Genomic DNA, 121,616 nt, shown 5'->3' on the forward strand with positions numbered 1-121,616 from the left:
AAAGGTACCCCCCCCATTAGAATCTGGAGATTAAAAGCCACTATTCAGTGATGAAAATGATGAAAACAACTGTAAGAGCAATAATTCACTCAGAAACAGCTGATATTTAGCATATGAGAAGTTCACGTCATACTTAGACAAAAGGTGCGTGTAGTGTTACACTCCATCCCACCTGCTACACCAACACAATCTGGCTCTCCTAGACAACATCCTTATTTGAGAACTGTTAAGTACAGTATAAAAGGATGCACATGCTTATAACTGACGGGGGAAAAGTATTTGCTGACAACAAGTTTACATTAAAAAAAACTTCAAGACTAACATGAAATCAATACCTTGGGTTTTTTTTTTCCTTTCCAAGGAGAAGCTGAGGCAGATTCAAGATTCTGTGTCAGCACAACAGCAAGCTTTGTCATATCTCAGTGTACACGAAAGTTTAGTTAAAAAACTAGAGTTACCATATGATTCAGCAATCCCACTCCTGTGTATATATTGAAAGAAAACTCTAACTTGAAAAGATACATGCACCCTAATGTTCATAGCAGTACTATTTACAATAGCCAAGACATGGAAGCAACCTAAATGCCCACTGATAGATGACTGGATAAAGAAGTTGTGGTGTATATATATATATACACACACACACAGCAGAATACCACTCAGCCATAAAAAAGAATGAAATAGAGCCATTTACAGCAGCATGGATGGCCCTAGAGATTATCCTACTAAGTGAAGTAAGTCAAAGACAAATATCATATGACATCACTTATATGTGGAATCTAAAAAAAAGACACAAATGAACTTATTTACAAAACAGAAAGAGACTCACAGACATAGAAAATAAACTTACGGCTACCAGGGGGGAAAGGAGGGAGGGAGGGATAAATTAGCAGTTTGGGATTTGGAGATACTAACTACTGTATATAAAATAGATAAACAACAAGGTTCTACTGTATAGCATAGGAACTATATTCAATATCAATATTGAATCACCATGTTGTACACCAGAAACTAACACAACACTGTATACCAACTATAATTCAATAAAAAAAGAACTCCAATTCAATAGAATTCATTCTAAGTACTTTAAATACTAAACATTTACATGCATTTCATATCCAAGTGATTTTTTAAATGACTTTAACATCTTATGATAGTCTTGTGACAGTCTCTTTTGAGAGCAATGACCACTAAGTTTAGGTAAACACCCACTCTGAGATGCTCTTCTTCCAAATCTTACTTTCAGAATTTTGCTGGACAACTCAAATAGCCAGAATATAGCTTGCCAGTATCCTCCGCTAACTATACCATGTTTTGACACAACTTTTAGGAGAGAAAAGCCAAATAAGAACACAAGTTGACTTCAGGACTCTTACTTAAAAGGTCCTGGCTCATTTTTTAGCAAAACGCAAGGGCCCAGAACAGGTCCTCAACCAGTCTTACCTGGCAGATCACCAATCTGACAGTGGTGGTGGGGCCGGTCTTCCCAAGTTTCCTGGGATTTCCAGAGAGGACTAAAGCAATAATGGAAGGCCTTCCCTTCGTTTGGAGGCTTTTCTCTAAAATTCTCTCTCTCGTCTCCCCACCTAGTCTCTTTCTCCCACCGCTGCTCTTTTAGCTTACCATCCTCACCACCGCAATCGTAACACTTTACCGAATGCAGTTTCTCCAGAAAATTATGAGGCACCAAGCCCACCTTCTTTTAATCGTCTAAGGCACACTAGCCCAAACAAGGATAACCAATGATGACTCAGGCACAGCATTCTCTTCAACCTCTAAAGAAATATCCAATGTATGTAATATTATCTACCTACTACAATTGGAAAGTACATGAACATACTTCGGAAATATTTTTGCTTCAATTCTTGAAGGTGAATGGTTTCTTACTTCCATTCATTCAAATTAACCAGAACCCAAGCATACTGCTTCGTAATCAAGACTTTACTGCAGTTTTACCTAAAAATTTTTCTCCACATTAAGTACCTAGGATTTGTGTCCTCTTCAGAAACTAGCTTCCACAGTACCCTCCACTATGCCAGAATGCAGATTGACTTAAACAACAAATGGCCTTTTTTGGAAGGTAAAAAACCAACCGTCGACCCCTACCTTAATTCACTACCTAATGTTAACATTTACATACAAATCTGTATGTCCTCCAAACAAGGGGAGGGGGGAAGGCTGTTCTTACCACAGCATCCCCCACAGCTCCTAGCACAAGCCTGGAAGCAGTGGGTATTCAATGAAAGCCTGCAAACACTTTAGTCCTCTGATAAGTTGGGGCATTCCAAAACACTGGTTCCACCCCTCCAGGTTCAGCCATCGGTTCCCGATTCCAGACCGCCTTGGCCTTGCTCCGGTGAAATGAAACCTCGTCGCTCAAAGAGACCCAGGATGGGGGCAAGGGAGCCACCCGACTTCATCCCGAAGACCCTCTATTCACTCCGCCAGGCTGTGGTCCCAGGCCTTTACCATCTGATCCCAGTAACCAACGCCGCCCGCCGCACATCCGAGGGGGCAAGAGCCCCCGCTCCACCCGGCAGACAGAGAGCCTGTCGTCGGGACACCGGAGACGCCTGCGCAGAAGAACACGCCTCCCACCCGCCTGGCCTCTCCGCTCCAAGGGTAACAATACCCCCTCAGAAAGACTGGCAGGGTAGGCGAGGTGGGGCACGGGTATGCGTCTGCGCGCGACCCGGAGCCTGGACGAAACCCTGCTCGCGCCGCCCACCCAGCTCCCCCAGAGCTCAACCGTCTCCACGTGAGCGCGCCCGCGCGCGCCACCACCACTCGCGTTGACAGGGTCGCCTTACCTGAGCCGGGCTCCGCCCCCCTTCTCGCTGGAGGAGGCGGTGACCCTTCTCCTATTCGACCCGACAGCGTCGGAGGAGGCGAGAACGTCCAGGCTGGCCCCCCCGGGATGGGATTTCCTCCCCCTCCCACCCACCCGGCCTCTCGTCCCCCAGCTCCTTCAGCGCGTTCGCCGCCTCTCTCTGAGAACACCGCGGCCACGGCCGGCAGTAAACGGAAGTGACGCAACGCGAGGTCGCCTACTCCGCAGCTTTCCTCCTCCCCTCCGGCCGAGCTGCAACCAATTAGAAGTGGAGGGGGCGGGGCCGGGGCAGAAGGGCAGCCAGCTGGCGCGCGGAATCCGGAGAATTTACTCGGCCCTCGGAACACCGACCAATCCGCTGCCCGGGAGCTTCGCTGTGTTTACTACGGACCGAATCCGTGAGCGCTGCGACCAATCATGGTTTGCCTTACAACACGTAAAACTGTTATCAAACGCCTTTTAAGGCGGGATTTATCACTAAGCGGCACTGGGTTTGGACTATAGAAAAGCGACTGTGCGCGGAAGCCAATCCAGACGGGTTGTGATTGAGGCCAGCGGCTTTTCCGCCTGGTGTCACCAATCACAACCGCGACTGCCTGAGGTGTGAGCGAGCTGCGAGGTGAACCCGCAAGGTGGTGTGTCTCCCCACTGGCTGGACCTGAATTGCCCACCCTCGCGGCGCCCGGCCCGTCGGGAACCCCGGGCTCTCTCTTCGATGCGAATTCCCCTCGCGAGACCCACGCACATACTCTGATTTCGAGGTTGAGTTCCCACCTCGTAGGCTTTGGAAAAAATAAAATGAATTCCAAGACGCCATTTAGATTGAATTAAGCCAAAATTCTAAGCTAAAGACGCTGAACCGAAAATGCTGTCCCTCCGACGGCGGTTGGGTCCGACGCCGCCCCACGTCAAGTCCCGGTGGCGACGTCTCGAAACGCTGGGGCCTGAGGAGTCTGCCCAGCGGCTGCCCATTCCAGCTCCCGGCTCCCTGCTTGCACTTTGCTCCGCATTCCGTGCCGCAGGTCAGCTAAGCCTGTAGTTTCCAGAACTGACCCTCCACAGAACAGAATTGGAAATGCGGAAAGTCGCAGACTTTGGTGGGACGCTGTCAGAAAAGAGCCAGCTCCAGGCTGCTCCCGGACTCCCAGGTGCAAGCTCCGATGGAGAGCCCAAGCTCCAAGGGACACCGGCCCGAGGGCCTCCGAGGTCGCTGGGCCCTGTGACAGGGATGAAGCCCTCCTTCCCCGGTGAAGAGGAGAGAAGGAAGCCCGTAAGGGGCTTTGCCCGGTGGGAGCTGTCCGGGAGCTCGGCGTGGCTCCGGAGACAAAGGCAGGCTGGGGAAAGCCGCTCGGTTTTTTGGGGGTGGCAGTGGGGGCGGGACTATCTTAAGAAGGGAACACCCCACTTCAGAACTTAACACTCAGTTATCATTACAGCTGATCCATCCCTCCAGACCAGGTTGGAAATGTTGCCTTTGGGGTGGTTTTCTTTAAGTCGGATGGTAAATTCTGTTACGATTCCCTGACATTTTATAGCCCTTACACATGTAGATTACACGCCCGCTAGATTGGGCGATTAAAAAAAAAGTAATGCTGACAATAAACCAGGCAATGTGAGGGGTCCTTTAACATACGTGACTCTTAGAAACATACTGTAAACTCGATGTTATCTCAGATTTACAGGCAAAAATTAAAAAGATTTGTATGTGCAGGACTTAAGAGAGTGTGTGAAAAAAGCCCCATCCTATATTGTTGTTGGGAGTATCACTGCCACTCTCTGAAGATAACTTCGTATCTTCATATTTTAAATTATGCATTCATTCCCTTACAGCTGGCAATTCCTTTACAGAAATTCTACTTAAATAAAGACATGCGGAAAAATAAGTAGGAGACTCTTGATCACAGCTTTAGTAGTGAAGGAAAAAAAGAAACAATGTGCATCTATTGAGGATTACAATACATTGATATACAGTGTATATGTATTATTGCTCCTTTATCATTAATGGTCCCATATACATACAAAACAAAACCAGTAAAAATCTGTATGTGGATGTACACATAAAAGTTTGTAAATGTATGGCCAAGTCTGAAAGAATACTATCAAACTGTTCACAAAAATTATTTCAATGAAGGGAAGTTGGGAGAGGGTGATAAGGAAACATTTTAAGAATGAGGAAAGAGAAAGAAAGAAAATTACAAAACATTACTGAAAGAAATCAAAGAAGAATAAATGGAGACACATTCCATGTTCATGGATTGGAAGACTTAAGTTAATACTATTAAGACATCAATACTACCCAAAGCAAACTACAGATTCAGTGTAATCACTGTGAAGAATCCCAATGGTGTTTTGCCAAAACAGAAAAACCCATCCTAAAATTCATATGGAATCTCAAGGGATCCCAAATAGACAAAACTACCCTGAAAAAGAAGAACAAAGCTGGAGGACTCACATTTCCTGATTTCAAAATTTTCTATAAAGCCACAGTAATTAAAACTGTGGTAGTTGCACAAAGACAAACATGCAGACCAATGGAATGAAACAGAGAGCCCAGAAGTAAACTCTTGCATTTAATTATGGTCAAATGATCTTTGACAAGGATACCAAGACCATTCAATGGGGAAAGAACAGTCTTTTCAAATGGTGCTGAGGAAACTGGATATTCACAAGCAAAATAATGAAATTTGACCCTTAACACCACATACAAAAAATTAACTCAAAATGGATCAAAGACCTGAATGTGAGACCTAAAGCTATAAAAACTCTTAGAATAAAACATAAGACAAAAGCTTCATGACATTGGATTTGGCAATAATTTCTTGGCTATGACACAAAAGGCACAGACAACAAAAGAAAAAACAGACAAATTAGACTTTATGAAAATTGTAATTGTGCATCAAAAGACAATAGCTACAGAGTAAAAAGGCAACCCACAGAATGGGAGGAAATAGTTGCAAATCATATATCTGAATAAAGGATTGCAATCCTAATATAAAAGATTAATATCCAAAATATATAGAGAACTAAAACTCAAAAAGAAAAAAAAACCCTCAAAAATGGGCAAAGGACTTGAATGGACATTTCTCCAAAGAATATATACTAATGGCCAATAAGCATATGAAAAGATGTTCAACATCTCTGATCATTAGGGAAATGCAAGTTAAAAGTACAAGATACCACCTCACACCTATTATGATGGCTACTATCAAAAAAATTAAAAATTAAAAGTGTTGGCAAGAATGTGGAGAAATTGGAACCCTTGTGCACTGTTGGTAGGACTATAATATGCTACAGCCTCTATGGAAAACAGTAAGGCATTTTTCTCAAAAAATTGAAAGTGGAATTACCATATGATCCAGCAAGTCCACTTCTGCATATATACCCACAATAATTGAAAGCAGTGTCTTAAAGAGATATTTGTACACCCATGACATTGTTCTTAATAGCTAAACATGGGAGCAACCCAAGTGTCTATCAATGGAAAAATTGGTAAGCAAAATGTGGTTGTATACATACAATGAAATATTATTCAGCCTTAAAAAAGGAAGGTAATTCTGACACATGCTGCAACACGGATGAAACTTGAGGACATGCCAGTTGAAATAAGCCAGCCACAAGAAGACAAATACTGTATGATTCCACTCATCTGAGGTGCTTAGAGTAGTCAGAATCATAGAAACAGAAAATAGAATGGCGATAGCTGAGGATTGCTGAGGTGGGAGTGGAGTTATTATTTAACAGATACAGACTGCTGGTTTTACAAGATGAAAAGAGCTTTGGAGATGGATGGTGGTGATGGGTTGCTTAATGCTTTGAATGTATTTAATACCACTAAACTGTACACTTAAAATAGTTAAAATGGTAAATTTTATATGTGTATTTTACAATAAAAAAAAAACTATTTGCTACTGAAACATGAATAGATAAATCAATGGTTCAAAATAGAGGGTCCAGAATAGACCTAAATATATAAGAGAATTTAAAGTATGAAAAAGTTGGCATTTCAATCCGTGGAAGGAACATAGTTTCATTTTTAAGAGGTTGTGAAACTGGGAAGTCTTTGGGGGAAAAAATACATTGAATACCTACCTGACTTCTTATCACAAATGTATTATTAAATGAATTAAATATTAACATATTTCAAAAACTAAACTATAAAAGAAGAATAAAACATGGAACAGGCTGTCCATAATAAAACTGTTTTAGATATGAAGACATAAATAGGTTGAATAAAATGAAAGAAAAAGATATATCATGCAAATCAGAAGAAAGCCAGAGTGACTATGTTAATATCAGCTAAAGTGGACTTCAGGGCAAGGTATATATTATGAGAGATAGAGGACAATTCTAGTGATAGAAGGGTTAATTCATCAAGGAAAGATGACAAGCCTGAATGAGTATGATCCTAGTAACAAAGCTTCAGAACAAAGGCAATAAACTGACAGAGCTGACAAGGGAAGTTCTAGAGACTTTATTAGTATCCACCCTTGAGTGTGCCTTTTTCCATTTTTGTGTGCCTCTTAGGAAGTTAATTCCTGAGGGCAAGGATAATGTATTTTCATTCTTATATCTTCCCAAGTGCCTTGGATAGTGTTAGGAGACAGAACTAGGATTTTTAAAAGATCTGAAAATATTTTGGAGAAAAATTTTATAGTGTGTATTAATCTTTTTTTAAACGTTCATGCTCTTTGATTCATTAATTCAAGTCCTAGGACTCTATCCAAAGGAATCCATCCAAAAAAGCAGTTTTATGCTTTAAAAGCTCACTGAAATGTTGCACATAACAGTGAAAACATTGGGAATAGCCTAAGTATTCAGCGAGAGAATTGGATATATAAACTCTGTGGTAACATTCAATGTACTATCATGTGAGATTTGGGAAAACGCTTACAAGATTATGTTGAATTTTTTAAAAGGAGGATACAAAATTGAATACAATATTAATTACACCAGTTATATAAATATACACAGAGAAAATGTAGAAAAAAATAAAAATGTTAACAATGTTTGCCTTTCGGTGGGGCAGGGATTATGTGTTACTATAATTGCATTCTTTATATTTTTCTTTATTTTTCCCAATATTGGACATCAAATATGTATTGGTTTGATATATTTTTTAAAAATCTAAGAAATGTTATTAGGGAAAATTAACGTACCTGAAAAGTCTGAATTTAATGCAATTAAATTTAATAGGCCTTCATTTAAGGTCTGAATCTTTGTTTTTAAAAAATTGCAGAGGTGATGTGACTTAGCAGAAGCAAAGTCAAAAATTTTTGTTTATTTTGGGGGGTGTAGTAATTAGGTTTATTTATTTATTTTTAGAGGAGTTACTGGGAATTGAACCCAGGACCTCCTGCATACTAAGCATGTGCTCTACCACTTGAGCTACACCCTCCCCCACTAAACATTTTTATTTATTGTTAATCCTAAATAAGGTAACTGAACAGTATAGATGCTTAGAATAAAAGCACATATTGGTTTCATTAGAAGAGGTATGGCAAGTAGCATGAAGGAGGTGATGGATCCTCTTTCTTCTGTGTTGCCCAGCCTAGAGCTAAAGCATTGATCTGTGTGGGGCCGCACAGTGTGAGAAGCATAAAGATATATTGGTGTGTGTCCGGCAGAGGTGACCAAGATGAGGACAGACCTAGAAATTTTGGTGTGGGAAATAGCTGAAGGGCTGGAAGGAGTTGCTGAGAAGAATAGGTTCAGATAAAAGGAAAGCATGATCAGAATAGTCAGGTTTGGGAAGGGCTCAGCAGAGGAGTTGGTCTTGCTCTCTGTGGCCCTGGACAGCAGAACTGGAACTGCAGGGAAAGCTAAAAATGCAGATTCGGCCTTGTAAAGAATGAGTCATTCATGTCTATAGGTAAGCAAGCAAAGTCTGCATCAGGGATATGAAGAAAGAGGAAGGGAAGGAGAGTGAGACAAACCAGAAAAGAGAGAAAGGGATAAAAAAAGAAAGGCAGAGAGGCAGAAGAAACAGTTTTGAAAGCTCGATGTGAGTACAACAAACACGCAAACACACTGGGATCTGCCCTGCCGTTTAGATCTCTGCTAGTGATATCCTGAAACGCCAGCAGATGGAGATATTACCCCAGGAAAGGACGACTCTGCCTGCCCCTCGCCCCCCACAACCCTCCCATTCCTTACTTTAAAAAAATCAAGTTTTCTTCCTCCGAAAAATAGGGCTGAGAGAGAATTCCAGAAGTCTCTGAATTTCCAAACTAAATTTATAGCAAACATTTTATGGTAAATCCTGCCTATGATTATCCCTGACTCTAATTTACAAGAGGTCACTATAGCTTTTGGCATTTCTGTCACAGCCTGGGTAGGGCCCTCTCCATCTTACCCCATTTCAGCTATACATACATGTGTGTCTATGTATATGGTGTTTGCTTAGAATCATTATTAAATAATTTATAGGGTATACTACAGCCCCCCTCCCCAGTCACCTTGCCATTAATACTTTCCTTCTCCTGATAGAATCTCTGTCACATTGAATTCTTGCCTGTGGTAATTCTGGGAGTTTTTGCTCTCAGCCCGCATGTCATATACTTTACTCTTCCATCCAGCTATAAAGCGGCCAACTCTGAGGGTTTTCACAGACTTTGATAAAGATGTACATTAAAAGGGAAAGCCGATAGAATAGATAAACAAGATTATACTGGATAGCAGACGGAAATATATACAAGATCTTGTGGTAGCTCACAGAGAAAAAGAATGTGACAATGAATGTATGTATGTTCATGTATAACTGAAAAATTGTGCTCTACACTGGAAATTGACACAACATTGTAAACTGACTATAACTCAATTAAAAAAAAGTTTAAAATAAATTAAAATAAAATAAAAAGGGAAAGCCAAGAATCTTGTTAAAGTGCAGATTCTGATTCAGAAGATTAAACAGGGCTGGAGATTCTGCATTGTTAACGAGTTCCCAGGTGACGTTGATGCTCTTGGCCCAAGGATCACACAACTTTGAGTAGCAAGGCCATACAATATGTCCCTGTATCAGGAAGGGCCAGGACACTTCTCTCAAGAACTACCATTGACTCCTTTTATCCACTGTTGTCTTCACCCATTAACTTTGATTTAACTGTTCATATTTTCATACAGCCAGTCAACATGTACAGAGGATCTACTATCTGTGAACCCAATGTCAGTTTACACAACTGGAAGTGTGATGAACAAGATACTTAGTCTTTATATACCTGGCCACAAAATACTTATTAATTACAAAGAGAAAAGAATAACTTTGCAGTAGAGGAACCTGGTTGATACCACTTTAATTAAGTGATCAAAGTTACTATAACCGGTAATGGGACAAATCAAAATTGTGTGCCACCTGACATTATACAATGAGAAGAACAGCATCATATCTATAATATTCCTGCCAAAGATGCATAAATTGAAACTAAACGCTTGGAAACATTAGACACACCCAGATTGAGGGACATTCTGTAAAAACCTGGTCTGTAAACTTTAAAATTTTGAATTGAAAGTCAGAATAAGAGTGAGAAACTGTTCTAGGTTGTAGGAGACTACAGAGCTATGATAGCTAAATGCAACATGTAATTTTGGACAAGACATTTTGCTATAAAAACACTACCAAGACAGTTGGTGAATTGAAATGGGGCATGATGAATATACGGTAGTAATGCGGCAATGTTAATTTCCTGATTTTGATGGCTGTATTATAGTTACTTAGGTATGGTTCCTGCCTGTGGGAAATACTATCCACAGTCTTCAGGAGTGATGGGGCATCATCAGGTTGACAACTTACTCTAAAAAGTTCATGCAAAAAAAGTTCTTTGCACTGTACTTGCAGTGTTTCTGTAAGTTTGAGACTGGGTAATTTGAAAACAGTGACGTGTGCTCAGGCAAAGGGGAGCTCAGGTGTTAAGGTTATTCGGATCATCTTGGAGGTGTGTGAGATGGGGAGGGGATGTCGGCAACTTGGATAACAGGGATGAGTCAACCCAGGTTCTTTCCCTTCAACAATACCTTCCCCTTTGACTAGGCAAAAGGGGCTTTGGCCTGGGTCCATGCTCAGAGGCCCTGCTTTGAACCTCCTTTTGTTCTAATATATCCCCATGAGGGAGGGTTAAATACGCAGGGACAAAGGGACATGCCCATCAGATCGGGTTCCCCCTTCTAGTCCACCCAGAATCCTTGAGACTGTTGGGCCTCTCTTCCTGGTCCATCCTCGCAGGGTTGATTGAGCCACAGGTTTATGCACCCTAGGCCTGGGAAGTGATCATGGAGTTATTTACAGGATTGTAGACCAAGCTTGGGCTTAAGGACTGATGTCCATGTGTGTGGATGGAGGTCCTGGAGAAGGACTGTTCTCTGCCAGTCGCCACATTTAGTTGGGGCTCAAGGATTGCCTATAAGAGAACTCTAAATTTGCACTTGGACTTTCAGTTCTTAGTAAGACATATTTGTCTCCGTAGCAGAGATAGACCCTACTCTACTCAGACCATGCTGAGGAAGAAACCCCACAAAACACTTAGGTAAGATTTGTAGGCGCTGCGCACCCTAGCGGTACACAACCTGTAATGCGCAAGCCGAGTGCTGGGGCCAATCAGGTGCTGTGCCTTGAAGAGGCGGGCGGAGAAGGGAACCCCGCACCGAGCTGGCGGGTGGGGCGAAGAGTGGGCGGGGATGGCGCGCCTGAGAGCTCTGGGAAAGAGCGCGTGGGGGCGAGGCGGGGGGGCGGAGCCATACGTCTCTGCGCGCGCAGGGTAGTGCCCCGCGAGGCCACGCCTCTTCCGGCCAGCCGCATTTCCTCCGCGTGTGCTTGAACGCACACCTGGTGGCGGTTGTCTTAACGGCTGGGTTTGGCGGCTGGACGGGCGAGATGGCGGCGGAGGTGTTGCCGAGTGCGAGATGGCTGTACTGTGGAGAGCCTGACGACAGCCAGAGAGCTCTACTGGGTAAAGACTGCGGAGCTGGGGCAGAGTTCCCCGTAGCTTCCTCCCCTTCCGTCTCCGTACCTCTACAGCCCTCCTCCCCGCCACACCCGTCCGGCCCCTTTCCCAGCTGGGTCAAGATCCCTTCTAGGCTCTACCACTAATTGGGGCTCGGCCAGGGCTCCTCTGTCATCCCACCATCTTTCTGTCACCACCTACCAGCTGGATAAGGACGTTCCAGTTAACCCTCTCCCCAGGGCTGTACCCAGGACCGTCGTCCCGTCACCCACCAGGTCTCACACCTGCTCCATTTCCTTCTTTCACACTGGTCAGAGATTCCCTCTGTCTTTCTAGGTCTGGCCCAGGTGTCCTCAGTCAGCCCCATTCCCCTAGATATTCCCTCCTGTCCAGACTCCTCTCCAGGCCTCCGCTTACCGCCCCGTCCCCTCTTCATCCCTCTTCCCACCTGGACTGGGACTTCTTTCGGTCCCCCTTTGGAAAGGATCTGGGTTGACTTGCCTTCCCCATTCCTCCAATCACTTCCTCCCATTGTCAGTTCATTTCCTCCCCACCATACTGTGGGTCCTTCTGCTCTCATCTCATTCTTGGGCTGCAATCTTACAGTCCAGTTCTCCAATGGGAAGCTGCAGAATCCAGGCAACATGCGCTTTACCTTGTACAAGAGCAACGACTCCACAAACCCCAGGAAGAAGAATCAGCGGATCCTGGTAAGTGCTGCAGTGGCCAGTTGCCTCCACTCTGCAGACCTTGGGGGGCCCCTTAGGAGAGTGAGGATGTAGGAGGGCATGAGAGGAGAAAAGGGAGGGTAGCAAATGAGCCTTTGAGAAGCTTTGAGCCCCAGCAGGTGGAAATGTGGGGACAGGCTTCATTTAGTTTCACATTTGTGGTGGAGCGATGGCCTTTTATTCATCTGTTCATTCAATAAACATTTATTGAGCCCCCACTGTGGCCCTGGGCTGTAAGCTGCTAGGGAAACAGCCAAGTCAGACCTGGCCCCACAGTGAGGGAGCTAATACTCTGGAACAGTGTTCCTCAATGCCTGCACTATTGACCTTTTGACCCAGGTTATTCTTGGTTGTGGAGCTGTCCTGGGTCACTGGATGTTTAGCAGCAAGCATCTCCTAGTTGTGACAAACAGAAAGTCAGATATTCCCAGATGTCCCTACAGACGTATTTCCTTGAGTTGAGCACCACTGCTCTTGAGAGGTGAGAACTGGATGTGAGGGACACAAGTGCATAAGTAGACAAAACTCAGGGTCCCAGGGAGGGAGAGTACAGGGCAGAACAGAGTGAGCTCGCTGAAGTCCTTGCTTGCCAGAATGCCTTCCTGGGGGAGAGCACACTGGAGCTGCACCCTGAAGGATGGAGGAGGGTTTGACAGCTGAGATTAGGATTCCAAGTGAAGGGGATAGCAAGGACAAACATGAGGAAGCAGGAAAGCTTGGCTATGATTGAGGAGTGAATCATCCATTTCCATAGTCCCATGTTAAGGAGCAGTCATGGGATAAGTGGTCAAAGAGGTTCAAGAAGGGCTTGAACTTTGGGGTTGCCTGCATAATCATTTTGTTGCATGCCTCTAAGTGCTGGGAGTCCCGGGCCTCACTCCAAAGTCTTGTGGTACAGCTCCCCCAAGAACTTTTCAGACCAGCTAGAAGCCTGCACTACCTGGGGCTTCCCTGTCAAAAGTCCTCTTGCCTTCCCCTCAGGGACAGCCTAGATTCATTTAGAGATTAGTGGAGCTGGATCATCTCAAAGAAATCTCAAAGATTTCTCATTCAAATCCATTGTGGTTTGGATTCAAAAGCTTCTGCAAATGTGGAAAAGGGAGTCAAGATGTTTACTATCTTTCAACATTGGTTGTAATAGATCTTCCCCCCCTCTACATTTTAGGCAGCTGAAACAGACAGACTTTCCTATGTAGGAAATAATTTTGGGACTGGAGCCCTCAAATGCAACACTCTGTGCAGGTAGGGACAGGAGAAGGGGGTTGTGGGAAGTGGTGGATGGTGGAGTTGGCCCTGGCACTACTCTTCTCTGTCTCTATTTTAGGGGCCATGGAGGAACTCTAGAGAGGCTTACCAAGTTCCTTTGTTCCCAGACCCAGGGGCCCTCACACCAGCATGTAGACATTCCTGAAAATGAAAAGCTTACATTTGTTTAATTTCCTAAAAACCTCACTCATTTGTAATCTTTAAAAAAAATTTTTTTAATTGAGGTATATTGGTATATAGCATTATATTAGTTCCAGGTGTGTAACATAATGATTTGATATATGTATATATTACAGAATGGCCACCACAGTAAGTCTAGTTAACATCCACACATAGTTAACAAAATTTTTATCTTGTGATGAGAACCTTTAAGACTTAACAGCTTTCAAATATGCAATGCAGTATTAACTGTAGTCACCATGCTATACATTACATCTCCAGGACTTATTTATTTTATAATTGGAGGCTTGTACCTCTTAACCACCTTCATTAATTTTGGCCATATCATTAACTTAAAATATTCTTTATAACTATCTTGTTCCTAAAAGGCAGCTGTCTCCACTAATCTGGAGTAATCAATAGGCTAAAGTTTGCCAGAAGTCTGCCTTGGAACTAACTATAAGAAAAGGATTTGGTAGTGTCCAAGGCTCCAGAATTTCTATGTAGCTCTGGAAAGATTACTGACTTTGTGCAACTCTGCCCTTTACTGATCCCTAGTCTCTTCCTCGGTACAATGAAGATTGTCCAGCCTGAACAGTCTGTAACTGTCAGGGGTTGGCATAATACAGACAGTGTTCCTGTGAAGGTATCCATCAGTGAACCACAAACAAAGCCCTTTCAGAGCCCCCCTGGATCGTCCTGATAGAAGTCAGATTAATGTGTACATGCCTTGAACTTGGACTTTCATCATCCCTTTACAAAGATTTTCTAGTTTAAACTGGTCGGTCTTCTCCCTATAATTACTAAGGTTTTACTTGTCTTTTCCTCCATGGAATTACATGTGCAGTCAATTCTCTATGTAATTTTAGATTCTGATATCCCAGAAAGGTTTCTCACTGCAGCATTGAGCCCAAATGTAATTGGCTACCATAATCATCTGGTAGCTTTTTTTCCCCTTTCCCAGAACCACCTCGTGAACCCTTCCCTCCTTTCCCTCCCCATGCAGAGACTTGCTGCTGTAGGGGATTATTGTTACTCATGAGCAAGTGATGCATTCCTCAGGTGTATCAGGGCAGAAAGAAGGTTGAAAACTTTTAAGTAGGAAAAAGGAGGTTGTACAAGCAGTACCTTTTAAATAATCTATTGTCACTGGTATTATTCCTTCTCTATTCAGGCACTTTGTGGGAATTTTGAACAAGACCTCTGGCCAAATGGAAGTGTATGATGCTGAATTGTTTAACATGCAGCCACTGTTCTCAGGTAGGTCCCAGTCATGAAGGCTCAAAGAAATGCCAAATGTTTCAGGTTTGCTGGATGAGTTGGTTTGAGTTTTGATTTGTGAAATACATTTTGTAGCTGTTTTTTAAAGGTTTTTTTCCCCCCATTTTGAAAAAGATTTAAGAGTGCTTTTACTCGGCAAATATCTATTGATGACCTACTATACTCCAGGCACAAGTTAGGGGCTGTGGATATAGCAAAACAGACATGGATCCTGTCCCTACAGTGTTTACAGACTTGTGATCAGAAACTAATCTTAGTTTAATTAATTAATCTTGCATTAAATTTATAGATTACTTTGAGTAGTATGACCATTTTAACAATATTAATTCTTCCAACCCAAGAGCATTGGATATCTTTCCATTTCTTTGAATCATCTTTAGTTTCCTTTATCAGTGTTTTATAGTTTTCAGCATATAGGTCTTTCACATCCTTGGTTAAGTTTATTCCTAGGTTTGTGTTTTGGTTTTTTTTTTGAAGTGATTTTAAATGGGTTTTTCCCCCTTTCTGATATTTCATTGTTAATGTAAAGAAATGCAACAGATTTCTGTATATTAATCTTGTATCCTGCACCTCACTGAATACATTTATTGCTTCTAATAGTTTTTGTGTGGAGACTTTAGAGTTCTCTGTCTAGAGTATAATGTCATCTGTGAATAGTGACAGTTTTTCTTCTTCCCTTCTAATTTGGATGCCTTTTATTTCTTCTTGTCTGATTTCTATGGCGAGGATTTCCAATATTATGTTGAATAAAAGTGATGAGAGTAGGCATCCTCTTGTTCCTGAATTTAGCGGGAAGGCTTTCAGCTCTTCACTGCTGAGTATTATGCTGGCTGTGAGTTTGTCGTAAATATCCTTTATTATGCTAAAGTGTGTTGCCTCTATACACACTTTGCTGAGAGTTTTTATCTTGAATGGATATTGAATTTTGTGAAATGCTTTTCTGGCCTCTATTGAGATGGTCATGTGGTTTTTGTCTTTACTCTTGTTAATGTGGTGTATCACACTGATTGATTCGTGTGCATTGAACCATCCTTGTGACCCTGGAATGAATCCAACTTGATTATGGTGAATAATCTTTTTTATGTATTGTTGGAGTCAGTTTGTTAGTGTTTTGTTGAGGATTTTTGCCTCTATATTCATCAGAGATACTGGCCTGTAATTTTCTTTTTTCACAATGCCTCTATCTGATTTTGGTATAAGGGTAATGATGGTCTCGTAGATTGAATTTAGGAGTGTTCCCTCTTCTTCAGTCTTTTGGAATAGTTTGAGAAGATAGGTATAAGTTCTTTATATGTTTAGTAGAATTCCCCAGTGTAAGCTGTTGGGTCCTGGAATTTTGTTTGCAGTGGATTTTTAAATTTTAGATTCCGTTTCACTTCTAGTGATTGGTCTGTTCAAATTGTCTGTTTCTTCTTGACTCAGTCTTGGCACATGTATGTTTCTAGAAATTTGTCCATTTCTAGGTTGTCCAGTTTGTTGGCATATAACTGTTTACAGTATTCTCTTACGGTTTTACTTATTTCTGTGGTATCAGTTGTTATTTCTCCTCTTTCATTTCTTATTTTGCTTATTTGCATTCTCTCTTCTTGGTGAGCTGGCTAGGGGTTTGTTGATTTTGTTTATCTTTTTTAAAAACAGCTCTTGGTTTTATTGATCTTTTTGATTTTTGAGTTTCTATTTTATTTATTTCTCCTCTGATCTTAATTATTTCCTTCCTTTTGCTGACTTTGGGTATTGTTTGTTCTTCTTTTTCTAATTCTTTTAGGTGGTAGGTCAGGTTGTTTATTTGAGATTTTTCTTGAGGAAGGCCTGTATTGCTGTGAACTTCCCTCTTAGAACTGCTTTTACACATCCCATAGATTTTGTAAGATTGTGTTTTCATCTTCATTTGTCTTGAGGTGTTTTCTTTCTTTTTTCTCTTTTTTTTTAATTTCACTGTTGACCCATTGGTTTTTTTAGTAGCATGTTGTTTAGTCTTAGCGTGTTTGTTCTTTTACCATTTTTCTTTCTGTAGTTGATTTCTAGTTTCATACCATTGTGGTCAGAAAAGACACTGGATATCATTTTTATTCTCTTAAATGTGTTGAGGCTTATTTTGTGACCTAGTACATGATCTATCCTAGACAACGTTCCATGGACACTTGAAATGGATGTATATTTCTGCCTTTTTAGGATGTAGTGTCTTGTAGATATCAGTTAAGTCCAACTGGTCTATTGTGTCATTTACACTCTCTGTTAACCTTATTGACTTTATGTCTGGATAGTCTGTCCATTGATGTTAGTGGGGTGTTAAAGTCTCCTACTGTTATTGTATTATTGTCAGTTTTTCCCTTTATGTCTGTTAGTATTTGCTTTATACATTTAGGTGCTCCTATATGTATATGTTAACAAGTGTAATATCGTCTTCTTGTATTGATTCTTTTATCATTATATAATCCTCTTCTTTGTCTTTCTTTATGGTCTTTGTTTTAAAGTCTGTTCTGTCTGATATGACTGTTGCTACCCCACTTTCTTATCATTTCCATGAAATATCTTTTCATCCTCTCATTTTCAGTCTATGTGTGTCTTTCACCCCGAAGTGGGTCCCTTGAAGGCAGCATATTGCAGATTCTTTTTTTTAATCCAATCAGCTACTCTGTCTTTTTCTCGGAGCATTTAGTCCATTGACATTTAAAGTAATTATTAATAAGTATGTACTTATTGCCACTTTAGTCCTTGTTTTTCAGTTGTTTTTATAGTTCTTTGTTCCTTTCCTCTTCCATTTGTTTTTACTTTTGTAGTTTGATGATTGTCTTTTGTAGTATGCCTGAGTTCCTTTCTTTTTGGTTTTTGTGACTCTTATGTCTTTGACTTGTAGTTACCATGGAGTTTATGTATGTTGACTTATAACTATATCTATTTGCATTAAACTGATAGTTGTTCAAGTTTGACCACATTCTAAAAGATCTACATTTTTATACTCCCCTCCCCCACATTTTGTGATTTTGATGTCCTATTTTATATCTCCATGTCTATCCTTTTACTGTTTATTGTAGTTATAATCACTTCTATGACTTTTTTGGATTAAAAAAAGTCTACATACTGGCTATTTAAGTTATCTTCCTCTGTCTTTTCATTTTACTTAACTTTCTTTGTCTCTTTAACTCTAAGAGAAACATTTATTGTGTTCTCAAAGGGGTATTTTTATGTGGGTGTGTCCCAATGTAGACTGCGTGTGTCCAGTGTTTTTGGTGCGGGGGCTAGTTCTGATATGTTTGCCAGTCACGTCTTTCCTTAGGGTGTGCTGGCCATCGTCACCTTGACAGGGGCTGTGGTTGGTGCTATAGGAAAGACCGAGTCTTTTCCCAAGGGCTGGTTGGCCCAGATCTCACGCCAAGCTGTGGTGTGTAGCGAGTGGGGCTGAGGTGGTTGCCCCCTTTGGCCTGGGGAATGTGGTGAGGCAGCAGCCGCCAGGGCAGAGCGCTCTCTGCCCTGATTGTTGGCAAGCCAGCACGTGCGTACTCTTCATGAGTAGAGTCTAGGTTTCTCTAGTTCCTCTATCTGTCCTGCAGCCAAGGGGGCTTATCTCCTCTGTACAGGACCCTAGGACTGGGACGCCTAGTCTGTGGCTCTGCCCGCTCATTCCCCAGGGCGAGGTTCCGCCCTTGGAGACCTTCTCTTCCTTTCAGTTCCCTCTCAGGGGTGAGAATCCTGACGCTATGCCTTTTTTTGTCCCACCTGGTTTCATGGAAATCTTTCTTGCAGCTTTGGTTGTATAGGAATTCTGTCAGTCTTACAGTTTTCCACGAGAATTGTTCCACATATAGGTGTATTTTTGATGTGTTTGTGGGGGGAGGTGAGCTCTACATCTTCTGCTCTGCCATCCTGATTCCTCTTCCTTAGGTCTTTTGCAGGGAGGACAAAACTATCTACTGGAAAGAGCGGAGGACTTAGTTTCTAATCCCATCTCTGCCATTGCCTGATGAACTGACCTGGGCAAGTCATTTCATCTGGAAGCCTCATTTTTCCTTATTTGTAAAATGAAGAGCTTGGATCAGATGACCCTTCACTTGACTCCTTAACTTACACTCCAAATTCTCTAACTACTACAGCTTCATCCTGAATGTTCACAATACACATGCATATTAAGCTCTGGGAAGTCCTGTAGTACAGAAATCTGTTTTTCTTAGATTAACTGTAAACAAATATTAAACATTATTACTATTTGTAGGTCTTATGGTTTGCTTTTTTTTTCTTTCTGTTTTTATTTGTTTTGTGTTTTGTAGATGAATCTGTTGAGAGTGAATCGACACTAGAGAGTCAGACCAAATCTTTTAGGGAAAAGGTAAGTGTGACAGAACTGACAGGAGACCTAAAGCAAGTTCCTTCTAGACCTTGGGTTTCCCCAAAATGAGGTGGTTGAAAGCAGGGGTCTCCCTGGCTGCTTCCAGCACGTTCAGTCTGTGATTCTCTAGACAGTTCCTACCTGCAGAGGCCTCCTCGGCCTCACAGAGAGCAGACCTCCCATCTGGGGCAACTACACACAGCTCTGTGCCAGTGTTTGGAACCAGTTCTCTGGGCTGTTACAGGTGTAGCATAACACTTGTTTTCAGGATTTAATCCAAGTTTCAGAAAATACCGGCTGTATCCTGGAAACCTTATACCAAGACAAAGTAAACTAGGATTTTCAATGTAGATGGTTCCTGCAAAGCTAAATCTCACCCCGGGATGGCAAGGTGATGGAATCTTCAGTGCCCTTGGAGCACTGTATTGAGAAGGGAGTGTCAGGCTGTCTTCAGGCTCATAGAGAGAGTGAGTGTCTATGAGCAATGTCTGTCATGGATGTGGGATTGGAAAGTGGTAAGGCACGTGCCACAGATTTGCCAACACTAATTCTAGCCAAGTGTTTTCATTTTACAGACAGACACTGTTGATTTATAAATAGCTCCTTACAGTTTACAAAGCAAGTACTTCAAATCTCTTAATACCATTTGGTTCTTAAAATAAGCCTATGGGGTAGTTAGGTATGAATCAGCCCAATTTACAGGTGAGGTATTAATGACTCAGAGAGGCTGAGCGTTTCCGCATAGTCACACAGCTAGGAGTAGCAGTACCAGCCTGTCCCCAGTGACCAGATTTGTCTTTTGCACAGATGGATTCTTGCATTGAAGCTTTTGGTACCACCAAACAGAAGCGGGCTCTGAACTCCAGGAGGATGAACAAAGTTGGCAGTGAATCTTTGAATCGTGCAGTGGCTAAAGCCGCAGAGACTATTATTGATACAAAGGGTGTCACTGGTAAGCAGCTGGAACTTGGGGTAAGAGGCTGCTCGTAGAGACAGCTTTCTCCTCTCTTGAGATCTTTTACCCGCCCCACAGAGGGAAGTGATGGGAGTAAGGGCTGTATTCCTTCCTGCCTCTCACTGAGGGCCTTCTTAGGAGCAGACTCTGGAAGTGGTAAGAAGCACCTGACATGGCCTGCCCTCAGTAAGCTCACAGTCAAGTAGAGGAGACAGGCGTGGGGATGGCTCTATGCCCTCCGTGTCCTTCGTGCCAGGGCTACAGCCTGCAGGGCACGGGGGAGGGAGAGGGCCTCATGTCTCTGAGTTACAGGGAGGCTTTAGTCAAAAAGTGACGTGATGATGATATACTGAGCTTCCAGAGACAGTGTCTCACTTTGGGGTCCCTGGATCTTTTTCTTTTCCTAAATTTTTCAGCAGCTTGAATATTTAGTTGTATTATTTAAAATGTACTATTCAAATACATTATAAGAACGTAAGAGAAAGTTTATATATGTGTGAGAGCAGTTTTTCTATTAAAATGAAATTTTAGTAATTTTTAGAAAATCTTTCCGTAACACATGATTTTATAAATATTTTCCTACATTTTCTTTCAATATTTTCACAATTTTACTTTTTACACCTAAATCTTAATGAAAAAATTTTTTTCTTTCTTTGCCTGTGGTACAGACCTCATTTTATATTTTCCAAATGATTAGCCAGTTGTCCCCAATTCCATCCTTTCCTTTTGTAAAAAATGATTTAAAAAGTCACCTCTGTCATTTTGCCACATTCTCGGTTGTGTTCTGTCTCATCGTTCTGATTGGCTGCTCTTGAGGCAGCACCAGGGTCTTCTGATTGTGGTAGCCTCATCATCCAGTTTACTGCCTGGTAGGGCAAAGTCACCACCTTCATCCTTGTTTTTTCTTGTACTTTTTCTCTGTACTTTTTCTTCCAGGTGATCTTAAAAATTACTTTGTCAAGTTTCTTTAAAATCGTTTGCAATTAATATGAGGAGAATCAACATCTGTATAATATTATGTTTTCTCATCCAGGAACAGAAATATGTCTCCATTTAGTCAGACATACTTTAATATCTAAATAAATTTTTCAGTTTTTTAGTCTGGTTTACTCTCAGCTATTAAAGGAAAGAAAAATAATTCACCCATTTCCCCATCATTCTTACCAGACCAACTGTTACAGTTTTCCTGTTTCCTCTCTGTTCTTGTCTGTATGCGTACTTAATTCTTACATGGTTATCCCTCGGAGATAGTTACAATTTTATGATTTGATTTTTTTTTTTAACTCACAGTTTGTGGAGAACTTTTCTGGAAGTTAAGCCATTAAAGGCTATTTTGAATATCCCTCATTTTTAGCTTCTCTTCTGTTGTATTGTAAATATTTATTAGCACACCTGTCTCCCTGCTATACTGCGAGTCACCTGAGGAGGACTGCGCTGTGTCCATCTTCTCTGGGGCCTTGATGGGTTTACGTCATGAGTGGACATGACAGTTCTGGAGCTGTCAGCCTGATGGGGAGGTCAGGCCATACTGGCAGAAGTGTTCAGATGAGGGGGTTCTGGGCCAATGATGGTCTCGAGCACACAGGTTGCAAAGAGTGTTGGGAACCTGAGGCCAAGCAGGGTGATACTGACACTGACTCTCCCTTTACTGAAAAGCCCTGGTCAGTGACGCCATCCACGATGACTTGCAGGACGACTCCCTCTACCTCCCTCCCTGCCACGCTGATGCAACCAAGCCTGAAGACGTGTATAAATTTGAAGACCGTATCCTTCCTGTGGGAGGAATGCCGCCTCATGTCCCAAGTTGGGATATGCACACAGGAGTGGCCCAGCCAGGCTCTCTGAGGGTGTTGGTGGTCCTCTGATGCTCACAGAAGCTACTCCCAGGCCCTTGCGGTTGCCCCAGTGCTGTTGCTGTGATGTCAGTGAGGCTTCCTCACCAGCTGAGGGACCCATTGCAGCACCGGCCTGTCAGCCCTTGGAATTCAACCCATTCCTTCAGCAAAATGGGAAATGCCCACAGCTCAGCCCTGTGTGCATGGGGGGTGGGGGGAGTCGCTCTCCATGAAGAGTCAAAATATGACTTAAGTTGGCCAGTGCCCAAAGTCTAGGGCAGACTGATTTTGTAAAAGGAAGGGTTGGAATGTAGAGTTTCCATAACTGTGGTTCTAGTCAGAGGGAAAACGCCTACAGTGGCTTTGTGATAAGAGAAGACAGAAAGGCCCAGGCAGGGAATGAGCTCTGGGCTGAGAGTGTGGAGACTGGGCTCTGAGCTCTGCCCAGACATACTGTGTGAGCATCCCCTCTCTGAGCCTCTGTTTTCCCATCTCTAAAATGAGGCCGCTAGAAGATGAGCTTGTTAGTTGGATGTTTCCATTTTGGTCAGGTTGTGTCCTTGACCTGTAACTAGTTCTTTCTCCGGCGGAGTATGACGCTCTTCAGAGCCCATCTGAAGCCTTCAGGAATGTCACATCAGAAGAAATACTAAAGATGGCTGAAGAGAACAGGTACCCCACTTGGGCAGATGGAGTGTCTGGGGAGCAATGTTGGGACACAACAGTAGTCAGACAGGAAGTGGACCTTGGATGTCAGTGAGGATACACGTCTGTTCAGCATTTGGACGTGAACGAGCTAGTGTTTTCTTGAGTGTTTGGGCCCCCAAGTTGATCAAGGGAGAGAGTTGACCTCAGTGCATGTGGCTGGGCAGAGGGTGGTGAGTCCTTATAGTCTGGGGTTGGGAACTGGAGGTGGCCTCTGCGCCCTCAGTGTTATGCTGATGCTGATTGCCTCTGGTGGGGCCCAAGTACTGGCGTGGGAGTAGGTGCCACCTGGTGATGGCTTATCTGTGGTGATGTGCTGAGTGAGCTTTTCTAAAGTTAAATTTATACATTTAGGGGGGATAATTAAGTTTGTTTGTTGATTTATTTTAATGGAGGTACTAGGGATTGAACCCAGGACCTCCTGCATGCTAAGCATGAGCTCTACTGCTTGAGCTGTACCTTCCCTGCCAAATGTATACATTTTAAATGAAGTATGTTTTAAATAATTTAGAGATAATTTCCTCCCCCTTTTTTGGCCTCTTAAAGCAGGTTTTTTTTTTTTCCTCCTGCTTTTGAGTTTTCCTTTTAATAATTTCATCTTGAGAAAATAAAAAGTTATCAACCTAAGGTTGGTTCTCCAGATTTTTGTTTGAAGATTTTACTGGTCAGTGAAATCTGAAGTCTTGGAAATACTTTTTTTTTTTCTCTTTCCAAAGATCCATTTCCAAAAAAGAGCTCATTACTGGTTCTTTGTTGTTTTAATGTGATTGTGGCCCAGGGGCAGCTGCAGGAATGAGTTCTGGGCTGGGAGTCTGGAGATTGGAATCCCCAAGCTCCGCCTGGTGTACTATGTGATTGTCCCCTTCCTGAGCCTTGGTTTTCTTATCTGTAAAATGAGGTGCTACCAGATGACCTCAAAGAGCCTTTTATTCCTGGAAGTCTGGAATCCTGAGAGTAGTAGAACTATACGTAAAAATAATAGCCAACATGAGTTGAGCAGTGCTTTACTTACATTGTCTCTTTAATCCACAAAAATCCGTAGGATGAGGGTACTATCATTAGCCTTAATTTACAGATGAAGAAACCAGGGCACAGAGATGTTCAGAAATTTGCCCAAGCCACTTGGTGGCAGAGAGGGGGATTCAAACCCAGGTAGTTGAGAGCCTGTACTCCAGACCACCATGTCAGGGTTGGGCCAGCTATGGCCCACATGCCGAGTCTGGCTGGCTGCCTGTGAATGAAATTTTATTGGAACACAGCCTCAGTCGTTCATGTCTGTGTTACCGATGGCTGCCTGTGTACTACAATGGTAGTGACCATATCACACACAAAATGTGGAACACTGACTGTCCAGCCCTTGGCTGCCCCTGCACTAAGTCGTGCTCCTCCTGTTATAAGGGGCTGGTGGGATGGCCCTTCCTCCACTGTTGACTGTGTACCAGCGTGAGGGGTGCCTGCTGTCTTGGGTGTGAAGGAGCGAGTGGCTCCTGACAGCCAGTCTTACACATTCTTCCTTTTCCCTCCCTCATTAGTCACTGCTCCTTCATCATAGAAGCGTTGAAGTCTTTGCCATCAAATGAGGAGAGGCGAGACCGCCAGGCCCGGTGCATATGGTTTCTGGACACTCTCATCAAATTTCGAGCGCAGAAAGTGATTAAGCGGAAAAGTAAGTCCATCATAGGCATTTTATTCTAGTAATTTCCAGTCTGTTATTTGCCTGCAATTCTTAGACCAGCTCTAGTGAGAGAAGAAAATGGACATGTCTGTCCAGGTCTTTATTTTTAACTGTGTAGCGGTGGGATTCCTGCTGGTACTGCTGACGTGCTGAGAGGACTTGCCAAGCTCTTTCCTCTGAAAATAGGGTCAGGTTGGATTATACGATCGCTCAGAGCTAACATTCACTGTTCTGTTCCATGTCAGGCAAAGTATAATATCCAGGCAAATCAAATGAACATTTTAAGGCATGATTAGACAGACATAGTTGTATGGGGTGAAAAATTGGCCTTGCTTGTAATGTTGTGTCAGCATATTTCTGACTGGGAGAGTTGGTAACTGTGTCGTCTGGCGCTAGGGCGTGGGTGGCTGCCGCACACTACCGTCCACCCAGTTTCGGAAGCCCAGAGGGAGACACCTGTGGTTTTAGGCATAAGATGTGCGCAGTCGTGTTATTGTGATTGGGCACCAAGAGTCTGTACGAGCACATAGTGGTCTTCTGTGCTGCACTTTTATTGTGCTTTGTAGATACGGGATTTTTTTTTTTTTTAACATTGAATGTTTATTGCAACCCTGCATCAAAAAAGTCTATTGATGCCATTTTCCCAACAGTATTTGCTCACTTTGTGTCTCTGTGACACATTTCGATAATTCTCATAATAGTTTAAGCTTTTTTATTATTATATTTTTTATGATGGTCTGCAAATAGTGATCTTTGATGTTACTACTGTGACTTGCTCAAGGCTTACGTGATAGTTAGCAATCTTCAGCAATAAAGTTGTTTTTTTTTAATAGACTTTATTTTTTTAGAACAGTTTCAGGTTTACAGCATAAAGTTATTTTTTAATTAAGGTATGGACATTGGTTTTTTTAGACATGATAGTATTGCTCACTTAACAGACTACAGTGTACTGTAAACATAACTTATATGCACTAGGATACCAAAAAGCTCACGTGATTCGCTTTATTGCATAGCATACAGCTATGTCTATATTCATGTTTTTCAGTATTTGCTTAATTCTTATTTTCACATGCCAGTCTCCCCTCCTTTCCCTCTTCCTGGGCTTTCTCCACAATTGGTCTTTCTTCCTTGTTGCTGCCCCATCACGAACATCTCTTGTGCACGTATGGTCTGCAGGCAGAAGCACCCCTGAGCACAGTTTCATTTGAAAGTGGCTGTTGTGTTCCATGGGCCCCTTCTCCTCCCATGTGCTTCTGTTCATTTCATTGCCCCAGTGCTGTCCTCCTCTCCCAGCACATAGGTGAGTGTGGCCTGAGAGGGCTGAAAGAAAATGATGGGACTCCTCTGTGTCTTGTAGGTGCCCTGGGACCTGGAGTTCCCCACGTCATCAACACTAAGCTGCTGAAGCACTTTACCTGTTTGACCTACAACAATGGCAGGTCAGGGGGCTTGATTTCTTAGCTTCTGCCTGTAAAGGAGAAAGCAAGGTGTGGAGGGTGGTGAGAGTGGGGAGGAGGCTTGGATTGAAGTCCGTGTCCAAAGAGACACTACTGAAGAGGGCACTGCCACTTTGAGGGGTCCTGGGGTCACATGAGTTTAGGTAACACTGTAGGACAGACTCTAGCCCTCTGGAGAAGTTCACGTTAAAGGCTCTGGGAAGACCTGCGGTGAAGTCTTCACATCACACACTTTTTCTGAGGACCCCTGCCTAAACTCCATGGAACTAATGTTCTGCTGGAAAGGGCAGGCCAGTAGGATGACTTTGGGGAAGGACTCCCCCAAGCAGGGCACCTGGGCTTTCTTCCTGCCATTTGCTTGGAATATGTTTTCTGCTCTGAGTGTGCTTGGAAGAATCGTCAAGCAGACGAGTTTGGGATGACTGGTTTCCCAGCAATCCTGCTGAGCAGGCTGGGAAAGACATGGCAGGTCCTCACTGGTGTGAGGCTCTGACTGCCTGGGGATCATGTAGGTGGGCCTTCTCTGTCCCCCTTGGAGGGAGGCTGGGATTGGCTCGCTGCTTGGCTATGTGTGAAGGCTCAGGTGCCGCAACCAGACAAGGGATGTTGACCAAATTCCTTTTCCTCTCCCCGGGATGAGAAGACATATGAATGCACTGAATGTTTTTGTTTTTGAAGAAATCATCTGAGAGTTTAATTTTGTCTCTCTTATCTCTCTTACTGACACTGGTTTGCAGTTTACGGAACTTAATTTCGGACTCTATGAAGGCAAAGATCACCGCCTATGTGATCATACTCGCCTTGCACATAAACAGCTTCCAGGTTGACCTGACAATGTTACAGAGAGACTTGAAGCTCAGTGAGAAAAGGTGAGCACAACAGAAGGAGAAGCTCCCTTAGGGTGCCTTGGTGTCGTTCTGATACCACTGGAAAGCCTGAGGCACCGTCAAGGGACCTGGGTGCAATCTTCAAATTATGAATGATTGATTGAATGGATAGGCAGCCAGTCATGACTGAGAGCGAGAGCCTTTGCTCTGCTAAGCACAGTGTTACATCTGTCAGAATCTCAGTGATTTCCCCAAGAAACAGCTGAAGAAGAATCTTTGGTTCAGAGACATCAGTGACTTTTCCAGTGTCACACAGCAAAGAAAGGGAATAGTTGGGCTTTGAACCTGAGCCTTCTGTCTCTCTGTGACCGAGCACCCTCCAGTCTCCAAATTGCTGTCACTGGGAAGAGGGATTCTGTATAGTTCTGAGGCAGGGTCACCTAGGGGTGGAAGTTACATAAGAACCCAATTTCAGCTTAGCAAAAAGAACTTTCTCAGAGTCAGATGGAAGAGGCTGCAGGGGAGGTGTGTAAGGCAAGGGCGGCTGCAGTTTGGCGGCGATGCCCCATTCGGGATTCTCTGACTGGACTGGGAGGGTGGCAGAGATGACCTCTCAGGCCCTTTCTAGCCTGGCTAGAAGGGATTCAGACTGAGTAGGGAGCAGAACCTGCCAGGGTGCTGAACCACGGGATGGGTTGGCCTTCATCAGTGATTTAGGTACGTCTAGCATCCAAGGACCCTGACGGTGTTCCAAGAGCACCTAGGAAAACACCCTTATCTGGACTTTTGTACCAGTCCATAGAGGGGTTATTCTAGGGCTGTCCACAAATGGCATTCTCATGGTGGTGAGGTTGAACATGGAAGAGAAACAGATACTTGGAGCCTGTATTATTCTAGCAAGTGCTCAATCCTTTTACAGGAAGTTAACAGAGTTGTCCGTAGGATCTAGATAACCTGGTTTGCCATCACCTATGTAGATATTTTCTAAGGGCAACACATTAAAAAGGGAGATTGATGGCTCTCTGCTGGAGGCTTTGCTCCTCGTGGCCACCTTGGGGAGTCTGTCTCTTGGCCTGGAGTGCAAACGTGCCGCCCCCTCCTGCCAAGCCTCCCTGAACAGTCACGTTGAGGAAACTCTCCTTGGTTTCCTGTGTTTGTTTCCTTAGGATGATGGAGATAGCGAAAGCCATGAGGCTGAAGATCTCTAAAAAAAGGGTTTCTCTGGCAGCGGACAGGGAAGAGGATCACAAACTGGGCACTCTCTCCATCCCGCTGCCTCCAGCCCAGACCTTGGACCGTCAGTCGAAGCGGAGGAAGATCACCTAGAGGTGTGCTTTCCAGATAGAGCATTTTGGCCACATCATAGCCACTGTTTCTATTCATTTGAATTTTTATTTTTAAAGAAAGAGGAAAAAAGCAGCCTTGCTTTGGCATGGTTGTATAAAGCCAGAAGCCAGCACCTCAGTAGTGCTGGTCTTAAGCACAAACATAAAGCGATGGCCATATTGGACTCCATCTCCCTCCTTCAATGTTGCCGTGATTGTCAATGGTACATGGTTCCTGTGTGCGATGTCGGAGGGTGGGGTCTGGGGAAGTCGGAGGCAAAAGACCTCATAGGCTGAACCTTGGGCCACCTCTAATGGATAAAGGTTAATAAAGAGAAATGTGAAGTGCTGTGCTTCGGTTTGGAAGGACCAGTGGGGTACATGGTGAGGGGACAGTCCAGCAGGGCTAGAATGGGAGGCTAAAGGTCACTGGCGTGTTGGGGTTGCCAAAACAGGCCAGTGTAGTTCCCAGCTGCAGTAACAGCAGAGCCAGATAAAAGGAAGTGATTAACCCTATTGCTCTTCCTGGCTCAGGCCACATGGAGGGCAGGGGTCAGCTCTGAAAGCCACATTTTTGAGATGAGTGAATCAGAGTTCAGTACAGAATACAAATAAGTTCTAGGTATTCTTAAGGAGAGAGGAGTTTAATACATGGATTAAGTGCTATAAAATTGTCACAGGGCTGCAGAAGTGGGTATCAGGAGGTTGCCACTAGCACTGTGGAGTTCGCGAACACAGCTGGAGTGGCCAGCCAGTCATGAAGAAGGCACTTGAATTCATGCAGCTACTTGAATTCAGCTGCTGCTTGGATTCATGCAGCTGGTAACCTGACACTGGAATGCTGAGTTCAGCCAGCCATGCATTCAGTACTCACACCTCCGCCTCCTTGTCAGCGCCAACAGCCAAAAGATCCAGATGCTGGCCTCCATCTTGATCCCTTCTTCTGTGAGTACATATTTAGGAGCCTAACTTGCATCTAGGATCCCAGCAGCAAGGGTCTCGGAAATAGGTTTCAGCTCTCCGGCCTCTGGTTACAGGAAGCCACACCAAGGCAGAGGGGAATGGAGGCTGACTGCCACCCACCTCATCTGCCAGGGGAGATGGAGAAGTCAGTGTCCAGCAGGGTGTGTGGGAATGGGACTATGACACGGAAAGACTTAGGTATGTGGCTAAGGCTCAGACTCAGCTCTTCAAGGCTCTTGTGAGGCAGTGGGAGCAGCTGAGGTCTGTGGTGCTCAGTGCTGGGGGCCAGGAGCAGTGGCAGATGGAAGACAGAATTCACCTCTCTCTGAAAGTGAGAAAGGAGGAAGTTTGCGCAGCAGCTGGGCCATCCGTTAAGGAAGATGTGGTAGAAATGGGTCTTGGATGACTCGTTTCAGACTGGTGGTCCTTAAATTTCTTCGAGCAGGGGGGTGCAGTTATCAGAGCCACCTCTGTGGCAAAGCCAGGCCTGCAGTGTACATTTTCCAAGCTCTTGTTGGATGTGTCCCCATTTGTCTGGCCCTGGGTGATGGGCACCTGTACCATACTTGGTCTCCCTCCAGCAGAGGTGTGAGCAGGACATCTAAATGCTTCTTGTTTGTCTTTAAGCTGTTGTAAAAATCAAGTATGTGACTCTGCATCAGAAAAAATAATATCCTGATCTGTCTCTGGGGAAAGAATTCCTAATGTGCTTATGGGTTAGAGTGTGTTTTCATGAATCCTTTTTAATTTCTGATGGTTTTGACACTTTGAGGCTTTATTTCTAGTAGTGGTAAGATCACAGCGTGTGCCCTGGCCTCTGAGCAGCTTCTGCCCTAGTGACTGGGAAGCCGCCTGTCTTTAGTCACTCACACTCAGAGGGGTAGTATTGATGGGGAAAAGTCCAGGACGGTAAATATATAGTCGATCCTTGAACAGTACTGGTTCGAGCTGTGTGGGTCCACTTACACGTGGGTTTTTTTCACTAGTAAGTACTTCAGTACCACACAAGCAGTCAGTTGAACCAGCAGATGTGGCATCTCGGATACAGAGGGCTGATACAAGTTATTCATGGATTTTCAACTGTGTGCAAGTCAGTGCCCCAAACCTTGCATTGTTCAAGGGTCAGCTGTATACTTATCCTGAGTGGCAACAGGTGTACCAGTAGGTGCTGCAATCCCAGGGACTGGCTGAAAAGCAAGTTTCTGTATGTCAAGGAGCTCGTGGGTCAGAAGGCTCAAAAGGCCCTCGTTCAACAAGTCTTGTGAGAAGGCGCCCAGCACAGTGCCCAGCATACAGCGTCGGTGCCCGTGGAATGAGTACATGCTGCCCCTTCTTTCCTTGGCAGAGCTGTTAGGCAGTAAAACTTGAGTAACTGTGGGGTTGTACTAGGTTTTTTCCTAGCTCTAAAAACCCATTTACATTCACAGAGGAGTCCTTAATCCCCACCCCACCCCCAAGGTATTTGCCCTAATGTCCCTTGGTGACCTCTTGGAAGAAGACAACTCTGGGCTAGATGCTTATACCCTTAATAAGATTTGCAGATTGTGGAATAGTCTCAACTTACGGGAGTTAACAGAATGAAGTCTGTTCCCTGGAGGGAAGTCTCTGTGGCCCTCACCTGCTGGACACTTAACAGTGATGAGGTCAAAGAAGGTGTATTTAACATACTTGCAGAGGACCCAACCTGGAAATAGCTAATTGGGTAAAATTCTTTAAAGTGTCTCCTTTTAAAATCTTTATTCTGATATAATGTCATACTTAGAAAATGGCTGCAAGAAGAGCACAGACTGCTGGATGTCCTTCACCCAGAAGGTCCAGCCGGGCATGGGTTGTCCTGTTTATCACTCACTTTATGCATCTGTATCTTTTTGAACCATTTGGGAAAGTTTAAGAAAAGCATCCTGCCCTTTCTATCTATAAGTACTTAAGCGTGTATATCCTAAGAATAAGCACTTTCTCGTTCACGAGCACATCGCATGTGCCAAAAGCAGGGACCAGAGCAGCGAGGCAGTGCTAGAATCTAGCCCCCAGCGCACATTCACATTTTGCCGATCACACCACTTACTCAATCTAAAACAGTTCCTCAGTCTCTGCCTTTCTTAACCTTGACATTTTAAAGAGTAAAGTCAGTTATTTTGTAGGGCGTCCCTTCAGTTTGGGTTTGTCTTGTGTTTCCTTCTGATAAGATCCAGGATACACGGTTTTGGCAGGGATATCATGAGGGGTTGTGTCCCAAGTGCATCACAGTAGAGGCATGTGATGTTGGTTTGTCCTGTTCTTGCTGATGTTAATTTTTATTGGTTAAGGTTATGTTCCCTCCACTGTGAAATTTCTATTATAATCAATAAGTAATTTGTAGGCTGTTTTGAGACTCTGAATATCTTGTTCCTCATCAAACTTTTATCTGAGAGTTTTAGCCTTGATTGATAATTTTTGCTGAATCAGTTACCAGGGTGGCTGCAAAATGGTGAGTGATTTTCTAACTCCCATAATTTCTTATACACTTATTATTGGCATTCTATTATATGGAAGGAACTTTCTTTTCTCTCCCTTAAAATTCTTTTTGTTCTAGTTATTAGTATGGACTCAGATTCTTGTTCTGTGAACACTGTTACCATTTAATTTTGATACTCAGATTGTACCACATTTGGCCAGTCTTGAGTTCCTTCAGGCTAGCTCCTGTATCCCCATCTTTTTAAGCGTGCTTCCTTAATTTCTGGCACAATATATTCTAGCCATCCTGTATGTTGCCTGCCCCAGCTCTGGAATCAGCCTTTTATCCAAGGAGCCTGGATGGATGACATGATTGATGGCCTAAGGCAAGAGGTGAAATGCTACCCTGGCAATCAAGACAGAAGACAGACGGCATCTTTGGCTGCACTCAGGCAAGAACTGGTTTCTAAGCAGGGTGACAGTTGTGGTGTGAGTCACTCAGACTGCACCAGAGGGCCATGCTAGGCTTGACTTCATTTCAAAGGGATGATAATCACAAAGGAGGGGCTCCAGAGCCCCCAGGCCGTAACGGCACCTGCAGAGTCCTGGACAGGAAGGGAGAAAGAACGAGTGGGATGAGAGTGTTCATGTCGGGAGAGTGCTCAGGGCTGGAACAAGCCCAGCGGGTCCCATGAGTCCACGTGAGGAAGCATTCAGAAAAGAGACTGAGGGAAGGAAGGAAGGAAAGGGAAGAAGGTGGGCCCAGGGCTCTGCTGAGGACAGTGTAGGCGCATGTGCTGTTCGAAGACCCAACGCTGGCTCCTGTCTGGTCTGGCCACACCACACCCCCATTCCCTGTAGTCAGGGCCTCAACAGGACTTGGAGGCCTGGATGAAGTTGCATTGGTCTTTGCTGTGCTTGTCTGCTCCCATCAGCAGGCATCAGGGTAAGCCCTGCCCACTCAGCCAGTGCAGGCTACTGCAGAGCAGTCTCCTTCCAGATGCTTCCCTAACTACGGAAGAGCTCGGATGGGTGTTCCAAGCCCCTCCCACTTATGCATCCAAATGATTTGGCAGAAGATGAGCACTGTGTGTGTGTGTGTGTGTCCCGGCTGATGGAGCCCTAGGTAACAGCCTGCCTACACCTCTCCTCCCTACAAGCTCTTAACATTAGATGGGGAACCTAGTGGTCCTTAACAGGCATCACCACTCAGAACTCAATTCCTTTTGTAAAAAAGGAGCAATAACCTCACCAAGTCAGTGCTTAATATACTGTTGATGGGCTGTAAGATGATTGTGGTGGCAAGGGGGTGTGTCAGGATATATGAAGTTATGCTGGCTTGGCCAAACTGCAGTAACTAATTTCCCTGGAATGTTCAGTTTCAACAAAGGTTTATTCGCTTGTGATAGCATGAATATTTTCATTTTAATAGTTTATTTTTTTTTGTGTTAAAACCACTAGCTTTTCATTTGTAGTAGTGATATAAACATTTCTTTTTAGTTGAGTGTTCCTTGATAGGATCCTGGAATGGAAAAAGGACACTAGGTAATGATTAAGGAAGGATATCTGAATAAACTGTGGACTTTAGTTAATAATAATAATGTGTCTCCTGGTTCAGTAGTTTTGACAAAGGTACCATACTAACGTGAGGTGTGTAAGGTGTTAATTACAGAAACTTGGCGGGGAGGGTGATACGGGAACGCTGTACCACCTATCTCCTTACTTTTTCTGTAACTCTAACTCTTGTAGGCAGTGTTCAGTAAGTGGTGCTGGGAAAACTGGATAGCTACATGTAAAAGAATGAAATTAGAACTTTTTTTGTCCTAATTTTGTTCAAATTAGAAAAACTCAAAATGTATTAAAGACCTAAGTGTTAAGACCATGAACCATGAAACTCCTAGAAGAAAACACAGGCAGAACACATTTTGGCATAAATCATAGCAACAGTTTTTGGATCGCCCTCCCAAGGCAAAGGAAACAAAAGAAAAACAAAAGGAACCCAGTTAAACTTAAAAGCTTTTGCACGGCAAAGGAAACCATCAACAAAATGAAAAGACAACCGACTGAATGGGAGAAATATTTGCAAGTGATGTGACCAATAAGGGGTTAATATCCAAAGTATATAAAAAGCGCATACAACTCAACATCAAAGAAGCAACCTGATTTAAAAATGGGCAGAAAACCTAGACATTTTTCCAAAGAAGACATACAGATGGCTAACAGGCACATGAAAAGATGCTCAGTATCGCTAGTCCTCAGAGAAATGGAAATCAAAACCACAACGAGGTATTTCCTCACACCTATCAGAATGGCTGTCATCACCACAGATGACAAATGTTGGCAAGAATGTGGAGGAGAGGGAAAACCCTGAACACTGTTGGTGGGAATGTAAATTGGTGCAGCCAGTATGGAAAACAGTATGGAGTTTATTCAAGAGAGTAAAAATAGAACTAACATATGATCCAGCAATTCTATTCCAGGGTATATATCTGAAGAAAATGAAAACACTAATTTGAAAAGATACATGCATCCCAGTGTTCACAGCAGCATTATCCACACTAGCCAACATATGGAAGCAACCAAAGTGTCCATCAACAGATAAATGGATAAGGAAGATGTGTGGGTCCACATGAGGAACCATTCAGAAAAGAGACTGCTGGAAGGAAGGAAGGAAATATATATATACACCCACACAATGGAATGCTACCCAGCCATTAAAAATGAAATTTTGCCATTTGCAACAACACAAATGAACTTGGAGGGTTTTAAGCTTAATGAAATAAGTCAGACAGAGAAAAACAGATGGTGTACGGTATCACTTATATGTGGAATCTGAAAAAAAATAAAACCAGTGACTAACAAAGAAGACATACTCTGAGATCTAGAGAATAATCTAGTGGTTACCAGTGGAAAGAGGGATTGGGGGAGGGCAAGATACGAGTAGGCAACAGGTACAGATGACTATGTATAAAATAAGCTATGTGGATATATTGTACAGCACAGGAAATACAGCCAATATTTTATAATTATAAATGGAGTATAACCTTTAAAAATTGTGAATCACTATGTTGTACACCTGAAACAAATACTATACATCAACTACACCTCAGTTAGAGACCTGAAAAATCTAAAGCTCTTAAAATAATCAATTAAAATAAAAGGATTTAAAGAAAAATATTCAAAGTACTAGCTTTCTCCTCAAGTGACAAACTACAGATGCTGAATGACTGAAGCTGGGAAAAATGTGGTCATGGATCTAAAAACCCTCTGCAGACCATCAGGTCATCCACACCAGGCACTGCTGATCTTCCCAAAGCCCACAGGACAGGCAGAGTGCAACTACAGTCCCTGACTGACACATGAGGAAGCAGGCCCTGGAACTGGGAATGGTGTGGGAGCAGGCTAAGTGGACAAGATGACCCCGGGTCCCTGTCTCCTTCAGAAGAAGCAGCAGTGCCTCAGGGAGGTGGAGCAGTGGCGGGCCTGCGTCCAGCATGCAGGAACTCTAGCACACACTCAGATCAAGGAATGTCCCCCTAGAAGTGCCTCTTTTAAAATATAGAGCTTTATTTTGGTTGCTGAGATTTTCATAAGCACTTGGTGCACAGAAAAGTCATTTCTTACAAAATAAAAGGCAGCATTTTGCACAGCGACTCACACTGGGGTCAGAGTAAGGGCAAAGGACAGTGCTGGGGATAGGAGGGGCCCACGCTCTTGTGCCCCAAGTCCTCAGGGAGAAGCCAGCTCTCCTAGCTCCCTCCAGCCCCCACCCTGCCCACCCGGGAGAGCAGCACCGGGGGCCCAACAGAACCAGCCTGGGAAGCCATCTGAGGTGCACAACAATGAACCTACCAGGCTGGTGAAGGCCCTGCATGAAGGGCCGGGTTGGGGAGGGGGTGACTGTTCAGGCTGAGCCTGCCTGGCTCTGGAACCGACATACTCACAGTTGGGTTCAGCACAGCCCTTGGGGAGCCGGCCTTCCTCTTCACTCAGGCTACTGACCCTGGGTTGGGGACTAGGGACACAGACCATGACCCTCAGGAAGCTCACAGGCAGGTGAGTGGGACAACACCTAAGCAAGGCAGCATGTACAGTGTGGGGGCAGAGAAGGCTCAGAGGGGACAGAGCACTGCCATGTGGGGGGCGGGGTGTGCTCTGTGGAGATGGCAGTGCCTGAGCCAAACCTGGAGGAGTGGGTGGGACCAGGGTGGGTGCAGCCTGCAAGGAGGGGAGAGCATGACCCAAGGCACAGAGTGGGAAACCACGGTCGGGTCAGTAAAGGCAGGTGGTCTCCATGAGAACATGGACACAGATGGGGGCCCTAGGCACCTCCATCTCCACCAGTCTGGTGCTCAGGAAGGGCGGCTGGTCTCAGTGTGTTTGTGGGATTTGAACCCTCCCTGTACGTGCAGCAGGCACTGAGCTGACGAACATCCTCCTGAGTTTGGAGCAACTTGAGGGTAGGTTCCCTGCGCTGTCCAGCCCAGCACCTGCCTGCACACCCGAGCCACTCGAAGGAAACCTCCACACGCCCCCTCCTGTTCCCAGCACACCCCTATCATCCCTGGGCAGCCTCTCAGGAGGGGTTCCGTATCCCAGTCCCCTTCCTCCCTCACAGGTCCATGTCCAGGAGAACTGTGTCCTTAAAGGAACCGAACCCAACTCCAGCCTCCCCAGGCAGCAGGGAGGGTGTGGCAGTGTCCCTGGAGGGTCTAGGAAAGGGGAAAATTCTGGGGCAGTTGTCTCTTTCCATCTCACTAGAATCACCTCCCATCCTTAGAAGTAAATCTTTTCTTCCCTGAGAAGAGTCTGGGTTTGGTGTGTGTAAAACGCAGTTCCCTGTAACTCAAATACACAAACCCTGACCAAAGTTTCAGTATTGATTTTTTGCAACTCTTCATAATCTCTACAAGAGCTCGAGGGACTGGAAACCCACCCAACTCTGTTCCCTTTTTCTTTCTGAAAAATAATTCCAAGTTCCTTCCTGCTGAGGGTTGTAGAATTAAAGTGTTTTGTAGGTACCTTGTTCTTAGTCCCCAGAAGGCTTGGGAGCTTGTTTTTTTCAGGGAGGTGGTAAGAAGACAGAGAGGGGCCTGGAGCCTTCATAAGCACGACTTCTTCATCCCGAAGGCTGCACTCCACTTAGCTCGGCTGGGCAGGGCTGAGCCTGAGAGCAGCGTACGTGGCTTCCCCACGTCTTCAGACCGCCCCCAGCCGCCCCACTCCGTGGCTCTGCCTGCTCACAGGATAGTGCAGAAGATGCTGCGTTTGCTGTGGTAACCACCTTCCACATGGGCTGTGATCCTGGTCGCCATGGCTGTCACCTTCTGCCCACCATGAGCAGCAGAGGGTCCTCGGAGAGAGTTTTCAAGGTGAGGCCGTGCAGGTGGGTTCGCCAGGCGCCACGTGTCAGACCTGGAGATGCAAAATGAGAGTGAACTCTTTGAAAGCGTCTAGAGCATTTGCTGAATGCCCTGCACATTACCTTTGGCACAAGATCACCAGATCCAGAGGTTTAAATCTGGGTGTAGGTTGCATCTCCCTAGTTACACGATAGCAAAAGGAGGTTGGACGTGTGCGAAATTGATTCTGGTTCTAACCCTGCCCTCAGTTCTGCACGTAACCTCAGATAAGTCCCCTCTTGTCCTATTTCCCCATCTTTAAACAAGGATCTAGATAAGACCAGTGGCTTTCTTCTTTTTCTTTAATTCCCCCAATTTTACCCAGCTCGATGGCCCTAAATGTTATGCAACCTTTACTCATAATCACCAAAAACTAGAAACTACCCAAATACCCTTCAGCTGACTCATAGATAAACCGTGTAGTACATCTATAGCATGGAACACCACTCAGTGATAAAAGGAATGCACAACAGATGCAACACCACAGGTGAATCCTGGATGCACTGGGCGAAGTGTAGGAAGCCAGACTCAAAAGACCACACCCTGTATTCTTTCTTTTATATGACACTCTGGAACATGCAGATCTACCGGGGATGGAAGTTGGTGGGCTTCGAGTCCCTTAAGCTCTTGGGGAGATTATGAAGGGTCGGGGAAAATCAAAACAACAGTGAAGCTTTGATTAGGCTTCCTGTCCTAAGTTATAAGGAACTGCCTCTTACACACATCAGATCCCGAGTTTCTTAAGCCAGCAACAAAGTCTTCTACGTATTTTTATGATACTACTATAATGAGCAGGACTGCAGAGGTGTGGGTAGAGTCAGAGGCTGGCTATTGTGGGGTGAGTAAAAGCCCGGGGTATGTTCAAAGCACTGCAAGCGTTTGAGTTTGGCAGCAGAGCGAGATCCTGAGAAGGAGTGAGGAAAAGAGAGGAAACGAGCACATAGTGCACAGTGCCAGGCTGACACGTCTGGGCTGGACCCTGAACCCCGGGGTCTCCAAAGGGGAAGGAGGGAGTGGACCCTACGGAGTCCACAATATGAGCTGCTGGGATATGGGAAGAAAATATTAGAATTTCTACTTACTGTATATTTTATAAGTTACGAATATATAAACATACATATGAGGGGTTGCCTCAAAAAATATATTTTACTGAGAAAGTGTATAATAAAAAGGAGCAGAGATCGTTACTACAGAAAAAGAGGAACCACCGGAGGTTTCTGACCATGCATGTGACACGCCCAGAGCTGATTTAGAGACATGACTCTGGCAGGATGCAGAGGACAGCCGGCAGGATCGGGGGTGGTCTAAGGGCCGGGGGACCGGCAAGAAGCTGCTGCAACAGGACAGAGGGATGAATGGCGCAGAAGTGATACCAACAACAACGCTAGTTATTATTATTTCTGCAACCAGTATAGCACACTATCAACCAATGAGAACAGAGTCCACCCATAAACAACTGAAACAGCTGTGCTGGTAACAGGGGTCATGGACTGGGGAGAGGGGTGCTGGCAGCTGGGAAGAGGAGGTGCCAGGTGTAAGAACATTTTAGAAGCAGAATCAAGAGGAACTGGTAACTGACTGAACTTTGGTGTCAGGGAGAATGAGAAGCAAAGATTTTGCTGCCAGAACAGAATGGATGGTGATGCCATGAAAATGGGGACCAGGGCAGGACAGAGGCTTGGAGAGGTGAGTGTGAAGCAGCTATACCCTGAGACAGGAATATGAAAAACAAGGGACAACCGTGGTAGCGGCACAGACACTTTAGGTATGCTTCTCAGTCACATGATCTTATTTCATCTACAAAGCAGACAAGATTAACTGGATTTTACAAAGGCTCAGAGAGGTTGAGTAACTTGCCCGAGGTCACACAGCCAGTAACTGGCAGAGGTGAGATTTGAAACCACGTATTCCTGACTCTTAAAGCTTATTCCCTCCTAGGGAGTCAGGCTCAGGTCCTCAGCCCAGACCTGACACACAGCTCAAGCTCAGGCCTTTATCTGATCAGAGCTGAAAGCTGGCAGGACTGGGGAGCAGGGGCAGCCCCAGTTACTGGGACTGGCTTCCCCACTGACCTCACTGTGGTCCTAGAAGATTGGTTTAGGCAACCCCAAGCACTTACTTTTTCTTGAAGACCAAGAACTTGTTGTTTTGCATGATGCATTCTCGGTTGTTTGAGATCTGCTGAAAGATGGTCTTGTTGGTCTTGCCCTGGAAGATGATGTTCTCCTGCACCAGAGCCTTGGCGCGGCCTTGCACTGCAATGCCATAGGCCCGGAATGAGTGGATCCGGTTCTTTATTACCTGGGAGAGGCAGCCAGAGCTTGTCACACCTCAGGGACTCCTAGACTGGTAGGGGAGCCAGGTAAGTGAATGACCAGTTATAAAATTGAGGGGTAAGAGCATGCTAGGTAGGTCAGTATTGAGCCATGGAAGCTCAGGGAAGGACTATCAAGACCAGCCCAGAGGAAACCAGGGAAGGCTTCCTGGAGGAGGCGATGGGTATGTAGGAGTTTATCAGGAGCAGAGCAGGGGAGAGCTGTTGCAGGAAGAAGGAACAATGTGCGAAGGCCTGGAAGCAGGGGACGTGGTCCTAGAAGCTAGGGCCACTGGCAACCCAACTGAGGCAACAGCGAGCCCTCCTCTCCCTCTGCCCCTACAGTGCTCAGATGCAAAGGCGAGGAATTCGTTACACCTTGCCTAAGTCAATGACTCATGAAGCCACAAGGCCAACAAGAGGCTTTGTGACTGAAATTTCACAAGGGCAGGGAATGGGTCTGTTTGGCTCAACACTGAGACTCTAGCACCCAGCTCAGGGCTTTGCGTGAAAAGGGAGGTCAGAGCTCACTGTCCTGTGGGAAGATGAACAAGCAAAGGAACAGACACAGAGCCCTGTGGGAAATGCTCTTTGAGGGGGGTGGGCATAAGCACCTCAGAAGTCCAGAAAAGGGGCACCTCAAATAGCCTGCGGGGTCAGGGAGGCCTTCCTGAAGAAAGTGACAGCCACACGGTAGGACTGACTTAAAAAAATGGGGAGAAGGCTAGTCCGGGTACACAGGGAACAGTGTGTGAAGGGGCCCCAAGGCAAGACTTCTCTCCTCATAAGCACCTACTGCATACCAGGTCCTGTGTGAGAGTGTTCTGTGAGGGGAAGAGAGCTGAAACAGCCCCGATCTTGCCCTGAAGACACCTCAGGTGGCACCCCCACCCCCACTTCCTGCCAGTGAGCCTTGTTCTTCAGGGCCCAGTTCATAGGTTGCCTCCCGAGTGAAGGCCCACCTGCGTCCCCCAGGCTGGCTTGTGGCAGCACCCTCGAAGAGTGCTGCAGGATTAAAGTTCTGCTTCTCAGGAGAGAGGGCACGAGGGCTTTTGAAGGCCATGCCCTGTGCTGGCACACACATCATGCACACATACACACCTTCGTGTCGGACATGGGCAGGAGCTGCAGCCCGCTGCCCCGGTTGCCAATGATGTCATTTTCAATGACGACAGTGCTGTCACCCTTGGTGATGATGCCATGGCCTCTGTTGTCATAGATACCGTTGCCCCGGAGCTCCACCTTGCACTGCGCCTCGACCTTGACCCCACTCTGGCGGTTGCAGGAGATGCTGTTGTTGGCCACACGGGTGAGCTGGCTGCTCTGGGCCACAGTGATGCCTCTGTCCCCGTTAGCGTGGATCACGTTGGTGATGACATGCAGCGCCTCACTACTCTGGACATAGAGTCCTGAGGCTACGGATGGAGGGGACAGGGAACAGAGAAAGCACAGGGTGGCCAGGGTCAGCGCTGACAACACCAGTAGGAAAAGCCTTCCTAGAATCGTGCACCCAGGAGGGGGGCAGGGGGAGGACAGGTAGTTACACGCAGAACCAGCCCTGCATCTTCCAAGTTGAGCAGGAGGAAACCCAGGAACAGCAAGGAAGCTCTGTGCCTTCTGAACTAAGTCCTCATTAAAGTAGCCAGGAAAACATGATGTGAAAAGATTCCTTAGGCTCAGCTGGTCATCTGGCCCAGGCTCTCAACCTGTGCTCGAATGCCTCCCACAACACACTCATCCTGCTGCCATCTGTACCTCCTGTGATGGGGTGCTCACTACCTGCTCAAGGCAGCCCATTCCATGTCTAAACAGACAGACTCACCTGCTAGAAAATTGTGTTGTTTTGTTTTGCTCTGCGTGCTGAGCTATAATCTGCCTCCCCACTGTTTTAGGACATTTTCTTTTTCTTAGGAAGTAATAAATTTCTTAGAGACACTACGTGTTTGTAGAAAAAAGCACAAAATCAGCAGGCTTAGAGCCACATGACTTGGTCAGGAAGCAGCAGCATGGGAGGCAGATCTTGGGGGGTGAGGACTACCCACTAGGGGTGACATCCACCAGCCACCAGAGCCAGAGGCCCCGGGCAGCGCTGGGGGAGGCTATGGGGAGGACGACCACTGAGGAATCTCATGGGAGCTGTGAGCTTGCAAGGCCGAGCCTTTTGGTGCCACCTGCCTGTTGCTTCTCCTGGCTTGGATGAGAACAGCGAAAATAAATCAGGTATTTGTGAATTTATGTGGCTTTGCTTGTCATACTGGACAGCATGGTGACATGGAGGAAACCCTGAACTGGGGTACCAGGTTAAGCGGCTGAAGGAAGTGGCTGATGAGGCTGAAAGGGCCTTACGGCGGGGAGAGCACGGGAGGCCGTGGAGTGAGCCGGGGCCGTGGGGAGGGCCCTCACCTCCATTATGATTCACACTGTTGGACTCGACCAGAGCGACGGTGACCGGCCGGCGCAGCGGGTCCTCATCCTTCTCCAGCTCCGTCTCCCACAGGATGGCGTCCCCGTCCTCACTGAAGCTCTCCTGGGCCCCGTGGCCCCCAGGGAACTCCCCAGAGCCGTCCTTCTGGCTGAACACGGCCACTCCGTACAGGCCATTGTAGCTGACGTGGTTGCTGGTGACGTGGGGCAGGCTGGACGACATCATCCACACACCACAGCCCTTATTAGCTGGGACAGCGAAAGGGGATGGTCACTGACGCCAAGCACCCAGTGACTCCCCATGAGGGGAAGCAGAAAAGGCACTGGCCTGGGAGACCGAGTCCCTGCTCTGCAAATGGCCTTGGACAAGTCACTTTAGGGCCTGGCTGCAGGCTTCTCCTTCATACAAGAGGGGTAATGCCAATCAGGTCAGTCTCGAAACTAGAATAACTCCATGGGGTGTACAGGTGCTCTGGGAACTCTCAAAGCCCCATTTCCAGATCAGAAGCACACAAGCCCACGGTGACAGCGACAAAGGGGCCCTCTGAGCTCATCCAGCCCAACCCTTCCCTGCACAGAGATGGAGGCAGCCTCACTTTGAGCCCCAGCCCTACCACTTCTAGCTGTGTGACCCTGAGCAGGTTATTGAACCTCTCTGTGCCTCAGTTTCCTCATCTTTAAAATGGGGTTAATAACTGCCTACCTCAGAAGGCAGTCATGAGGATTAAATGTGACAACACATAGAAAGGGCCTAGCAAGAGTCCAGGGCCTGAATGTAGGTTAGCTATTACTATTGTTAGAGATGCAGTCCAGAGAGATTAAGGCCTTGCCCAAAGTCCCAGAATGAGTGAGAACAGCTTTCCTCTGTTATTACCCTATTTCTCCCATTATACTTTTAGTTCTCTGGATCAAAAGAAAGGATAAGAAGAGTCAGATGTCCACTTGTCAGAAATAAATGGCCCCATCCTTACACAAGATCCACTCCTGCCTTCAGCTATTTTAAGTGGGGATAAAGCTCTCTGCTTTGCTGACCCCACAGGGTCATCTGGATCAGAGGGTGGTTTATGAGGGGCTCATGCCTTCTGAGAGGGGCTGCGTGGCTGTGACTTGAGATCAATGCTGTTCTTCTAGATGAGGTCTTTGACGCCCAGGGAAAGGTGGTGACTTTCTCAGGACCCACAGCTGGAGATGGAACCTGGGCTTCCCGCCTCCAGGCTAGGCTGGGCCCAAACCTCCCCCTCCACCAGGAACATGCCCCTCACCGTAGATGGTGTTTCCTTCTATCAGGCCTTTGCCTTCGTCCCCCACGACCACGCCGTCTGAGTAGCCAAAGCAGATGAGGTTGCTCCTAAGGACAGGGACCCCTCCACGGCGGATGTCCACACCTCCCCACTGATTCTCTCGGATGACATTTTCTATGGAAAGAGGCAGAGAAGAGGGTCAAGGGCCACTTACCAAGCTGGCAACTAGGACTTGGACAGCTGACAGGAAGGAAAGTCCAGGAAGGATTCCCAGGCCTTCCCCTGTCAGCAGTCAGCACCCCGAATCCTGTCTGGTGTTTGACTTTCCAGGGACTTGTCTGCTGTCTGCCTTCCCCAAGGTCAGGGTTTGTGTCTGTCCTGTGCTCTCCTATATCCCCAGCACCCACTGTACCCAGTGGCCTAGAGGACTGATAACTAAGCATTAACTGGCTTTAGAGTCCCTGGGCCAAGGTCAGGCAGGGCTGCCTGTCCTGGTGGGGGTCAGTCCTCGGGGGGCTGAAGCCAAATCCAGCCATTTCCCCACAGGCCTGTCCTTATTCTTCTTTTTTCTTTTTTTTTTAATTTTTAAAACTGCTTTTATTATTTTTTTAAATTTCATTTTGGGGGGGAGGTAATTGGGTTTATTTATTTATTTTTAATGGAGGTACTGGGGACTGAACCCAGGACTGCATGCAGGCTAAGCAGGCGCTCTACCACTGAGCTATACCCTCCCCTCAGCCTGTCCTTCTCAGCCTCAGCTCAGGACTGACCACAGCCTTCCTCCTCCCTCCGCCTCTACCACGTCTCTGGGGGTTAGTGGGTTGAAGAGTCACAAGTTAGGAAGTTGGGTGGGGGGTCCTGGGACATGGCTGCCCAGCACTGTGGCAGGGGAGACTCTCAGCCTCTTGCGACAGCTATGGCTCATGAGACCCTGTGGGACTGGCCTCTTCCTGCCTCTGGGACCCCATCTCATCACTGCAGTCACATGCACGACCTCCAGGCCCCTGAGGCACACCAAGTCTGTCCCCACAGCTGGCCCTGAGTGGATCCTGGTTCTTTTCCTGCGTTCCTTCCTATCATTCAGCTTCTGGCCTACCTGTCACCTTCTCAGAAAGGCGTGGCCTGATCACACAGTCCTTAACACCCACACAGTTCCTCTACTACCTTATTTTATGTTTTCATTCAATGTGTAGGCAACTGAGTTAACAGAAAATAAGGTAGAGAGTAAGCTGTTGGTATGACTTTTCTTGGGAAAAAAAGTAAGTTTTTATGTTTTTCCCCAATCCTAAAATGTCAGTTCCTGAGAGTAGAAATCACATCTGTTTTGTTCTCTGCTGTATCCCAGCTCCTGCACACAGCGTGTGCTCAACAAATGTCTGATGAATAAAGGCAGGCTGGATTCATTCGGGGGGATTCACTGGCCCAGTATTCACTGAATCTCTATATTGTCCCAGGTATAGCTGTGCTCTGTGCTGAGGCTACACTGATATACCAAACAGACTTGATCCTCGCCTTAGATGTACTGCCTTACAGCAAAGGAGCCTGACATTAAACAGGTCACAAGAAATTAAGTACGATGTCCTGCAGAGCAGTGTCACCCAGGAAATGACACTTAGGGTTAGACTGGAAGGATGAGTAGGAGCTGGCCAGGCAGACGGGAAATGGGGATGGAGTGCCAGAGTAGGCACAAGCCTGTACAAAAGCCAAGAGGAGGGATTCAGACAGTTTGTATGGCATCCATGTTTCTGACATTGTTACGTGAGCTGCCCGTTCAGATTCTGTAAGCGCCAGGCCTGGCACAGGGCAGACACTCCCTCCCTGCCTGAGAAGCATGGCCGGTGCGTGCAGCCGGTGTCCCTGATGCTAGCCAGCATGAAGGAGGCCAGTCTGTCGAGGTGAAGGACTGGGTGGATGGGAAGCCAGGGCCGCTGGCTCAGCTGTGGTCGCCTGGCCGGCTGCGGCTCCAGGCAGTCCCAGCCCTACCTGTGATGAGGCCTCTGCCATTCTCGTTCACAGCTATGCCAGCCGCATGGCCCCTGAAAATGTGGTTCTGGCTAGAATGGAAGGAGAAGAAAACAAAAGGTGAGACCAGACCAGTGTCATGCATCAAAGACAACATCCATCCAAGGTGACCACCTTCTTTTGTGGACTTCCCAGGGGGCTCAAGTCCACAGGGGCATGGGCACCCCCCCAAGCCCGAGAAGCTAAGTAGTCAGCAATCTTCAGTTATTATTGGCCGGAAACAACCTACGACTATGCCATAGAAGCACAACGACACCACGTCCCTGCGGCCTCTCTGGACCATTGTCCACATACTAACACCATTTTAAACAAACGTCATCATGGTGCACGGTTAACAGGGAAAGTCTGGGTGGTGTCAAGAATTCCTAGAAGCCTATGTTAAGCTTGTTTGGGAGTGATCTGCATCCAAAGCCTGAATCAGATTCCGCCTGTCACAGGCCTACCATCTTCTGTTTGTATCCAACAGCTTACTTTCTACCTTATTTTCTGTTAACTCAGTTGCCTACCCACTGAATGAAAACATAAAATAATGGCATGCCTTATAAGATGAAATCCAGATTTAAAAAGGGGCCGAACACAGGGCCTGGCACCCCACAGAACTTCACTGAGTAGGAGTTGGCTGATAATAAGCCCTCCCATCTTCTAGGATGGGGGCCAAATGGTTAATGTCCTTGGGGAAAAACAGCAAATTGTGTTGATGCTGGGGAAGCCAAATGTCAATGCATCTACACTATGCACTGTGGAAATTTAGAGTGAAATTATCTGCTAAAAACATCCTTATGTTCTCCCTCAGATAGATCTGAAGTATCTGCTTTGATGTGATTACAACTCAATCAGCTGATGGTTACTATGGGTTTGTAGAATTTAGGGTCAGATGCAGGCCCTGGGCTAGGGCATGCCTCACTCATATTCCTGAGACCTGTGCCATAGCAGCAAATGCGTGACTGGTATGCTTTTAACACAGATCTCACTTACATGCAGAAAGGATCCACAGTCACTTGAGAAACATGCATGTGTGTGTATACAGGGTGGGCAGAACACAGATAGAAGAGGTACCAGAAAACATGAGGAAAAGGGGACAGATCATTGCTCCAAGAACCAAGAGTGGGATATTAACTACGGACGAGCCAGTTTGAGTTCTGTGCTTCCTTGCAGCCAAGGCAAAAAAGAAAAACACAACAGGTTACATAACTGTCAGTGGCCAAAGAACATGCTGTGGTTTGCCTCATCCAGGTCACTTTGAGGACCTCCCAGTTCACTCTGTGCCCTCCCACAGATCCCTACCCTTCCTCATAAAGAAACAGAAAAAGCACAGCCTATTCCCTCAAAGCAACCATGTTTTAAAACCCTGGTCTGGTTGTAATATTCCTTGCTCAATGCCCTACAGCAGTTCTCGGGCACCACACGGTCTGGGCGTCTGGCTGCTGTAACAAATTATGCAGACTTTGTGCCTTATTCTCTTCTAGTTTAGGAAGTCAGAAGTTCAAACTGGGTCTGACAGGGCTAAATCAAGACCCATGTTCCTTCTGGAGCCTCTAGGGAGGAATCCATTTCTTGTCTTTCCCAGCTGCCACGGGCTGCCTGGACTTCCTGGCCTGTGGCCTCATCACTCTGATCTCTGCTTCTCTGACACATTTCCCTCCAGGGCTCTCATCCTCCAGCTCCCCTCCTCCCCCCTCTTCTAAGGTCCCCTTGAGACGATACTAAGCCCATCTGGCTAATCCAGGATGCTCTCCCCATCTCAAGATCCTGAACTTAATCACATCTGCAAAGTCTCTTCCGCCCTGTAAGACAACATACGCACAGGTTCCAAGGATTAGGAAATGGATATATTCGAGGGCCATGATTCCACCTACCACTCTTGGTGTTTGAGGTCCTCTGTGCTCCAGTACCAACCCCACTATGCAGGCTGATCTTCTACTCAGTCCCCCCGGGGACATCACAGGCCCAGACATTTATACTATTTTCCCAGAACACACCCTGAATTTCACTGCCCCAGACCCAGAATGCCTTTTTTGTGGCCGTGAAATCCTTCTCATTCTTCAAACACAATTCAAATGTCAGCTCCCCGCGTGCCCTGCCCTGACTTGTTCAGCTGAAATCGTGGCTGGGCTCCTTTGGCACCTGTATGAAGACCTATTAAAGCACTTGTTTTGTAAGTCTTCCCTCCTGGCTCTCTGTGTGTTTGTCTGTTTCCAACATGTGACTATCAACTCCATGGAGCAGAGACTCTTTGTACACACTTTTTAAATTGCTGTCACCTTATATGGAGAAAACACTTGAATGTGTGTTAAATGAATAATACGCATACATGCAAACCCATACCCTTAAGGCAATAATGCAAAAGATGGAAAAAGAGCTCTATTATTACTAAGGCTTTTTAGTAAGCTGTCTATAGCAGTGAAAAAATAGGTGCCTACTAGTAATCGGACTGGTTCAAAAATGAGGGAATAGCAAAACACTGGAATGTTCTGAAACTGTCCAAAGTGATAAATATAAAGGCCACGCAAAAACATGGAAAAACACACATGGAATAATAGAGGGCAAACACCCTCAGGACACATTTGCTGCTCATTAATGCCAGTTACTTTTGTAAGGCACAGACATAACTGTGTGAGTCCTCTGCTGAAAACCTTTAATGACGCCCCATTACCGAGACAGAATAAACTCCACGTTCCTCACTGGACTGCATAAGGCCTTCCTCATCTGGCCCAAGGCTTTCCACCACGCTGCATGGCAGAGTCGGACTGCCACAGGGATATAAAAGTTCAGGCTCCAGTGACCACAGGACCCAAGATTGCCTGGGACAGACCTGATTTAAGATGCTGGATACCAATGTCACAACTGGTGTCGGACTTTTTCTCGAGCCGCAGTGGACTGTGTGCTAACCCCGAATCTCCTGAACAAAGGCTCAGCTGCCTTTGTTCATGCTGCTCCTTTCACTGGGCATGTCCACTCTCCATCTCCATGAGAGGCCAAGCTCTCCCCCTATTTCAAAATCTAACTCCACTGCCACCTCCCAAATGAGGCCTTCCCACAGCCCCCTCGTCAGAACGGTTCCCTCTCTCGGTATGGCTTTGACAGCACTCATCACCGTCTGCCGAATACGAAGCTGGGAGGGCAGCTCCACGGCCCCTCCCACCTACAGCTTACACCACTGATAAATGCTGACATCAGATGCAGCCTCCGGATCTCAACGCAGCATCCCAGGTAGCCACTATCAACTGACCGGAGTTGTCCGGTGAGTTGAACTCTCCATGCTATTGTTAGTTATCTTAGCATTATTTCTGGGCACATATGTCCTCCAGACTACAGTAACCTCCCAGGGATCAGAGCTGCCTCTTGTTTAGCTTTGTTATCATTATTAGAAGTGCTCAGTAAGTTTGCTGAAATAGAATGGCCACCCATAGTTAACTGGAAGGGAACATAGACACAAAAAGCACAAAACACAGATACAATAACACAAAAGGTGGTGTTACTGAGGTGGGGTAACATGAAATCCGTCTCTGCTCTGCTTGCACCAGTACAGTTGTTTTAGTAATCAAAAATGGTTTCAAACTGGCGGGAGATATAGCTCAGTGCATGTAGAGCATGTGCTTAGGATGCATGAAGTCTTGGGTTCAATACCCAGTACCTCCAAAAATAATAATAAATTAATTAAAAATAAACCTAATTACCACCCCCCCCAAAATTAAAAAAAAGTTTCAAGTGAAGCAGAGACGCGGAGTAGGGAAACAGAGGGGAAGAAGGGACCGAGGGTGAGCAGGATGGTCTGGGTACAAGCTGCACATACCTGACAACCGGATTTCCGTGGTACAGAATATAAATGCCAGCCTCCTTATTTGAAAAGATTTGATTGTTCCGGATGATGCCTTTCCCATTGCCAAGGACAACAATGCCAGAGCGAAGGCCGTGGTGGATCTGGTTACACTGCAAGTGAACGTGAGACACCACAGGAGGCAGATCAGACACGCCCCCGAGAAGCAGTGTGCTCAGTGCTGCCCCAGAGCAGAGCCAGGATGAACCAGCCGAAAAAGCCACGTCGCTGGAGGGTCCCCAGCACAAAACAGAGTGAATAGACCAGGCCACCGCCCTGCCCTTCCCGGGCAGGTGCTCATGTGGGCAGGTGCACATGTGGACACCTGTGAGAACGACTCTCAGGAGAGGAGTCTTCCCCGCCCAGCCTCCTGGGGTGCAGTCACATGGGCCCCTACTGCTGAGGGCTCTTGCCCTTCTTCATCTGCAATGCACACTACTGAACATTTCTGAGCCTCTGAAGAATCCCCCATACAATCATCCAGGGAGGCCATGTCACCCAGGGCTCCCACTTCTCAAGGAGGGGGCAGCACCCCAGCACATGGGAACATTGGCTAAGTGCAGTCCCAAGGGGCCACCCAGGGAATAGGGGAGTCACTGGCTTCTCACTCAGGGTGGGGTGGGGAGGTGCTATGGAAGGTGTGGTCCTGAGGAGCTTAGGTTTCCATGTCCCACGAGGCATGAGGTCACAGAAGATGCATGAGCTAAAAGGACCCTTGGAGACACTCATTCTATCCCTCTCTGTGCAAATGGGGAAACAGACCCAGGGTCGCAGGATGTCTGTAGCAGAGCTGCACCTGAAACCTAGTTTTTCTGTTTCCTAGTCAGTTAGCTGCTTGTGCACAGTGACGGAACTTTTAGGGTACAATAAGTTATAGTAAAACTGTTTCATTCTAATTGTTAATTTACAGCCTAAATACAATCTTATCCTTAACCCAGGAAGCCAGCTGTTTCTCTTCCAAAATTATTTCACCAAAACAAAGTCCAGTTTGCTTTACAGTGTTTCATGCTGCAAGCTCTCCCATTCTTACTCAACCTTCCAGATTTTCCCCTGGAGGATTTTGCAGACTCATTAGGGTAACCACTGCCTACAGTCCCTCACAGGGTTGAAAAGTGCAGGGAGAGAGGTATAAGTAACGGTATTTCCATCCCGTGTCCTTTCACAAAGCCAGGTAATCCTCCTCTCCCCCTCCACCTGCTAAACCGGCCTGTCCCCTCTGTCCCTGGGAAGGCAAACTGCTCTCATCTCTCTGGCAATAGTAGCAATAATTTCCTAAGCCAAAGCCATGCATCAGATACAAGCTACACAGCAGAAGGCGTGAGAGGAAGTGGTTGGCAGTGGACACTGCCGAGGCGTGTCTTTTTAAATACAGTTAGGAACTCGCCTTTCTTGGCATTTGCAAAGGCAGTCTAGCTATACTGGGTTAAGAACATCCACTCTAAGTCAGACTGCCTGGATTCAAATCCCAGCTCTGTCACTAGATGTGTGATTTGGGAAAAGATCCCTAGCCTCTTTGTGCCTCAGTGTCTTTATCGATAAAATGGGGATAATAATAATTCTGTCTCACAGGATTGAGTAAGGATTCAACCATAATGAAATAAATACTTATCAAGTGCTTAGAAAAGTCTCTGGCATTTGTAAGTACTACACCTAAGGGTGGATATTATTTTTCCAAGCCCATAAAAAGTCCATCATGTTTCCCAATTTCTGGGAAATCTGTCTCTCAGAGAAGGCCAGAGCGGAAAAGGGGGCAAATCTCTCATGTCACTGGTCTCACATTCTAGGATTTTCAGTGGCTTTCACACTGAGTTTAAGCTCAAACTCACTATGGCCTCATGATATCCGTGAAACAGAATCTTCAGAACTAAGTGTCCTAAATGTCCTTTTATAGTAAAGAATGAACTAACTTGGTGTTTTATTTTTGATCTCAGTGTGTTTTGGGTCAGACATCTTGTCTTACCAAACTCAAAGCCCATAAGAGTGGGTCAGGCCTGAGGGAGGGATGGCCCTGTGAAATTTCCCTGTCCATCTGGTCCTGTTTCCTTACTGGGAGAGATGTGGGGAAGTAACTTCTCCAAAGTCACTCTTATTACATGGAGAAAGAGACAGAGTCACATGGACACACAGAGAAAAGGGCAGGAACCACTGGCAGACAGAAAGCAATAGCAATTCAAGACGGCAACATCTGCTTAAACATCCTCAGAAAAGGTGAGCCACCGTGAAAAGGGCGCGGAGATGGAGGGAAGTACCAGAATGAGAGGGTTGGACTTTTTCCGGATGTCGACGCCAGCCTCTGCGTTGTGGTAAATGTTGTTGCCGGCGATTAGGCCTCCGCCCTCCAAGCGAAGAAAGATGCCTGATGCTCTGCAGTGGTGAATGTGGTTTCTGAGCATGATGATCTAGGCAGAGAAGAGAGCCATTCGTTCTCCTGTCACAGAGGTGTTTATAAGAACTGCTCGGGGAACACCTGAGTCTGTTCCTTCCCATCTGGTCCGCGCAGTTCCACCTGGTGCAGACCAGCCACGCGCTGCCGTGTGCTCGGAGAACGGGACCGTCTCCGCATCCTGCCCGGCTCTGCCCTGCAGACTCTCCCCCGACCTCACACCGGGTCTTTAATAAGACCTGGATGGAAGCCTGGCCCTGTGCTCCATATTCACAACTTCTGAGCAGGACAAGTAACTGGATGATGGCAGGGAAAGAACCCTTGGAGAAGACAGGGTTTAGTGGTCTGCAAACTCTCCATGCACTGGGGCTGCATGAAGTTTTCCCCAGGGGCCCCAGGGCACAACTGCTTTGAATGGAATCAAGTGCCAGACCCACCACTTCCACACATGCCTGTGCGTAGCTTCATCTGCCTGAGAACGCACCTGAGGGTAAGGGACCACACAGCTCTCCTCTCCCACCTTCCCTTTCACTTTCCATTTTAAAGACAAATGCCTGTTCTTGCCTCTTCTCCATCTCTCTTGATGTATTATTCTGGGGTGGAAAAACCACTGAAACGCCAAACTAAGACACAATTAGATGTGCTGGTATACAGAAAAGGAAGTCTGTTTAAAACAAGGCACCAGCACATGGCTTATTAAGGGGATGTCCTGCCATTTATATTTTCTTTTTGTACTTAATAATTATATCAAAAATCTAGACTTTATTTTAAACAATTAAGTATTGATAATAAATATATATTATGTTAAGCTAAACTGTGTACTAACAATATGTTACATTAGGATAAAACTCTGGGAGGGGTAAGGTATAACAGAAGTACAGTTTCAAGGAGAAGCCTCTGCTTAGGATGGAGAAAGTCGGAAAGAGTATTGCTCCCACACTCACAACAGGAAGATACAAAAACATAACCTTCCTTGAACCCATCAGAGAGCCGAGGTTGCAGAACAACCAACCAGCCTGGAATCTAAGGGAAACAGGCGTCTCCAAGGACACGAGACAGGAACACTTGCCGGAACAGACTCAGGTGCCATACAAGCCGGTAAGAAGGGTTCAGCAAAGGTTTTCATGCGTTGTCAAAGGCCAAGTGTGAACTCATGTGAGAGCACAGAAGCTCCAGGAGCAGTTACATCTATTCACGTCTCCATGAACCTCTCCAGGTGCTCACAGAGAAAGACAGGAGACGGGAGCCAGCCTCCCTCCTGGCGGACGCCCGGGGGAGAGCACAGCAGCCGCTGTTGGAGACGCGCTGAGCCCCTCCCGGGTTGCTCTCCCCTCCCTTCCCCAGGGGATGAGCCCTAAGCAGCAGGGGGAAGGGCAGCAAACCTCATGGCTCTCAAGGAAGAGAACAGAAAAGCAATAAATGCTTTACCACTTGGGGAGGTGGGAGGAAAATGTCTTGGGCCTCGATCACTAGAGCCCCTCCCCAGAGCCGAGGTTGAGACTGGACCACCGAAAAGGGCCCACCGCCAAGGTCCTAAAGCCATGGACACAGCCCCTACCTAAGTCTAAGGATGGACAGGGACACGAGAGAATCCCTGCCACCCACCATGCGACCAGGCTAACCAGCTGGAGCCACAAATGGCAGCAGGCTACTGCTGGGAGGGGCAAGAGCCCGGAGACAGACCCCCTCTGAGGAGCAGGGGCAAAAGGAAGACCTAAAACAGAGAGAAGCCCACTGGCAAGCCAGCCATGGTAATGCTAGAGGAATCGGGAGCCTGTGATTCACTGAACATAATCATAACAACATAACCAGAGCCTAGCGAGACAGGCACGCAGGTTCCCCACACAGACACGACTTACCTCCATCTCTGACTTTCAACTAAAAATTACCAGATACCCGAGAAACAAGACAAAAATCACAGGTAGTGATACTTTTCTTTGTTCCTTCTGCCAGCCTCTACCCTCGTGGGGATGTTCTAGAGGGCAGAGGCAGGGCAGCTGCCCCCTGGCCACCAGATCAAGGCCTTGCTTCTGGGCACCCGGACCAGCTCAGTAAGGTCCGCACTCTTGCCCGCAGCTTCCGCCTGTACTAATGCCACCTGGCGTCTAAGTGTCCCTGATTTTGGGTACTCATGAGACACCGTGGATTGTTGTCATCAAAAACCAGCCAAGATCAGTTTTTCAGGGTCCCTTCTGGAGACTCACGAGGAACAGCTGGCTGTCCATTTCCTACCAAAAGTCCCCTCAGGGCATTAATTCAAGAGGGCTACAACTAAAGCTGTTTAACTTTTCACCTCTCCTTGTCACGACTCCAGCCACCACCTGCTGCCAAGTATGCCTGTCAGGGCACATGGCTCTCTAAAGCCCCAGCCCCGTGTCACCAGATGTCACCAATGTTCCAAACTCCACCTGCCCAGAACTGAGCCCAGCATCCTTCTCTCCACAACCTCACCTTCTCAGCTTCCCACTCCCTGCCTTTGTCTCAGCCACTCAGGCCAGAAATCGAGGCCACATAACCTCAGCTACTCTCTCCCCAAGCGACTGCCCTTTCCCCTCCTCTCCATCTCTGGACCCTAATTATCCACTGCCCCTCATGGACTCTGTCTCTAGCCTGTTCCTCTCCACTCCATCCTCTACAAAGCTGACAGAACGAGCTTTCCAAATGCAGATCTGACCACAATTCTCTGCCTGACATCTTTCAGTGAGTCCCCACTGTCCTCAGGACAACTCCGATCTCCAGCAGGACACTTGTCCCTCAGCTGACTGCCTCCTGCTGACCCCTCCCTGTCTCCTCTTCAGCTCCTACCTCATGCTCCGGCTGCTGAGGCAACTTGTAACTCCCCGAATGTCCCGTGTCCTCTCCGCATCTGGGCCTTCCCGCATACCTCCGGTGCCTCACAGATTCACCCTGCCAACTCCCAGTCTTTCTGCACAGCCTGGCCCAGGCACCAATCCCCCAGGAAAGCTTTTTTTTAAGTCTTTACAAACAAACAAACAAACAAATCAACCCAGTTATGGAGTACTTGCTATGCACCAGACACACTGCTAAGCACCTGATATACACATACAAAGCGAACGCTCACCACACCACGGAGTAGGTAGCATCATTAGTCCAAAGGACATACAGCTTATAAGGGGCAGAGCCAGAATCTGACTCAGAAGCCACACTCTTTAACAATCATGCAAGGAGGAAAGCCCTCCTTGAGGGCTCAACCCACATCCTTCCATCATGGTACCCCTGCAAGCAAAGCTATCACCCACCCCTTTTATCTGACCATCACCTTTTATTCCCTGTTTATAGCACAGTCTTATATTGTGCATTCAGGGTAATGCCACCTGAAATACTCCTTGGAAGTGGACAAAATAAAATTAAGACGAAATTGCTATCAACCATTCCAGGAGCCTTTGGAGACCTGCAAGACCCACATGTGACATGTGTACAATGCGCTTTAGTTTGCTAAGTGCTTCTGCCAATATTATGACACTGGATCCTCACAAACCCCCAGTGAAGGTGGCAGGGCAGGAGTGCTTATTTCCATTTCACAGAAGAGGAAGGTAACGTTCACAGTGAATTAGTGGAGAGGCAAGACTCAAACTTAGGAGCTATGTCATGATTCTTTCTAGAAGACCATGTCTTTCCTTTTTGAAGCCTTTCCCATCCTCAGCTGTTTTCAGGATCTGCAGACTGTCCTGCGGTGCCCAAAGGGGCTGCAGATACGAGGGTGCTTCTGGCATCCGTGGTAGGAGGGACTGCTCTTAGCATGAAGTTACATCTCCATGGGGCTTTCTAAGCCCTGGCAAGGTGGCTTCTGCTCACCTCCCTGCCCATTTTCCAACACCCGCTCCGTCCCCAGCACATTGCTGAATTCAGCCTCACATCCAGGCCCTAGCACACAACGTCTGCTGCCTACACCTGTACTTTGCACCTCCTTTTCACCGCATGCATCCCACCTTCCTTGGCTACCCTCTCCTCGTGTGGGAAGCCACCTCAACCACCCACACAAGCTTGGATCGTGTCTCCCTGAATTTTCTCAGATTCAGGCTAAAGAGCCCTTGTTCCTTCTCCCAAGAGCTGGGTGACATGTTTGAGAAGCAACATAACATAGTTATGGAACTATTCCCTGTTACATTTAGCTTCTAACTTGCTGCGTGACCCTGAGTGAGTCACCTTCCTCTCTAGGCCTGTCTCCTCTTCTGTAAAACAGGAAGAACAGTTTCTGCTCTGTCCAAATCAGATGAGGGACATGAGGCAGAGTGTGTGTTATAAGCTTACAAGATGGTGATTTTTTGAAAAACACAGAATAGCTCCATCAAAGCCCTCCTGCATACAGCCACGGAAGCCCTCTCACCACTCAAAAATCACGTTCCTGATGACCCAGTGAGGCCTCGTGTCTGCACAGTAAGCCTTGGGACAGCACCTTGCTATTGTGTATACACCGCACCGCGTAAGTCAGGTTCCGGAAGACGTTTCCTTCCATCTTGGCTCGGCCGTAGGAGCAAACGAAGACGCCTCCCTTCCCGTCCCGGAAGAGGCACTTGCGGATGAGGCAGCCCTGCACGGAGCTGGCCAGTGCCATCGCCTCCCTGTCCTTCTGTAGCTCCTGCTGCAGTGAGTTCAGCACCAGGCAGCTGGGCAGCTGGATGGATGCTCCCGGCAGAGGGGGGCCCAAAAAGGAGCCCCCCAGGACCGGCCGCGGGCCCTGCACCTGGTAGGACAGTCTGTACGTGAGCTGGTCCTCATCCTCATCCTCACCGCTGGGACTCAGGCCTCCGTCGCTGCTGTCTGGGGTCCGGGCCACCCTTTCCCCATCACTGCCCACCTCCGCCTCCTGTGAGCCAGCCTTAGGGGAGCTAGAGGCTGGGCTGGTAGGACTCTGGCTGCCCTCAATGACAATGCCACAGGTCCTCGGGCTCCAGGCCTGGTCCCTGCTCTCCAGGTCCAGGGACATTAAAGAGTCAGAGTCCTCTGTGGGGAGCACGCTGGGAGAGGACTTGATAAGCCCTAAGAGATACGCGTAGGCCCAGTTCTTTTCTGAGGACGGATGGCCCTCAACAGTCACAGAGTTGTTTTCACTGCCCACAAATTCACAGTTTTCCAGGACACACAGCGGCACATTGTGCAGAAAGACATGGGTGTTTTTGAAGGAACAAAACTTCATTTGGCAGGTGCCTGGGCCATGGACCTGGATGTGCCCATTCTCAAAGTTGCAGTTGTCAAACTGGACATGACCCGAAGTTGTCTGGGGAATGGAAAAGAGAGAGTGGGTGTAACAGGGATAAGATTTGTTTTGCTAGTCAGAGCTCTAACTGCTCGTAAGGGAGTGGAGCCTGGAGAAGCCATTTGTCCTGCTCAAGTTCCCTTCCCCCCAGGGCACATGTCTGCTGGGCCCGGGAGGAACCCGGAGCTGCTCTGCATAAGGAAGATCACTTGCAGCTGCCCGCCCACCCCTCCTTCCAACCCCAAAGGGCAGGGGACAACAGTGGATACGGATTGTGGCAGAGAAGTTCACTCTCTGCAGCACAGCCCTTCCTAAAACCCTCGTCTCAAGTAAATTCCCCCAATACTCATGAAGTGCTTACTGAGGATAAATCATACATATTAAAGTGACAGCCAGTCTGCCTGGGCAGAGAGCAAGCCAGGGTTGGCATGCCTGGGAGGTGAAATGGAGTAGGGGGAAGGTGCTGAATGCTCAGTGGGATGCTGGTGAGATGGAACTGACACATGTTGATACTGGAGGTGAATCCCAGGAGAATGTCACTCCAGGGATGATCAGAAATGAGGGGGAGAGCTTCAGATTTTCACACACATGGGAGCTGGCTGGGACGCAAGCCCACCACCACCAAGCCCTCTGGCAGGTGAGGGGTCCCAGGTGGAGTCTTGGTCACATGGAGACTGTGCCCCATCACGTGGTGCTCCTCCAGGTCTCACTCTCAGAAGCACTCTCCCTTCCTTCGCATCCTCCCTCGGCCCCGCAAGCCTGCCTCCACCTGAGCCTGCTGCCCCGTGGCTCCCCACAGAGCGCCAGCCTGTGCCTGGACTCAGGGCAGAGCCGGGCGAAGCTGGAGGACTGACAGGGGCCCAGATGGGCCAGGAGGGCCTGAGCTCTGCCACAGGTGCTAGAGAAGTCTGTGTGGGAACTGGTGCTGGTGCACAACTACAGCAAGAGACAGCAGGCCACGTCCCTACAGAGGGGGACACGGTGTGCTGAGCAGTGGCTGAGGGCACAGCCCCCAGCTCGGCCTCTTCCAAGTGCATTACTTTGGACAAATCCATCACTTCTCCAAGCCTCAGTTTCTCAGTCAGCAATATGGGGCTCACTAGCTAACAAAGCACAAGGCACAGAGCCAGACACAAAGTTGGCACCCGATGAAAGTTAGCTGTTAACCATCTTCGGTCAGGAACAGGAGGAGCAGAGAGTCCCCTGGGGTGGGGGAGGCGTGCAGCCCCACCACACAGCTCCCCCGAGCCCCTCAGCTCTCCGGGCCTGACAGAGAAGCCCAGCCATTCTGTATTCCTTAAGAAGAGCTGTTTCTGGATTTCACACCAAGTTCCATGAGATGTATTGAACCATAAAATGAGGGAGTGTCTCATGATCTCATTTAGCAATCCAGACATACCCACCCGTTGGACAATTTTCACTTTCTCCAGCAGTGACCTCCCTTGAGAGCCTGTCCCAGACCTTAACTCCCCTTAGCTTCCCTAGTTCTTCCCTATGACTAACCTAATTTTCTCTTGCTGCAGTTTAAGTCTATTTTCTCTTGCCTGGTCATCTCTGCATGCAAATACCAGCTCTCTAGAGATGCAGAGCCATTCCTAAGGTTTTCCTTGGAAGTTAGAGAAAATGGCTGTGAATTCACTCTGGCCTTTGCATTTTTCAGACAAGGTCATCCTAGCCCCTTGTCCTGTTTTTATTTAAGAGACAATCATGGACTGAGCATTATTATACACCAAGCACTAAGCCAGATGGTGGGCTAGGCTATAAAGAAGTCTACAGCTAGAGCTCATCCCTCAAGGATCTACGGCTGCATTTCTGAGGGGAAAGCAGAGGCTGAAATGAACAAATGACTCTAAGAATGAATACCTCTGAAACATGAAGGGTCTGGAAACCAACTCTTCTTCTAGGTCTGCAGATAAGCACAGGAGGACCTCATCGGTCCTTCTGAAACATTCCAGGCCTAAATAGCAAGCAGCCTTTTAAGTTCCCAGGCAATACAGCACAATGTAATTTCAGAAATGCTTAGAATCAAAGGCCTGGATTTGAGTTCTAACCTCACTAATCATCTACTTGAGAAAGTTACTTAGCATCTTTGAGCCTCAGTGTCCCTCATCTGTAAAATGGGGATGCATCTACTCTGTCTACCATAACTGTCCCAGCTTTTCCCCTACGAAGTCTGAGACCCTTGTTTAGGCTCAGTTTGCTCACCTCTAAAGCCACATGACACTACCCATCTTAGTAATGGCTGTAAAATACGTACCTGGCACACAGCGAGTGCATCATAAATGATTGGTGGAATAATGATCATTACAAACCTGAGACAATTTCGTTGTTATTGGTAGACTAGTGGCAATCTAATTTTCGTTGACTAGGTACAAAATCCATGTACTGCAATCAGTTTCTAGGCAATGTAAAAGCTGTAGACTGTTCTGCCAGGAGCTACCAACACCCCAACACATGCTTGTCCTTGAACATAACTGCTCTGTGTTCCTAGAAGGAATGTGTTGTCCTGATATTTCCTGACCCTCTCTCCAGTCATCTTTGGCAAAAGCTAGACCTTCACTGACCCTCCACAGGATGGGGCTAACGCGCTGAAGGTCACTGGCCTGCAGAACCTCCCCTCTTCGGCCCTCTCTGGGAATGCTGCCAGGTACAGCCAACCAGTTCTCTGCCTATCACCACGTGGCCTGCTCCCAGAACCTGGCTTTCCCACCTGGCTGCTCTACCTGTGGCTCCAGTTGGTCCAGTTTGGAAGGGAAGAAGTACAAAGCAATTTGGGCCTCCAGTCCAAGGCTCATGTTTTAAAATATAGCTTTGCCAGGAATACAGCAGAATGTTGATCTTTACTGATCCCTGGGCCTCTCTGTCAACTTGTACAGAACTCAGAGGAGTATATTATTGGAATAATGACTCAACTCTCAATTCCAACAAAAAAAGAGGTTACAGACCCACTGACAAGAGGCCAAGGCCCAGGGTCAGGAAGGGAGAGGCCATCCATCTGATGTGCACACCCACCTTAAACATGAAGGGTGAGAACCAGGCCGGCATGAAGACGAGGTTGCACAGATGCATGGTGGAGCACTGCTGGTCAATGCTGGCTAGCAGGGCCACCTCGCCCAACTTTCCGTGGCCTACGATCTCCACGGGCACCTTCAGGATGACTTCACCTTGCTCCTCATGCATACCTGGGAACAGCAGGATGCGGTCAAATAGGCTGGCCATGGCCAGGGCACTGCCTAGGCTGTGAAACTCATGGCCTGGCCCGACACTCAGGGTACGGCGCGTCCTCCTCCGGCGAAACAGTGAAAAGCAGACAGAGGTCTCCAAGATCGCGGCATTCTTCGTCCACGTCTTGGAGGCAAGGTAATGCTGCTTGAAGGCCTCCCTCCAAGACTCGGGCTCCACATCAGGCTGGTTGGGCCAGTTGGGGTGGCGGCACTCGATGCAGCCTAGACACAGCTGCCGCCAGCGAGTTCTGTCGAGACTGAGGATCAGGTCATGCCAGGCCCTGCACACCAGGCTGCAGCGGCCCAGGTCGGGAAGGTGCAGGTAGCCCAAGATCATGCGCCACAGCTCCAGAGGGAGGCCGCCGGCCTCCATGGTCACCTGAGAGACTGATACAAAACAAAAGAGGTTTTTGTCTACCCTGCTTACCAGCCCCTTCTTAAAATACCCCCTGCCTTCTGAGCCCAGGGGTGAACAAGCACCTAGGCCCACCCAATCACAGGACTCCATTCACTCAGTCAGCATCCTTCCCTGGGCGCTTTCTACCTGGAGTCAGCAGGGAAGACTCTCTTTTCTCTTAAAGACACTATAAGGCTATGACCCTGGAACTGCTGGCAGCCACGTTCCCCAGCTTGTGGAGAAAATCTTGTGTCACCAAAGCCAAAGAGAAGTGAGGAGAGATGGAAGATGAAAACCGAAAAAGAGAAAAACAGTGAGCACACGTGTCTGTGTCCTGGTGGTACTGATTCCAGATTCTTGAAGATGCCCTGGAATCTTCCTTCAAGTCTGTGAGGCACCTCAAGGGCTTTCTAACATATTCCCCTTCTGCTGAAGCTGGTTTGATTTGGGTTTGTGTGACTTGTAACTAAGAGTCTGAATACAGAGGGCACCTGCCTTTGGCTGTTATGGTCCTAGAGCTCTATGTCTCCTCATTACAGATCAAATCCTCCCTCATGTGAGGCAGCCTCAGGAAAGGCTGCTGCTGGATCAGAGCTGCGGGTTTTGGTCCTGGCTCTGCCACTGGTTATTGCTGTAACCCTAGTGTCCCAAACATCTACAGGGCTGGCTGCTCAGCCATCTGCCCCCTTGCTTTTTTCTGGAAAATACCTTCCCCTCACCATCAGTTTACGCCAGTTGGTTACAGAGGTAGGGCTTCCCACAGCCATGTGTGTACAACAGCACCACCCAGGCTCCTGGCCGCAAATGCCTGGACTCCAGATGGCTCCACTGGGCCACCAGGCTCTCCAGGGGAATATGAGTTGTGATTCTACAATCAGGTTGACTCTTTCCTGAATAGAAGGGAACGAATGGCTTGTTTCCTAAGCTATAAACTTAGGAACAGTTGTTAGTGACCATTTTTTCTGGGGGTGGGGGAGGCTGGAAGCAGAAGAAGCTGGTGTGCTCTGAGAGAATGAATCAGAGACAGAAAAAAGCAGAGAGAAGGGCAGAAACAAGGGGCATCCAGTGTCCCTGCCGCACACTAGGTCATGGCTCCAGTCTCTCCTGAGCTCAGCTTCATCCTTGCCGTTTGAATCCCATCAGCTACTTAAGCTGGCTTCGTTGCATTTCTGTTATTCATGTCTAATTTAAAGCTCTCTCATTTATCAGTGTCTGTTTTCCCACTTGAAAAACCAGGGGACAGAGTTAGATGACCTAGCAACTTCCAAGTCTGAACCCCACAAAGTCTCCAGGCAACTAGAAACTAAAACTAGAAACAGGGCAGACTTCACCACTGACTCTAATAATCAAGTTGTCTGCCTCTCCAGGCCCGGGTTTCCCTCTCAGTTCTATGAAAATGATGATCACATTTGTTAGCTGTCTAAGCCCCGAGAAGGCTAGAAGCACAGATGTGTGATTATGTCTGAGAAATTCTAAGCCTCCTCCAGACAGGTGTGGCTTCAACTCTACAGATAAGTATCAGAGCTTGGGTACGTAGGTTTTTGTATCATGATCACCCAGTGAGACTGTAAGAAGTCCTCAGCAGCACTGGAGAAAAGCTGGCTCTGGACCGGTGAGCATTACGTACAGAGGAAAGGCTGGGCTCTGACCCCCGCAGATGAACGCCACTTTACTCACGGTGGTTTCTGTGACACCTGTGTCTCCCGTTCCTCCCCCAACTTCTTTAGCTACACCTCTTCAGGCTTTTAAGGAGAAGAACATTCTTCTAGCCCTTCTCTGACCACCCTGTAGCTAAGTGATCCTATTCATTCCCTCGGCTTCAACTACCAGTATAAATTCAGGACTACAAAATCCAAGTCTCCAGCCCCAACTGTCTCTTTCAAGCTCCATACATGAACACTCAACTGCTGGCCCGGCATTTCTACTTGGATGTTCCACAGCTACTAAATACTCAGCATCATATCCAAACCGGAGTCCCAACTTCCACTTCAGGCCGTGACAGAATCCTGGACCTGGATTCTCCTTCCTGTTATAATCAACCGTAAAGCTGGACAAAATACCCGAGGCGACAGGGCGCATGCTTTCAGCCACTGAACAGCAAGCCAGGCAGGACTGTGGTCAGAGAGCAGGGAAATGGGGACAGCGCAAGACCACTCCAGCTGTCATCCTGGGGCACCTTCTTACTGTGGGGCAGTGCGATGGAGCCCAAGCAGAGTGTAGTCTACCGAGCAGGCAGATTTGAGTTCTGAGCTGAAGCGGCTGGAATCCGCGAGGCAGGGTGCTAGAAACAGCGAGTGGCACAGAGCTGGCGGGGTAGGCTGGGTGGGCAGTTTCCTGGCTGGGAGCTGGACAACACTCACACCCAGGGCAGTACTTCACCAGACCTAGCAGATTTTTTTTTCTGCTGTGGAGTAAGTGGTGATGCCAGACTTCACACAGAGCTGGCAGACAGTGCAATTCCAGCCCAGAATATGGCGTGTTCACACAGAGATTCAGAAAGCATATGCCATGGGAATAAAACCAAACTGGAAGAATAAAAGCAAGCCTGACAGGATCAAAGGGTTCTGCCAGTAACTTAACTGCTTGCTACAATAAAATTTAACACTCAAAAAAAAAAAAAAAAAAAAAAAAGACAACATGATCTAGACTCCCTCAACATGTCAGCTACAAGACAATGCAGTGTTGGCATAAGAAAACCAGAGTCTAGACATAGATCTGTATGTAAACTGGTCAACTGATTTTTTGACAAAAACGTCAATGCAATTCAGCGGATAAAGAAAAGGCTTTTCATCAAATCATGCTGGAAAAACTTGATACCCAAAGGAAAAATAAACTTTTTAACTCTTACCTCACACCATACACCAAAAATTAGCTCAAGGTTGATTACAGACCTAAACATAAAAACTAAATCTATAAAGTTCCTAGAGGAAAATATATTTGCAACCTTGGGGGAGGCAAAGATTTCTGAGACACAAAAGATATTAACCATTAAAAAAAACCTTAGTCTATCAAAATTAAAATTCTTTGTTCATCAAAAGACCATTAGGAAAAGGAAAAGACAAGTGATAGAATGGGAAAAAATATTTGCAATAAAACATACATAGGACAAAGGGCTTGAACCTAGTATATACGAAGAAATCCTACAACTCGGTAGTAACAAAATCCAATAAAAATTAGGCACAAAGATTTGAACAGAAACTTCACAAAGGAAAAATGAATGGCCAATAAATTCATGAAGACACACAACATCATTAGTACTCATTATTACTCAATTTGTACTAAAACCATAATGAGCTGTATGTGTGTGTTTCACACACACTAAAATGGCTAAAATTAAGAACACTGAAAGCATCAAAGCAGCAAACATGTGATGCAACTACAACTCTCACACTGCTGGCAGAAATATGAAATGCTACAATCACTTTAGGAAATTGGCAGTTTCCTTTGCAGTTACACATACACCTATCCTGTGACCCACGACTCCCACTCCTAGATATTTACCCAAGATAGGTGAAAATGTGCATCTACAAAAGGACTTGTGTAAGAATGTTTACAGCAGCTTTACTAATAGTAAAACAAACAAACAAACAGAAAACAACCCAAATGTCCATCAACAGAAGAGTGGATCAACAAATAGTGGTAAATTCATACAATGGAATACTATTCAGCAGTAAAAAGGGATGAAGTACTGATACACACAACAACATGGATGAACTGCAAAAAGAGTATGTTAGGCAAAAGAAACTAGTCACAAAAGACTACATACTGTATGATTCCATTTAGGTGAAGTTCAGAAACAGAAAAAATAACCTATGGTGATAAAAATCAGAACAGTGCTATGATTCCATTTAGGTGAAGTTCAGAAACAGACAAAATAACCTATGGTGATAAAAATCAGAACAGTGCTTGCCAATGGGTAGGACTGACTAGCAGGGGTCAAGAGGAAACTTTGGGAGTGAAGGATATGTTTTATATCTTCACTGGTATGTTAGTTACACGGGTGCACACATCTAAAATAGCTTCCATTCTGTGCATTTTATTGTATGTAAACTTCATCTCCAATTTAGTAAACCTCCTTGATTTCTTTTCTCTCTCCTTCCTTCACCCTCTCCCCCAGGCAGTCTCTCAAGCTCTGGGGTTCAGCCTCCTTAAGAATTCTCAAATTAGTCATTTCCTCTATCACTGTGTTATTTCTGGCTTCACCATCTTTAGTTTGGATTATTACAGTAGATTCTTAACTGGTCTCCCTGGAACTGGTCCCACTTCCATCCAATCATATGACATTCAGTTGCCAGGAGAATCTTGCTATAATATGAATCTGGTCATGCCACTTGGTGTAAAATTCTTCAGTGGCTCCCTATGGCTTCTAGGATAAAGCCTAGTCCAGGAGGCAGGTCACAAGCTTGTCTATTTCTCGAGCCTCATCCCTGACACTCCTCTTCCCCTCCCCTCACTCTCCTGATAACACCTACAGAGGGCCTTTCCTCATCTGTTCTCCTTAGAGATTAAGTGCATCCTCTGGCTTCCCACAGCAACCTGAGAACAGCCCTATCACAGCCTTTTAAAAATGTAAAACTAAACAGAGGACACAAAGCACATGTGTAGTTAGAGAATCATTTTCTAAGGCAAACATCCTGTTAACCACCTCCTAGATCAAAAAATGGAATTTTGCCAGACACTCCAGAAGCCTCTCCATGTGCCCCATCCCAATCCCCCCTCCCCAAGGTAAACGTTTCCCTTCTGACTGTGCAGTGGTCCCTTCCTTGAGTCTCTTTGTGTTTAGCACCTAAGTACACACTCTTAGATACTACAATTTAGTTTCGTCCTTAGGTTTTCAGCTTGATATGTGTTTCATTCCCATTCTATCTATAGGTTCCCCTTCCAACCCTTTCTTTTCTTTACAATGTATCTGTTGAAGAACTTGAACCATTTGACCAAAATTTCTCAGTCTGGACTTCTCTGTATACATTTTTGTGAGAGTTCAACTTGTTGCCCTGCCAGCTGTATTCCCTGTGTATTGGCAGCTGGAGCCGGAGGCCTGACCAGACTCAGTCACATTCCTTTAGCAAGGCTGCAAACGGTCATGTGTCTTTCCATCGGGACATGTCCACAAGGCTGGCTGTCACTTTTTTGATGTTAGTGCCCGCAGATGCCCAAGGCTTAGATCCATTCATTTCCTGGGGTAACAAAACGGGATACTCCAACTGGATTCTTTGGTTTTGATTTATTTGCTGAAATAACTTCATTAGGAAAGTCATCTCTGCATTTACCATTTGGTTGCCCAGAGAGACAGTCCACTTAGGAATGGCCAGCTTGACTCTTTCATTCCCCAGGTTTCAAGATGATGAATTTGAATTCCCCTGTTACTCTTTGAAGGTAACCAATTTGGGTTGTGTGTGTGTGTGTGTGTGTGTGTGTGTTTAAACTATAATTATGAAGAGATGGATTTAAACATATTCTCCAGATTTCAAGTCTTTGAATTTGCTATTCTTACTGAAGTTCATTTTGAGCCATCTTCGGCCTCAATTTAGTTCCTCAGTCCTTTTGGCACAAGTGGTCTTTGATAGTTTCCCTGCTCTACGGTATGTCAAGATGTGCCTGGCTCATTTTTTACATCTCTTGCCCAGACATTTCTCTAAAAATCTGTTTTTTTTAACTGAAATTTTTATCAAGATAATTGTAGATAACTGTAGGTCTCTATGAAGTTGTAAGAAATAATACAGAGATCTCTCGTATGCTTTGCCCAATTTCCCCCAGTGGTAACACTTTGCAAAACTATATTATAATACCACAGTGACACTGATACGATCTACCACCTTATTCAGATTTCCCATTTTACTGGTACTCGTTTTTGTGTGTCTGTATTACATTCTGTACCATTTTATCACCTGTGTAGGTTTATGTACCCACTACCCACAGTCAAGACACTAACAGATCCAACACCACAGGGTCCTTCATATTACCTTTTTATAATCACACCTACCACCCTCCTGACTCCTCTTCCCGTCCTTAATCCCTGACAACCACTAATCTGTCCTCAATTTCCAAAATTGTGCCACTTCAAAAACTACTAGAGCTGATAAAAGAATTTGGCAAGGTAGCAGGATATGTTCTGCATTAACATACAAAAATCAGTTGCATTTTTTTACACTAACAATGAAATATCAGAAAAGGGAAGTAAAGAAAAAATCCCTTTTAAAATCACATCCAAAAAAAAGTAAAATACTTAGGAATCTAAAACATAATACAAATGAATATACACACAAAACAGAAACAGACTCACAGACATAGAAAACAAACTTATGGTCACCAAAGATACAGATACAAACTACTATACAAAAAGTAGATAAGCAACAGGGATTTATTGTAGAGCACAGAGAACTATATTCAATACCTTGCAATAACACATACTGGAAAATAATCTGAAAAATATATATATATAACTGAATCACTTTGCTGTACATCTGAAACTAACACAATATTGCAATCAACTATACTTAAGTTTTTAAAAATGTATTCAAGTTCTGCCTTTTCTTTTTGCCATTATGGCCTCTGAGCTATAATTCAAAGTAACAAATGTCCCCCAGGGCCTGTGCTTGTAAAGAACTGGAGAAACAACAGTGGGAACTTGTTTGGATGGGAGGGAGCAGGTCCTGACATAGGCCTCAAGCTGTTCCTTTTTTTAATGTGTTCCCAAGAGTGTGAGAACTCAGGGTTTCTGTGTGGCCTCCATCTAACTGCACACTGGAGGGATCCACATGCTCTGGGCCACTGGTGTCCCCAGCCTCAGTGGGCAAGGCAGAGGCCACCCTCTTGGGAGGTGAGTCCCATGAAACTTGACTCTCAACAAGCAGACTCTACTGCTTCCCAGCCCCATGACTTGAGGTAAATCCTTTAACCTTCCTCATCTGTAAACAGGCTAATGATGGCTATCTTGCCACACCTCATGAGGATTTTGAGATAATTCCAAAGGGGGAAAAAAAATCATTTATTCAACAAATATTCGTTGATTGTCTACTACTACGCTAGGCACTGTTCCAAGTACTGACAAGCAGTAAACAAGACAAAGTCCCTACCTTCAGGGACAGACCAAACATTTAAAAAAAAACAACATAAATGCTATGAAGAGAAATAAAGCAGTCTAAGGGCTCTGTGTGTGTGCATGCACAGGTGTGCTATTTTAGATAGGGTTGTCAGGGAAGGTCTCTAGCGAAGCGACATTTGAACAGAGACCTGAATGACATTTAAAGCCAGGAATGGCATACGATCACTAGAGAGTGAAGAGAGAGAAGTCTGATGACCAAGTCCTTGTCTGCCTAACACCTAAAGGGCATGACATGGAAAAGGACTTGGTAACGGAGAGATTGGGAGTAAATACCCTGAGAAAATTGTATAGAACTTTGGTCAACATAAGGCTCCGGAACCAAAGCTTTGCTGTGCTTTGTTCTGCTGTCTGGACAGCCACCGCTTCTGGGAGGGTGGCTGCTACAGCCCATTTAGTTTGCCGGACATCGTGATGGGTGGGCAAGTTGGGGTCAGGAATAAAATCTCCAGTGACATCTATGCAGCTACTGCTTTGTGTGAGTGGATACATGGGGTGGGTGAGGGGGACATGGGGAAGTCCCGAGTTACAGCACAGGGACTGTCCATGTGAGAAGTGAGACAGCACAGGCAGATACAGGGTGGCCAGGGGACACAGCGTCTGGACACCTGCTGTGAAGAAACTCACTGCGACCAACTAGCATTCTCTGCAAAGCGCTTATCATTTTATATAATACTTTCATTCATTACCTGTCTCCCCTGAGGAAAATGTAAGCTCCTTAAAGGCAGAAACTTTGTATAACTGCTTTATATTTTGCTAGAACTATGCCTAGTCCACAGGAGGTGCTCAGAAAACACTGAATGTATGAATGAATGATCACCATTATCATTATCTGGTATATCAGAATAGCTGAGGGGTAGGGGTATAGCTCAGTGGCAGAGTGAATGCTTGGCTTGCAAGAGGTCCCAGGTTCAATCCCCAGTGCCTCTGTTAAGGTGGCGAAAAAAAAAAGAATAGCTGAGACTATTCACACCATTAGCTATAGGATCCCTACTGTGACATAGGTCCTCGTGGAATTAAAAAAAAAAATGAAGGAGTAAATACAACCCAAGTATTCAGTCAACACTTGCTAGGTATAAGACTGTGTGATAAGAACTGCAATGGAGTCAGGAATAAGATAAAGACCCCATCCTCAAGTCTGGTAGGAGACAAAGATCTCTCCACCAAAAAACAAAACAAAACAAAAAACACAACAAAATACAACTCCCCCCAAACACACACACACACACACACACACACACACACACACACACACACACACACACACACACACAGTAAAAGGGAAAAAGTGCTCAGTGCCATAAAAGAGGGAAAGCCCTTGTATAAAGAATAAAAACATGGGCCCCCGCTAGAGGAATCAGCCAATCACAAGGGAAGACAACAAAATAGCAGGTGCTACTATTTACTTAGCATGACTGTCTGAAGGGCACATTATTAAGCACTTTTCATGCATTATTTCCTTTTAATCTCTACATTTCCTCAAAGCCTTATAACTCAGAATGTTGTTTCAGGACCTAGAACTGGTTAGAAATGCCAACTCATGCCATCACTCTGTACCTGCTAGATCAGAACTGGCATTTTAACATTTCACCAGGGAACTCATGTACGCTGTATGTTTAAGAAGCACTGATTTAAAGCATTAATGTCTTCATTTTACAGATGAAGAAACTAAGCCTGGGAGAACTTAGGTGCCATCTGGCCATGACTAACCCCAAATCTCACCCTGCTAGAGAGCAGCAGAGCCCCTTCTGAAGCCAGGTCTGACCCCAAAGACTGGGTTTTTAACTATTTAGTCAAGCTTCATGGAAGAGCAGACATCTGAGCTGGACTCTGAGATATGGGTAGGAGTCGGGCATCCAGAGAATGAGGGAAGGGGGACTGTGGGCAGAGAAAGGAGTGTCAGCCATGTCCTGTGGTAGGAAACCTCTGGCCGACTGAGGACACAGTAAGAAGCTCAGTGTGGCCAAAGCTCCAGGAATCTGAAGGGGTCAAAAAGAAACACCAGCTGGATCAGTTCATGCAGAGTTTTTGTTAACTTGGGGGGCAGTGCTGCAGAGTCCCAGCACCAAAGGCCCTACCCCAAACTGAGATGAGTCACACAAAAGGGACCCAGCAGGCTTCTAGCTGGGGCCCTGACTCCCCCTCACTGGGTAATCTTGAGGGTGGGGACTTAACAACTCTGCGTTCTTGTCCCATGTTTGTATAATGAAGAAAACGTACTTCCTTCCCACTTAAGGGAGACCGTAACAGTATTAAAGAGGAGGGAACTTTGCTTTTAATTAAAAAGGGGAAAAAGAGGTAGGACAGCTCAGAATTCTATTTAGTATTGACAAAGGGAAAAAAAGGGTATTTTCCTCCCACATTATGAGGCATACTAAACAGCAGTGCAAATAACTACAAATTGTATTAGCTGAGGAACTGTAATGGGTTAATGATTTTAGAGTTTTCTTCAAATCAAAGTACATTTCCTAAAGTTTTGTGGATTTTAGTTTGAAAGTACACAGAGAGTAAAACATGGTGAACCACGAAAAAGCCCTGCACACATACCTGCACCTACACACATACACACTACTGGAAGATGAAACAAAACTTAAAACTAAAGATGGCAAAAACCTCATCAGGGCTTTTTATCATTTCTTCAAACCTCAGTTCTCTTCATGCTGAGCAATAACCAACTGTTTCTTATTTTCAGCTTTGAAATTTGATGACACAGACTGGAACTCTGTGTTCTGATGGACATATAGTGCTTTCTGAGTGTGGCTGGGAGCTATAAGGGCCCTTTCTTCCTCCTTCAATGCACTGCTCATTCATTCTCACTGAGGAGAGCGCGCTGGGTCAGGAAACCCCAAACTTGGGTTACAGTCCTGATTCTGATTCACTGGGTGACCTTGAAGGGGACAGGGGAAAATGTGTTGAGGGCTTTCTAAACATCAGGTGCTTTTTAACATATCTCAATAAGCAATCACAACAACCCTAGAGGTAGCAGTCTTCTTACGCCCAATTCCAGGAATAAACAATTGCTCCGTTTTTTACTTTGTTAGTAAGCAGTACAGCTGCCGTTCCCAGGCTGGACTGAGTCCAAAGCCCCTGCTCTTTCCACTACAACAGCCTGCCTCCTTAGTTTACTTCCTGGGGTTCTGGGGTTCCTAACTTGTGACATGATGGACCTTCTAACCTCACTGTTACACACAAACTCACAGGTCATGAAATAAGAATGAATTTACTTCTGCAATTATTATGCCTTAGAGTGTCACACCATGTCTGAGTTGGATGTGACATAGCAGCACTCCATTAGGAAGCCTGGTCCGGAGATTTAGGGACCTCAAGCCTGAATACGCAAAAATTAAGGCTCGTCTACCCGGCAGCAGACCTCTGGCCAGCAGGGAGCAGTGCAGCAGTGATGAGAAACAACACAGACTTCAAGTGGGCCCCCAGCCAACCCAGACATCTTGGCCGCCACCCTCTGGCCTCCACCCAGGCGGCTTGGTCTGTGCAGGAAACTAGAAAACTGATGGCGTCTCTTTCTCACCTCCTCTTGCCTCCTACTCGGGCACATTCAGCTTCCCAGGCATTTCTCTTTAATCACTCTCAGCTTGAGACAATTCCACACCAAGTGACTGTTCCTTTACACCCGAGATTACACATTCAATGGAGTTGGCCCATCCTGGGTCTCAGCTTCCTCATCTATAAAAGTGGGGATAATAATACCTGAGGGAGCAGTTGTGAGGATAAAATGAGAGAATGAATGGAAACCACTTAACATTGTGCCTGACACGTAGTAAACACACAATAAATGGTGATGAATTCCCTCTCTCCTATGACTCCTGCCTTTCCCTATATTCCATTCTCTTTCTTTTTCTGTATTGCCTTGGAAACAACCCTCCAACATCTTAGGAAAAAAATTTAGTTGTAGCCAATAAATTAAGTTAGGGCTTTCTGTCGTGAGATAAAGAACAAGGAGACCAAAGACGGAGTGGCGCTTACTGCCCTGCTTCCTGGCCTACAAAGCAGATAGTCACACCAGGGCAAGCAGTGGGTACAGCGGATTCTTTACTGGAACCGAGCCAACAAAGTTTATAGCTGCTGAGCATCTGATGACAGTGTGTTTTCTTTTCAGAACAGTATGATTGGAAGATCACTGGCAGCAACAGAAATCCACCTATGTAGGCACTGCCCGCCAAGTTCCAAATGTGTGTTTTAGTGAGTCTTTTGACTGCAAATGCAAATAAGGGAGAGCTTTTCATAAGGGTATATGTGGACTATAAGGGTGTGGGATTTTATGGAAATGCAAGAATAGGACCATAGTAGGGCTGGGTTTCCCAGAGACTAGAAAGGTCTGGATCGATGGCAGCCCCAAGGCCCAAGGTGATGTCCTCCCCTTTCTTTCTTGTACAGATTAACTGAGTTAATTCCAATTCCAAACCCTCTAACCCTCTTCTTTCTTTGCATCTCTCTTCCAGTCATTACTCAGTGGAGTGGACTGTGGTGGCTGTAACTTTTTTCTGCTTGGCACACCTTTCCTCTTTTGATTCCCTAGAGGAACCCCACTTCCACTTCATTTAGTCCTGGTGGGGCTGTCATTCAGAGTGCCTCAGCCCTCCACCACAGAGGATGGATACTTAATCCAAAGTAGATGATCAGAATATCCTATCCCCCTTGCCAGTGATGGGGACAACTCAGAAGAGTCCATCTGTGGAATTAAGCCAAATTAGGACAAGCAAGGTTGTGATTGAGAGAGGCAGAGAGATCATGCCCTAAAAATATTTTCTGAGCCCCTGGATCCAGCTATGCAGTCTTATAAGCCAACAGGTTTCCTTTTAAAGTTAAGAGTGCCTAAGCTGATCACATGCAACCAGAAGAGTCTTGATAAAGACACACATAGTTTTCTCAAGTACATTCTTTGCCCTCTCACTTTTTCCCTCCCTCATCTCATTTGTTCCATCTGTGGATTCTTCAATGACTCTAATCAAAGCTGATACACTGTATTAAAGGTCTACCCCTAAGTGGCAAAGGGAAAAGAGAGTTCAAGTGGTCCAAAGCCCCTGTACTATCCAAAAGAAGAGTAGGGATATTATCACCTCCATAATTTATCAACTTTGGCTAAATTAAAATTTCAAGGGTAACCATTAAAGAAGAGCAAGTGCATAATGTCCAAACTAGTAGAAGGGAAAAAAAGTAAATGATTAAAACTAATACCCCCAAAAGGGACGAAAGAGCTAAAATGAAATGCAGTACTAGCAGGACAAACACACTGAAAGCAAAAAATATGAAGACAGACTTAAACCTAAATATATTCATGGTTACATTAAATGAATATGGACTAAATGTTCCAGGGAAGAGACAAAGGCTATAAAAAAGCAACCCCCAACTGCATGCTATGTATAAGATACATATCTAAAACACATAGATACAGAAAAGACGAAACTAAAAGGAAGCAAAAAGATATACTTTGCATAGATTAACCAAACAAGATGGTGTAGCTATATTGAAATACAGTTCAAGCTTAAAAAAAGAGTTCTTTTACTAGAAATAAAAAGGGCAACTTCATAATGATAAAAGATTAATACATCAGGAAGATATAAGAGCCTCATATTTATATGAACTTGATAATTGGGCTCAAAGACATAAAGCAAAAAATTAAAAGGTGAAAGAGACAAATTCATAATCATAATTGTGTATTTTAACACATTTCTCTCTATAATAGCTGGAACAGGCCAAAAAAATCAGTAAGGATGTAGAAGATTTGAATATAATAAACTTGATCTTATAGCATTACATAGAACACGGAATCCAATCATTATAGAATACATTTTACTTTCAAGTACACATATAACACTTATAAAAACTCAACCATAAACACAACCCTAACAGAAATTAACAACTTTCAGAGGACTAAAATTATACAGAACAAGCTCACTGACTAAAATCAATTAATAAAAGATAAGTAGAAAATACTCATATGCTTGGAAATTGAAAAACACATTTCTAAGACACCTATGAGTCAAAGGGGAAATCACAATGGAAATTAGAAAATATTTATAGAAATAAATGACTAAAATACTACATATCAAAACTTGTGAGCTCTTGCTAAGCAGTATTTGGAGAAAAATGTTTAACCTTAAATGAAAAGAATAAAAATAAAAAGGATAAAAATTTATGAACTAAGCATCCATTTCAAGAAGTTAGGGGGAAAAAACCAAAATACACCCAAGGAAAGTAAAATTAAAAAAAAAAAAGCAGAACTTAATGAAATAGAAAATAAATTTACTATGGAAAAAGCCAATGAAGACAAAAGTTGGTTCTTTGAAAGGAATCTCTACTGAAGCTCAAGAAGAAAAAAAGGAGAAAGCATAAAAATGAAATCAGAATGAAAAGTGGGTATAGCTACAGATGTTGCAGACATTAAAAGCATAATGAGGAAATATTATGAACAACTTTATATAAATAAATTTGAAACTTTAAAAGGGACAAATTCCTAGAAAAAAACGTTACTTTTCTATAACTAACTGAAAAAGAAACTTTAAAAACTGTCCTAGAACCATTAAAAACATATAATCTGTGGTCAAAAATAACATAATAAAAGAAAACAAACTTCCAGACCCAGGTGGCTGCTTCACTGAGTTCTCTCCAACATTCAAGGGACAAAGAGAGGGGAAACTAAAACGGATGGTGGAGGAGGAAGACGATGGGTATCAATTAGCTCTCTGGACTACTTGTAGCAACAGAGACTGTCGTTTGTCTCGCTAACCTTCCTCTTGTAACTTCTCCCAGAAAGTGTGACCAACCAGAATCCCAGAGTGTATCTGGACAGAGCGAATTTGACATAGGAAAGGAATATATCAGACGGACGGAAGAGAATACTCTTGGTGCACACCCAGCTCATCACTGGCTAGGCTAGCACATCCATCCCCCAGATAGACGTGTCAGCTGATAACAATGTGCAGAGGTCCTTCTCCAGAAAACTGCCCCTTCACCTACTTACACTTCTCTTCCCCTCGCCCCTGACCCCAATGCTGCTTTCTCATTCTTCTTTTCCCGAGCACTTCTCCCAAACTATCATTTGAACAAGAATCCCCATTCCTTCGATTCTTCTAAGGTATCAACACTTAAGAGGGTGAAAAGAGAGTCACAGAGTAGAAGATACTTTTAAAACCTACAACTGACAAGGGACCACTAACCAAAATTTATAAGGAACTCCAATAAATCAGTAAAAAAAATTGAAAAATAGGCAAAACTTTGTAAAGCAGTTTACAAATGAGGCCATCTGGTTAACCAATTAAAAAAAAGTGCTCATCAGTAGCCGTCAAGGACAGAAAACTAAAACCACAGAGATATTATCATGCACCCGCAAGAGTAGCTTAAAAATTTTAACCTGATAATACCAAGTATTTGCAAGGATGTGAAACAACTGGAACTCTCATATATGGCTGGAAGGAAAGTAAACAGGTACAATCACTTAGAAAACTGTCATTATTTAGAAAAGCAATTCCACTTTGACATATATAACCTAAAGAAACTTGCTCATATGCACAATAGAAAATGTCTAAAGACATTTGTGGCTGCACTGTTCTTGGTATTCAGAAACTATAACCAATACAAGTATCTGTCTCCTATAGGTGACACAATCCCTATATTGTGACAAACTCATATCATGAAACACTGTTAGTGATGACTGTGTGGATTCGTCTCACAAACAACTTAAGCAAAAGAAGCAAACACAAAATGCACACAGTATGATTATATATGTATGAAGTTAAAAAAAACTAGTAAAAATGAACTGTATGCTTTGGGGATGCAAATATAGGTGACAAACTACAAAGAAAAGAAATTATTATCACAAAAGTCAAGACAGTGGTTTCTTCCAGAGAGGTGCTTAGGATTTGGAAGGGGGTGCTACTGAGTATTGGCAATGTTCTATTTCTTGACGTAAATGGCAGTTACGTGTGTATTTTCCTTAGAATTGTTACACCATATATTCATGAGTTTTACTTGCATGCATTTTTGTTATATCTCATATTTTAAAAGTTTAAAACAAAAGACAAGGAAATAAACACATTGGTTATTGTTTGATTCTTAGACAGGTTGAGGGAACTGAAAATTCTTCAGTTTTAAATTAAAACCTTGTCCCCAAAATCTCTAACAGGATACATGCCAAGTAAATTTGCAGCGATGCCTACTTCTCTTAGGACTATAGCTGGAGACAGAGTCTCTTGGGGACAGATCTGTGCTTTCCCAAGAGTCTCCAGAGGATTCCTTTTACATGTGAAAAGTGAGGTGAGTAGGCACCCAAAGTCCAAGGGTAGCTATCTGGTTAAATGTTGGCATTCCTGAGTATCATCAGTAGGCAGAATCCTGGAGAGGAGTAGAACCAATGTGCCAAAAGGCCTCAGGTTAGGGTTAGGAAGAGAAGGGGTTCAGCCTCTAAGACCTGATAAAAGGTCTGAAAATTCGGAAACCTCTTGGGCGGTGTAGGGTGATCCTGACCAGGGCTGCCAAAGGCCATATGCTCCCCTAAAGAGAATTCACCTGGAGGCTGGGGGAACTCAGCCTGGTGACAGACTCAGCAACACACGACCCAGAGTGTGGTGCTTTGGGAGAATGGCTAAGCATGTGAGCGTAAACTAAAAAAACTCTAACCCTGGAATCCAAGCATGGGATCAAGCTGGCAGGAACCTGGTCCAGTAAGGGCACTGAGCATCAGTGACCACATCCTTGAGTCTGTGCAGGACAGCTCTTCAATAGGGATACCATACAGCTGTGTCAGAAATAACAATGTGGATGAACTACTCAGACTCGGAGGTTCTCTCTCCTCTGGAGAGTGGAAGTAAGACTGACTTTGACTGTCTGAGCCCCGGGGGAGCTTGGAAGTGGGAGAAGTCAGTATTTTCTCTAATGAGGGCATTGAGGGACTTGGGAGATTTGGAAAAAGAGAAATATGTGACTGCTTAGAACCCAGCTGGTGAAATGAGACACACAGGTTAAATATCCAAAATGAAAGAGACAAATCTTAATCAAATGTCCCTGTTTATCTACCTTTATGTACACAATACCATGTGTATGAGTAGGAAACAAATAGAGGACGAAGCTAACTGAAAGAAAGTAATTGAGATAAATTAGCAGACATTTCAAACAAAGCCCATGATAGGTGACTTATGAGAAGGTTCATTTATTAAGGCAAACTGAAAGAACAAGATGCCTCTTGTACCACCTGTTATTACTATGTGACGGAGACATGTAAGAGGAACTTATTTCTTTTACATCTTCCTTGAAAAGCATCTCAGTATGCAATGTTTTTGGTTGCCCATGACACTTACCCTCCCACCTCTGAAAGCTCTTGCTGGCTCCCAATTTACATCTTTATCACAGCCCCACTGATTTGCCCCTTGCATGTGATAATGCCCTTGGATTATTGCTCCAAAGATTCTGAGATTCCCTAAAACAGGGTCTATATATGGTTTTTCTTTTTATCACTGTTTCTACTTGCTCCCACTCCTCTTGGCCCTGCCACCAATGCATGTTTGTTAAAGGAAAGAAGGAAAGAGGCAAAGAGGGTGGAAAGGATAGTATGACTGCACTGCAACTGAAAAACACAAGAGGATCACCATTAGGAAACAGAAATCCACAGTGAACTGGGGACTGCTTGACCATGTATTATTTAACAGCTATTTGTTCTGTTATAAAAATACAATTCATCTGATAACCATGGAAACCAAAATGAAGGCACTGTAGTGAGGGTGGCTCTCTTCAGACATCTAAAAACAATATAAGAGGCCTGAAATGAGGAAAAGAAATCCAAGTGTTGCAGGCCAGGAGGAAATCCTTTAGTAAAAGCCCCGACAAAGCAGCATTCTTTCCAGTCTCTAAAATTTCACCAGGCTTCGACAGGGGCTCTGGGACTGCTGTGACTGATCATGGAACAATTCAGGCTTCTCTGTGTGCTTCTGTCCCTTGGGGTCAGCTGCTATGAGGAAGGCTCACTGGGAGCTGGAACTTGTTATCTTAAAATATACTGAGAATCAGCAGAGGAATATGTGTGTGTGTGTGTGTAATTCCTTCTCCAGCTTCTAGTAGGGATACAAGCACACAGTAGGTACTCCATAAATACTTGTTGAATACATGAAGAATTAGGTTAGAACTCAGGGAAAGTACAGCATCTGGTAAACAGTGTGCATTCTTTCCACCATCCAGTGCCAACATTCTGCCAGGTCCTGAGAAAATCAAAAGTCCTGTCCTCAATTCCAGGTCCAGTTTCTCCATTTGCCTAAGGAGACAGCTGGATTAGACAGTTTCCTAGGCATCTTCCAGCCCTGACAGTCAATCACTGTATTGTGCTTTTTTTGGTGGCAGCACATGCCTGGCACTTTTCTTTCCCCTCAAAGAGAATGTGATACCCATCTGCTCCAGTACATTAATGTTTCCCTCCTACTGGACTGATTTGGTAGGAACAACAGGTTCACATGCCAACTGTAAATGAGAAGGCAAAGGGGGCCCAGAAAGAGATAAGGGGAAAGGGTCCCCCTCTACCCCTTCCTTAGAAAATCAAATATACAGAAACAGAAGTGTGATTGTTCTAAACACCCCTCATGTGAAGGGCTCTCTAGCTTACTAATTTAATAATACTTGTACTAAAGAGCACTAATTATTGAGCACTTCTGTGTCAGACACGGTGCTAAGCCCTTTACACTTAATCCTCACAACAACCTCAAGTGCTAACTACTGTTATTATCTTCTTTTAACAGGTAGGTGTTCTATCTGGCTGGTGGTCACACAGTGGCAGAACTAGGATTTGAATCCAGGTCTAACTGACTCCAGAGTTCTGGCTCTTCAGATGTTCCCATCTGTTCTTCACTGGAATCCTGTTAGCGAGGCAGAGCAGGGGTTATCACCTTTACTTTAAAGATAAACGGAGAAACCAAGTCTCTGAGAGGCTTGCGATTTGTACAAAAAACAGAAAACACTTAATAGGTGCCCGGCCACGACACTCGCTCCTGCATTCCTAGGTGAGGGTTCCTCCCACCTCATGAGTCGGCTTCTTCCTCTTTGACTTCACAAACACACTCGCAAAATCTAAACGCTGAGAGGAAACCGCAGAGATTCATCTTCCCAACCCGGTCATTTCACAGGAGGGGAAACCAAGGCACAGCTGTTCTCCGGCGCAGCTGAGCCTCCAGATGCCAGCAGGCTCCGGGAGCGAGGGGCGGCGGGCGGCCGCAGGGCACCCCCTCCCGGTCCCGCCCGCGCCAGGTGCTCAGCCTCTAGCAGGACCGAGCGGCGTCTCCTGGGCCGGGCGCCACGAGAAGCGCCCCAGGTTCCCGGGAAGCAGTCCCCAGGCACCCGAGCCCCCTCTCCCAGGCCGCTCCCCTGCTCCCGGCCCGGGGCATCCCGTGGACGCGGGCGGAAGCACTTGGCCCGCAGCCCCCGCGGGCCGGCCCCGCTTACCTGGGCTGGAGCTGTCCCCGGCGCTCGCCCACAGCAGTGCGGGCCGCGGGCGCCGGGGCCGCAGCGGAGCGGCGAGAACTGCGGCGCGCGGCCAGGGGCGGGCGGGCACGCCTCGAGCCCCGCCCGGGGGCGGTACTTACCGAGCCGGTGGTGGGGAGGAGGGGGCGGGCGCCGCCACATGATGCGCGGGGCCCGAGATGCCCGGAGCGCGGGCACGCGCCGCGGCTGGGCTTCCGGACCCCCGCCGTCGAAGGGAACTCTGAGGGGTCTCTGCAGAGAGGGTGGGAAAGGGAGACGCTAGGGGGACGGATGAGTCTTCAGACGCTGTGAAGTCGAGCTGCTGGAAGGACGATTAAGGCTGCGTAGCCCCACGAAGGCAGAAATAGAATCAGTGGGCGGAAATTGCAGGGAAGCAGCTGGGGTCAATATAAAAACGATTCTTCAAATCACCAGTTACCTATCAGTGTAATGGGCTGTTCCAGCGGGTAGTGAGCAACTTTGCAAGTGTACACATAGGAACTGGGTTCATTCGCTCAACAAACTGACCACTGGCCATGGGCCAAACAATATGCTGGACGTATATATTAAGTAATTTTATGTATAGCGTTCAGCACAGGGCCTGCCACATAGTAAATGTTAACAGTGTTGCTGCTGCTGCTGCAGCTGTTTATCATGGGCAGAGATGAACAAATTTAAGAGGTTCCTGTCCTCAAGTTAATTGTCGAGTGGAGAAGGTAGACTATTAATCAGGTATCATTTAAATAAGTATTATTTAAAGTTGTGTAAGTGCACTGAAGGAACCCTGATTTAAAACTGGGGGTAAGGGAGGGTGGTTAGGGACCTTTCAGAGAAAGGTAAGGAGTTAGTCAGATCGAAGAGAGGCAGGTAGAGCCTTGTGAAAGCTCTTGGGTGGGGTGGGGCAGGGGAGAGAAGATTGCTCTTTGGGTAAATGGAAGGTATCTAGTTTGTCTGAAGCTTATTGTGTTGACAGAGAGCAATGTAAGTGGAGTTAAAGGTAGGTAGGGGCCAGATCATGCAGCATTTAGTAGGCCATGATAAGGACTTTTAAATTTTATGCAAAAGGAAGCCACTGAAGGGTGGAGGATGTGGATGATTTGGTAACTTTCTTTTTTTTTAAGTATGCCAGCAACTGTGTGGAGAATAGACAAAAGTAAGAGTGGGAGGCAGGGAGATTGGTTAAGACTTGGACTGGAGTAATGGTAGTGAAGATGGAGAGAAATGGATTTGAGATACTTCTTTGAAGTAGGGGCAAACTGGCTTCATGTGGGAAATTAAGGGAATTCCCCAGTCTCCTAGCTTAACCTAGGACTGGGCCCATGAAAGTGCTACTAAGGTAAACTGTAACTATTGTAAGGGGAACATATATGGGAGTTGGGAGGGAGATTAAGAACTCAGTTTTGGATCTGTTAAATTTTAAATGCTTGTGTGTCATCCAAACGGATATATCAAAAGGCATTTGGATATAGACCTCTGGACTTTAGAAATGTAACCTAGAATGCTGTGAAAAAGACATGATTGCACCAGATTGTGGTTTGTAATAGCTGACCTCTGGGGTCCCACTGACCTATGCCAGAGTCCTTGGTTCTATAGAATGTAGTCTATAAAAATACATTCCATCTGTTATTACCACATGATGAATTTAGTATTATCACAGATTCTGAGTGAGACCTAAGTTATCATGCAGCTTCTCTTATAAATGGAAAAAAAAATCACACCCTAAGCCTAAGGCCAGCAATTTATTTGAAGCAAAAACAAAGCTGTACACACAATAGCTAGATACAAATAGTAGACCACTCGACTTAGGTCAGATCAGAACAGGGGAGGTTCACACTACAATGATGATTTAGCTCCCTATTAATGACTGGCAAAGCTATACCATGTTTCATCCTTTGAAGAGTGTCCCACTGTATGAAACTGGCAGTCTAAACATCTGTCAAAAAGCAATCAAAAGCCTGAGTTTCTGGATTTATGCCAGCCAACATTATTTTGGGATTTCTATAAAACAGCTAAGCCTTTCAAAGGAATGCAACAGCCACTTTCTACAAGAGCCTGCTGTCGGTCTTCTTCACTAGTGGTGCAAATATCACTTGTCACATGGAAAATTTGTTTTTATATATAAGTACTTAACTACAAGAACACTATTTCTAAACCACAGTTGAGTCCTCTCTTCCTGCTGCCCTCATATCTCCTGTGCACACCTCTGATCTACCACTTGCTGTCGACTGATTCTCTCTGTTAGACTAGAGAGGACTTGCTCATCGTTGCCCTCTGGTATTTATTGTAAAATGAATAAGTAAACATACAGTATCTTCTCAGCCATGTGAACTTTATTTACCTAGTTTTGTAACAAGTGAGGCTCAGAGTGGTTTGTCCAGGGTCAACATAGTAAATATGTCATCCTTTACTGCTGCCCAGTATCTGAACTCCCTTCCTACTTTTGGGAATTCCCCACCTCATGAGCTTACTAGGAATCAGAACATGTCTTTCACTTAGAAGCTGAAATCCAGATTTTTTCTGCTTCTCCATGTGACCCTGACACTACAAATCAGTCCTTGGACTTTGAGTTGGGAACCAGAGACACAGCAAAGTGGAAGTTTGGAGTAATCTCTTTGGCGACAATGACAAATACAGCAGGATGAAGTTCTTTGAGCCATACTGGCTGCCATGATAGTCCAGAGATCTTCGGCCTTGGTAATACGTAGTGACATCTAATCCTCAGAGATGGTGTCCTCAATGCACCAGTTGAGTGGAGTGACCAAATGACAAAGGGTGATGTTCCAGCTACCTAGTCTTCAGGCCTCCTGGTGATGCTAAACTACCTAAAATCCTTTTAATGAATTACTTTTCTCCTTAAATCTACCACAGCTGGATCTTAGTGTTTGCAAGGAAAAATCTGACTCATAGTCACATAATTAATAGCACAGCTGAGAACTTTGAATTCTAGCGTTCCTTCCTAACAGACCTGTACTCTCTGACAACCTACATTTTCGACATTACAGATCGATGTCTCTAAGTCACCCTTTGTTCACCAAATTTATCTTTTAATGTCAGCGATTACTGAATATTTCAATCAATTGCATGGCGAGGCGGCTGCCAGCGGAAGTTTCAAATGCAGCAGTATCATTGTACTGCTATTTATGTAATATTAAACTTTTTTGGGGTAGTTTTTTCTTTTATAGATAGATGTAAGTGGAAAATGAGAAAAAGATGCAAATTATCCAACATGCTTAAAGCAGATCTTTAATCTTAGTAGAATGTTTACTGGACTAAAGCCAGCTGTGTGTTTATGAAGAAAACAATTTAAGAACCTTTTATATCTCTGAAAATATTTCATCAGATATGTGTTTAAAAGACAAAGAGTGCATAAAGTGACTTTGTAATGTTTTTACATCTCAGTAAGAAGTCTATCCAACTTCTACATATGTGATTTCTGTGTTTTTGTGAACTTGCACAAAAGCAGGCAAATGGCACCACATAATAAGCATGGCTGTAATACTGAGTGCACGCAAGGAGCAGCTGCTCATGGTCTCCTGGGTGATGCCTCTGATAGAGCAGGGAAGAGACCTGGCACTTTATTTCTAATTTATTATTGTAGCCTTTAAATAGCAGGTTACTAAGGCTTTCTTGTGTCGTATCATTTGGAATTGCAGTATATACACTAGCCAGCAGATGTCAGGATGGGGTCTCTTTCTTAAGACTTAAGTATGAAAACAATAGACAACAGGAGTTTGGGAAAGAACTGAAGGTTTTCTTGCTCTTCTGTGCTCAGCACACTTGTCACACTGGCCTTCTTTCTTCCTTGAACACATATGCTTTAACACTTTTTCAACTCCTCCCCTCTTTCATATGGCCAGTTCCTGTTCTTCCAAATCTTATGTGTCACTTCCTCAGGGAGCCCTCCCGGCTTCCTCCCCACCCCAATAGGTCAGGGCTCCCTTATTTCATGTCCCCACAGCTACCTTTACTTCACTCTCACAGCAGTTTGTATAATATAATGAATTATTGATGAAGTTAGGTAACGTCTGACTCCCCTGATACTTTGTAAGGGACCGGTACAATGACTGATCTTCTGTATCCCTCACCTACTACAATGCCTGGTCCTCTGTAGTCACTAAAGAAGTATCTGTGAATGTGATCACCTTCACCAAATACACTGGGAATATTTGTCAGAGGCCTGGACAATAGGTAGTGTCTGAAAGTCAATCCTTTTCCACCTTCAATTCAGCAGTCATTAATTCCACTCCTTCTTTGTATATATTATGTGGGGCAGAAAAATATGAGCTAAAACTTGTAATATTCAAGTAGTATTCAAAGGAAAAAGATAATGACAGAAACTCCCCCCTACCCCTGACAGTGGCAGTCCCTGCTGTAGCATATCCATGTTCAGAGTCATACATTTCCAGTGAAGTACCCTTCTGGGACCCAGCCCACCTTGGTCACAGCAGTTGTTAGGGAGTTCAAGAAGGCATCTTTCCTCTTAGCTTCCAAACCTTTATCCTATTCTGCCTTCCGGGACCGTTACTCTTTTTTTGGTATGACAACTCTTAGTTTTTCAAAACAGCTCTCAACCCCCCACTATAGTTCTTCTCAAAGCTAAACACCTCTAATTCTTTTAATCATTTCTCTAATAGCATGGTTTCCAGACACCTTCAGTACTCTACCAACCTCCACCCTGGCAAGGTGGCTACTCTTGAAGCACCTGTCAGATCTGGAGACCTCAATGTGGTAATTTTACTGATGCAACCAAAAATTGCTTTCACTTTGTTTTATTTGATCGTATTCCTAAACCAGTCCAGAATTTCAGAACTGAAAGGGACCTTAATTTAAAGTAAATTCAATGACTGGTTACCCAAAGCAGATCTCTTCCACTAATTCAAATAATCAGAGACAATGCAATTTAAATTTGGGAAGAAAAGCATCATATAAGCTCCCATTGCTGTACCACATCCAGTAGTCTTCATTATGTTTCCCCACTGTCCCATCAAAATTAGTCTTCAGTCTCTTGGTATCATGAACATATTTATACTTAGCTACTTTCTTTCCTCCTAATGAACATGTAAACTGAGGGAGAGTAAGTTGTGGTGGTCGGTCAGATATGGTCCTTGTGAGACTACTCCACATATGCCTAGCTGTGAAACCGACAAACTCTGATACACCATATCTTGTGGAAATAACCCAAAAGGCCACAAGTTGGTAATATGCCTCTCTTTGGAAAGCAAACAAAAATGAATGGATTCTGTTTTTCAGAACACGAACTTTTGTCCTCATTGAAAGTGAAGGAAAGGTATTTTGGGCGTAACAATCAGAGCTGCTGTCCACTGCTCCCAGTCCTGCAGTTGCCCTCGGCAGGGCTGACCCCTCTGTTTTCTTCTTGGCCATTGGCTCCCTCCTGCCTTTTCCACCCTATCCACGTTAGACACGTTGTACACTATTTAGTCACTCTCTGACCCTGTCATATCGCCTTATCCATCGGGTAAGCACCACCCCGGATGAATCCAACTCTCCGCCTTCTCCTAGCTCCGGCAGAGCAGTGCTACAGAAAAAGCCCACATCCAAGCACTGCAAATCCATGATCACCTGTGTTAACTGGGTGTCAATACCATCTGACCTTTTTCTAGTTAGCTTACTTTCATACTTCCCATAACTAGTTAAAAACTAACTCCCCACTCTAACTCAATTCTATTATTCCATGAATATTGAGTGCCTACCAGTGATTCTTCTAGGTCCTGGGATACTACAGTGAATAAATATATTAAGACAAAATCCCTGCCTTCATCAAGCATATATTTAACAAAGGGAGACAATTAACAAAATAAGAAAAAATATACTAAATAAGTGCCAGGAAGACAAATAAAAAGGAGGGGTATGGCGTGCTGGAGAGGTTTTAATTTTTAAGAAATTATTTAACTGTAATGTAACTATAGAAAAAAACGTAAGTATAATAAATATCATAAGTATACAACTTGCTGGACTGTCACCAATTGAAACAATCTTTAAAGGAGTTGGTAAAGGCCTCACTGGAAAAATGCCATTTAAGTAGAGGCCCAAAACTATGGGAAGAGAGTATTCTAGGCAGAGGAAATTGGCAGTGCAAAGGTCCTGAGGCAAAAGCATGTTTTGTTTGTTTGAAGAAGCAAAAGGCCAGTGTGGCTGGTGTGCAGTGAGGTAAGAGGAGAGTCATAAAAAGATAAGATCAGAGATGTAACGAGGACCAGAATGTACAAACTCCGTGGGCAACCAGAAGGACTTTGGCTTTTACTCCCTTGAATAGTTTTCAGCAGGAGTAACATTTTCTGGCTTAATTTTTCAGAAGACCACTGATTGCTGTGTTGAGAACAGACTAGAGGGGCAAGGGTGGAAGCAGGGAATCTAGTTAGGAGGCTGTTGCAATAATTCAGAAAAGAGATGATGGTGAATTGGACCAGGGTGGTGGTCCAACAATGGCCAACATTTCAACCTGAAATAAAGATCAGGAGTTTCTTCTAGATAGATGGTAATTAAAGCCATGGTTTTGGCTTAGAAAGTTTATAAAGAGAGGATAATCTAGGCCCAGAAAATATTTCAAGAATGATCACGTAGTCAGTGAATAACAAAATTTGCAAGAGGTGGTAGAACAAGTAAGGGATTTGCCTAGATAATGAAGAAGATGAGGCCAAAATAACAGGAAATGGAGGAAGGAGTGCTATAAATGTATTAGTTTGCTATTGCTGCTATAACAAATTGTTCAAACTTAGTGGCTTAAAACAACACAAATTATTATCTTCCAGTAGTGCAGGCCAGAAGTTTGAAATAGGTCTTAAGGGTTAAAGTCAAGGTGTCAGCAGATTTGTGGTCCTTCTGGAGGCTCCAGGGGAGAATCTGTGCCTCACCTTTCCCAGCTTCTGGAACACAGAGGCTGCCCACATTCCCTGGAGTGTCATTCCAACCTCTGCTTCTGTTGTAACTTCTCTGACTCTGAACCTTCTTTCTCCCTCTTATAAGACCCTTGTGATTACACTGGGTCCACCCAGATAATCTAGGATAATCTCCACACCTTAAGAGTCTTCCCTGAATCCTTTCTTTCCTCTACACTACACTTCTCCGAATCAATACATACTGGTCAGCTCACTCAGCCCCTTTGATCTCCCCTTCAAATCTGGTTCCCACATGGCATCCAGGTGTCAGTAAGCAACTCTGAACTCCCCACCGCGATTAATATGACTCTTGCCTGATCCTCCCTTCTCTACCTTTTCCCCATGGATAACCACAGTTAAACAGAGCTTGAAAATGGAATGCACTGACAGCAGAAGAACACTAACCTAATTTAGAAATAAAATTCCCACTTAGTTTTTATCACTCTACACAAACCTGTTTTTGGAGAATTAACAGAAATTTTCTCTCAGTTATCCCCACTTCTTTCTATGATGCATTTCAAGAGTTTACACCACTCAAATCTGCTTTGGTTGTTTACCATTTTATATCACATATTTAAACCAAACATACATGGTGGGGTGTGTGTGTGTATATCCAACTGTTTTCTAAAGTACTTTTTCAGAACTGTTTATTACAAGTATTAGGTACCCCTAGTTTATAGCGGAGTTTATAGCCTGAATTTTTAACTCAGTCATAAAAAACTATACCATCACATTTTCTCTTATTCCAGCCTGCACATATGGTGGAACCAGGGTAACAATCATCCCTCGCCCCAAGAAAAGCCCTTAAGGATAGAGTACAATAAATAAATATTAAAAGACCCTAAACCTTTGGCCAGCTGCCATTTATTAGCTACTGAAACTTCCAGAGTCTCAAAATCCCCATCTGTAAAATGGCATTAACATTAATTGGTTCAGGCTGTTTTTAGATGATGCATTTTAGGTGTTTGGTAATTTTGAAGTTTATATACACTTAGAGGATAAGCATGCTATCTCACACATCTGCAAATATGAATGAAACCTATTAATGCAGTAAGTGCCAGCACAATCACTTCTAAACACCTTATACCAGAGAGTAACCATCAACAGCTAGCGTTTACCAAACATCAGCACTGTGCTAACCGCTCTACGTGCACTCTCTCACTACAGCCTTACAGTACTTTGAAGTAGACAGATGTTTCTGTCATGCTAATTTTACAGATGAAGAGAATGAGATACAGATGTTCAGTTGCTTAAAGTCATCCATCTCATAAGTGTTGGAGCCAGGAAGCGAAATCAGGTCTGCCTGTCTTTAGAGCCAGTGTTTACAACCATAGTGTTATACACTGCACCTACTTAAGTCAGGAATGGATATAAATTACCAACGTAGAACATAGCATCACAGGGTTAAAATGCATGCTGTCTGCACAAAGATGGTGGATTGAGCACCTGCCTTTACTTCCACTCCCTCCTGAAATTCTATTAAACAACATCAAGGATTTTTGTCTTAAGATGTTTGTGTAAAAACTGTTTGGTGGGGAAGGTATAGCTCAAAGTGGTAGAGCATATGCTTAGCATGCACGAGGTCCTCAGTTCAATCCCCAGTACCTCCTCTAAAAAAAAAGTAAATAAATAAACCTAATCCCCCCCTACCAAAAAAATTACTTAGGTATAAACTTAAAAAGATGGAAAAGGAGTAAAGGAGACAATAGCAACAAAGTTAGAAGTTGGAAAGCATGTGGACAGGAGTAAATAACATGGTAGACCCAAGAAAACTAAATTCTGAGTCAAGCAGTAGGAAAAGCAAAACAAGTAATAACCCAATATACAGCATAGAATCCCTAAAAGGTTCAGGAATCGTTGGCTTCATGTGCCTTTGGAAGTAGGACATGAAGGACTAGACACTAAAAAACTGGTTAATGTTTTAAGTAGGCCGATGCTGTCTGCAAATCTACAAAGTTAAGCAGCCTCTCTTTCCCTTTTATTTTCTGAAAAGGGTAAAATAGGGGGTTCTCCGGGTTGTGAGATACCAGACAGTTATGGGCAGGGGTAATGTACTCAATACAGACTCAGTGAACAGACATATACTGGACATGAGATACAGAAAATAAGATACAGAAAACAAGAGAGCCAAAGGAAAGGAGAAAAGGGAAAGGAGAAAAGGAATTCCCAGGATGATGGTGAAGGGAGGTCCCAGAATACAACCACACATCGGGCACAGAAGACTATCAGTCCAGAACGGGGCAGGTCAGAAGGCTCCAGGAAAAACTCATTCAGGAAGACAAAACAGCACAGCTCATGACACTGAATGCCGTAAGTAACTTAGATATACGGCAAAAAGTTTAGCTGATGTAATGTGGTAGGTTCATAGAAAACTAAGTCTAGGAAAATAAAAAAGATGTACAGGAAAACAAAACAACAGCATTTGGATTCCTAGTGAAATCAATCTAATCAAAACCACACTAATTAGTACACTGGAAAGAAAAAGAAATGAGATGTGTGAGTGAGGGAGGGAAGGAAAGAGACCCAGAGCCTTACATATGTGAAGAAGTCAGTAGGCAATGTCTAAAACAGGAAAATCATAAAGTTACAACATAATTATGTTATCTAGAGACAAGAAGGTAAATCCAATATAATTAGCTAAAAAGAGGTGAATGTAGTTACAACTGGAAAGAAGGTTAAGGACTATCCCCTTCTCCCAACAAACTTGGAGAACTGACTTAAATATAGCATTTTTCCCCTTTGGTGGTATTTATTAACATATTCTCAACCTCAAGCAGTAACACTGCCTTTGACAAAGACTGCTTAAGAATAAAACCGTATTAGGGGGGAGGGTATAGCTCAAGTGGTAGAGCACATGCTTAGCATGCAGGAGGTCCTGGGTTCAATCCCCAGTACCTCCTCTAAGAATAAATAAATACTAAATAAACCTAATTACCTCCGGCCCCAACAAAAAAAATAAATAAACTTAAAATAAGAATAAAACCATGTTGTCTTATCAGGATTAGCAAATTCTCCAGTCCAAAACAAGAGGAACCCAATGCAGTTTGCAACAGTCACTACATTATAGTAGTCTCACCAGTGATGGTTGGTTTGCAGCAAAAAGTGAGTTAAAAAAATAAAAGCTCTATTTTTCTTAGTTGGTATGTTTATTAAAAATATAGACTAATGGGCCTGTGCTTAAATGACGGTATTGTGTGCTGGCTTCCATAAAACATAAGTAATTGAAAGGAACTCTTCAACAAATATATGCCAGACAAAAGTAAAAAAATCCACAGAAATGACTCACAAGACAGTGCCACTGCAGACATAATTCCCTTATAATTAATACTTTCTAGAAAACGGAGTATGACATCACTTACAATTATACCAACATTCATGAGGCTGAATATCACAGGCAAAAAGGTGTACTATGACCACAAAACATCTTTTCATAAATCGCAAATAGCTTTATCTTTTAACTATAAAGGTGAGTTACCAGAGCCAAACTTGTTCTTAACAAGTAGAATTTTTATGTCCATTCAAAGAGTCTCTTACATCTGTCTGGGCCTATTCGTTTGCAGATAGGAGGAGAAACCGTAACCAGGTTCTTCATATGATATGTCATGCATTCACCCGTGATGCCCACTCTTCATATGCTGTCCAATTTCTTTAAGATAAAAGGAGCTGAAAGAAAAATAAACCCAGATTTGTTTTCAGATCTGTTAGCCGACAGGTTACGTTATGCAATTATAAGACTGGGGATAAAGATTAACAATTAGTTTAACACATTTTTTCAAAACTCCAAGTGCACACCCAGCAAAAGGGACTCACTGTCTTTCAAGGCAGCCCATCCCACTGTCATGCAGCTAGGACTCCTATAAAGTTCTTTCTTACATTACAGAAACTCTTTTCTCCAGGTAGTCCACCTCTTAGGACCATAAAAAGTAAATCCAGTCCTCCTTCAAATGACAAGCCTTTACTTGTGATTTAACAGTCAAAGGAACAAAACTCTAGAACAAACAAATTAGCGTTTTTCACTTTTAAAAACACATTTGAAAGAAGGCAAAGGGTGAGGGAAAACTCTTGGAGCAGGATCCAGAAGTGCTGGGCACATGTTTTGGTTCCCTTACTGACCAGTTATACCACTTAGGTGCTCCAGGTCACACCTGATACAGTCCCACTTCAGTTATTATGAGGGTCTAGTAGGGTGGTGTAGCTATAAATGCGGAAGTGTTGTCAGAGGAATCTAAAGAAGTGATATTACTGCCCTGTGTAAAAGTGCTATGGCCATAATAAACACATGAAAACATGCTCAGCATCACTAAGGAAATGCAAATTAAAATTACAGTGAGATACCACTTCACACTCACTAGGATGGCTACCATCAAAAAAACTGTTGACAAGGATATGGAGAAACTGGAATCCTTGTGCCCTGTTGCTGAGAATGTAAAGTGGTACAGCTGCTATGGAACACAGGATAGTGGTTCCTTAAAACATTAAATGTAGAGGTATCTATACATCCATGTTCACAACAGCATTACTCACAATAGCTAAAATGTAGCGGCAACCCACGTGTCCAAAGACGGATGAATGAATAAGCCAGATGTCGTAACTACATACAACGGGGTATCACTCAGCCTTAAAAAGAAAGGAAATTCTGACACATGCTACAACATGGATGAATGTTAGGACATTCTGCTAAATTAAATAAGCCAGTTACAAAAGACAAACACTGTTATGATTCTACTTAAGTGAGATACTTAAGAGTAGTCAAAATCATAGAGACAGAAAGTAGAATGGTGGCTATGAGTGGCTGGGAGAAGAGGGAATGGAGAATTATTGTGTAACAGCTATAGAGTTTCAGTTTTACAAGATGAAAAGTTATGAAGAAATGGTGGTGATGGTTACACATATTATGAATATATTCAATACCACTTAACACTTAAAAATTGATAAGATGGGAAATTTTTTATTATATGTATTTTACCAAATTAAAAAAATGGAAAAAAAGGTTGTGACCAAAACTGCCAGAATGATCTTATTTCACATATCCATACTAAATTAATAAAATATTATATGTTAGTACTAAATTGAAGATATTGAAATCTGTGAGTAGCTGACCAAGTTAGCAGTATAACTAGCTTTTAAAAAAAAAAAAAAACTAATTCTTATCAGAAAAAAAAGTAACAGCCATCAAAAGAATGGATAAATGAGGAGGGGTGGGGAAGATATAGCTCAGTGGTAGAGCATGTCCTTAGTATGTATGAGGTCCTCGGTTCAATCCCCAGTACCTCTGTTTAAAAAAATAAATAAGTAAAATCTAATTACCTCCCTCCCCCCAAAAGAATGGATAAACAAAGTGTGGTGGAATATTATTTGGCAATAAAAAGGAAATACCGATACATGCTACAATATGGATGAACCCTGAAAACATGCTAGACACAGTCACATAGGGTACAATTCCATTTACATGAAATGTCCAGAATAGGAAAATCCATAAAGACAAAAAGTAAACTAGTGGTTGCCAGGGGCTGGGGAAGAGGGTAAATAGGGGTAATGATCACTAATGGGCACGGTGTTTCTTTCAGAGGGAAAGAAAATGTTCTAAAATAGACTGTGGTGATGGCCGCACAACTCTGACCACACTAAGAATTGATGAACTGTACACCCTAAACAGTAAATTGTGTAAGCAAACTACATTTCAATTTAAAAAGTGGTAAGGAACACTGTTCTGTATGTTTTTTAAAAAACCGATTCATATCAAATACAAAGGTCACTGAGAAGAAGCAAATATTCTACTGGCAACTGAAGTCAACCAAAAAAAGGTTAAAGAAGGAAATAGGTAAAGTTGGGAGTTGCAAAAAGCTGTTGGAGGACGATTTCGGAGTTTCCGTTCACCAGGGCTCCGTCTCCTGGGGAAGCAGAGTATTACCACAGACAGGAATGGGGCAGAGTAAGGGAGATCAGACCTCAATGAGATCAGGCCCAAGGCCCAGCATGAGCCTTCTATGAGATGCCCTTGGTATGACCTTTACTTATTTGAATCATTCCTGCCTCTCCATCAAGACCTGTCAACAACATACAGTAAGGAATACGTAAAAGAATACTGAGCTGAAAAATGAGGCGACAGGGCAAATCACTTCTGAGATTCCTGTCAGCAAAATTAGAGAACTGATCTACAAAACTGCATCCAGCTCTAATACTGTGTGCCTGTAATTCTGATACCTTGCATAAGTCCCCTCTGAAAGCAGAGTTCTCATTTGCAAAGGGGATATACAGAGTCTTAGGCCCTGCCTCTCTCAAAGGGCTATCGTCAAGATCAAGTAATGGAAATAGTTTCTACCAAATGTAAAAATCAAATAAACCTTCAGTAAGTATCATTAATCTTATAGACTCATATCCTTTTCTTCTCATTCCTAACAACAACAGAACGAAATTATTTACTTCACCCTCTGTACAATCAAAGGGAACAAAACCTTTTGGACTTCAAAGACTAGCAGTGACGGAAGGAAACTTGGCAGTGAGTTAAGAACTCTGGATTCTAGGTCAAGATCATTCACCGAATCACTGTATGACCTTGAGTCAGCCATTTCTCCACTCAATACCAGTTTCTCTGAAAAACGAGGGAGTTATTCGGGGGACAACCCTAGAGGCTCTTTCAATTCAAAGGCTCTTTAAGACAGCGAGTGGCTGCCGCGTGCACTTCCACATCCGAACCCTGACTCGAGGACCCTAAGCCGCGCGCATGCGTCCGCTGCCCTCGACGAGCACGTCACTTGCTCCCCGCGACCGCTTAACTCAGCTCAAGGGCCCCCAAAGGCTGACAAGGGCCAGAGTTGGGTGGGCAGCGTCGGCCAGCTCTCTGCTAGTCTCACAGTCACAGACTGAGAAGGACACTTACTGACTCGCAGCAGGGCCACATAAATGAGGAAGTTCCGTATGGAGCAGATCACATCCTCGCGCATCTTCCGTTTCATCTCTTCGGGGTCCAGCTTCGGCCCAAGGCTCTCGATCCGGAACATCGCGGCTCCGCCTCACGGCTTACAGACACCGCGCTCCGCTCTTTCAGCAGCCGCCTGGCGCCCGGAACTCGGCCCAAGCCCATTTCCTGTTCTCGCCCCTCATTTTCACGCGCGGCGACAGGAGCCTGCGAAGGACAAACTTCATCCTTAAAATTGAGCTGTTCTGAAGGAGAGTGGCCTGAAGGGGGCGCACAGAATCTTAGTGATGCAGGACTTGGATTCTTCCAGACTGTTTTAAGAAACTCTGTTGAGCACTGCACGCGTATATGCAAAGTGATTTTAGGCCTTGGAGGTCGGGCGGTACACACAGGTACCACAATAAATAGTAATAGCTAACATTTACTGAATACTCAGTACAGTTCTGCCCCATGAATTCTGTATTATAATCTTCATTACCTAGATGGGAAAATGGAAGCACAGAGATCTTTAAAATAACAGCTTGCCAAATGTGCTTTAAAATACCTCAGGGCGGGGGTGGGGGGTGGGGAGAAGTGTTAGGAAAGATGAAACGATATTAGGAAAATTGAAAATTTCTTAGTGATGATCAGTCTCTCATTTAAATTAGTTATTTTAGTCTTTCTATTTTGAGTATTTTTGAAATTTTTTATGCTAAGACGAAAATGATGAAACTTGTTCAAGATTACACAACTAGTGAATGCTGAGCGGGGTTTTATACCTAGTTAGATTGGTAGGATCCCAGACACAGAGTGTTTAGCATTTATTGTTGTCTTCTCATTTCTGGAGTCAACCGATCATCACAAATTATAGTATTGGCCCAGTAATACAGTATATATGAATCATGTTTAGATCTGCTCAGCATTTTACAGCTGAGGACAGAGAGGCTTAGAAACCAAGTGTAATGCTTAAAGTCTTTTAGCTAGAGTCTGGGCAGAGTCAAGAGTTCTAATGCAAGTAATTACAATGTCAAGTTGAATTCTCTTTCCCCTGCACCCTACTGTTCCTCTGTTAGTCTTTATTAGCAGTTAGTGCCTACTTGGATGGGCATCCCTGGAGCCAGAAGGCAGGAATTTAATGCAGATTTCCTGTCACAGAATCATCAAAACAGTTGTTAGAAGGCTGCTGCCCCAAATTATGCATGCCAACTAGCCACACATAATTCTTAGACACAAACCAGATGACTGAATTGCTCACATTATTCAAAACCAGAATGCTCCTTCTTGACTGCCCATTGCATAGCAAAAATGGGTTTTAGATAAATTAGAACAGTAATTTACTATGGGAGCAACTGATAACTAGGTATTGTGGCCCACCTTCCTGATTGACAGAATGTAACACCTTGGTCAAGAAAGGGAACTCATCTGCCTATTCAGGCTTTAGTAACCTCTTGCACCTATAATTCATGCAGTGGAATAGCAGAGGCAGCTCTGGGATGGAAGGGGCTGACTCCCAAGGAACAGCTCCATCCATGCCTTCGAGATTGTTTAGAAAGCCTGCACTGATGCTGGAAAGCACTGGGGGTTGCGGAAAGAACTGGAACAAGAAGACTGGAGATACAGCCTCTAGGTCTGGCACTGCCATTAATCTAGCCATGTGATGAGGGGCAAGTCTCTGTTTCACCACAACTCTGTTTCTTTAGTTGTAAAGGGAGGAGATACAATTAAATGATTAGATGTTCCTGAGAGTCCCTTTCAGTTCTAATAGTCTATGCATTTGAATTCTCATTATGGTCACCTAGGACCTTCTGGTCTGGAGTGTATGGTTATCAAAATATTATGAAATGAAATGAGACATCGAAACAGCCAGTGTGTGTGTCTTCCGTGGTAGGAAAAATGTAACAATAAGGCATCTCTCATCTATCTGAACAGTGAGGCAAAACAGATTGGCAAGGAATGACTTTTTATGTGATTCCAGTAACTTAGATCTCCAATGCTGACTTGAGTTTAGATAAACAGTTCTCATATGGAAGCATCAGTTTTTTGTTGTTTTTTTTTAAACTAAGATGCTCTTGAGTAACTTGCCTGGATTCACAGGGAACCAGAGAGGGGAGAAATTAACAGAAAATCATATTTCTTAGTGAAAAGCACAGATTTTTAACATTTGAATTTTATTCATCCAGTATAAAAATCTGTTTGTTCAATGATGTGGTTGTAAATGGCTGATTTGTTAAAGGGCAAGATTATTTTCATAACAATTCTCTTAGAAAGGTCTGGGGCTTGCCTGCCCTGTAGAGAGACAGGAAAGTAGTAGGTGGAAATATGGCGCAGCTGTGTCTTGGGGTGAGGAACCGGTTCTGGACGTTATCTAGGAGGTGAACTGTTCCTGTTTCAGAAATGTTCATCCTGATGAACTCTTCCCCTTGCATGGCTCCTCTAGTGGTAATGGAGGAAACATTGAAAGGGGTTAGGTACTTTGTCTTTTCTTTTAGTGATGTTTGTTTGTTTGTTTGTTTGTTTATTTAGCATATTGGTGGTGCTACTGTCCAGTTTTGATTGGCTTAGGTGAGGCAAATTGAGAGAACATACTTCAGGAAGTCAGTACTGGAGTGAGCTGTTTCACATCTTGGACCTCTCATTTTGTTCCTCATTGGAATGAAGAAGGGGTTCAGTCTAATCTTTACAATCACTTGCAGCTCTAAAATGCTGAAATTCTGTGTTCATCTTTCCTGTTCTTCCCTCATAACCTTGCATTAAAGGCTAAAAGCAAAGAATTCCCTGTGATTTGCCATGAAAGGCAAAAATAAAAAGTATGCATGTGTAATTTAATATTGGATATTTGTATTATTTAGTCTGATCACAGAGGAAATGGTAGCTGATGTCATAGCCTGTCTTGTTTTCCATTTCAATCCCAGCAGGAATTCAGTAGCCATTTATTTCCTTTGCCTCGACTTCCCAGACAGTACTGCACACAAGGGTTCAGTGTGTAAAACCTACCTATAAGAGAATTAAGTGTTTTGATTTCTATCATTGGGGAGGAATTTGTATTTGCAAGATCAGTGATTGACAGATGACTCACGACTGGGGAATATTTCTAGCATATAATCACAGGAACTCGGTAGTTTCTAATTTATAGGGCACATGTTTTGAACAGTTCAACCCCTTCATTTGACAGATGAGAAAACTGAGGTCCAGAGGGAAGCTAGTTACAGGCGGAGAAAGCTGGGGCTAGGGTGGGTCTCGGAGGCCCCAGTTCAGCACTTTTTCCCATCATACCTTGCAGCTTTGAGACTTTGTGGATATTCTCATGGATAATCCTCCTCTCAGGGATACGGATTGGAAGAGAGGGATGTTGTTGAAGCCCAGTTTGGAAGGGACAGGATAAGGGATGGCTGCCACTCATCAACAGACTGAAGACAGCCCTCCTCCCCATCCCCAGTAGTTCATTGGGCTGCATGATTATCTAGCTTCACACCTCTCCTTCCTCATTCCTTCAGGAGATGAACGTGGTCTGGTGTTCTCCAAATAAACTTGACTCTGAAGTCCACTCTGGACCCAAGATGAAGGAAACCAAGATCAGGACAAGGAAAGGACACTGGGACTTCAATAAGAGTTGCTCTGTGACAGATGCTAGCCAGAGTCCTCACTCAGCAGATGGGATGACCCTGCCCAGCAAGAGACATCTTCCAGAAGAGGGACCTTTTAAACCTCAAAGGATGAGTAGAATTTTGATAACTTTCACCTCACTGGCATTTGGTTTCTATAATACCCTGTTCTCTGTCTAATTTTTAGGACTTTGCTGTCTGGACTTTGTTGATCTCTTTCCAAGTAGGCTGTAAGCACCTGAAGTACAAGCAACACGTACTTTAAGCCTTCAAACAATTGAGGTCAGGTATTTATACATGGTGAAAACTCATGGTAACTACCCCCTGAGTGAATGAATGAATGAATAAACTTCATATCTGCTAAACTTTAGAATTAAAAAATTGGCAGCTTTGTATATTAGACTGAAAGGAAACTGCAAAAGAAATTTACCCCCAAAATCTACATATTTTTACATAGTTACTTATTTCTCTTTGTTTTAGTACAACTTGTTTTTGTTTGGCCAAATAAAAATCATTTAAATAATTTTAATGTATCATAGGCAAAGTTAAAGAATGAAATTTAAGATTTACTTGCTTTAACTTATTTTTAGCAATAGAATTATATTAAACCATATTATACTTCTAATAACTTTTTTCACAAAAGTATATGTTTATTATTATAAATATTATTTATAAATTATTGTTAAATATTAATTTATTAAACATGTTTACATTATTATTATAAAATTTAGAAAATACAGAACTGGAAAAACAAAGAAAATAACAATCCCCCATGATCCCATAACCACTATTGACATTGGTGCTAATCCTTTCAGCTTTTTCTTCTTCTATTATATACATACATAGCTCTCTCTCTCTCTTTCTTTGCATAAATATATACACTTATTTATATATTTTTAGCCAAAATGGATCATATAGTATATGCTATTTTAACTTGGATTTTCCATTTAACTTATATTGACTATCTTCCTATATCTTTAAATATTTTTCTAAACATCATTAGTGATGGCTCTATGATATTCTTTATATGGATGTACCATTATTTTGTTAATTAACCTCTGCCTTTGAGCATTTAGGTTGCTTCCATATTTTCCCTATAAATAATACTCCAAGGAACATTCCTGTAACACAATCTTAATGCACCCTTAAATTTTTTTCGATCATTATAATTATTACCTTAAATTCAGAGTTCTCAGTTTTTCCCAGTGACCCTCTTTTTATTTTTCTAAGGGAAAAAGCATTCTCTGGCCAAGACTGTTGGTGTCAGATCTCCAGACCTCTGGGAACTCCAAACAAGGGATGGGAAACTTTGTTTTCTGAAGAGATTTTCTTCCTTGTACTATAAGTTTTTATTATTTTGCATCAGGAAAAGTAAAATGTACTCAAGAGCTTAGCTTGCACTAACATTATTTAGAGTATGTAATGATTACCAGCCATCTCCTTGCCAAGGTTAGACAGTTGATTTTGCCACCATTCCCACCCCACCTCCATTACACAAAGACACACCGAGTATATGTTGGGGAAATGTGCTTATACACAGCTGGATATAGTTTCTTGCCTTTCAGTAGAAATGCAGTGCCTGTCATATAACAGGAGCTTAATTAATATTATCAATTGAAAGAAAGAGGAAGAAGGGAAGAAAGAATCTTTTATTGATTCAATGATCCACTTCCCACACTGTTAGACTTGCTCTCATCCCATGTCTGGAGACCTTTGCAAAAGGAGATGATCTCCTTATTTTTATCCTCTGCAGGAAAGAAAGATAAGGCCACCAGTATCCATTCTCCACACCCTGTCCCCGGGATTCTCAGGATGACACACCTGTGCAATCAGAGCCAACAAGTAGATACCCACAAGCACATTTTCTCATCTGAGAAAAATCACAGAGCTTCCTAAAGGAAGGAATACATTTTGCTCTTGTGTATCAAAGTTGAGTTGTTTATGTTGTTTATACAAATTGTGAATGAAGGAACATACCGATCTTCCCATTACATAATATTTAGAATTCATCTGGGGAGAAAAAAAGCCAGGCCTTAATATGTGAAACCTTATCCTAACCATTTTTTCCAGAGGATCTCCAAATCTCAGGTCTGGAATGGCCTGAAAGTCCATCCTAGCCTTCTCTGATGCTTGGTCCCCCACCTCCAACATCCCTGCTTCTGCTTGAGCATCTCCAGTGATGCTCACTTTACTGAGCAGTTCCATCCAACCTTGGATATGCAGCCCTTCTTGTTAGAGCCACAGTCTGCCTCTCTATACCATAATCTCACTCATCCCAGTAATGTCCTGCAGAATGGCAAGGGCAAATCTGATTATTCTTCGTCATGGCATGTAAAGGCATCTTGGGTCTTCCTTGATACTTGTTTTCTCCAGGATAAAAACAACTTTTGCAACATTCTCCTAAAACTTTCCAGTTTTCCTTTACCCACAGCTTTCTCTTTTCTAGTTAGCAATGATGAACTGATTTACTCTGAGCTCTCTGGCCCTACATCCCCACCCCTCCCCCCAATGCCCCTGAACCAAAGGGGACATACTGGGTCCCTGGCAAGGGCCTCTGGACTCAAAGCCAGAGACTCTTTATTTCTTACTCAGAGACTGTCCGTAAACAAGAAGTGTGTGCCTGGATTATCTGCCTATTCCCTCAGGTCTCTCACTGTGGTGGATAGAATTCCCTGACTACCCATTCTAGTTCCTGGCTTTTGCCCTGTGGAATGAAGGCCAGCTGTGGGAAGTATTTAGGAGAGGCAGTGTGGCTGCAGGAGAAAAAGCATGGGCTTTGGAGAGAGGGTCAGGTTTAAGTTCTAGCTCCTGCTACTAGCTGTTACCTGAACTCACCAAAATCTTAGTTCTGGGTCTTTTGCACGTGCTTTTCTTTATGATTAAAATTCTTTTTCCTACCTCTTCATCTGGCTAACTCCTGCTGTCATTCAGAAATCACCTTAGCCCCAATGTCACTTCCTTCAAAATGTCTCTACTAGTTTAGTTAAAAGTAATGTGCCAATGTTGGCTCCTTGGTTGTAACAAATATACCACAATGATATAAGATGTTAAAACTACGGGAAACTGGGGTAAGGAATATATGGGAACTTTCTGTACTATCTTTGCAACTTTGCTGTAAATCTTAAACTATTCTGAAATTAAAAGATGATTTTTAAAAAGTCTCCACTGACCTTGTAGTAACCTATAATGAAAAAGATTATGATAAGGATTATATGTATATGTATGACTGAAACATTATGTTGTATACTGGAAATTGACACATTGTAACTGACTATACTTCAATTTTAAAAAAAATAGCCTTCACTGAGGAGTGTCCAAGATGGCAAAGTAGGAAGACCTTGAGCTCACCTCCTTCCATGGGCATACCAAAATTTAAACTATTTACAGAGCAGCTATTAATGACAATGACCTGAAGACTAGCATCTTCTAAAGACATAAAGAAGAAATCACATGAGATGGGTAGGAGGGGAGGAGATGCGGTATAGTCAAGTCAAGACCCACACACTGAGGCGGGTGACCCACAAATGGGAAGATAATTACAGCTGCAAAGGCTCTACCCAAGGAGCAAAGAGTCCAAGCCCCACATCAAGCTCCCTAGCCCTGGGGTCCTGCACCAGGAATGCAAGCCCCCAGAACATTTGGCTTTGAAGGTCAGCGAAACTTACTTTTGGGCAGGCCAGAGGGCTGTAGGAAATAGAGACTCTACTGTTAGAGGGTGCACACAAATCTCAATGCTCCGGCGCCCAGAGCAGAAAGCAATAATTTGAAAGTAGGCTGGGTGAGACCCACCTGCTGATCTTGGAGAGCCTCCTAGAGAAGCAGGAGGCAACTGGATCTCACCCTAGGGACATAAATGCTGGTGGCAACCATTTTGGGGAGAAGGACACTGGTGCTGGCAAGTACATTCTGGAAGGCCTCTAGTTTTTTAGTGCAGGACCCCGCCCCACCCATTATCAGGCTGGCTGCCTTAGGACCCTCTGAACCCCCAGTCACCCTGTGACCAAGCACCATCACCACAGGGCCCAGAACCTGGTCCCACCCACCAGGGCACCAGCACTAGCCCCAAGCCCCCCAAGGCCACACACTCAGCCTTTGGGACCCAGCCTTGCCCACTAGCAGGCTGACACCAGCTCCAAGACACTTTGGGTTCCTCAGCCAGCTAGCCCAGGACCCAGCCTCACTCACCAGTGGGCCAACATCAGCTCTGGGACACCCCAGACCCCACAACCAGACATATCAGGAATTGACCCTGCCCACCAATAGGCCGAACCCATGGCCCTGCATCCATCACCCAGGGACCTGGCTCTGCCCACCAGTGGGCTAGCACTAGCCCTGGAACCGCCCCAGGGCCCTGCAGCCAGCTGCCTTATAACCTGGCCCTGCCCACCAGCAGCCTCCACACAGGCAGATCCTGTCAACCAACTGCCCTGGGGGCCAGCCATGCCTAAGAGAACATTCACAGGAGTCAGCCTGCCACAACAGAAGGGACCATGCAACCCCACACAGGGGGCACCGCTAAAGCTTATAGTTCTGATGAGAGATATTGCACTATTGGAACTCACAGGACGTCTCCTATAAAAGGCCACTTCTCCAAGATCAGGAAACTTAACCACCCTACCAAATACATAGAAATTAAAACAGCATACTAAGGCAAAATGAGGCAACAGAGGAATACACTCCTAATGAAGGAACAAGATAAAACCACAGAAAAATAACCAAGTAAAGTAGAGATAAGTAATCTATTGGATAAAGAGTTCAAGATAACGATCATAAAGACACTCAAAGAACTCAGGAGAAGGATGAATGAACACAATGAGGAGTTTAACAAAGAATTAGAAAATACAAAGAAGAACCAAACAGAGCTGAAAAATGCAATAACTGAAATTAAAAAATACACTACAAAATCTATGGGATGTGTAAAAGCAGTTCTAAGAGGGAAGTTTATAGCAATACAAGCTTCTCTCAGGAAACAAGAAAAATCATGAATAAACAACCTAACTTTACCTCTAAAGGAACTAGAAAAAGAACAAACAAAACCCCAAATTAGCAGAAGGAAGGAAATCATAAAGATCAGAGAAGAAACTAGAAACTAAAAAAACATAGAAAAGATCAATGAAACTAAAGCCTTTTTCTTTGAAAAGATAGACAAAATTGATAAACCTTTAGCCAGATGCATCAAGAAAAAAAGAAAGGGCCCAAATCAATAAAATCAGAAATGATTAAGAAGTTATAACTGACAGCACAGAAATACAAAGGATCATAAGAGATTACTATGAACAATTATATGCCAATAAAATAGACAACCTAGAAGAAATGGACAAATTCCTAGTAATGTACAATCTCCCAAGACTGAACCGAAGAAATAGAAAATATGAACAGACCAAGTACCAGTAATGCAATTGAGTCAGTAATAAAAACAACTCCCAACAAACAAAAGTCCAGGAACAGGTGGCTTCATAGGTGAAGTCTACCAAACATTTAGAGAAAAGTTAACACCTATCCTTCTCAAACTCTTCCAAAAAATTACAGCAGAAGGAATGCTTCCAAACTCATTCTATGAAGCTAGCATCACCCTGACACCAAAACCAGACAAAAATATCACACACACAAAAAGAAAATTATAGGCAAATATCACTGATGAACATAGATGCAAAAATCCTCAAGAAAATATTAGCAAACCAACTCTAACAATACATTAAAAGGATCATACACCATGGTCAAGTGGGATTTATCCCAGGAATGCAAGCATGTTTAAATATCTGGAAATCAATCAATGTGATACACCATATTTTAAAAATTAAAGAATAAAAATTATATAATCATCTCAACAGATGCAGAAAAAACTTTTGAAAAAAAATCAGCATCCATTTATGATAAAAACTCTTAACAAAGTGAATATAGAGGGAACATACCTCAACATAATAAAGGCCACTTTGACAAGCCCACAGCTAACATCATACTCAACAGTGAAGAGCTTGAAAGCATTTTCTCCAAGATCAGGAACAAGATGAGGATGTTCACTGTCACTGCATTTATTCAACATAGTACTGGAAGTCCTAGCCACAGCAATCAGACAAGTAAAAGAAACAAAAGGAATCCAAATTGGACAGGAAGAAGTAAAACTGCCTTTGTTTGCAGCTGATATATATAGAAAATTCTAAAGATGCCACAAAAAACTACTAGAACTCATCAATAAAGCTGCAGAATTCAAAATTAATATGCAGAAATCTATTGCATTTCTGTAACAATGATCTATCAGAAAGAGAAATTAAGAAAATATCTTTGGTGAACAGATCACTTATTGTGACGATCATTTTGAAACATATAAAAATATAGAATCACTATGTTGTATAACAGGAACTAACATAGTGTCGTAGATCAACTATACTTCAAAACAACTCATAGGAAAAACAAACAAATCAACTCATAGGAAAAGTGATCTGATTTGTGGTTACCAGAGGTAGGGTGTGGAGGGGGAAGAATTGGATGAAGGCAGTCAAAAGGTACAAACTTCCAGTTATAAAATAAATAAATACTGTGGATGTAATGTACACCATGATAAATATAATACTGCTGTATATGATATATGAAAGTTGTTAAGAGAGTAAATCCAGAGTTCTCATCAGATGGAAAAGTATTTGTTTCCATTTCTGTAATTTTGTGTCTATATGTGATGATGGATGTTCACTAAACTTACTATGATAATCATTTCATGATGTCGACTAAACTTACTATAACCATTATGCTGTACACCTTAAACTTAACACAGTGCTGTATGTCAATTATATCTCAGTAAAACTGAAAGAAAAAAATTTAAATAAATAAAATTAAAAACCTCCACTATCTCTCCTGTGCTGGCTTAGCTGCTGTTTCTGTGTCTACAAGACCTGCTCCTACTCCCGTCAAAGTGTCCAAGTCTTGAGCACAACATCTGGCCCTTGTGTATGTGCCCTCCCTCTCCACTGAAAAAGGATGGGAGTCGTCTTACGCATTTTTTTTATCCCTGATGCTAGCACAGTGCCTAGCAAATTGGAATTATTCAGTAAGTATTTCCTAAGTAAATGTTTGTTGTTAAATAAGTTGATTTTGGGGGATCGTATCAAAGCTTGTTGTACGGTAACCTGAAATTACAGGCGCGGGAAGAAGAACTAAAGTCCAAACGCCGAGGGCTTTTCTCGCGAGAGTGTCGCAAAAAGCGCGGTTTCCCTGTCGCGCCGAGCACAGCCCTGTGCGGTGGTCGCCGCGGTCTGCGTGAGAGGGTCTAACATGAAGTCTTTGATACTTACTGACCAGGTGAGAGGAAGACGGATCTGCAAAGGAGATCCAGGATGAGTGTCCAGAAAGGGAGGAAAGCCAGCCGCTCCGGAGAGAGAAGACGGCCGAAGAAGCTGAGCCTGATGGAGCGTCAGGGAGAGGAGCGCCAGTGCCCGCACCGCCAGGGAGAACAGTTGACAGGAACATACAGAAGCTGGATGCTCAGAGATGAATTTCGGAGAGAGGGCTTCCAGCACTAAGGCATGTGCTTGATAAGGCAAAATTGAAAGGTCATGAGGCTGAAGACTTAAAAGACGGTAAGCAGACACATGGAACACTGGGCACATAGTCTATTCCCTGAGCTGCAATTTGAAGATTTTATTGACGGAGTTGAGTACCTGGGAAATAAAAAGCTGCTGCTGATACTGTAAATGAAGAGGAGGAATTAAAAATAGAAAAAACGCAACTGGACCTATCCTTTTAAAATACAGTCGTACAATGTACAATAGTAACTCAATGCTTCATTTAGAAATCTGACTGAGGTTGGATAGGCCGCAGTTGAGAAAATTTATTAACTTGCTATCTTCCAAATTTGAGATGACTTTATTTTGTCTACTTTGAGTGAAAATCTTTATGTAGTGAAACTTTTACAAATTTCCTGTTTAAAGTCTGGTATTATTTATAATTGTTACTTATTTAAAAAAAAAGAACTTAAAATTTCCGATATTGTAAATGACTGGTAGGCTCTGCTTGCTTATCGACATGTTGGACTTGGCAGACATGCAATTCTGGTTACACATGAACATCTGATGCATCCCTACTCAGTGTGTATGTTTCCAAGAGAGTCACATGACACTCATTGCTCTGCAGGTTAAGAGTCCTGGGCCAGCCAAACCTTGCAGCCTGCTGGCGCAGACAGGGAGGGTGTGGACTGTCTGTCAAGTGCACAAAAGCCAACTAGGGCAGAGAGCATGAGAACTGGTTGGAAGAATAATGACAACACAGGGAGATGAATCTCCAGTTCAGCAATTCTAGTCCCAGCTCTTTCATTAATGAGCTGTGTGACCTTGGACAAGTGAGTTCCTCTTGGTAGGCTCCAGTGTCCATATCTGTAAAATGAGGGCTTGGATTGGCTGGTCTCTAAAGTCCCTTCCAGGATTGATGCTCTGTGACTCTGTGATCAGTATGAAGACTGTGGACATCAGTGGAAGGAAGCAGGTAAGTGTGTATCAGGAGCATGTGGTAACTGGCCCATTGGTTCCAGGCCTTCAGCAGTCTTCAGGAAAAAGAAACCAAGCTAGGAGAGAGATCTGCTCTAAGGCACCCTGGAAGTAGAGACTTCTGGGGCACAACATCTCACCATTGTGACTAAAAGATCTAACTCAGGTCTGTCAGAAGGAAGCATTTCCAAGGATTGGAGTGGTGGTAGGTGAGGAGCAGAGCAGGGTTAATTTTCACATAGTAATAAAATTACCACATTTGGGGTAATTATGTTTATTGGCCAATAGTTTTTTATTGTTTCTTTGCACTGAAATTATCTAAAATTGTGTTGGAAATGATGCAAAGAGTACCACTTGGAACTTAGCTAGGGCAGGCATGATAGCAATGCAGTGTTTTCGAATGAAACTGTTAAGTCGGTGATTGAGATTATTTTGAGTTTGAGGCTGTGAACCATCAAGTCATAGAAATTCACAATTGCCTTAGCCAGGAGAAAAAAAAAATCCAGTTTATTCTGAACTTTACCTGTTTTAAATGGGTGGTAGTGGCTTTGATAATTATATTAAAGACTCATTGGGAAGGATAAAGAAAAGTATATGTATGCCTAGTTGAATAAATAAATCATAACCAACTGTTGCTAGTCAGTTAGTGCCAGTACTTGGCAGAGAACTTAGGGTGAGTAAAGAAGAAAATAACATTATGATTTTTTTAAATCCTGGGAATATTCTTTTGGGTCATGGTTCACTGGTGTCAGAATTTCTGAGCGGTATGTGGAAACTCCTGCCTTTGTCCTTGAAAGAGCTGGAAATACACGGCCACAAGGTGTGCTGAGGAACACGGGCTTCTGGTTTAGGGTGACTCCTTTCAAATCTGGTCCTTCCTTGGTGTTTGACCAAGAGTTTCCTCACCTTCTTAGAAAAATGCTTGTGTAATGATTCACTTGAGTTCAGAGAAGGTAGATATATAATTGCTTAAACTCTTGAAGGTGCTTGGGTTTGAATCCTAGTGGACAAAACACAAGCCAGGTGTTGGTGTGGAGAAGTACCATTTTTGGCTCTCAGCATTGAGGTGGACCAGGAGCAAAGAATAGCCCCTCCTGAGAAATGAGGGGACCAGCCAGATGCAGAGAGAATTAAAGGAAGTAGCTCAAGCTTTAGGCTTCCAGGAAAAGGAGCCAAAACACAAAATGGTAACAGTTAAATTTACTAAGTACTTACTCTGGGCCAAGCAGGGTTCTAAATCATAATGATCATAATCAGAATTATACTATTAATAGTTCTCATACCAACCCTCTGAAGCAGGCTCTCTTATTTCCATTTTCTAAATGGAAAACTCAGGTACAGAGAGGTTAAATATTCACCTACGGAAAATCAGGTGGTAATTGTACAGCCGGGATACAAACCCAGGAAGTGGGGCTGCAGAGTCGTGACTATGAACCACCTGTGTCCTGGTGCATCTATAACCTTTCAAGGTCGTATACAGCTCTCATTTTCTACCTCCAGCATCTGATCTGGACTGAGTAGGTAATAAACTTTGTTGAATGTTCCTGAACTGAATAAAACCAAGCAGACTCAGCTTGTGCCCACCCGGGGTCTATGGGAGGCTCTATTCTGCTCAGCACAGTACAAGACAGAGAAGCAGACAGCTAGCCAGTCCCTGGGGGCTGGCAGCAGAAGCCTGGTCCAGCCAACTGACATGGGATCATGGGCAGGATTCCCTATCACTGCACAGAAAGAGGGAGGAAAACCCTGGGCACACTGGAGCCCAGAGTGGGGCGGGGGTGGGGAGGTGAGGAAACAGCCTGCTCATTCCATAGCATGTACTGAGAACTCAGTACACCAGCCCCTTGTGCTGGGCACTGACCACTGCGGAGACAGAGTCGGATTGTGCATGTTCCATGTCCTTGAGGAGTACTGGGAGGGGCTGCCTATCTGAAAGGACCCAGGAAACTGCCTTATGATCCCTGTCCTGCTTTGTAGGGCCAGAAAAGATCAACTCTAAATCCTATTGGCTCCCTTGTGGAGTTTTAAACATTCAGGTCATGCCACTAACTGGATTCAAGAGATGGGTTATAGAACTTTCAGACCCCTGGGTGAACGTTCTAGATGAAGAATGTAGGGGCTAAGATGGTGGCAAGGACGGGTAGACGAGAACTTGCAAAAGGACTCTGGGATTAAAATGGCTAGAGAGATTGTTGGATGAGAGAAAGGAGAAAAAGAACGATACCTGTTCTTGTGTTCATAAACATTAGGATCTGTTTACCTCAGTAGGGAGGAGAGGGCGTTTATCCTCTGTGTTAGCCATGGAACCTTCTTTTGGGTCAGGTCTCTTGAGTGATAAAGCGGTTCTGGTTGGCGAGGGGCTTGGTCGGTGACGAGCGATGCAGGCGATGTCTGGTTTGCCTGGACTGTCCCAGTTTATGCTTGCTGTACTGGTGCATTGTTTATGTTGCCTTGTTTCACTTTAAAAAGCATCCTGGTTTGTATGATAAAATTTTATGGTCTTGCTTCCCATGGACAAAAAACACTTGCATTTTTCTGGTGTGCCTGAGTTGTGAATTTTAAGGGTAAAAAGATACTGGGGTGTAAACACCTCTTGCTAGACAGCTTTTTCCTTTGTCACCACCATGCCTTGAATATGGACAGAACTCTGTCCTTTCCCCCCTTAGCTTGGCTGGAAATATATAAAACTAAAATTTGCTTTTAAAATTAATGGATGTAAAATTATTGGAAAGTGAAAAAAAAAACTTCTTTAAAATAGAAAAACGGGCACAGGGTACAAATTCATTAAGTTTTTGCCATAGATCAATTTTGACCGGTTCTATTTAGAGTTAACAGTTCTTGGATCTTTTAGCTTTTCTCCACCTAGAGTTCTGGGGCACACAGCCGGACCAAGGCTGGAGTGGGGTGCCAGTAGGGAACCACAGATGTTGGGGCAGCCCCTCAGCCTCTCACATGTCCTGCTTTCCTATAGGACCCTAGTCCTCCGGGGGGGGGGGGGCAGAGGGAGTTATTCTCTCATGCGGTGCCACCTCTGGAGATCTGCTTGAAGCATAGTCACTGTGAATGTAGCGATTATTAGAAACTTGCAGAATAATCAAGGAGAAGGAATGAAATTGGTATTTCATGAAGTTTAACTGAGCATCGCCATGCTCATTAGCAGCAATCAGCTCAGTTTATGTGGCCTTGGTTACAGATGGAAGGAAATGAGGATTGGGGGAAGGAGCCTTTCTTGTGTGTCCTTTGCCCTCTCTCTCTCCCCTCACTGGGGCTCCTGTGTCTGTGTTGTTGTGCTGCTGTTGCTAAATCCATCAAACGAGACCTGTGACTGTATGTGACCTTAGTCATCTGTTTGTTACAGAAGCAGTTTTGGACTGTTTGAACTGCTTCATCACCTCTTTCCTTTGGAAGCAGATGGAGAGTAGGAGGAATATTAATAGATAATTATTGAGCATTAGGCCTGACATAGATGTTGAAGAGAATTACAGGGTCAAGGAATTAGAGTCCAAATTCAAGGAGATGTAAAAAGAATGAGAAACCTCTAACACTGTTCAGGTTTTGACGTTGGAAGCACATTGCTTCAAAGATCTAGAAGCGTGTAGTAAAAACCACACCAGTTTCCCAACATAAAACAGCTAAAGATCACTGAGTAATAAGAGATAGCAAGGGTGTGCTTTTCAAGGAAAGTTCCCTAAGAAGCTTGCTATTTCAGGGAGACATGGGTCCTGGGTTTTGTGAGTCAGTTTTAAAAGGAGCCAAATGAGCTTATGACCAGTATTAATGCCTGTAGCTATTGAAGTTGAGACGGGTTGTCAGTCAGTTCTCATGCTTCCTTCCATTTAAACTTTGTGTGTTACTGGGGGCACATGAATGGGCTGGGAATGTTTCCCTGCAGGGTCCTTGCTGATAGTTCCTTCTGATAAACTGCCTTATTCCTCACGTCAAGCCCTCTTCAAAACGAAATAAATTATGGGTTGATGAAATAACATACTGATTATTTAAGAAACATGACATAACCTATCTATGAAGACTATTGAATGTGTGCAGAACTCTTCCAAATTTTAAACTCTGGGGGCTAGAGACCAATTCTGAAGCCACTGCCATCGCTCAAAACTTTGTTTTCTTTTACAAATCACGTCCAGGATTTGTCACCAGTCTTAAAAGCAGTCACATTTATAACTTTATAATAATGATAGAAATACTGAGAGCATTCAAGTTTTAATTAAAAATAATAGTTGAAATGTATCAAGGGCATACTGTGTGCCTGGTCCTGCCCTGAGAGTTTTACATCCTCCTAATAATAAGTATTCTTATATAGGGCTGATTATATTATTATTCCAGTTTTACAGGTAAGTATTATCACAACCCAAACTCTCTCCAGTATTCCTGACCAGACATCTGACTGTCTACTCAACATCATTGTTTGGATATGTAATAGGCATCTCAAGTTCAAAGTGTCCAAAACTTGGCTGCTAATATTACCTTTTTCCTTCTTCCAACAAACTTGTACCACTTCAGTTTTCCCCACCCCAGGTAATAGCAACTCCAGCCTGCAAATTGCTTACGCCAAAAACCTTGGCGTCATCTTTGATTCCTCCTTGTTCACATAGCACATCCCATCTGGTTAGCAAATCCTGTCACTGCACCTTCAAGCTGTATTGGAATCTGACCAATTCTCATTCCTCCACTGCTGCTACCTGGTTCAAACTACCATCCTCTCTCACCTGGATGACTGCAGTAACCTCCACCTGCCCTTGCCCACTTCAAGTCTAATTCTCATCACACTAGCCAGACTGGCCCTGTTAAAATGCAAGTTCTGAACCCCCTAGCTGCTTCCCATCTGACTTCTTTTCTGATCTTTACCTTGAGTTCACAGACCCTGAATTTTATGCAATGTTTTGTGCATATGTGAATTCTGTGTATTCTTCTGGAAGAACCTATGGGGTGGTCACAAGATTCTCAAAGGACTCAAAATCCTCCAAAAGCTTAAGAATCACTGCTTGGAGGAAACTTCATACTTGAAAAGTCAATTTAAAGAAGGCATTTACTCAAATTTTAAATGATTTGGAAAGGATTCTTTATTTGACAAAAGGAATCACTGAAAATGTCTTATATGTTTACAATACCATGAAATAAATATACAGGCTTGTTTTAGTGGACTCTTTGTGACCCAAGTGTATCAGTTCTAAGAGGATTCAGAGTAAATCTGACTATATTAAAATCTGTATTTAACAGATGTTTGAGCCCCCTAGCTAACAGGTCTCTTATTTCAAATAATATAAGCCTATATGCATAGTTTGGGGCCTAGTATGTGTAAAGTATTGTATTTGGAAACGTTTTTGACATACTTTAGTACACAGAGCTTAACTGCAGAGCTTGGTACAGAGTAAACCCTTGATGTCTGTCTTCTCTGTACTCTTCTCTCCTACTTCTCATCCTAGAATTTGTAGCATTTCCCAGATCTGCAAATTGTGAAATGAGATTGGACTCAAATTCATTCTCTTGGCCAAGGAGAGAGACCAGCAGTGATTGCAGGTGAGTCAGTCTGGATACCGGCTCTTGAGTCCCTGAGACCCGCGCACTCAATTGTCTTCTGCCTCATTCCCTTGACCATTTATAAACTAGAAACCCTGACCTATATCCCAGGGGTGTTAAGTGGATTAACCGGTAAACCATAATTAATTGCAACGTAAACATTAATTATTGTTTTCACGGTCAGTTCCGGTCTGGATTCCTGACCTGGAGAGAGACCCTGCTCACACAGTGGCCTCTGTGGGAGTTCAGAGCACCCGCAAACTCCATGAGGGATGTGTCCTCCTTTGACATATGTTAGGAGTACTCTGAAGTGTTGTAAAGTACTTGAGTTCTCACTGGAGAGATGTCCTATTTATAAGTGACTGCAGGGAACCTGGCCCCCATCTCCAACACTAGAAGGGCTGCCGTTGGGGCAGAGGCTGTGGATTTGCCTTTTATGGGCTCAGGGGACAGAACTAGGACCAGTGGGGAGGCAAATGTTAGCTCAAGAGTGGGAAGAACTTTAATGGATGAAGCAGTTCAACTCTGGACCCAATGCCTGAAAAAGCAGGGAGTTCTTCCCAGTCATGGAAAAGTTCAAGGGAAGGCTAGATGACTTTATTTTCAAATAATTTATTGTTTGATTACCTAACCTGTGTAGGGTATTATGCTACGTGCTGGAGGAACCCAAATGTGAATAAGATAAGTACTGTGGTCTTAGCACAGATGTAAGAGAGGTTTAAGAAAGTAAACTGCATCCATCCTTCCTTCCATCAATCCATCCAAAGAATATACAGTTGTTTCTCGGTATTAATGGAAGATTAGTTCCAGGACCCGACCCCACCTCAGTCTGCCCTCCATAACTGTGGATGCAGAACCCTCAGATACAGAGGGCTGACTGTGTGTTGAGACATCATAGCCCTGGGCGCTATAGAGCACTGAATGAAACAAAGATTTTTGTGCCTTACAGGTGGTAGATGAGATGGATAATAAGAACCCTTAAAGCATGAAGTTAATGTTAGTCCTTGAGAATGAAATTAGGAAAAGTTAACATGAAACAAAACCAGTTGGCTAATAGGGGTGTAATTACAGCTAAGGAAGCTTAAGTAAAACAGATCATTGCATATGTTGGCAACTGTGATGACTGTTGTGTAAAGGGGGTAGTCTGCCTGGAGCTAGAAGATAGGGAGTCAAAGAAAAAATTTGTGAATTTGTTCCTAGCATTATCTGAATACAGGATAGTGGACCAGGGACTGAGGACATCAGGCTGTCATAGCTCAGTGACACTGGCCATTGAGATCATTCAACTCACACTCTTTCAAGAAACTCTTCCTATTCTCCTGGCTGACTGCTACTTACTTTCAGGCTTTGACTTAAGTATAACATCTGTACTCTCACATATTCTTCTCCTGCGTGGCACTTATCACACTGTAATTTACTGTTTCTTAACATCTATCTTCCCCACTAGACCAGAAGCTGCATAAGGGTAGGAGCCCTGCTGGTCTCATTCACCACCATATCCAGTTACCGGGCACACAGAGGCACTTGGTAAATATTTGTTAAATGACTGGGTAAATAAATGAAAGATGGAATGATTTCCCAGGAAGATTTTCCTGTAAGGGAGGAATTCTCTTGAGTAGAGAGATGACTTATATTTCTGGAATTCTTGGAGACCTCACAGTGCAATTCTAACATGAGGTAGAAATGAGAGTAAACAGGAAATGAGCAATGAGACTTCAGAGATGGAAGAGCATTATGGAAGTGGTTATGCAAAAGAGGGCACCTGATCTGAGTACCGAATCAAAGACGGAATTTGGCACGTCAAGCTGAGGGGTGGAGGGAAAAAGATTATTCTAGCCAGAGATGGACAGCATGAGCAAAGATACCGAGTTTGGAATTGAGAGTGCACATAGAGGAGTGATGGGGCGTAACATGGGGGCGGGGGGGCAGGCTGGGATCCCACTGAGACAGGGTAAAGAGTTTGGACTTACTCATCTGTTTGCAGGCTTTGCCAGAGAGGGGACCCCTGCATTGCTTGGGGGTCAGTTCCTTTTGTAGTGTTCCAAAAGATGTGGTGTGGACAATGCAAAGTCTGGATGACTCCAGGAGAAGGCCAGCTGGCTGTCTCCCTGCAGTCCTCCACAATGGGGTATTACCTCAGTAATCTCATAGGGTCCAGGTTCTGGCCCTTTGCTTGTCAGGCTCAGAAATCTGTTTGCTCTCAGGTAGATCTGAGCTCACAAGGCTACTGTATATAACCAGGATGCTCATTTAGTAATTCACAAGGGAAACTAGCACTGCTAAAGATATCAAATGCTCAAGTCCTATGGCTAGAACGTTCTAGCCCTGTAAGCAGACCACATACGAAGTCATATTGTAATCAGGTGTCAGTTTGTTAACTCACAAGAAATATAATGCCCAAGAATGCCCAAGTCCAATGGCTACGTAGTCATTTCCTGTAGGTGGATCTACATGGGAAGCCAGACTACAATCCGTAGCTTGATAAGCTTAGAGTTTAGGACAAGGGGAAATCATTAAAAGAATGTTCTGAAACATCTGACCTAGTCCTCTATAATAGGCAGATACTTGTCACCAGAATTACCTATGTCACCTTTTTAACCAGAACCCCTCTGCCCTGGATGGTATTAGATGAACAATGCCAAGGTTTGTTTGACCTCCTTTCCCTGCATTTTCATGGCTGGTCAACCTCCCTTCTGACTTATGCTTCCTTTCTTTAGCTATATTAACACTTTAAATCAGATTTCATCGAGTTCTCTGGGTCTGAGAACCATTCAGTTTCTTTAAGGTGACTCAGCAAATCTCTGCTGTAATCAATGATGTATCGATGTCCTAGTTTAACTCTCAGAGGACAATCTCATCTCTAATTCTTTCAGGATCACTCACTGTTGCCCATAGTGCTGACAGTACTTTCCAGCCTTGAGATTCTAGGGCACCTCAAGCCTCAGATGACTTAGAACAATCTTATTTAACATTGTCAGAATTTCACAAACTAGATAAAACCTCAGTGATAATAACCCTTTCCATTCCATTCATGTGCCTCTTTGCAACCAAAACACACGTTCACATCTGTTATTTTACTCCATCATTCTAAGATGGAATTCTTTACCTCTTGAGGTAAAGAGGGCAGGGATTGGAGTTGCTCATGGTCGCACAGTTAACAAGACGCAGAAACAGAGCTCAGACCCCAGGCCACTGTCTAGTATGTCCCACTGCTTCACCACGGAAGAGGGGAGAGTTCTAAATTCCACATACATTGAAAAGAAAAATCAAATTACACTAATGTTTAATTTATTCACTTGAAGGTCAAGTGGAGAAGTCAGGTGTTGAGGCTTGGCATGAAAGTCATGATGGAGAATTCTAGTATCAGAACCAGGGCTTGATTAGCAGCAGATCTGCCCAATCTCATCACTTCCTCAAAGAGGCAAAACAATGGGATTAGACAGACCCATGTGGCAGAGCTGGCAGGAGCCGTAGGAACAAAGACCAAATCATAGACTGGAAGGCCCATGAGTGAGCCCAGAGTTAGACAAGAGGGGGCTGGTGTCCCTGAGGGATATCACCACCAAGCTGCAGGGAAGATAGGGCGAATGGCCCCTCTCAGCCTTTCTAGAATCATATCTTTCCTCTAAGCACTGCTCAATATAGGAGGATACCTTCCCACTCTTTGCTTCTTTGCCCCAGACATTACCCAGACCACCTCCCTTTGTCCTAATGACCAGTAATGAGTATCCACCCTGGGCCAGGTTTGGGATAGGGTCATTATTTTGCTCATAACAAGCTTGAAGACTGAATTGCCTCCATCCTACACCCAAGAAACTGTAGCCCTTGGAGGTTAAGTATCTTGCCCAAGGTAACTCACTAATATATGCTGGAAATGGGTTCTAGAGCAGGTCAGTTGGATGCAGTAGAACTCAAGCTTTTCCCATTGTGCTCTGTACATTCATGGCTCATAATGAGTCGTTACAGTTCAGGCCTCTTTTGTCCTCCAGTCCTCCTGGTCAGAGTGTTGAGAACAAGAGACAGGAGAAAGGCAGGAGAGTGTTGCATTCAGTATGTCCTAGAGCCAGACTGCCTGGACTCAAATTCAGGCTCCACCACCAGCCAGCTCTGTGACCTGGGGCAAGTCTTACCCTCCTTGTGCCTGCTTCCTCACTTGTAAAAGAGGATAATAATAGTAGTCACTTAAAAATTGTTTTTAAATAATAGTATCCACTTTATGGGATTGTTATGAGAATCAAATATGTTAATATAACTATGGTGCTCAGAAAATTGAGCACACAGTAAATGCTTAGTAAAAACAGCCATTAGTATCTTTTGATTAAATTGAGGTCTTGACCTCAATCCATTCTGACCCCTTCATTGGATTTGGGAGACAGCGCAGCCTTGTTAAGTCCATAATTCTAAGCCATCTCTTGAGGTGGGTTACCTTGTAGATGGGTCACCTAAACTATTTTAATGGATCATCTTAACCATTTTAACAGATCTCTATGATATAAATATCAGACCTCATCTGGAATTTTAGGGTCACACCACAGGTGGTCCTTACAGTTTGCCTCTGCTCTACCCTCCTCCTAGCTTTCCTAGAAATGCCTGTCAAAGTGATGGGGAGTTTACTGGAGAGTTGCCCTGATGTGGTCATTAACACTGCCCAGAGAGACCATTCTTTGCATGCTTTGTAGCTTAGCAGGCTCCTGAATCTTCTCAGCCAGTGAGGTTCCAGAAGCCTGAGCTGGCAGGAAAGGGTGTGGCAGCCCCAGTTGACTCCAGAAAGGAAGCCAGCTCTGTCCACACAGACAGCTGTAGACCAATTAAAATGGTGCATTAACTAATTAAGGACTGTGAATGAGGCTCCACTTCCCTGAGGTGCCTCATAAATGTCAGTAATGACAGCCTTGGGCAGGAACCTTCTATGACTTGGAACTGGCTAACTTAGGTGACAGGATTCAAACAAAAAAGACAACAACCTGCAAGACATAAATTCATACTTTCAAATGGAATCTTTATACAGTTCAATTTCAGAAATACTTATGAAACTTAATTAGGAAAGGAGACAGTGCTGGACATGATGGGGACACAAATGGGTGACACTCAGTCTGTGACTCCAGGGTGCCAGTTCTCCATCTCTACTTCCACTTCTCAGCAGTCCCTGCAGTTCCTCTCACAGGGAATATTGCCATCACCCCCTAACTGGTCTCCCCATCTCTTATGTCCTCAGCCATAATCCATACAAACCAACTTTGGTCACATAACTCTTCACTCAAAATGGCTTCCTGTTGCCAACACATTAAATACAGATATTTTACCAGTATTAAAGACCCCACAGATTGGTCCAAATGAACCTTTCCAGGTTTTTCTCTAAACACACTGCACTCCTCCATGCCAGCGCTTAAGCTCACTGTCTTCGTTTTCTCCCCATCTTCCTCCTTTCCCTGAGTCTGTTACAAGGCACAGCATGCCTCCCCTTTCCATCTCTGACTAGACAGAGCTTGCCCACCTTTCAAAATTCATCTCCAGTGCCACTGCCTCCCTAAAGCATCCCATGAAGTTGGTCTCCTCTAATGGGATGTCATTGATCCTACATTATCCTTCAATGCACTTGGCTTGTCCTTCCCTCACAGTTCAGTGTTTGCTTCCAGCCAGTCCCTCTGAGGAACTGGTTCTGGGATTGGCTTTGTCATCTTCCTCTCCCACAGCATAGCTGGCCCAGTCCTCATATGGAGTGAATTATACTGAATGGAATGGGGGAGATAAACCCAGCCCACAGGGACTAACACAAGCCAAAATGCCACAAGGTTCTGTGACAAGGCTCCAAAGCGGAATAGAATTCGGATTGGAGTGGGATGAATATATTCCAAACATGAAATACTGGGAAAGTTTTCCTCTTTTCATGTAAACTTTCCCTGATTTCTCCTCCTCTGTGACATACATCCTTCCTGTACCTGCCCCCACCCCCATTGTGGTATTCACACCCCAGTATTGTAATTGTTTATGTTTGATTTATCTGCTAGACTAGGAGACCCTTGAGGGCAGGGACCAAGCCTTAATCCCTGCTATATTTTTGTACCTAGCCCAGAGCTTGGCACATAGTAGGTGCTCAAAAAATATTTATAGGAGGAGGAAAAAGAGGGTGGGAGAGAGGGAAGGGAGGGTTTATTCATGTAGAGATGAGGGGAAGGTGAAGGCTACAGAGAAATTGAATTCAAAGAGATACAGTCATATGTGGGGACTCTGCCAAATTGTCTTGGTGGATTAGCTTGATATAATGAAGGTGCTCACTCATTGCATACTGCTTTTTGTAGGTGCTAATTGACATTGAGTAAATAAGAAAAAAAAAAAAAACCTGTTTTCCCAGATCCCTTTGTCTCCTTCCTCCCCCCACATCCTGGAATTGGCACTGCGATACTTCCCTCAATAGAAGATAATTAGGAGGCAGTTGGCAGCTGCAATCCATCCCTCCTCTGTAACAGAGGGGCATTGTGACTGCTGGAGCTTTCAGTAATACAGAGATCAATCAAATGGCCACTTAAATTTAAGGTAGCTCTTTAAAAAAAAAATCAAAGGCTTCTAGATGAATCTGAAATTCCTTTTCCCTCGCTTCTCCACAAATAGGCAAAATTAGGAGTGGAATAATCACTTTTATCTGCCTCCAGTCAGAGCGCAGTAGCATGGCAGAAGGAGCTGTGGTCCTGGCATTACTGAGCGCCAGGCAGGACTAGCCGCCCCATCACTTACAAGGCACACAACTTAAGACAAATGCCTTAACCACTGAGGCTTATTCTTCTCATCTATGAAACAGGAATAATACTATCTTCTTCACAGGACTGTTGTGAGGATTAAATAACATGTACCAGAAATAAGTTAGTCCAGTGCTGGTGTAGAGAAAGCCCTAATTACATGTTAGCTATTGATCATCATGATTATTAAAAAAAAAAACAACGACTTGGGTTAAGGATTCAAGGGCTTAGTGAAGTAGACAACTGTTATATATTTCAGAAATCCTGTTAGATGTTCCAGTTGTCTGCTGGGGCGGTTTTAGAGCACTTAGTATTCCTTTCACCCCCTATTTTTATTTTATCCTATTTATATGCTTATATTTATATACTGCAGAAAGTGTGGCACAGTTAGTTATGTTGTTTCTCTAGCAATTAAATTCCTCGCCGGTCCCTGTTTATCCTTAGCTTGTTTCCTACTACCCCAAGCCCTACTAGGAACACATGGTCAAGCACCTTCTTTGCTGTATCATTTTAAAGAGTGGGTGTTTGCAAGAACTTTCTTTGCAACTTGAACTTTGAAGAATCCAGATCCAAATATACAACATTCTAGGCTTTGGGTTTAAAAAAAAATGACTATGCTTGTAAGATAATCTGACATCCAGTATTTTCATTCGTACAGTTTTTTATTTTAATTTTTATCCGTTTGCTTGTTACCCATTTTTGTATAGGAAGTGAAAACATTTTCTCACGTGTATCTACAATGACAGCTGGAAATTTGAGGGGAGGGAGGAAGGGAGAAAGAAAGAGAATGATTGATTCATCATCGATAACACTTGGTAGCAGGAAGGTAAAAAAGAGAATAAATGAGAAGGGAAAGGAAGTAGGGAACAGGAGAGCCTATACATTGAGGTAGACCTTCAATAATTGTCTGGTGGATACATGAATGAATTGTAACAGAGCGTTAGACTGGAATTCCCGCAGAGAAGCAAGACATAATAGCTATCAGCTACCTAGAATGGTGGGACAGTGTCCAGAAGAACCTATAAAAAGATTTAGCAGAAAAGTGGTTACAAGACTCTTGCACTGTCACCCCCATCAAGGGTCCAAAGATGCTACTCTTGGAGGCTTTTGCAGAGGAGTTCTTTGGAGGGAGCAGTGAGTGTGCGAAGTACCACTGTGGCCCCAGGGGGTAAGGGATGTGGGTGCCCATCTCGTCTCACCTCTTCTCTCCTCACCTCATTGCAACAAGACCACTCAGAGCTTGAGCTGGGTCTCCTGCAGTTATGGGCCCTGGGGACTGGGTCTGACTCCCTCCCTGTAAATTTACAGGAAAAGAGCAGGGCTGGCTAATGCTTTGGCAGCAGAGCAAAGGAGGCTGCTGCTACTTCCCGATTGGCCAATGCTCCCAGAATTGGTTCAGGCAAAGAATGCTCCAAGGAGCAGCCTGCCCAGCTCTGCAGGGGAGAGCCGGTGTGGGACGCACCCTAGATTCGTTTAATAGACGATATGAAGAGGCCCCAGCTGAGGGGAGGCTGGATGAGGGCTGCAGCATTTTCCAGGGCTGGAATTGGAAGCTCCTGCCTGAACAGAGTGTTTTTGTTCAGGTTAAGGGACCCGGTCAAGTGAGAGACCACCTGGGATGGGGGAGAGGGTAGGTCTCTGAGGAACTCACAATAATAGCACAGAAGAGAAAGTCAGTTTTAAACAACTGCCAGGCCTAGAGAGTGTGACACCATCTCACCAGTGTCTCAATCAAACAAGCCCTGTTTACCCACCTTCCCTCTCCTCCTCTCGCTCTTTCTCTAGGGGTGCTTTAGCAAGATGGGACTGTAAGGAAGGAAAGAGAAGATTTACACCTTGGTTTCCCACTGGCTGAAAGCCCCCTGAGTGAGGTTATAAGTTTCTATTACTACATGGATGTGGACATTTTAATTTACTGAATTGGTACAGTGACTTAAAGTGAAGGTAGGACTTTGGGCTACTTAAGTGTGGCCACCAAAACCCAGGTGCATGATTAAGTTTATATCTTGTGGCAAAGGAAGCTGTCCCCATTCCACCCCTGATATGTTTAAAGGGCAGTGGGAGATTTAAAACAGCGTTTTCATTATATTCCGCAAGTTTGTTTTTTTTTTAATATTTTTTCTGAAAATATTCACGTCTTAATTTTTTTATTTTTATTTTTAAATTTTTTAAAGTATGTTTATTGTTTGTTTGTTTTTTTGTTTTGGGGGAGGTAATTAGGTTTATTTATTTACTTATTTATTTTGATGGAGGTGCTGGGGATTGAACCCCCAGGACTCTGTGCATGTTAAGCATGTGCTCTACTGCTGGCTGTACCCTTCCCCTATATTCCGTAAGTTTTGGTTGTTCAACTTAACTGGGTACAGCATGAATAGATGAACAGATGAAAAAAAATGAATGAGTGTTGTTTATATTAGGATGCACTATAATTCAAACTTAGGGCTTTTTAAAAATTGAATTCTTGTAACATGTTATCACCTTTGTAAGGTGTATGGTTGTAGGTGGCAGATGACTGTAGCTCTCAGCTGTACCAAGTCCTGTGTTGATGTTAACACTACCCTCCCTGTTTCCTGTTACCACAAAAGCAGTAGCAAGCGAAATGTGTAATCAAAGTCTCTTGTTAGGTTCCTAACTTCCTTTTACTCTCTTACTACATTCATGATCTGCTCAAAAGCTTAGCAGCTGTTGAGCTGAGAATGCATTTATACTCAGGTGTAAAAGAGTCAATAGTTGGCTACCTGCTTATTTCCAGGGACATTTTTGCTTTAACACTAAAAGTGCCTGAGTTCAAAAAAATGATGCCTTGCATGGGGGATCTGGGGCATCAGCACCAGGCAAATGTCAACTGAGATTTCTTTCGGAAGGGGCTCCCCAGCTGCCTGGGAGCCTGGGCTCTAGGGACGTACCTACACTACTCCAACTTAACTTGCCTGAGATGGTGAATGTGAAAGCGTATTAAACTATAACGTAGCCTGCAAATGTGAGCCAGTAGTATCATTATTCTTTAATAGCTGCAACTACTGACAGCAGACTTGTAAGCTCTTAAAAGGTTAGTCACCCACACAAACGCTTTTGCTGTCCTTATCAAATTATCTCTTTTTAACTAGAATGTCTTGAATATACCAAAGGGCCAGAAGCAACTCTCACCATCATGACAGACATAGTTCTGAAAACCAAAGATTTAGTCCCTTGAAGGGCATTTTTTTTTTTCTTTCTCCTTGTCTACTTCCACCTGTCCAGAAGCATTTCTGCTTCAGATGCAATCAGTCCCATCTTGCAACTGAGGCAAAACCTCCTGCCTGGCCTGAGCTTTTGTGTGTGTTAGAAATGATAAGAAACAGCTGTCCTCGGATTAATGCCATCATCCCTGTTATGATGCAGCCATTCAGCTTGTGGCAGCAATCGTGTGTTAGATGAATGTCTTTCTAAATTCAATCACCCCAAAATAAATACATTGCAGTAGCCTCATTAAACAAAATTGGATGCAAGGAGAGGATGGGGCTGACTGATAGGAAATGAGAAAGAAGTAGAATCTTTTAAAGCTGCACACATCATATTGCCCTTCAGAAACCTCTTCTAGGACCTAGTTCAGCTTTAGAACATTTAGGTTGTTTTTTTTTTTAAGATGCTTATGTATGTGGTACCATTTTCTCCAAAGAGAGATCTTTTTAAAAATAGCATATGATAAAATAATGTATGTATCCATATTAAGAGAGAGTCATACAAAGTAGGCAAATATGCAGATGTGTTTATACACAGTATATCATATTTGACATTTAGCATATCTTAGCCAGCTTGTTCGGCTGATCAGTCAAATATTTTAAAGTTTAACCACACAGGTGCTGAGGGGATGTTAAATTGAATCCATTCACGTGTTCATTCACCTAACACATACTTGCTGAGACCTACTCTGTGCTATGTCCCGTGCTCTTCATTAGGGAACTATTATGAACCAGACAGCCTGTCTTGGAAAAGCTGCTTAGAATGGGGTGTGGGATTGAATAGACACCAATAACAGCACTGAGAGGTTCAACAGGCTAAGTGCCATGAGAAAGAGATGCAAAAAGACCCATGAGAGTTTAGAAGAGAAAGTGTTTGTTTATCTCTATTCAGAAACAGAACATCTTCAAGCAGGAGGCAACATTTGGGCTGGACCTTGAAGTCTGTGAACAGTTTCAAAGTTAAGGTCTTTCATGGCAAAGGAAACGGTGTAAACAAAATGGATATCCTACATTTTGGTGAGGGGTCGGGGGAGGGAGGGCACAGACATACACAGGGGAGTCGTCCATAAAGCCGGGCACACAGATGAGAGTCCTGCATGCTGGGCTAAAGGGTTTGAACTTTTATGCCATATGCACTTGGGAGCCACCATAGGAATGATATGATCAGAGTTGTGCGCCAATTTAATCCAGTAGCAGGCTGTGGTTAGAACTGACTGGAGGTTCTAGAGACCAGATTTACAGCAACATGGATGGGCCTAGAGATTATCATACTAAGTGAATTAAGTAAGACAGAGAAAGACAAATATATGACATCACTTATATGTGGAATCTGAAAAAATGACACAAATGAACTTATTTACAAAACAGAAACAGACTCACAGACATAGGAAACAAACTTATGGTTACCAAAGGGGAAAATGGGGTAGAGATAAATAAGGGGTTTGAGATTTGCAGATACAAACTACTGTATAGAAAATAGAAAAACAGCAAGGTCCTACTGTATAGCACAGGGAACTATATTCAATATCTTGTAATAGCCTATTATGAAAAAGATACATATA

At 44.2% G+C, this 121,616-nt stretch overlaps 3 protein-coding genes across 12 annotated transcripts; 1 reads left to right on the top strand and 2 right to left on the bottom strand.

The window, feature by feature from the left end:
• Positions 1 to 11,597: 11,597 nt before the first annotated feature.
• On the top strand, positions 11,598 to 33,733 carry POLR1E (RNA polymerase I subunit E). Of its 6 annotated transcripts, none has more exons than XR_010382736.1 (14): positions 11,598 to 11,769; positions 12,370 to 12,473; positions 13,657 to 13,733; positions 15,091 to 15,176; positions 19,463 to 19,521; positions 20,329 to 20,473; positions 22,133 to 22,240; positions 22,887 to 22,983; positions 24,549 to 24,682; positions 26,049 to 26,130; positions 26,886 to 27,017; positions 28,142 to 28,303; positions 28,981 to 31,123; positions 31,999 to 33,733. XR_010382736.1 is itself a non-coding variant. In XM_064490323.1 (13 exons), exons 1-12 carry the CDS (start codon positions 11,694 to 11,696, stop codon positions 28,299 to 28,301), a joined length of 1,260 nt encoding a protein of 419 aa, XP_064346393.1. In that variant the 5' UTR covers positions 11,598 to 11,693; the 3' UTR covers positions 28,302 to 28,303; positions 28,981 to 33,733. The 6 variants fall into 6 exon arrangements, 4 of the variants coding, with proteins under 4 accessions (XP_064346393.1, XP_010993858.2, XP_064346394.1 ...); XR_004136271.2 differs by having other exon boundaries at positions 28,981 to 29,245; XM_064490323.1 differs by having other exon boundaries at positions 28,981 to 33,733.
• Positions 33,734 to 35,237: 1,504 nt separating this feature from the next.
• On the bottom strand, positions 35,238 to 79,050 carry FBXO10 (F-box protein 10). 5 transcript variants are annotated; one of them, XM_064490320.1, is made up of 11 exons: positions 78,820 to 79,049; positions 59,530 to 60,128; positions 55,717 to 56,538; positions 51,166 to 51,315; positions 48,893 to 49,029; positions 45,061 to 45,131; positions 43,099 to 43,251; positions 41,816 to 42,085; positions 40,514 to 40,827; positions 39,218 to 39,353; positions 35,238 to 37,111 (listed from the first exon to the last, which is right to left on the bottom strand). In XM_064490320.1, the coding sequence occupies exons 1-11, from the start codon at positions 78,857 to 78,859 to the stop codon at positions 37,017 to 37,019; spliced, it is 2,787 nt and encodes a 928-aa protein (XP_064346390.1). In that variant the 5' UTR covers positions 78,860 to 79,049; the 3' UTR covers positions 35,238 to 37,016. The 5 variants fall into 5 exon arrangements, with proteins under 5 accessions (XP_064346390.1, XP_064346389.1, XP_031305907.1 ...); XM_064490319.1 differs by having other exon boundaries at positions 39,218 to 39,399; positions 78,820 to 79,048; XM_031450047.2 differs by lacking the exon at positions 78,820 to 79,049 and adding an exon at positions 78,680 to 78,752 and having other exon boundaries at positions 39,218 to 39,399.
• A 9,670-nt stretch (positions 79,051 to 88,720) lies between these two features.
• TOMM5 (translocase of outer mitochondrial membrane 5) lies at positions 88,721 to 92,695 on the bottom strand. Its single transcript, XM_031450048.2, has 2 exons — positions 92,474 to 92,695; positions 88,721 to 89,256 (listed from the first exon to the last, which is right to left on the bottom strand). The coding sequence occupies exons 1-2, from the start codon at positions 92,592 to 92,594 to the stop codon at positions 89,222 to 89,224; spliced, it is 156 nt and encodes a 51-aa protein (XP_031305908.1). The 5' UTR covers positions 92,595 to 92,695; the 3' UTR covers positions 88,721 to 89,221.
• Between the last annotated feature and the right edge of the window lie 28,921 nt (positions 92,696 to 121,616).

This window comes from Camelus dromedarius, chromosome 10 (genome assembly GCF_036321535.1).
Source record: "Camelus dromedarius isolate mCamDro1 chromosome 10, mCamDro1.pat, whole genome shotgun sequence".
Classification (NCBI taxonomy): domain Eukaryota; kingdom Metazoa; phylum Chordata; class Mammalia; order Artiodactyla; family Camelidae; genus Camelus; species Camelus dromedarius.

What these genes read in the sequence shown, in the direction of transcription:
- TOMM5 (XM_031450048.2), bottom strand. Translation starts at nt 92,594, where the DNA reads ATGTTCCGGATCGAGAGCCTTGGGCCGAAGCTGGACCCCGAAGAGATG. An exon ending in TGTGGCCCTGCTGCGAGTCA is followed by an intron (nt 89,257 to 92,473) that starts GTAAGTGTCCTT and finishes TTTTTCTTTCAG; the next exon opens with CTCCTTTTATCTTAAAGAAA.
- FBXO10 (XM_064490319.1), bottom strand. Translation starts at nt 78,859, where the DNA reads ATGTGGCGGCGCCCGCCCCCTCCTCCCCACCACCGGCTCG. An exon ending in GGTGTATACACAATAGCAAG is followed by an intron (nt 51,316 to 55,716) that starts GTGCTGTCCCAA and finishes TTCTCTGCCTAG; the next exon opens with ATCATCATGCTCAGAAACCA. An exon ending in CAGTGTGAATCATAATGGAG is followed by an intron (nt 40,828 to 41,815) that starts GTGAGGGCCCTC and finishes CTCCATCCGTAG; the next exon opens with CCTCAGGACTCTATGTCCAG.
- POLR1E (XM_064490323.1), top strand. Translation starts at nt 11,694, where the DNA reads ATGGCGGCGGAGGTGTTGCCGAGTGCGAGATGGCTGTACTGTGGAGAG. An exon ending in AAATGCAACACTCTGTGCAG is followed by an intron (nt 13,734 to 15,090) that starts GTAGGGACAGGA and finishes TTCTCTATTCAG; the next exon opens with GCACTTTGTGGGAATTTTGA. An exon ending in TTGAAGCTCAGTGAGAAAAG is followed by an intron (nt 27,018 to 28,141) that starts GTGAGCACAACA and finishes TTGTTTCCTTAG; the next exon opens with GATGATGGAGATAGCGAAAG.